The sequence below is a fragment of the Lycium barbarum genome, chromosome 4 (genome assembly GCF_019175385.1).
Source record: "Lycium barbarum isolate Lr01 chromosome 4, ASM1917538v2, whole genome shotgun sequence".
NCBI lineage: Eukaryota > Viridiplantae > Streptophyta > Magnoliopsida > Solanales > Solanaceae > Lycium > Lycium barbarum.
Genome location: NC_083340.1, coordinates 27521713 through 27665891, shown reverse-complemented (window position 1 = coordinate 27665891; position 144179 = coordinate 27521713). Strand labels below are relative to the sequence as shown.

Sequence of the window (144179 nt, the reverse complement as noted above, 5' to 3'; positions counted from 1 at the left end):
GTAACTTTTTCCATAAGTGCACCAAATCTTCTTGATCCAACATTTGACTCTTTGCATACCAATTCAAGTAGAATATTTTTGCGATAATTTAGGGATCTTCATCAAATTGTGTCTAAATAAAAAATACTATGTAAATGGACATAACCTTCTTCCGAAAGCAACTCCTACTTTACAAACTTGTATAATTTGTGATCATGGACTCTTAATTAACGTTGATTAATGGTGGTGATAACAGATGATACCTTAATCAGTTGGCCTTTAGAACGAGATCTAAATGGCCTTTTTGGAGGTTAATAAATTCTACCACTAAATTAAAATCACAGCAAAAATCTTCTTATTTCTAATTCGGCATCTGATACTTGACATAAAGCCTTGCACTCTTAAAGACAATAATTTACCATTTTGTTTTGCGCACATAATAATACATGCTTTACATATATGATTATATTTTTATATTGGATATAATGTGAAATAATAATATGAAAATCGGTAATTTTACTTAGCTCTTTACGTTTTTAGTTTTTAGTTTTATGATCTTTTTACAAGATATCTTTTTTTTTTTACACATAAGAAGTCTGGAAAAAAATACATAAGAGATCTGAAAACTCATTTTCTTCTATTCAAAATGTAAGAAGACGAGAAATCTGTTTCCTTATTTATTTTACCGCAATGAACTAGACAACTCTTTTTTAAAATTTTAAAACATTAGAAGATGGAGCTAGGGGCAATTTGGTCAGAGGAGGTTTAGAAATATTTGTTTTGCAGAAGGCTGAAAGCACTTTCGCCTCTTAACTTTTTATTTATGGGATTCCTTGCGGAGGATTTACTTCAAAGGGGTAGGCTGTAGAGTAGAGTCAAAGACGGTGTTCCCATTAACCGACAGGAAATCGCGATTCGACGCCGTTACAGATCCCATTAAACTATTTAGGCCATTTCTTGGAGATGCCACGTTAAAAGACTCGATGTAATCTAGACCTTTTTGCATTTGACATATCTGAGTAGGTGTTTGGACTAAGGGTGGTAACCGGTTTGGTCTTACCGGTTTTAACCGGTAACCGGACCGGTTAAACCGGAACCGGTTCTACCGGTTCCGGTTAACCGTTTAATGGTTTACCGGTCCGGTTCCAATATTTTGGAAACCGGAACCGGTTAAACCGGTAAAACCGGAACCGGTTAAACCGGTAAAAAATTAAAAAAAAAAAAAACTAAAGTATATAAGTAAGTATATATAGTATATAGTACATATATATAAGTATATATAGTATATATATTAAGTTATACACATATATAAGTATATATAGTATATATATTAAGTATATATAGTATATAGTACATATATATAAGTATATATAGTATATATAATATATATATTACGTTATACACATATATAAGTATATATAGTATATAAATATATATTAAGTATATATAGTATATATAGTAGATATGTATATATAGTATATATATTAAGTTATACATATATATAAGTATATATAGTATATAGTACATATATATTAAGTATATATAGTAGATATGTATATATATATATATAGTATATATATTAAGTTATACATACTTAATATATATATATATAAGTATATATAGTATATAGTACATATATATTAAGTATATATAGTAGATATGTATATATATATATAGTATATATATTAAGTTATACATATATATAAGTATATATTAAGTTATACATGTATATAAGTATATAGAGTATATAGTACATATATATTAAGTATATATAGTATATATAGTAGATATGTATATATAGTATATATATTAAGTTATACATATATATAAGTATATATAGTATATAGTACATATAGTACATATATATTAAATATATGTATAACTTAATATATATACTATATATACATATCTACTATATAGTATATATAGTAGATATGTATATATAGTATATATATTAAGTTATACATATATATAAGTATATGTAAGTTATACATATATATGTATACGAAAAGCACTATTCTGTATTGCTGACTTGCTGTTAGGCTGTTAGTCAGTAAATATTTAAACTTTAATTATAAAGTTGTATAACATATGAAAATATAGCTACAATATACAAATAAATACTATAATATATATATATATATATATATATATATATATATATATATATATATATATATAATACAAAAAACAAAAAAAAAAATAGATTTTAATCACTCCAAACCGGACCGGTTCCGGTTTGAGGTTTAAAACCGGTAAACCGGAATCGGTTAGGCGGTTCCGGTTTTGGAACCGGAACCGGCCGGTTTCCTAACCGGTTCCATAACCGGTTCCGGTTCCAACCGGTTAACACCTTTAGTTTGGACCTAAGAATTGTGAAATTTAGAAAAAAAGATATTTCATTCGTCCCAATTTAAATGTTTTACCTCTTTTTGATTTGACCCAAAAAGAATGTTCTTTCTATATTTAGTAAGTTTTTAATTTTAAAATTTTACATGAAAGTTTAAAATCACAAGATTGAAAATACCGTACATCTCTTTAATTAAAGACCACAGGATTCAAAAGTCTCTTTTTGTTTCTTAATCTTCATGTCTAATCAAACTAAGACACTTAAATTGAGATGGGGAGAGTAGTATTTATTTTCAAGTTGAAAATAATATTTGAAAATTAAAATTATGTTTGGACATGAATACAAATTGAAATTGTTTTTTTTTTCGTAATTTAGATTGAAAATTGTGAATCCAAATTGAAAATGGTACTTATAGATGCATGTAATGTGTGTGTATTTAAGTTTCAAATTTCTCTCTTATTCCTTATTTTCTATATGAATTTTTTTATTTTGATTGTCATTATTGAAATTTTATATAATTTATACTTTAAAGTATATATATATATATATAAGCTTGCCAAGGCAAGAGAAAGGAGGGTCCGTGATCTGGATCAAGTGAAGTGCATCAAGGATGATAATGGTGATGTGTTGGTAGAGGAGGCACACATTAGATGGAGATGGCAAACATACTTCCACAAGCTCTTGAATGAAGAAGGAGACGGGGCTATAGTATTGGGGGAGTTAGAGCATTCTGAGAGTCGTAGGGATTTTGGGTATTGTAGGAGCATAAGGGCTGCCATCTCCGGATAAGGAGGGGTAGAGCGGCCTGGCCAACCAAGATACCGATGGATTTTTGGAAGGGCACAAGCCAGGCAGGCATGGAGTGGTTGACTGGGTTGTTCAATGTCATTTAAGGACGGCTAAGATGTCAGAAGAATGGAGGTGGAGTACAATGGTTCTCTTGTACAAAAACAAGGGTGATATTCAAAGTTGTAAAAATTATAGGGGTTTCAAGTTACTAAGTCATACAATGAAAGTTTGGGAGAGAGTGGTTGAGCTAAGGATGAGGAAGGGGTATGACTATCTCTGAAAACAATTTATATTCATGCCGGGGCGATCAACGACAGAATCTATTCACCCTGTACAGAGACTGTTGGAGTTGTATAGGGATAGAAAGAGAGACAGACACATGGTGTTCATTGACTAGGAAAAAAAGTATGATAAAGTCCTTAGAGAGGTCTTTTGGAGATGTTTGGAGTTTAAAGGTGTACCGATGGTTTATATAAGGGTTATTAAGGACATGTATGATGGAGCCAAGACCCGAGTTAGAACAATTGGGGGGGGGGGGGGGGGGGGCACTCAGAGCACTTACTAGTCATGATGGGGTTGCACCAGGGATCAGCCCTTAGTCCGTTCCTCTTTGCCTTAATGATGGATGAATTGACATGACATCTTCAAGGGGAGGTGTCGTGGTGTATGCTATTCACAAATGACATAGTTCTGATTGACGATTCAGGTGATGGAGTTAATGATAGGCTGGAAGTTTGGTGACAGATCCTGGAGTCTAAAGGTTTCAGGTTAAGCAAGACTAAGACAGAGTATCTAGAGTGAAAGTTCATTGGAGTGACGCAAGAGGCGGAGTTAGAAGTGAAGCTCGATGCACAAGTCCTACCTAAGAAAGATAGTTTCAAGTATCTTGGGTCCATAATTCAAGGAGACAGAGAGATTGAGGATGATGTTGCTTATCGTATTGGAGCGGGGTAGGTGAAATGGAGGCTCGCATCCGGGGTACGGTGCAATAAGAATGTGTCACCAAGGCTTAAAGGTAAATTCTACAGAGTGGTGGTTAGAATGACTTTGTTGTATGGTGCAGAATGTTAGTCAGTCAAGAACACTCACGTCCAGAAGATGAGTGTAGTGGAGATGAGGATGCTCAGCTGGATATGTGGGTGTACTAAGATGGATATGATTAGGAATGAAGTTATACGGGGCAAGGTGTAAGTGGCTCTTGTGGCGAACAAGATGAGAGAAGCGAGATTGAAATGGTTCGGGCATGTGAATAAGAGGTGTGTGGATGCGCCAGTAAGGAGGTGTGAGAGGTTGGCTATAATAGAAATTAAGAGAGGTAGAGATAGACCGAAGAAGAACTGAGGGAGGTGATTAGGCAAGACATGACACAACTCGAACTTACTGAGGACATGACCCTAAATAGAAAAGTGTGGAGGTCGAGGATTAGGATAGTAGGTTAGTAGGTAGTCACGTATTCTCCTTATTAGTAGTAGTAGTAGTTAGTAATCGTGTAGAATCTTTTTCTCAAGGTGTACTACTATATGTCTGTTGTTTTTCTTTTATCTTTTACTTTGTTGTCATAGTTTTTCTTGATATCATGCTTCTCTTTCCTTTTTATCTTACTTTGTTCTCTCGAGCCGAGGGTCTACTGAAAACAACCTTCCAACCCTACAAAGGTAAGGGTAAGGGCTGTATACATCCAACTCTCCTAGACTTCACTTGTGAAAATACACTGGGTATACATATATATATATATATATATATATATATATATATATATATATATAATGCCGACACACGCACATACATAATAAGGAAAAAAAGAAAACGTTGATAACCTAGAATGTAAATAGGCGTTTAAAAAGGTTAATATATGAGGAGGAGAATTTTACTATTTAAAGTCAAGGAAGGTATCTAATTTTTCAAGTAAATTAGAAGTACAAAAATCACATGTTAAATGAACTAAAAAGAAAAGGAATAAAGTGCAAAAGGAAGAAAAAAGAGGGCACAAAATGTTAAGTGGAGTGATTTGAATTATGTGACGGTCCCTACTTTAGTGCCACCTAGCTTTTATACCCCCATGTTTTATTTATGACCCTAACCAAACCATAGTTAAAACCTATAACCATACTACCCAATGGGACTCATCATTTCTCTTCTCTTTCACTGTTTTGGACTTTCATTAACTTTTAGGTACACTTCCCCCTTTGCTTTTGTCCTTTTCTTTTGTGGGCCCAACAAATGGGGTGTTTTATCTCTGCTTATCGACACGTGTAAGATTTTGGTCCCAATTTCCACATAAATCTAACGGGTGTAAAGAGAAGATTCTCGCCTCTGACATTCAGTAATCAACGGCTGTGATATTCCCCGTACCTTAACTCCGAATGGGGAAACGGGTCTCCACTCCACGTGCGTTTGCTTGTTGCCTACTCCGTGTTATTCCGATTGTATCCCCATTCTTTCTTCTTAATTGCAAAAATGTCCTCTTCTTTGACCTCGTCAGAAGAAGGTACGTGATCATCCTAATTCAGTAATTTTAATTTAGACTTTATATACTATAACAATTTGTTATAGTAGCATTTTACTATAACAATTTGATTTTCTCTGAAATCAATTTTCATTTATATTTTACTTCTTTATAATAGCATTCTACCGATAATAGCAGTGACATTCAATATAGTGGTACACTCTTTGTAAAATTACCTCTCTATAACAGTCATGGGTGGATGTAGGTGAGGGTGTTCACCCAAACACCCTTGGCAAAAAATTACAGTGTATATATATGATAAATTTTTCGTGTTTATGTACATATATTAACTTTTGAACACCCTGAACAAATACAAAAGGTTAGCTCAAGCGGTCTAAGGTGTTCAAAATTGCGTCTAGCGTCCTAGGTTTGATCCCCAAGGACAACATAATTTTTTATATTTAGCTTTTTTTTTTCGAACTCCCTGAGTGAAAATTCCGGATCCGCCACTCATAACAGCCCTACCCAAATATTATGTGATAATATTTTGTAAGAATTATGCTATGTATAAGAATAAAATATTAAAATATTTATGGTAATCGTCAAGAAAAAGCTATTGAATTCCTTTTTGCTGAAACTTCGGACAAAAATCTTCATCAATTCAAGCGTTATATTACACTAAGATACTGGAATTTACGAAACAACCTATAATTATAAAATTCTTAAGTCAAACTTGAAATATTTAAATTTTCAATTAATTTTAAATGCATATGTTTCTTAGATTTTAATTCTTTATTGGTACGGTACACCTAGTTATGAATTTATTAGTCAGTTCAATTTTTAATTAAAGAAATATGAAAATTAATTGAGATTTTAAGAGTAACAAGGATTTTGTTTTCGTTTCTAACATAAAATGTACAGAAAAATAATTTTTTTGCGTAGTTTTGTTTATAACAGCTAAATAAGATTCAAACATCAAATGTCAGTATACATACATAACAGCACCTTACTATAGCAGCCATGAAATTTTCGGACAAACGCTGCTATTATAGAGAGGTTAAACTGTATATTTACTATATGTATATTTTGAATTAGTATAAGTAATAAATTTTGAACACATAAAATTTAAATTGTGATCTGCCTTTGAGTCGTACTTCAGTGGTTCGTAAAGACAGGAGCACACAAAGACGAATATGGCGGATGCAAAATATATATTAATGGATTCTACATTTAAAAGTTTATCATTGAACCTATTAAAAGCTTTTGAATTATAAATTTGAAATTCAATATGTTTTTTTTTTGGTAACTAATTTGAAATTTGAAATTTAAGTAAATATTAAGTTTGGCTAGATTGAAAATGTAGCAAACATGCTGCATTCGCCTCTGCAGTAGTACATTCAGTAACATTATTAATGCTTAAAACTTAAGAAGGTTTTGTGTGGTAGAAGAAAAGTGATGAAATTCATAAACTCACTCCCTCCAATTCAAAATAAGTGTTTATTTAGTCTTTTTAGTTTTGTTCAAAATAAGTGTCTACTTACAAAATTAAAAAAGAATTAATTATGTTCTTCCAAATTTACCCCTATTTAGATAAGGGAGTTTTTATGTAATCAAAAAACTATATTGATTAGGTAGTATTTAATTAAGAGTAGTTTAGTCAAAATAACTATTTTTTTTTTAGAAATAGTATTTTCTTAAGGGGCGTGTAAAAAGCCAAATGAACACTTATTTTGAACCGGAGGGAGTAACAAGGTTTTGCGTGGTAAAAGAAAAGTGAGAATAGAACTCTTGATGATATTACTACTTTTTTGTGTTAAAACTTTTACCTTTTTAATAATTTCTCTGTTATCTCTTGAGTCTTGACATTTCCCCTCTCCCATCCCTTCCTAGAAAAATAAATATTTGCACCTAGCCGTGTAAAATGATGTGCAGGAATGCAATCCTTTTATCTCATTTGAAAAGGGAAACTATATATATGTTTGTTTGTGAAAAAGAATATGCATTTATAAAGATCAAATCGTGGTCCACTAGTTGTTGAAGTTTAAATTATTTTCAGTGCTCCCTATGCCATTGCCAATATTTATGAGATCATATCATGTGTACAAATAATGTAGTACTATGTCAATTATTACAAATATAATGATTTAAGGAAGCCATCAATTTGCTACTCTTTCATTTTATTTCATGCAGACATGCACCATCCGTTTGTCTTAATTTCTTATCTTACTTTTGTATATTATTAAATGGCCACTACCGAATTTTCAAAAAAAAAAAAGAAAAAAGAAAAGGAAGATGTTTATGTACCTCTGTGTATTTATTTAATTATTTATTCATTTTTTAGATTTAATTGTCTCATTTCGCATACAAAATGTCTAAATCACTTGTTCTGGACTAAAGTAGAGCTTAGATATAAATTCTTACTATAATTTTATAACTCGGATAATATGTAATGTATATTTTAGTCTCATATAGAATATATTGACCTTCTTTGTGGAAACATAAATGATGCAAGAAATCAAACCGTGAGTTAAAAGCCTAGATTTAGTAGGACGATTTGTTGTACTACATATTATGATTCAAAGAATGAGAGGGCTATATTCATCATGATGTTGGTCCGAAATGATGAGATTTCTACATACTCCATTGGCCTCAATATAAGCATTTCATTAGTTACTACTAATACTTGGGTAAGAGTAAGAAATTTATATTTGAATGAAATAGATATTTAATTACCTTTTTGAATAACTTAATTATATTTAAAATAAAAATATAACCCTGAATATCATACAACATTGTGTTGCCTAAGTTGGAAAACAGTTGTAAAATTAAGCATAACACTAAATATTGAGTTTGAAGTTTTGTGACCAGTAGAGAACTTCAAAAACTAATCTAAAACCACTTTTTGAAACTTAGAAAATTTCATCTTCAAAAACTGCCTAAAAACTGGTCACTTTTTATAACCAAACAATATTTTCGAAATATTTTTGGAAAAAAGTGAAAAAAACTTATTGCCAAACGGATATCTTGCCAATGGTTAGCCATATGTCTATATTAACTTCTCATTTCTTCGTCACTTTGTATAAGTGAGTTGTGAATGTTATTTGTTACAAAATTGTAAGAACAGTATTAATGGTTTCATTCACATTTTTGAAGATCCCAATGCTATAATATTTAACTTAATCAAATTAGAATGGTCAAATTTATTCTTGTAGGAAAAAGAACAAAGAAAATGAAAACTATTATAAACTCTAAAAAAATCAAGGGCACGAGGGGTCATAGCATATCCAAGGCTTATTGGATTTTCGCATCAGAAAAGTATTCAGATGACTCAAATGTCCCTTTTATGCCCGACAGAAGTAGGCAGAAATAGTATTAATTTAATGAGGCGTAATAATTTCCCTTATGAAATAGTACTATAGTATAGATTTAACATGGAAAATTTAATACAAAATCTGTTTCAAATCCCATTATTATAATGAGTTATGGCTTATCACATCTAACGAAAAATTCGATGTCAGTAAAATAGAGAAAAAACAAATCCTTGTTTTTATTCATTGGCTGGTACGCCCAATTGTAGAAAACTACTACACGATAGAAAGAAACACACAAAAAATAATCAGATTATGAGACCGAATTAATTTTCAGTTTTTTATTTAATATACAGATTTAAGACAGTTAAAAAATTGCTTTTATTTTAAAGATGTATGTCTCACTAAAATCAAAGTTATTTCCCCTTTTTCTCTTTAGACCAGCAAGAGAGATGAAAATTTCTTAATATTTACTACTTATACTGTGCAATTTTATAATAAGAGTAGAGTATTAAAAAGGGATAAGGCATAAACACACCTAAACTATGACAAAATTATCAATTACACATCTAACTATGACCTCCTAAACCTATTTTTCTCATATTATTTACCCCATTCTCTAATTACCTAACCGGTGAAACAAAAAAGTTAAAACTGACATGTGCAAACACGCGCTTATTTTAAGTTTAAGTGTGTAATTGACAAATTTGACCATAGCTTAGGTGTGTTTTAGTCTCTTATCCCTATTATAAATTAAAACTTTATAGTTTAAAAATAGTTACAATGTGATTGAAAAAATATAGTCAAGAAAAAAGAGTTTAATTTCTAAATAGCAATAGCGCAAAATAAGTTTACTCAGATGACATAATTACGGGAAACAAAGTTACAGACACTTACAGTAACCGAAATACTAGCATTAGTATCATATAAGAAATAGTTTAATTATATTGAGTGAGGAAATTTGAAACTTCAGCTAGTGGTCCATGAGAGAAAATGAATTTGTGGCATATGTACATATCAAGCTTCGATTATATCCAAGTTTTATACTAAGGCTGAATTTCACTTATGCTTACGTTTTCTTCTTTTACCTCCCTCTCTCTCGCTCACTCACATAATTTCGTAAAAATAACGCTTATGGACATTTTTTCGGTCATCTTTTTTTAAAATAGCTATTATCATGAAGCTTAAAATTTCACAGGTGAAACTTGAGAATATTATCATGAAATTTCACCTACGAAATTTGAAATTTCATGACAATGACTGTTTTCAGTTACCTAAGTTGAAAACTATTTGTAAATTTTACTCCATAATTTCTCACCACCTATCTGCTTCATGAAAATTTGATTCGTGCATTGGTTTGTTTTTCTTGGATACTCACAGTCTCACACTATAAGTGGCCGTTTGTTAGGTAGCCAAAATTATCCCAGGATTATAATCCCGGGACTAATTTATTCCATATTTTGGGATTATTTTATCCCATCTAGGAGATGGGATAAAATAATCCCGGGATAAGTGGGATAAGAAGGGATATCCCAGCTTATACCATGGGATGCATTTTGTACCATGTTTGGTACAAGGTATAAATTTATCCTTCTACCAAACATGATACAAAAAATTAATGCTGGATATCTCATCTTATACCATGCACCAAACGACCCCTATGGATAAAGATTGAAGGGGCCAGAACTACTCAACTATATAGCTATTCATACAATTAAGTCTTCTTTGTATGTACAATTTCTTCTCGTGGCTCCATTAAATTTGCAAGCCCAAGCCCAAGCCCAAAGTAGTGGACCGTCCTGCAACCAGGCCAATCTCTTTTGGACTCTACTTGCGTGCTTGGTACATTTTTTCACAAGACAGCCATCCTAGGCATATCCATATTTGGTTAATGAAAGACGAGTCTTTAAATGGGAATGTTGAGATGGAGGTGTGGGCTTACTAGGAGTGGTATGGTCAGAAATGAAGATATTCGATACAAGGTGGGAGTGGCCTTAATCGCGGACAAGATATCGGAGGCAAGACTGAGATGGTTCGAACATGTATAGAGGAGAGGCACGAATGCTCCGGTGAGGAGGTATGGGAGTCTAGCGACGGAGGACTGGAGGAGAGGTAGAGGTAGGCCGAATAAGATTAGAGAGTGGTGATCAGGTAAGTCATGACAAGCCTTCAGCTTACCGAAGACATGACCCTAGATAGGAGAGTGTGGAGGTCGAAGATTAAGGTTGACGGCTAGTGGTAAGTAGATACACGTTTTGCTTTTCCTTACCAGTAGGATTCATATTATTTGTCATTTTTATTATTTTAGTATGATTCATATTATTTGTCATTTTTATTGTTTTAGTATTCTCGTATTTCTTATTCTTAGTTTTTTATTACTAGTTATTGTCTCTTCTGATTCAATTTTCTTACTATCCTGCTGTTGTTACTGTTTATATTTTCATAATTGCTGTGTTTCTGCTTTACTTGAGCCGAGGGTCTACGGACACATCCTCTCTACCTGTCAAGGTACGGATAAGGTTTGCGTATACTCTATGTTGGTGAATATACCACAAATTAAAATAAATTACAGTTGAAAAAACAAAATGAAAAATTAAGAACAAAATAAATAAATATTCTTCAGGCCGAGACGCGGATATCTCGCTCTGTTTAAGGAGATTCAAGCCCACTGAAGCATAATCTTCACCGGTCCAGCAGTATAACTCTGACTTGTCCCCTTCAGGATACAATAGCTCGTCAACGTCGTGTGACTCAACCAACTCCGGACTAGTTGAAGAGTCCAAAGCTCCACCATAAGAACGCTTCCTTCAACTAAAATAAAACTCTTTCTTTTAACTCACTTTTTCGTGCACTTTTTAATTTTTCTACCTACCACATAGTAATGATGAATAACTATTTAGAGTTGAAAAATTATTCTTGAATTGATTGGATGGAGTGGATTAGTGGGGTAATAAATTGGTGAAAAAATGGAGAACATGGAAGAATGAATGATAAAAGGTTACAGGGAAATAAAAGGTCATAATCTGCCACTAACTCATATGAGTTATGGGCACGAAAATGAGCAATAAAGAATAATAAGGAACATGATTATGAGCCAAATTAATATAATATATTTAATATTAAATGCTCATAACCCAACAATCCCCCAGTCATTTTAATATTGAAATAAGAGAGTTATCACCAACTTAGTTGAAGGTAGATTACTATGCATAATGAAGGTATACTTTGCATTGAACCCCCACTTAGTAAAACAACAATCTCTACTCCAGAGTCAGTAGTGTACTCTGCATTGAACTGTGACTGCTTAGGGAAAATAAAGTATCACTACTTACACATAATAATCAAGGTGTTGAAATGAGCTTTAATAGCCAGCACATTACGGCCTTGTGCTATCCCGGTTTTCATGAGAGATTTTGAGAACAAGCCCAATTCTCATAGGAAGCAGCCTACCTCCACACTCATATAGGTGAAATCTATCAAGGGTGCTTATGTAACTTTAACACCCCACTCATACGAGCTACAAAATTTCATTAAGAGTTTATGAACTCATCCTCCACAAATCATTACAGAATAAATGCACTCACATCATAGGGAGAGAATAAAAATATAATAGTCATTTCACAACAAGTCATTAGATGATTCGTTTTTCCCATTGAACATGGTTATAGGATCTCTAGTTCCCAGGTTGGGTTTCTTCATACATGACTTAGAAATTTCGGGGCTTTAATCTCATCCCCCTCGATGTGCTTCAGACCCTCTCTTGCAAAGGCCTTTGTTTATAAATCCGCAAGATTATCACAATCAATAATATTTATGGTATACCACTTTTCACAAATGATCTCGCATTATTAATATATGTTCTCCTCATGGGTCCGAATTTACCGTTGTGATAATGATATTGAACTCTACCAATAATATTAGTGCTATCACAATAAATCAAAGTTAAAGGATTGATTTCTCAAAGCCTCCATGGTAGAATTAGTAATAATAATTTTTTTATTTCTTACACATAGCACTATGTTTTTCTCATCTGCATAAAAAAAATCTTTGAGTACAGTAGGATTTTAAAAAAAAAAAAAAACAAGCCACAAATTTTCTTACCAAGTAAATATACCTGGTTTTCTTGTACCTGCTAAGTACTTTTACTGCATACACAATATCAAGCCAAGTGCAGTCAGTCACATATCTCATATTTAGGCTAGCATACTCCTTTTTGATTTATCACAATTTTTCACTTTGAATTGGAAATATATAAATGCTTAATCAAAAAGGAATTGCAACACATGTACAATCCACAAAATTGTACTTCACAAGTTTCTCAACATAATGTGACTGATACGAAATTTTTTATCGCATGTTTTTTTTTTTTTTTTTTTTTTTAATTTTCATTCCAAGAATGATATTAGCCTTACTCAAATTTCTCGCGTCAAAATGGCTGCTGCACATATTTTTGGTTTAATTTAACAACACCAATGTTATAGCCAAGATCAACAAATGATCAACAATTGAGGCAAAAATAACATGTGAATTTTTCAAGATTAATACATGCATTTGCCACCCTTTATAAAACATTCTCAAAGATGCATAAATCACTTTTCATGATAAATATTTTTCTCACTTCTTTAGGCCCCCACCATTTTGAGAATTTGAATAACAATTTGTACTCTTGAAAAGTAGTATCACTTTATTCATAAAAATATAAGGTAAAATATTTTTGACCTTTCCTCCGCTTGAATTGAGCAAGTAGACAAAAAAAATACTTTACCCTTTCATCTCTTAAAGAGATCTAGTGACGACAAAGCAGAATGATGTTGCGATCTCCTATCTTGATATCCGCAATTTTCAAACTGTAACAAAAATGAATCTCCTTAAAATTGATGGTGAATATACCACAAATTAAAATAAATTGCAGTTGAAAAAACAAAATGAAAAATTAAGAACAAAGTAAATAAATATTCTTCAGGTTGAGGCGCGGATATCTCGCTCTCTTTAACGATATTCAAGCCCACTGCGGCATAATTTTCACCGGTCCAGCAATATAACTCTGACTTGTCCCCATCAGGATACAACTAGGGCTAGGCATAAATATCGAAAATCGAAAAACCGGACCGAACCGAACCGAACTTCAAAAAATCGAAACCGAAATAGCCGAACCAAAGTTTGATAAAACCGAAACCGAAATAGCCGAACCAAAGTTTGATAAAACCGAACCGAAGTACCGAACGTCCACCAAAATTTAATACATTACCCAAAAAAATTAAAATAGTCCAGGCCCATTACGTTTAAGCAAAAAAAAAAAACCAATTGTAACAAGCCCTCTTTTGCTTTTGTATCCCTAATTTTCCACTTCAGTTGAGAAAATCAAATATCCTTAACAAAGGAAGGTGACTAGGATGTGTCTTTAGGATTAATATATGTCCTTTATGTGTTTTCTTAGTTATTCTTACTGTAGGTATATAACACATAGTAATCCTATATCATGGTTATGATTTTTTGTTCTTATGTATCCTGTTTGTTTGATTTTGATCCCAATTTATCAGTTTTATGTTTTATTGCTTTTGAGAATATGAATTAGTGTAAATGGAATCGCTTCTAATATCATATCAAAAAAACCGAATTGAAAAAACCGAACCGAACTTCAAAAAACCGAAACCGGAAGAACCGAACCGAACTAGTTTGGTTCGGTGTTCCGTGTCCACATTCAAAACACCGAAACCGAAATAGCCGAACTGAAATTTGATAAAACCGAACCGAAGAACTGAACGCCCACCCCTAGATACAACAGTCTGTCAACGTCGTGTGACTCAACCAACTCCGGACTAGTTAAAGAGTCTAAAACTCCACCATAAGAATACCTTCCTTCAACTAAAATAAAACTCTCTTTTAACTCACTTTTTCATGCACTCTATAATTTTTCTACCCATCATATAGTATGGATGAATAATTATTTATAGTTGAAAAATTCATCCTTGAATTGATTGGATGAAGGAGTGGATTAGTGGGGTAATAAATTGGTGAAGAAATGGAGAACATGGGAGAATGAATGATAAAAGGTTACAGGGAAATAAAAGGTCATAATCTGCTGCTAACTCATATGAGTTATGAGGCACGAAAATGAGCAATAAAGAATAATAAGGAACTTGATTATGAGGCAAATTAATATATTAATATTAAAATGCTCATAACCCAACACTCTATCCTCCTTAGACCTCACTTGTGAGTATATTGTTGTTGAGGTATATGTTCATAAATGAAGTACTCAACATTACTAAAAATATATGTTCTAATTACTTGTTCATTTATAAAATTAAGATAAAATTAATTAATCTTTCCCATCTTATCCTCTCTGTCCCATAGTACTTGGCCACATTACTAAAAATATATGTCAAAATTACTTGTTTATTTACAAAACCAAGATAAAATTAATTAAACATTTCCCATCTTACCCTTAATAATAAATGTTCTTCAAAATAGTCAATTTTCATTAGAATGTATTTATTGGAGAGAGATAGGGGTAAGATAGTAAAATACATCTTTTATTTATGATTTCTTAAGGGGCGTGCAAAAAGGAAGGTGACAAGTAATATGGGACAGAGGGACCTTCGAAAATGATTTGAAAATGAGTAATTAATGTGAAGGGTAAAATTAATAATAAGAACAAAAATTTATTTCTGTTGATATGTTAATGTGGACAAGTAAAAGTAAACGGATGGAGTGACTTTTATTCCCGTTTTTCTTCTTTGTCAATACTTTAAACGTGAAGAGAGGACGAACAATAGCAATGCAAATTTGTACCAAAAATTATATAAATTATACACTTTAACCAACTACTTTTTTATCCCACTTGGACATATGTCATAGTACTGAGTATTTATTCTCTTCAAATGTATACACGTATGCGCTTCAATTTTAATTCTCCTACACATAACTTGTCCACTTTTGACTTTTCACGTTCTTTAAGAATTAATAAATGAAGTATATATTTTATCATAATATCCATATTTATTGGTGTATAGTCTCAATAGCCTCAGAAAATGATTTGAAAATGAGTAATTAATGTGAAGGGTAAAATAAGAAGAAGAAAAATATTTTTTTCTTGATATGTTAACGTGGACAAGTAAAAGTGAAGGGAGGGAGTGACTTTTATTCCCGTTTTCCTTCTTTGTCAATACTTTACTTATTTTACTCACCTTTGCAGTCTCTGATTATTGTTTCTTTACAAATATATTACTTTATATTTTCATTTCGGAATTAAAATTTGGTGATTTACGATAGAACACATATCTTTTTAATTTTAATTTCTTTGTAACAATTTTTTTAATCTATAATTGTTAATATAAAAAATTGGGAAAATACATAAAAAACCCCCCAACGTATACTCGGATTAATTATGACGCACCTAATCTTTGCGGGTGACCTATTACCCCCCTGACCTTATTTTTTCTGTATTTTTGTACCATTTTTTGACTGACGTGGCAAAAAAAAAATTGAAGCCCAGTTGCATACTCTCCGTCACATTGGTGCCATGCTGCTGCCACGTCACTGCCACTTTTCCTTCTTTTTTTTTTTCATTTGGTTTTTCTTTTATTAATTATATTTACACTAATTAACCTCTAATTAACTATTAAACCATTAATTTTGTCTTCTTCATCACTAAACCCTTCTTCTTCTTCTTCTTCTTCTTCTTCTTCTTCTTCTTCTTCTTCTTCTTCATTTCAAGAAATCCATCAACCTATTTTCTTCCTCCATTAGAACACACACATTCAATCCATTTTCTTCCTCCATTAACACACACACATTCAACCCATTTTCTTCCTCCATTAACACACACATTCAATTTAATCATCAATCATAAAGAACTTATTTTCAAGAAACATTCAACCCATTTTCTTCCTCCATTAACACACACACATTCAACCCATTTTCTTCCTCCATTAACACACACATTCATTTGAAGGCAAATCAAACACCAAAATATCTCCTCCACCGAAATGACATTATGTTTTAATGGGTCAGACCCATTTTCATATTGCTGTTGTTGCTGCTGCTGCGGTGTGGCGGCGGCAGCGGCGGCGGCGGTGGTTGAGGAGAAAGAAGAAGAAAGAGAAAAAGGAGAAAGAAGAAGAAAGAGAAAAATAAATTGCATTTAACAATTGAAATGTGGAAGAAAGGGAGGGTAGGGGTGGGTGAGAGGATAAAATATAAATAAATTTTTAAAAATTAATTGTTATTAAAATATAAAAAATATTTTTACTGCTTTCACTCGCCATAATATTTTTTTTTGCCACGTCAGTCGAAAATGGTACAAAAATACAGAAAAAATAAGTCCGGAGGGGTAATAGGTCGCCCGCAAAGGTTGGGTGCGTCATAATTAATCCGAGTATACGTTGGGGGGAGAGGGGGGGGGGGGGGGGGGTTATGTATTTTCCCTAAAAAATTATAATATATTTTTTAATTAATTTAATAAAAATATTTTACTAATTTTTCTTTTAAAAATTCCAATATATACAACAATGGTTCTTATGTTTGGATCTGAACAGTTAGTTAATTGAAATGGATATCAACCTGTTGGTATACATATAAGATATTAAAGAATTTAAAAGAAAAAAATCTAGAATCAAAGTATTAATTTTCCCTCATATTCTCACTAATTTGTTTTCACATCGATGAACAACTTTCATTGTCATGACAATGAAAAAAAAATCCAACTCTTTCCATCTCAAAGACTTAATTCCATCATATGTTTTTAATTTTTAAACTCCATTTTTTAATTATAACTAAAGTGATGGTACATAAAATACATTTTGTATATGTTGCTATATATAATAACAATTAGAATATTTTTAAAAGTTATTTTTAAAATACAAACCTTAAAGATTAGTTAAAATACATTAGCATGTATTGCTAGTATACAACTAAGTCTTCTTTGTATATACAATATCTTCTCGTGGTTCCATTAAATTTGCAAGCCCAAGCCCAAGCCCAAGTCCAAGTAGAGGACTGTCGTGCAACCAGGCCAATCTCTTTTGGACTATAGTTGCATGTTTGGTACATTTTTTCGCAGGACAAAGACGAGTCTTTAAGTAGGTTTATATGATCATATTGTAAATATAATAATTTGTTTCGAATGTATATTTGGGTAAAAAATAATGGAAATGACTCAAATTCAAATGCTCAATTTGATCTAGCGTTGGATGTATATTGTTTTCGTATTAAGTTTAGAGGAGTTCGGAGAGTAGCAATATTTATTAGGCTAATCAATTTAGAAATACTTTTGCTAATAATAGACTAATAATTGTGCTTGATAGAGGTTTCAAAAGTATTTTATGAAAAAAAAAATCTTTTCGACAAAGCAACTTCAACTACCTCAATTTTTTTATTTTTAAAAGCTTGGCCAAACAAACTATTAGTGTCATGCTCACTCTCTTTTATCTCAATCTCCCAACTCTTTCAAACTGCACAGGCGTCGTTGAAAGGTTAAAAGAGGTACTTAGGAGCTAAAGTCTTCAAGATCATATTGGGTCATTGGCACTTTCGTCCCTATTTTGTTGGTCTTTAATTTTTGTCCCTCAGGCAAATAACTTTTTTTTGTGAGATATAAGTTTATATTTTCGCATCATAATAACGCATAAGTTATGCCCACGCGCTTAAAGAACTCATGCCCCGCTAAACGTAAGTTCAATAGCTAAGGTCAACATCGAAATACCAACCCATTTGAAGGGCAAAAATTAAAGACCAGCCTGTTTGAAGGACAAAAGACCTTTAATTTTTACCCTTTAAAATCAAACTTATGCCTAGTAGGACATAAAATCTTTCTTTAATGAATTGTGGGATATTATAAATACGAAAATATAAACTTATGCCCCGCGAAAAAGTTGTTTGTCTTGAGGGCCAAATATTAAAGACCAGCACAAAATAGGGGAAAGCGTGCAAATGACCAGGGGCTAAAGTCTTCAAGATCAAAATCAAAATGTTCAAATTCGAAAAAGCCCAAACAAAACGACTATATAAGAAAAAGCGCGCTCAAATTCATTGACACACAAGAGAAAATGGAAGGTTCTGGAAGCGCTGATCAACTTCAACTTGCTCCCACTTCTGAAATCGAATCTCCGCTCTCTTCCGTCGTTTACGGTAATCCACTTTACTCCATTAATTAGATATATCCACCCATGAGTAATTATCTCTTAATCACACTTGGACGAGCAATCCAATGTGTGAACATCTGCAATTGACTGAAAGCTCTACTTGCAATTTGTATATTTTTTCTTTTTAAGCATCAGATTGCTTACTACTTCCTATAGTAAATCCTTTTTCACTTTTGCTTAAGCCTTTATTTTGCTATTTTCTTCTGTCGTAGCGTTGTACTGATATTTCATGCACATTTCTCTGTTAATTACATATCGACGGAGTAACGAGCAGTTGAATGTGTTTTATCTTGAACATCTGTAACCGATTGAAATTTTAGCTTGAAGTTTTGTGTATTTTTGTTTTTTCAGAATTTTAGTTATTCTAAGGAAGAGCGAAGGTAGAATTTACTGGAATTTAAGCTAGTTGCTAATTATTGTTTACATTTCTCCTTTAATTAGGTATCTACGTAGTGATTTTTTCTTAATCACACTTGGACGAGCAATCATATGCGTTTTATCTTGAACATCTGTAATGGGAAAATAACACTCTATGTCTATTTGGAGAAAATATTTACCTGAAATAGACCGTATTTGATATATTAGCCGAAATGGCCCTTTTATACACTTTTATACAAGGTTTATACATTTTCTACAGTAAGTGTATATGTTGTATATCGTGTTTTTAAGCACTGTTGCAAAAAAAAAAAAGTTGGTTATGCGGATGTAAATTAAAAATATGGCTATGTGGATGTAAAATTTTATGCTGGATTGTACTTTTGCACTTTTGCACCGAACAATGGAGATGAATTTGCACTTTAATATTTTGGAGACTTAATGCACCTTCTTTCTTCATAGAACTGAAAAAGAAATAAAGTGCAACTTCTTTCCTCTGAAATTGAAAATGGAAACTGGAAGCTGGTTGGGGAAAATTCAGAAAGAATCTAGTGCATGAGTTGCATAGCTAAATACTGCTGAAGTTTATATTCAAGTATGTAGTTTTATGGTCTTAGTCCAAGTGTCTGACCTATAACAAGCAGGAATGCAGTCTCAAATCCTACTTGAGACATAAGCGCACCGGACGTTCTCCTTATCTAATAACTAACTGAGGAAACCCCTAATTTCAAATCTATAATTTACCATTCATAAACTTGTTAGTGAATGCTCTGAACTGACATGTTAATGGAAATAATGGAACATCAAGCAAAAGAAATAAAAGTCACCGAATCCCAATAGTTATTGTTGGTGGTTCATTATTTGCATGGATTCATTGAGAGGGAACCTAATTTTTCAGTTACCTGCAGGTTCTAAATGCAATACTATTTGAGAATTGATTTTCCATGGGCCTGGTCGTGTTGAAATGGGACCTTGATTTTCTGTTACTAGAAGCTTTCTTATGTGTTGATCAATTTTGCTATCAAATGTTTTAAGGAAATGTGAATATACCTTGTGGAGTTGTTACATCATGAGTAATTTATTTGTTCCACAAAATGGATATGCAGAGCTCTCACAACAAGTGCAACGGGCAATGGAGAACATGCTGAAGATGATAAAGTGAGCTGACTGAAGGAAGTTTATGTATTATCTACATAGCGACATGAAGAAATGAGCAAATACTTGCATTAGATTTGAAAACTTACACCTGTATTGTCAATATTTGTCTATTATGTCCTCCATTTTTATACGTTCGTGACTAAATCTCAATATTTACTATTTTACAAATATCAAATGCATCATTATTTCAAGGGCAATCAGGATTTTTTGTAGTTCTCATCTGAAGCTATTGGTTTTCATAATCCACTCTTCCATAATAGTCTTTCTTGCAATTTTATCTTAACTGCTTATTCTTTCTTGTCTTATTAGTTAGAGTTATAGACTGTGACCATTCATTTCATTGCATCTATAGACGATTCTCTCTCTGTCTGCTTGTCTGTGTCCTACCCTTTCACATTTTTTAATCACTTTCTACAGCGAAATTGATCAGAGCTCTAATGAAGTAACAGAAGACGTGGAGAAGTGCAAGGACTCTGCTCTTGAGAGGAGGAAAACTCTAGAGGAACAGAAGGAAGACGTTCAAAGAGCTGCTTATGCTATTTTGAACATGCTGAATAACTAGGAGAGTGGCTAAAAATTGTAAGTCCATCAGTGATCGCTTAATCTCTGTTTTCAATAGCGTGATCGTGATTTCAGTTCACCTGTAACTAGTGATATTTATCTCATTAAGATATTCTATCAGTTTGATTTCTCATGCATTTGTTTTGTCATGTCATTTTGATGATCATGACAGACATGTTGTTGTCTTGGATGTCCTTTTAGTAATTACGCTTCTTTTCTCAAGTAATAAACAACTGACGTAGAATGTAAATACTATGATAAATATCAATTTGAACAGCTGGTAAAGTGTAAATAGAGATGCATCATTCTGTTCCTTATGGCTAACAGCACTTTGATATGCTTTTGACTTGTCAGTGCAATGTGTAATTCTTAATTTGTAGATCACTCATTCCCATATGTTGTGAACAGTCAGCTCATGTATATTGTTCGTGTGTTCTTAGAGGCCTACTAGCTTTAGCTCACATTTGAGCATCTTTAAAATATTCATTAGTTTTTATTCTATGTGCAGGTGTAGAGGACATCTCAGACATTTTGACCCCATCATTCCTCATAACGATGTAAAAGTTGTAGAATATCCACATTTCACTTAGCTTTGAAGCATTTCGGAAAATAAATTTGAGTCCTACACATTAAATAAGCGTTACTTGAATCTGAACAGTGATAATCGATGTATGTCTCTATGAATCATGTGCCTTGCTGCTTGCTGACAATCTTAAAAGTTGGGCTTTATAGCCTCTTAAGGCAAGCTTTAACTCGGGTTCTTTCTCCTGGTCATCACTGGCTTCAAACTTGATGTGCTCTGTGAAACCACATGATTGCTTTCGAGTTGCAAATTCTGTTATCGTGATACACCACATGAACATCATTTCAAGTCATACAATTAAGACACCACGCAAAAGTCATATATGCTGTTTCTACAATGCTGGCAAGTGTTTCTCAGATGATTACACTATATAACACATTGCTTCTCCCAAAGTACTTCTAAAGCACGTTTTGAAAAGTTTCTTTAAAACGAGCAAATTCTGAAATCGTGATCCAAGTAACCACTGCCTAGGTGAAGATCACTATTTTCAGGTGCAATGTGTCAAATGAAAGATTGGGAAAGTAACTTGCATACTAAGTTTCAAACATCCAATATTCTCCACAAATTATTTTTCCATCTGAATGTTCTATCTATAATTTAGTTGTTCATGTGACAGTAAAATTTTGTGTCTAAGAAAATTTAAGACAAGAAAAATCGTAGTAACAAATTTTAATATTTGACTTCAAGGAAAGGGTTACAATTTCTAGAATATCTCAAATATTCTTAGCTTGATCTTGGCGTGTGTTTGGTATAAAGGGAAATGTTTTTCATGAAAAGTAATTGATTTCTTACCTATTTTTTAATGTTTACTAACTTAAGCAATTTTTTTTTAATATCCAAGAGCATTTATATATAATCTAGCAATAGTGGAGATTTAGGAGTGACGGGGGTGGGATGGTCAAGGGTTGGGGGTGTAATGAACTTGAAATGCTATTTATGGAACTTCTTTTCCTTACTTCAATTAGGAAAGTTAAGAAATTATTTAAAAAAAAAAATTCAAGACATTTTGATCAATGAAAAAAATTTAACATTACTCAATGAAATTATAAGTGTTTAATATGTAGGAGAACAAGATTCTGCACTTATGTCAAAATATTCAATATTTTATGTATAACAAAAAGTTAATTTTACCTATCCGCAAGGTATAATTTTATTGAATCCCATTGCCCTTGATAACTTCGCCCATGTTGTTGACCAATATTTGTCGACTTGCTCGTGATTTGCGCATTTTCACAAAGGGTTTTGTCTCGACTTTACTTTTCATTTGTTGCATGGCTTAAGTCACATGTGATGTGCTATCCCTTGTTTTTGTTTTATTATACATGAGACAACAGACTACAAACTACGAACAAATATTGGCTCTTTCTGAACCTTTACAGGTTCGTTACAGTTGTATTTATTTTTTTATCAAATCTAACCACTGAATACGTCTGAAAACATCTGATCGAATCAGATCTTGTACGAAGTCTGAAAACCATTCAGACAATTGCTCTTTTATTTTCTTTAATGTTAAGTCTAATTATTATAAACTTCTTTTCTTCTCCGATAATCACCCTACAGAACCACTACATCTACTACTAATAACCTGCATCTTCATTTCACGTCTACCTCTTCATCAAACTGGTGGAAGCAATGGTTTATATTAACTTCCATTAGTTACTATTTCCTCTTCCTAATCATCACACTACCATTGGCCAGAAAAATATATAAGCGAAATCCATTGACAAGAAAATCAAGCCGACGAGTCAATGTCTCAATGCTAGATTGATTATAATTACTGATCATCCGATGGAAACAATCATGAACAAGATCTGGAAAACCTTTGAACTTCTCCGGAAAACGCATTGATAATCGTTTCACCAGATTGATACCACCTTGACTGTGGTGGTTTCCTGTTAAGTTACGACGGCAAAAATTGTGGGTTCCCTGATAGTGCAATAGGCAGGGGGTGAATTTTGAGGATTTGGAAAAATAGTTGGATCTGTTTTCTTTTCCTTTGAAATTTGAGTTTTGGAGCTCAAGATTGATTTCAATGGAGGTCTGAAAGTTCAGTTATGCTGGTGGATGTACAAGACTACGGCAATGAGATCTATATGTCGTGTCCGACACTAGTTAAGAGTTGATATTTTCCCTCTTTTGATTATGTTTATTAATTTAAACATAAAATAAAATTATATTCATTCCGATGTTAAAAAACAAACGGTCTCAATTATTTAATATTCAGACGTGTGGATAACATCTTAATAATTCAGACCTGTATTCAGATTCAACGACTTAATCTTAATGAAAACAAATGCCCCTTACTAGTCTATGAAGAAGAAAAAGTTAAATCTCTCCTTCTCGTATAATTGTACTGAAAATTACTGAACTTATTTTTCATTGAAAACGTTGGGAAAATTCAAATATATACATACAAATATGATGAGTTCAAAACAATCATTTAAGTCCTCTCCGGTTGACAAAATGGTCCCAGTGCCAACTTTGATGTATTAGTTTATTAATCTTCTTCAAATCTTCTAATCAAAATTCAACTTTCAACCAAAAGTTGAAAAGCAACAAGGACTTAAAATTAAAAGGACACAGTAATTAAAAAGGAATAGCACCAAAATGTTTATGAGCTCAAAATAGGACTACTGCTAATTAAGACCACAATAGGTGGGGTACTATTTCCACTCAACTCCACATTCGTTGTCTTAACACAAAATCTTTTTTCTTTAACTAGATCAAAAGGGTTTCAGATTTGAAAGACAAAATCAGTTCCAACTTGTACAAGGAAAAAAAGTATTTTGGTTAGGCAATAACGGCAGAATATCGTATGAAAACTTTAAAATTGAAAGAAACTGCCACTAAAATATGAAGAGTATTGCGAGAATTGATTTCATAGAAATAACCAAAGCACTAACAATACAGACATGATACCATGATGTAAAAATTCAAATACATACACACAACCATTGCACTTGTAGTAAAGAAGTTGTATAAGAAAATTTTAGGAATCTTTTAGCCTACACCTATCGTAGTATGCTAGTTTGATGAAAATTCTTAGCCAAAAACTTTAATTTCAGAGACTTTTATATCCTAGGAACTACTAATAACACGTTTTCTTCCATCAATAAAACTATCAATATGTTTGCATAACTTTATATATATATATATATATATATATATATATATATATATATATATATATATATATATATATTAATTAATTACCTAATATGTGGACTACACTAAATCTCTCTAATAAAAAAGAGACGTTATGTCTAACAAAAGTTACTTTCCTTAAGTATTGCATAAATCCGCTAAATAATTCATTTAATCAAAATATTATGCGATTTTGTCTATACAATTTTGTCTAAGTATTACCAATAACTTATTACTCCATCCGTCCCAATTTGTGTGATACTCTTTCCTTTTTAGTCCGTCCAAAAAAGAATAACACATTTCTATACTTTAAACTTCTAATTTTACCCATAATGAAATGTTTTCTAGCCACAAAAATATCTATTGCTTATTTTGGATCACAAGTTTCAAAAGTTTTCCTTTCATTCTTAAACTCATGCCACGTTAAATACCTTCATATAAATTGGGTCAGAGAGAGTATCAAAAAACAAAATAGACATGTTGACATGGACATAATATTATCTTTATAATATTAGGCAAAATTGAGTGATTTTTAAAAATAATTTAATGATTTTTGATGATACTTAAATGGGATATGACATAGAAACATATCTAAATTATGATGAAATTGTCAATTACACACTTAAACTATGTGACATGGGGAGGGGGTACCCTCTTACTTCTTTTTTAATATTATCTTTCCCTGCAATAATTACCTGATAAAAAAATAAATAAAAAATATAACATGTGCAAATATGCGCTTATGAAGACGAAGAAGGGGTTTTAATATCTTTTTTCATTTGAGAGAACGAGGGTCCGACCATTTGAGTATGAAAGAATCAAATAAAAAAATATATCAAAACCCCCTTTTATTGAAGTATGCTTTGGGAAGAGTATTTCTAAGATGACAAAAGATATCATAAATTTGTAAACGCTTGGTCAAACAAAAATGCATATAAACTTAAAAACATAAATTGGGGATTACCAATTTATTCTCTTTTGCTAATTTTGATTTATAAACATTAGACACTTTTATTTTATCAAATGCAAAATAAACAAACAATGCTTGTTAGCTAATACTTTCTCCGTTCACTTTTACTTGTCCACTATATTAAAAATAAAATTTCACTTTTACTTGTTCACTTTAGCATATCAAGAGAAAAGACAAAAAAAAATTCTTCTTTTACCCTTAACATTAATTACTCATTTCCAAAGCATTTCCCAATTTTATTGAGATTATAAACCAATTAATATGAGTATCATGATAAAATATATACTCCCTCCACCGCAATTTATGTGATATATTTTGTCTAGGCACGGATTGTAAGAAAGAAAGGAACCTTTTTGATACTTGTGGTCTAAAACAAGTCATAAATACTTGTATGGTTGTAAATCATTTCATTAAGGGTAAAAGAAGAATTTTTAAGTTAAGTTATTTATAAATTTAGAAACGATATTTTTTTTGGGACAGACTAAAAAGAAAAGTGTATCACATAAATTGAGATAGAGTAAACACTTTATTTGTTAATTATTAAGGGCTTGCAAAGTTAGTAATTTAACGAGTTTAGTCGAACACTCTCGTAGTCAAATTAATTATGGGTTTATTTCTATGCAATTTTTACATTTGACTTTCTCATCCCTATTTAAATTGGCCCGAGTCCCCACAGACTCTGTATTTATGACTGGATTTAAATTCATTTTCCTCTTATCCCAGTTTAGATTAGACAACTAACCCTATTTCTTCATTGTTTTGTTGGTCAAACCAAATTTAATTTTCCTTTTTCGTATCTCTTTAACTGAAGAAAACTGAGCTCCAAATTCTTAATTTCATTATTGATTCACCTCACCCCGAGCATTTTACACATAGATAGCAGTATATACTCTATGCTTTGCCGAGTTTAAGGAATATATACAACTCAACGAGATGTGCGTAGATTGATTCAAATATCATACTTATTAAAAAAAAAAAAAAAAACTGTATGCAACCTACATTATTTTAAACTTAAGCTGACAAGATTACTTCAATTATAACTTTCAGTTTTATACTTAATGATAAATTTTCATATTTATAGAAATGTCACGAGAGGTTTAAGACCTCAAATTTTAAAAGTATTTCTTTTATTCTTAAACTCAGTAGTGAATACAGTATAGCAACACCAAATTCATATGAACCTAGTATATTCGTTGTGAATCATACATTTATATGCAAAAATGCGCTAAAATTGGAACAAATAGTAGGCTACCTATAACTTTAAAGATACAATAAATGTAATGCTAAGACCATTAAAAATTGAACACATAAAATTTAAATTCTAATTTTACCTCTACTTAAGCGCTAAACTCAATCAAACATCGTCGTATAAAATAAAACATATAGAGTGTATATATTATGGGCTAAAGTTAAACTGAACTGAATAGCAAAGTATATCCTCAATCATAGATAAAAGACACAAAGCAAGTTTAACTACACTTTAAAAAAAACATCATCCTAATTTTCGAATTCTTAAAAAATAATTTCAGTAATTTGGGGTTAAATTTTTAGTCAAAGTAAATTAAGGTGGTAACTGGTAACTAAAGATTAAAAACAAAAAGCCCCTACATCCTTTTTCTCTCTCACACGTAGCTAGTTCTTCTTCTTCCTTCTTCTCTGTTCCATTTTGTCTCATTTCTAATACTCTGCTAATTTTCTTTACTAATGGGAGCTCTAATAACCTTGTTATCCACCATTAACATACTTCTCCTTCTCTTTCTCTTTCTCAACTCATCAACATCATCACTACCAATTCCCACCAAAAAAACCTACATTGTTCACATGAAACATCACCTTAAACCACCACATTTTTCTACTCACCAAGAATGGTACAAAACCCATCTTTCTAATCAAAACTCTCTTCTCTACACTTACAACATGGTCTATAACGGTTTTGCTGCAACTCTTTACCCTCATGAAGTTGAAATACTTCGTCAATCTAAAACAGTCATTAATATCTATGAAGACACTTTCTACATACCACAAACAACACGTACACCTGAATTTCTTGGCCTTGACAAAACCAACTTTTTTGCTGGACGTACTTTACCAGAACTAAACAATGCTGCTCAAGATGTTATTATTGGAGTTCTTGATAGTGGTGTTTGGCCTGAAAGTAACAGTTTTAATGATGTTGGAATGTCCAGTGTGCCTTCTAGGTGGCGTGGGAAATGTGAAAGGGGTCTTGATTTTGACCCGGATTTGCATTGTAATAGGAAACTTATAGGTGCTGTGTATTTTGCTGAAGGTTGTAAGGCTTCTGGTAGCTGTTCTAAGGAGGTAGAATCGCCACGGGATCATAACGGTCATGGCACACATACCGCGAGCACGGCTGCAGGTAGTGGCCGATTCAGGATTTTAATTTGACGGGTTTAATAAGTTACTTATGTTGTATTTGTTGAAAATTTAGTACTTCCGTCTCAATTTACGTGATACACTTTCCTTTTTAGTCTGTTCCATAAAGAATGATATATTTTTATATTTAAAAATAATTTAACTCAAAAGCTTACCCTTTTACCCTTAATGTAATGATTTACCACACAAATATATATGACTTGTTATGGACCACAAGTTTCAAAAGTATTCATTTCTTTCTTAAACTTTGTGCTTAGTCGAACTATATCACATAAATTTGAACAAAGGGAGTAATTTTTCACTCATACATCACTTAACTAATGGTAATTATCTTAAAAAGTTACTTTTCATGTTCTGTGACAGAAAAGTCACTCAATTACTATCATTTAACTTACCTTCAATTAAGGTGATATTTCCGTTGGATGTTGCTGAGGTGAAGTTCTTTTATTAAATTAAAAATCTATCCAGTTTAAACATTAAGTTGACCCGCTCCATTGGTCTAGCGCGCTAAAATTTAAACGGGTTGAACATAAAAGGAGAGAGAGGGGAAGGAATCCATGGTTCAGTTTAGCAGGTTGGAACAATGGAGCGGGTCAATTTAATGGTTAAAATGGATAGCTTTTTATTTTATAAAAGTTTGGCTTATAAAAATACACGCCAACAATATTTACCGGAAATATCATTGAGTAATTTTGTAGGTGAAATGAATTGAGCGACTTTCCTATTACAAATAAAAACGAAAAGAAACTTTCTGCTTTAATTATCATAAGTTGAGTGACTATCTGAGAAATCAACTCTTAAATTTCGTGAAAAAAATGTTGGATTCAGCTGAACTCATATTTTGCATTGCAGGGTCCATTGTGGCAAATGCTAGTCTTTTTGGCTATGCCAAAGGAACTGCTCGAGGGATGGCACCGCAAGCCCGTTTAGCGAGCTACAAAGTGTGCTGGAATGAAACTTGTGCGGGATCTGATATTCTTGCTGCCTTCGACCGTGCTATTATGGATGGTGTTGATGTGCTGTCAGTGTCATTGTCTAATAATGCGACGACTTATTACAGCGACCCCATTGCTCTTGGTGCTTTCGCTGCTATTGAGAAAGGAATTCTCGTGTCGTGTTCAGCTGGGAATGCTGGTCCTTGGGAATCAACGGTTGTGAACACTGCTCCTTGGGTCATTACTGTTGGTGCTGCAACTCTTGACAGAGATTTTCCAGCTACCGTCACTCTTGGTAATGGCCAAAAACTTCAAGGCGTGTCGTTGTATAGTGGAAAAATAGAAATGGAAAATAAGTTGCTGACCTTAGTTTACCCACAAGGGGGGAACTCATCTAGCAATTTGTGCTTGCGCGGTTCGCTTGATCCAAGCACGGTCAGTGGAAAAGTAGTGTTGTGTGACAGAGGGGCTAATGATAGAGTTGAGAAGGGACTAGTAGTGAAGGAAGCCGATGGAGTAGGGATGATATTAGCCAATACACCCGAGACGGGTGAGGAGTTACTCGCGGATAGCCACTTATTGCCTGCTGTGGCTGTTGGGAGAAAAGTAGGGGATGTAATAAGAGAATATGTGAAAACAGAAAGCAATCCAACGGTTGTTCTCAGCTTTGGTGGAACAGTGGTGAAAGTAAAACCATCTCCTGTTGTGGTTACATTTAGCTCAAGAGGTCCAAATCCAATTGCTCCCCAGATATTAAAGCCGGATGTTATTGGCCCTGGAGTGAACATATTAGCAGCTTGGCCTGAAACTGTAGGGCCCACTTCACTTGACGTCGATACACGAAAGACTTCATTCAATATCGTTTCTGGCACTTCCATGTCTTGTCCTCATGTTACCGGAGTTGCTGCATTAGTAAAAGCTGTACATCCAGAATGGAGTCCAAGCGCTATCAAGTCAGCAATCATGACAACTGCCTACACTCGAGATAACACCAACTCCTCGTTTCGTGATTCAGCACAAGACGGTACATTTTCCAATCCGTTCGCTCATGGATCAGGCCATGTAAATCCTCAGAAAGCACTCTCCCCGGGACTCATATACGATATTAGGATTCAGGATCATATCAAGTTCTTGTGCTCTTTGGACTACTCCATGGATGAAATACAATCCATTGTAAAAAGACTCAACTTCACTTGTGCAAACAAGTTTGCAGATGCTGGTCAGATTAACTACCCCTCGTTTTCGGTCTTGTTTAGGATAAATTTAAAGCGGGTTGTTCGTTACACCCGAGAAGTGACCAATGTTGGAGCTGCAGGGTCAGTGTATGAAGTAGCCATTGATGCTCCTTCGTCGGTTACGGTGACCGTGAAGCCAGAAAAGCTTGTATTCAAGAAAGTAGGAGAGAAGCTCCATTATACAGTGACATTTGTGTCCAAGAAAGATGTTAAACCAGGAAATGCATTTGGTTGGATTTCTTGGAAAAATGCTGAAAATGAAGTGAGGAGTCCAGTTGCATATTCCTGGATGACATAGATTGGAAACATTCCTTTAATTTTCCCGGTGTAAGATTTGCCAGTAGGGTGTTCTTCCTCCTAACTGTACAACTAATACAAGGGATGGATGCCATAAATAACTGTATCTCTGTTTAGTGGAAATGAAATGTCTACTAACTTTATCAGAGCTAGGTGGAAAAAAGGGGTTCACACGGCGTTTTAAAGATTACACTGTGCCAATTGAGCAATTTTTTTTTCCAATCATATATAAACTGTTGAATTGCCTTAATATAAGGAATTTTTTAATGAAGTGGCAAAATGGACTCAAAAATTGCTTGAGGTCACAAGTTCAAATTTCAGTTGTGACATTCTAGTTAGTTTTTTTGAATCCTCTTGTATAAATTCTTGGCTCCGCCATTGAATTTTGTGGAATCCAAAAAGATCTTATTGGCTAAAAGAATGACTCATATACATTTTTTGAAGATTTAAGTATTATTCTTTTGTTGGAGAAGTTCTTTTTTTGTTATATAAGTCCTAACAAACAAATGAATCATCAAGAAAACCTACCTTAATCAATTACTCCTATTATTTTTTAAGCAACTTTATTAAAATATCCTGATTATTGAACTTGATGAAAGCTGATTTCTCTTTCACCCTTTCTCCAGTTATGTTCTTTGAACGAAATTGTCACGCCCCGAACCATGGCCTGGACGTAACACGGCACTCGGTGCCTGACTGCATGTGACCGAGCGAACCACATGGCTTGCTGAATCATCATGATACATAACATAAGCGGAATATAACGTGAATGCATGATGAGCCTTTATAAAACGTAGTAAGTCATAATACTTAATAAAATACTTGTTTAAACATGAGTGAGCCAAAATGGCTATATGACTCCAAATGTCTGACATGACATAACTAACTTGTCTAGTCTATGAAACCTCTATCATGAGTCTGACTGGAAAACATACTTACTAGGACAAGGCCCCCCAGCATACCTTTAGATGAAAAACTAGATAACGAAAGACAATGTCTAAACCCCGAATGAGATGAGGCTCACCACTAAGATTGTTAGAACCCGTATTTTTGTACAGTGGAATAATCTGGATTTATTTATGATAAGCTAAGGACAATTTTTTTTTTCGGGATACAAAGTCGGGGTTCTCGATCTTCGATTTTATTTTGGGATATAAGTTGTGCATGAATTTATTGGTATGGAATAATTAGGAAAATTGGGACCACAATTCAAAAAAATTGGAAGTTGAAATCATCCACAAATTCCATGTGGGCCGTGTGAGTGGATTGTGGTGCCCACACAATTTTGTGTCATCTATTTAGTGATCCAACTCATTAATGTGGGCCAATTTTCTTTGTACAACTCAAGGGGGAATTAAAAGATGACTTGCTAGTCATCTTTAGTTCACTTTCCACACTTAGAGAAAAGAAGCAAAAGCTGAAAACCCCATTGGAGGCTCTCGGCCAGCCTTGGAGAAAATCAACCCCCATTTTTAGCTCTCTTAAAATTATTTCCTTGGTACAAACCCATTATTTTGAGGACCTTAAGTAGAGTGGAAGCATCGTTGGAGCGATCAACCTATTAATTTTTCATCTTTTGGAAAACCCTAGCCTATTGGAAGTTGAAGAGAAAAAGGTAAGATTTGATCTTGTTTTTGTGTTATGAAGGTTATATTCATGTTGTAGTATGTTAATATGGTTGAAAATCATGAAATAAAGTATGGTGAAGTTGAGGCCATATGTATGAGGGTTGGGCGTGTGATGGGTGTGTGTGTGGTGTGATATTGAAACTATGAATTAATGCCTAATTAGTATACTATGACCATTGTAAGGTGAAGAACTTTTGAGAATCATCCATGTGGGTATGTTAGTGTGCTAGCCGAAAATGGGTCACCTTATGTGCCAAGAATTGAATTATTATCGCTTATTGTTTAGCCGTCGTCGCCATGAATTCTATGTTGGAAATGAAAGTTTATTGACTCAAATCGATGTTGTAAATATTGCGGACTGATTTGGAGGTTGTTGTACATTTAATGTAAATTATGTATTGATGAAAATAGCGTTGTTAGAATGTAAAAAAAAAAATTGTAGACACAAACCATGATTTGGAAATGAAGAAAAGTTAGAGGGGCTGTCTCGGTTAGGGGCTGTTTCGGGTAGCTTGGGAAAATTTATGGATTGTTGGAAAAGTTGTATAAATTGCTTAGAATGTCTTGAAATGTTTTTGGTATGGGTTCGGGTTAGTATGTGAGCATATAAGCGTCGATTTTGGGCTTGAAGGTAAGTCGTCGAATTGAAGTTATGAAAGTTGATAAATGATGGCAAGAGAGCTATTATTGTTGAATTACCTTTCGGATTAATTATTAATGTTGTTAGGTTGGTTGTTGTGGTTGTTGTTGATTGATATGGCCGAGTTAAATTCTCGGGGTAGCCTATTTACAGGGGAAATGCTGCCCAAATTTCTGTAGAATTAAGGGCGAAATTGGAATTTAATGCCCAAAAGTCTTTAGCTAATGATTGGCATTTTATGGCTTATTTTTAGATCGTGGGCAGCCCGAATCATAGTTTGGACTTAGCTCGAGTTGGATCATATTGGAGAGCGTTCGAGGTATGTAAGGCAACGTCCTTTCTTTTTGCCATGTCTTAGTTTTTATAGGCTAAATTAGAGCCTTAAGGAAACTTCCAAATCCGAAATCCGAGCATGTTATGATCCATATATGTTCTTTGGCACTCTTATGTATGATTTGATGAAATATGAACCTTTATGTATTTGAAAAATCGCTTTTCGAACTTTGCGCAAAAAGGTTTCACTTTAAGGAACTTCGAAATATCTGAATGCCATATCTTTCACATAAATGCTCGGATTGCTCCAATATATTTTTATAAAAATTTTGCATTACATATAACGAGTATGTTTTTCATAAGCGGGCCCGACTTGGGTAAATACCCACCCGTGGGTCCCGCGACTTCCTTTTTTTGAAATTCGGGAGATTTTGAAAGAATTTGTTAAGACTACTATCCGATTTTCAAATATGATCGTTTTGCTTATGTTTGAATTTATGATATTGATTTTATGCATATGACTACTCACGACTCTATTCGTGCATTTCGTTACTCCCTTCGCCGAGTCCCGGGCCGGTTATGTTATCGTGCGCATTTTGATATACTCCGGAGTTATGCTGTGTTTATGGTTCACCGAGCTACTCGCAAAAGAGGGTCGGGTTCCATCTATATTTGGTGTTATGCTGTATATGGCGTTATGTTGTGATGTGATATGTGACGGGGATACGGAGATTTGAAATCTTTCTGGTGTTATGCTGTGTTATGGCGCTATCGACAGGCGGGCGACCATACTCTTCTGTACCCTATGCATGATTTACATATTTTAAACTAAATAATTTGATAAGATTGAATTTGCACTTATGTTTGATACTCCCATTTCGTTATGTCTCAGATTTGCTTTCTGTACATTCTGCTTTGCATACTCAGTACATATTTCGTACTGACCCCCTTTCTTCGGGGGCTGCGTTTCATGCCCGCAGGTACAGACGCACAGTTCGGTGATCCTCCAGTGTAGGATACCCCTTTTGTTGTTGGAGTGCTCCCCTCCCTTCAGAGCACATCTTTTGGTATACACTTTTGTTCGCTATGTTGTATATATTCGTTCATGGGTACGGCGGGGCCCTGTTCCGCCATATGATTCGTTTGGTCTGTTTAGAGGTCTGTAGACTTATTTGTGGGTGTGTGTGCCTACTTCTGTACAGTTGTGTCCATATGATCTTCTTCGTTATGGCAGCCTTGTCGGCATGCATTTTGTATATGTTTTTGGGTCGTTGTGCCATTTGATAGCCTTGTCGGCTCGCACATGTATATGTTGTGTTTGGGCGATCCCATTCGCCGCTGCGGCCGGTCCGCATATGTTTACACGTTGCTTTGTTAGCCCTGTGTGGCCTTTGTTGGTATTTGCTGTGTACAGGGTTATTTTGGATAGTCCGAAAAACAAAGGAAACTCTGCCGAAATTTTTCTGAAAATTGTCTAAATTTGAAATATAGCCTTGATGGCTTCTGTTATATACTTGAATGCGTTTGATAAAATTTTGAGATAGCATTTGATAGATGTGTTTGTGTGCCCAGATTGGGCACTAGTCACGGCCTACGGGGTTGGGTCGTGACAAAGATGGTACGTGCAAATCCTAATGAGCAGAAGCGTCGTCCTGTAAATCCGTACCTGCATCGTGAAATGCAGGCCCCCGGGCAATAAAAGGGAACGTCAGCACATTGAATGTACTGGTATGTAAAGCAACCGAAAGAAACAACATGGGATATGGAATAACATGATAAGAACTGAAACTGAAAACCTAGACATGAACATGAGCATGAGTACATATGTATATATATATATATAACATAAGTAAAAACATGATAAGTAGGGAGAGCATTTCATAAACCGACACATGATATCACTACGTGGATACGTGGAGTCTGGTACCTCGCCGGACCAGCAGAGCCCCTATACCTTGCCAGGGTATAAGGTGGTAACGTGCCTGATGGATCCATTCAGTGTAAAATTAAGGTACCGTCCTAACTGGGCGGAGCGATCCTTGTCCTGTGGTGGCTACATAGTTTTAGGCTATCTGAGCCTTCTCGGTAATTCATGCAACTCCCAAAAACATGAACATAATATAGTTGGCTAAGAAGCCCATGACTTTCGTGAATTAACTTGTACTTGTCTTGTAATCATGATTTCACGAAATAACTTGTAAACATGGTTTCATGAAATAGCTTGTAAACACGTTCTTGATTTATGAGTAATACAATAGTCCATAATCATATATTTGTAATTGACTTGAAAACATGCTTGTAACTTGCAAAATAAAATCATACAGTTCCATATGAACATAATGAGAACACATGAGGAAAAATTCATGATTCATGGATTAAGTTAGGATTCCTAATAGCCGTAATGGAAGATTAGGAATACAATAACGAATATAGATACAAAATTCATGTACATAAATACATAAGTACGGGCTATCAATATGTTGGGTTTAATGCCCTAGGATTTGAACTTCATGGATTTTAAGAAACGGATCAAGGGGAAGAACGTAGAGATTCCCACATGTGGATGGAAGTTCTACATACCTTAACTTCTTGCTTTTGAGCGTATCACAATGTCCTTCAATCCCTTCAACTTTAATCTATAGCAATACAGGTCATAGGGACTCTATATTAGCGACAATATCCATGCTTTGTTCATCTAAGCATTTTATCAAACACTTGGTGGGCATGAAGCTCCACAACCTTCATTAATGGTGTTTTCTTCACCCAATCCCCATTATATTACTTCTAGCTGATTCTACAATCTCAATTAGATGTAATTGACATAATTCTTCATCACCCATATGAATACAACAATCCCAAGTCAACAATCCAAAAACCCTAGCATATTTCATATAATTCTCTTTATCAAACCCATTTACTATTCTCCCAATAATTCATCAATTTACAACTATAAATGATTAGGGAGTAGAAACATTACCTTTTTGAAGTCCAATCCTCTTGAATTCGGGTTCTAGGGTTTTCCACATCCAACAATAATGTTCCAATCACACCCTATGGATTTGAAGGGTTCACTTAAGTTAGAAAGGGATTTGGGACTTGGATTCAACCTAGAATTATGATAAAAACTTATCTTGGAAGTTCTTGAAGTTTGAGACTTGTTTTCTTTGAATTTGGGGTGAGTTTTCGTGAATGGGGTGTGAAGAAATGAAGTGAAAAACGTTAAATAAAGTTTTATAATTGCTGTCGGTGCCTTTTTACGCCCAATTTTACGTCCCGTAAAAACTTTTACGGACCGTATATGTTACCGTAAAACAATTCCAGTGATTTGGACATTCTGTGCTCATTTTACGGTTGGTTTTACGTCCCGTATAATGTTTTACGGACCGTATAACTTACCGTAAAACAATTCCAGTGATTTTGAATTTCTGTGCTAATTTTACGGTTGGTTTTACGTCCCGTATAATGGTTTTACGGTCCGTATAATCCACCGTAAAATCAGCAGAACACTGTTTTAGTAAAATGGGCATAACTTCTTGCACATATGTCCGTTTAACCCCCATAATATACCGTTGGAAAGATATTTCAAAGGGATACAACTTTCATCAAGGAAGTTTTCCCAAATTCCAAATTAATAATGGGGTTATGGTCGTTGGAAGTAAGACCTTTTATAAACTCACTTGCAAACATGCCCCGTAGAGTGGTTTTCAACTTTGCTTTGCCCAAAGACTCTTCTCATGTCTTGATTGGGTTTCAAACACCATTTATACACTACTCAAATTGGGTTCATTATACCCCCATCTTATAAAAAGGGCTACAACTTTCATCAAGGAAGTTTTCCCAAATTCCAAATTAATAATGGGGTTATGGTCGTTGGAAGTAAGACCTTCTATAAACTCACTTGCAAACATGCCCCGTAGAGTGGTTTTCAACTTTGCTTTGCCCAAAGACTCTTCTCATGTCTTGATTGGGTTTCAAACACCATTTATACACTACTCAAATTGGGTTCATTATACCCCCATCTTATAAGACAAATCTTAACCCGAATGCATGAGGTGTTATAGAAATAGCGCAACTTTCAAGGGTAGAAAGAACACAAGATTTCTTAACATCTTTATTTCTCATATTCCTGAGAGGTTACTTTCAATTGTTTTTAGAAATAACATTCTAATTGAACCAATCTTATTTTAGCTTAATAATGGCTAAATTTAAAAAAAGACTTAATATACCAAATAAGATAAAGGCACTCCTAGAAATGACAATCACATGATTACATCTTGCATTCTCCTACTTGCCACATGTAATACTATTCACGGATTAATAAAAATAACAATTATTATATGCACACGCGGAGTTGATATTTCATTTACCTCGCTCACACAATTATTTTGTCAGTTAAAAAGGGGATAATTACGTAATTTCTTTGTGTTTTGCACTCTTAATGCATGTTTCAATTTTTTTATTGCACATCCTTTTTTTTTCTTTTTTTTTTTGGAATTACACCTACTTATTCATTTCTTGTCAAAGTTATTATTTGTGGGACAAAACATGAAGTACGGTAAAATTAGCCTTATTTCCTAGAAAGTTCGATTCATGTTGCCTCCAAATAGTCCTAAAATGAGTCCATTGCTAAGGAAAGAACTTCAAGAACTTGTTGATGTCAGGGAAAGTGGCGCCACTTACTTCATAGGCCAATCACATTTATCAGTCCGCAAGGGCTCGAATTATCTGAAGCCATTTGCTGTCATGGTGTATGTATTTGTGGACAAGAACTGCCGAGAGTATCCCGTTGCATTGAACATCCCTCATGCTGCTCTTTTGGAGGTTGGCATGGTGTATACAATATGATTTGCAACTGACAAAGTACAGTTGTATAACAGAAACGTTTGAAGCTTTAAACACTTCTATTCTGAATCATTGAGGGCGAAAAAGAAAATATAAGCTGATGATTGAATCCATATGAAAACTACGCGAAAATATCATTTGGTAGGCAACTGAGCACAAATAAGGGGTAAACAAAAGTTCCAGGTACAGGAATGCTAAGAGGCTAGTTGCTGATCTTCCGACTTTTGATGTTCTTTTAAATCTCCTCTATCATAAGATCATAGGAAGTATTTAAACTTTCAAAACCTCTAGATAAAGGTTTGCAAACTCAGACATACTCTCTGTCTAAGTAAGATAATTCCCTAATCTGCTTATTTCACTTATCAGTACACGTCTTTGAGGATCCGTCAAACTATATACAAGTGATCATTTTCGCGCATAGCACCCAAATCCTCCAGTTGGGAGCCATCTGCCGTGAGAATTGTACTTCCTCTTTTGCCAAACCTTTTTTCTGCATTCACCAAATCTAATTAGATACCTGTGTTTCCTCTCTCTATATTCTTATTCCTTGAGAATGCATCGGAGAGGAGTTATTAATCTGATTTCGTATAATCATATTAGAGAATGAAACGAAACAAATCTGTTGAAAGTATTTGCTAAAGATCAATGCTTCACCAGATGAACTCCAGTAGACTATGCCAATCTATTTTGGATTCAAATGTTCTTCTAATATTTGCTTACCTGCTATTGCTAGGAGACCTTCAACTGAGTCAGGTAGATGTATTAGTTTTCCTGCAATTCCTCCTTCATTTGGTTTGTCATGTGGATGATATCCATGTATTATAATCCTAGTGGGGAGTGTGCCTGACATTCTTGGAATTCCTGCAAAATTAGAACCCAAAATCCTTAGAATTTACTGAAAAATGGTTCATGGTTTCCTAACCAAAATGATCAGTATGTGTGCTTCGTGATCGTGAAGATGAAGGAAGTTGCCCATAGTCGATGCAGACAGGGCTTCACACTCCTCCTTAAGTCATGCAAAACTAAAAGGCAAATAGAAGCAACCCATGAGTCAAAGACCAAATTTTAGTTGTCTTAGATAGATTCAATTACCCACGTTCTTAAATTGGAAATGCCTGTTTTATCAACTGCAAATAGAAATCTGAATCAAGCAGTATTTCAGATCAAAACTTTTAAAAATCATGTTGGCTTTTATCCGGAGTTCTTCCACATTAATAAAATTATTTACTTTATCAAAAAGAAAAAAAAAAAAAGCATGTTGGTAACCAAAAAACATTTCAAGGTTTTTCAATTTCAAACAAAATAATGCCTACAGAAAAGTAAACGATTAGCTAAAAGATTTTCAAAGTAGCTAGGGGTATATGTCCATCAAGTTCCACCATTTTACGTTCCTTTGAATTTAACCTAGTAGGCGAAGTTTCTTAGTCACATTTACGGCACATATGATACAATCTTTCATAAACTTTGATGTCAACAGATCGATCTTTGTTGTCAGCTCATGTATCTTACCCACAGAGTGATATATTAATAATCGAACAGTTCTAAGTGAAGTATAAGCTTACTATTTCCTTCTTGTCTTTGTCCTTCATGATTTTGTCCCTTACTCACTGTACCCACCTGCGAGAGAATGAAGAAATTAACATAGAAATTGCTCGGGTGGTGAAATTTAAATAATGTTATTAACTCAGTACATAAGGATGGTACAAGTGGATAAGAGTTTGTAAGCCTCTCATTTGTCTGACTGTGCTTCTTGCTTTGCTTCTGTAGTGCTTGCTGTTATATAAAATGTTGCAACTTCTGTGTGTTAGATTCAGAGGTCATTACTGCTGTATCGGCGATTTGACATTGTCAAAACTAGTAGTATAAGTTTCCCTGTTTTTCTTGGTCTTAAAGATACCGAAAGGGGGTGACATTTGTTTGTTAACGTGGACGGATACAAAGTGTTTGGAAATTTACCATTCATGTTCTTTATCGAGATAGATCTATTATTTCATAGTTTAGTATGACAAAAAGTCATTTTCCATGAAAAGCGTTTTCCCAGAAAGTTGGTTTATGGTGTTTAGTAGATGAGTGAAAAGTATTTTCTAACATATATTTAGATTTATATTGATATTAGCAAGAGTGTTTTAATGAATTTTGAATAATAAAGATTAATAATAATGTCTAAATGTTTGCAATATGAAGTTAAAAGTTAAGATAGTTGTAAGGAAAATGACTTGTCGGTAAGTGAGGTAGGTATGTCTTAGTACCCTTTTAGATGGAAAATGTTTTCCTTGAGTGAAGAACATTAGATTTTCTCGTTAGCCGTTAGCTTTTACCATTACACTTGAGGTCTTTAGTCCTTGTATTGAGAGCAGAATTGCTGAATCTTCTAATAATTCTAAGAAGAAGACGATGTAATTAAAAAATCAAGCCAGGTTCAAGCACTTACAACTCAATTTAATGCCATAGGTTTTGCTAGTTGATGGCAAAGGATTACCTCACTATACAGGTCGCTGAGCAGCTCCGATATGAGCGGTATCTGTTGTAGCTTTTCCTTTTCAATTCCTTTCAGATGCTGATTATATCATGTCACGAGACCATGATGTGAGTATAAATAGAAAAATAACTTATATAAGAGCTAATCTGGCGAGCTGTCATCTAACTGGGAAATGTCATTATTAACTCAGTGTTACTGATGCTCAGATCTTTGAATTAACAGTGCATGGAATATGGATAACTAGCTTGTCACTGGGAATTATCATGATGTACTAGCAGCTAAAAGCTACCATAATACCTGAAGAAAATTGGAGAGGATTATCTTTCCATCTGCTTTAAGGGGCTGCACGAGTTGCTTGAAATGATGATGGCTGATTCGAACAACCTGAGAAAGCCTCTTACTTCTCACGGTGAAAGGCTGCGGCGTATTAAAGATCACACCTATTTCCCCGAACAATTCTGGGGATACTAACTTTGACAGGAACTGTTCAGCAGAATAGTTGAGATCAGTATGCACTTTGGACTTCTGGCTCTCTGGGCACTTGGTTATTCTTTTTCCTTATTTTTCATTATTTAACTATGGTCAATTTTTACTTTGTCTAGCAGTTACTAGGACGCCAAAGAAAAATTAGGAACACCATCGAACAGTGTTAGAATGAGATAACTAACCTTTTCGATTCCATTCTCGTATGTAACTACTTCCTGCAGTTTTCAACCACTGGGCAGTTAAAAACGTAGGAATAGTAAGAGCAATAAGTTGTTGACAGGAATTGCACATACCACAGCCCCGGAGACAATAATGTAGAAATCAGTTGGTATCTCATTTTGAATAATGATGTCAACTTTTGGTGGGAAGTATTCTGCTTTTATCTCTGAAACCTGTAAGATCAAAAGCCAAAGGACATCCCATTTAAAAAGTAAGCCAAAGGACATAAGCTTAGTTCTGTAAAGTTAAGTTAAACAAGATGGCAATTGACAACAGGGATTTTACTTATTTCCAGATAACCAAAAGTTTACTTAATTGACTTCAATTTTGCATAATATCTTATCCTTGAATTACGTATTTAGGAACACCATTGACTTAGATTATGCTGATTGTGGAGTTTGAATAAATTTACTCTTCTTTTGATATATGTTCTGTTTCATCTTCCTTTAACAACATACAAATAGAGGGAAACATCTTGATGTTTAGTAGGCAGGTAAGAAAATACTTCACCAGCTGGACTAAAAAGTCTTCGGAAACCCCTTTGAAAAGGTAGGTATTTTCAAGGGTTGTATGGAAGAGATGCTGTGCAATGCTAGATCTTATTGCCTTGGGCAAGACCTCTAGTACTTCCTCATGCTGTAGTTCTGCAGTCTTGAATCTGAGTGTTAAATGTGCCAGCATTTGCTCTTTTATGCCTTCTGGAAGTCTATTCTTGCTTGCATATCGCAATATATCATTGATGGCGTCCCTCTGCATTTTTAAAACTATCAGATTGTATTGTTCTAAACATGCAAATATAGATTTACTCAGTTTTCTTCAAGGAGTCAATACCATCGCGAAGGTTCGAGCGACACTGTGGACAATAAGATTGGTCATGTTGCCAATTAAGTAAGCAGTGAGGCCAATGTTGAAAAGCATGTACAAGATGGCGAAAACCTTCTCTCCTGTATTATGTGCGCGGAGATCGCCATAGCCGACTGTGGTGAGCGTAACAACAGACCAGTACATGGAATATGTGTATCCTAGAGCAATGCTTCTTTCTTGGAAATTAGTAACATTTGATCCAATCCAGGTATTATCTGCAGTGTGATAATTTGTTGCTAGCCAGTAATAAAAACACCCAGCGGAATGCACCGCGAATAAGGTCACCTATTGACAGATTATAGCCATAAGCCATAACATGAATGCTTGGTTGGAGAAAAAAACTTCTATATCTACGCGATAAAGCTAGCATAATGACAGTTCAAAAAACACAAGTTCTTACACAAATTAGTTTACATATTCTTGTCCAGAAGTAGCTGAATCGAGTGTCCTTCTCTAGCCTGGAAGGATGGAAGAGCTTAACAATATAATGAGATGGAAGTGATGGTATAATTATGCAACTTTGAATTCAAATATTGTAGTTTTAGAGATGATCATATTTGAGTATTATTTTCAATATTACCTTGAGAAGAACTTACTAACACGCCGTAGTCGCCAAAGTCTGAGCAAGTTGAGGAAGCCAAAAATGTCATCTTCTTGCTTTTTCCCATCAAAGATTTGGAATATTGTTTGAAATGGTATGGTTGAAGCAACATCCATTGGGAATCCTAGATGAGTCGCAAACCTTTCCAAAGAAAAATAAGTACTCTTAGCTGTAACCTTCATTGACATGCAAGAAATAAAAGAACCCCAATTGTAATTTCAATTTTGTTTTCTTGCATGTAGCATCTCAACAAAGTAGTGTCCTACATTTGCAAACCTCTTCGTAGGCGTTTGCATGGGATTTGAAAGCATGATTTCATATTTTGATTTCAAATTAGCGTTTTTTTTTTTATTTTTTTTTTATGAAATTTGCACAAAATTTCAACTTTAACTTCATATCTTGATTTCAAATCTCAAATTCTCCAAAAAGTCGGATTGGGATTCCAAATAGTGATTTTATTTTTTTTTAAATATAAAACTTGACCCATAAGTTTATATTTTGTAAAAAAAGATCCATAAGTTGGTAGATATATTTTTTAAATGTAAATCTTGACTCAAAGCAACAATGTTAGTTCGTCTTCTCGGTCATCAAATCAGAAAATGCATGCTTGAAGTGAAGAGATTGTTCGTACTTTGTGAGAGGATTATATCAAAGAGTTGTTACACTACAACTCATGTTTAATTTTCCTTTTTGTTGAACTAAAGTTAGATCAATAAAACAACAACAACAACAATATACCCATTGTAATCCCACAAGTGGGTCTGGGGAGGATAGACTGTACGCAGACCTTAACCCTACCTTGGGAGGTAGGAAGACTGTTTCCGAAAAACCTTCGGCTCAAGAGAAAGCATGACAAGAAAAGGTTAGACAAGGATTGAAGAAAGTAGAGAAGCCATCACAAAATAGCTAAGAAGAAAAGTAACAGTCAATGCAGCAAACTAATACGATAATCGAAGTACAAGAGATAACAGATAGTAACCTGAAATGGAATTAAGGACAATAAACTACAAAGGTAATTAGAACAGTTCGATCAATAGATGTTGTATTTTTTAGGAAGGCCTTCTGGTAGTGTGTTAACTTAATTTGTTATGAAATATAGTTTGCTCATCTGGTAAGATTGTATAAAAATTTGAGAAGTTTTGACTGTAGGGTTTTCATAATGAGAAATTTACTTGTCATAGCTACCTCTAAGACTTATTTATGAATAATAATTACCTTATTTTTTATTTAATTTTTGTAGCTTTATTTTTCCAAAATTACATTTTATAACTAGTTCAGTAACTTTCAAAATACATATAACTCTCTCTATTCTCCCTCACTACACATTTAAGCTACTCCAAATCCTAAAAAAAATTCTCTCTCCTCTCCTCTCCTCTCCTTCCCCTCACTACCGCCTCTCTCTCTCCTTTTCTCTATCTCCGGCCTCTCCTCTCTTTCATCTCACTTAGCCCTCCCTCCCTCCTCCATCTCCACCCACAACGCCGCCGTCAGCACCACCACCGTATCTGTATAACTACTCCAAAAGTTTTGACTTTAGACAATTAATGTGTTTGAGCCGTTGCGTGAATAGGAGACTCAAAATGTCAGAAGGAAATCAAGAACGGGCTGATGCAATAGCAGAAACTTTTGGTGGAAAAATGAATAAACCTAAAGAAAAGTAGGGTGTTAATTTTTTGTTAAATACTCATCACATACATATTTGTATTGGCTCTAGTCAAAAGGTATCGGCTTTTCATTGGTAGGGCTCTTTACTTTATACAAATCTTCAATCTTGTTGTTTTGCGCAACCCTTCCCCCCCCCCCCCCCCCCCCCTTATTTATAGATGATTTCACTTTTTTTTTTTAGTTGATTTAACAACATTGGAGCAACCCCTTTAAACTATTTGATTGTTTACAACTCTAATTAACATTTTAATAACTACACAGGCACCCAAAAGCTATGGTGGCGGCTGAAACCAGAGAGAGAATCCATTTGAGTTCACCATTTTCAGATTTGAAACGGTGGCGGCTGCGGGGGTCCGATTGTTGTGATGGTTGTTTTTTTTTATGTATATAGTGTATTTTTTTTGTATTCGCTTGTATTTCGAAGGAGAAAATGTGTATTCGTCATTTTTAGAGTATTTTTTTTGTATTTGACCGAAGATTTGACTGGAATCCGTGGTTTTTTCTCCTTCTTCTATCTCCTTATATCTCAGAATTTGAGTGTATTTCGTCCTTTTTTGAGTGAATATAAGTTTAATATATTTGGCTGATTGATATTTTGAGAAAATTAGATGTATTTGACTGTATGTGTTGTTTGAATGATTTATATACAATTGAACAATGTATCCAAATACATTGAAATACAGTTAAACAACGAAAACAAAAGGATTATCAGTATATAAATACAATGAAATACACAACTCGTTCGTGTATTTAAAGGATTTACTCCACTCTATTTTGATGAAGCATGTATTTCGTTGTATTTAAAAGTGTATTTAAAATTACTAATTTCAAATCATATCCAAACGGGGCCTATAGAACTAAATACGACATTTAACTCGTTTGATTTGAGCAATATTATTTCGAGTTTTAACTTATATATACTAACAGGGTATTTTTTTAGATATTATTCTCCCCGATCCTTGTAAGTTTTCATGTTTACCTTTTGCATTCTCTTTAAGAAATTTAGTGAAAAAGGGTAATTTAACTAAATTACAATTATTTATTCTTTGATCTCAATTTAATACTGCTCTTCATTTCACTACATTACTCTCTCTCTACATTGTTTAGAGTAAGGATAAATGTGGAAAAAAGTAATTACTTTTATCTTGATATTCCATAATGACAAGTGTTTTGGATTAATTATTTTTAGTAAACAATGACAAGCAAAAAGATCGAAGGGAGTATAAGTGTGATTTAACATGTTGTAGTATGTCACTTGTCTAATTTTTCAGGTCAATAATCTCGCTTTTTATGGGCTGTCTGCTGCAATTATATATCTTACACCCCCCTGACTTGATAGTGCAAAATTCTTCTACAACTACTAGTGTATAAAAAATAAACTCTATTCTTTCCTGTACAAATAAACAAGGCATACATAAAGTACCTGAAAGCAATTTTCTTGTGATCATCAACTAGTAAATAAGTGGATTTGTCCAAGTAAGCGACAAAGAAAGTGAGAAGAATGTCAAGGGCGAAGAAGGCATCCACCAATAAATCAACAGGCAAGAGTCCCCCACTTGCTACCTTCTTGAATGCCAGCTCGAAAGGGGATGACCATGCTGAGTACACCACCAATACCACCAGAAATGTTTGCCATATTCTGTAATTTTCACCATCAAGTAAAAATATTAGGGGAAAAAAAAATGAGATACATGATCTTGCTGTATTTTCCTTTTTTTTTCTTTCCTCCATGATGCTGGATTATGATTAACCTATTATTACGTGCTAGAGACCAGAAACTGCTGGTAATTGGAAAATAGCGCTGATAATAATTTGGAGTTTCACTTGTGGAATTTGAAACTCCTTGACAATGACTATTAGCCGGTAGGCGCTATTTTGGCATATTCACCACTCTCTTTATTTGTTCTGGGGATCCATTAGCTATGAATACAAGTATATAACATACGTAACATTTCCTAAACCTATGTATATTCACATGCAGATAACTTTACTTCTAATGAAAACAAACATATGCGTACACAACTATATCTGGGAAAAAATGGAAGTAATAATTACCTATATCTACGATCATAAGGAGCAATAACAAATCTTTTAAGCTTGAGAGATCCTTCACCCGTGACTTTACCAAAAGCTGGCAACAGGCTACTTGAAACTGATGTTAGTTTCTTATTTCTCCACTTGGCTGCCGCCCTCGTTATCTCCGGCAACGACATCTTGGTCAAAAAAGATTGACAGATAGGGGTGGAGTCTTCTTGGTACTTAGTTTGTTGTTTAGGGGGTCAATTCTTAGTTTGTTGTTTAGGGGGTCAATTCATTACTCATTATAATATATGGTACGTAGAATATAGGTGTGGTGGTATTTGTTGGGATATATACTATTAACCATGTGTTTGGATATAGTATTTATTATAGAACAATTATTTATTCATTGTTTAATAAAGAATTAAATAGATCATGTACCAGTATGTATGTCCTTTACTTATATAGTAGATGATTTAGTGTATAGAGTTTAGCTTATACACGGAAGATTAAATCGTCGGTTCTTATAAGTATAAAATTTATGTTCACAATCTAAGATGGAAATTGGACAAAGCCATCGGTATGATTGTAGCCCAAAATTAATATAATGTATCTTCATTATGGGAACGGTATAGTTTCGTCTTCTTGTGCTAGTACATTTTGTATGTATTGAACGGACCAAGTAGAGATAAGTGTTTTTGTACTGAATATATAAAACAAATTCTCTAGTTCATTAAATGTACTTATACTCTTAATCTTGATATAATTATTATGATCAATGTGATTTGTTCATTATTTTGATTTACTAAAAGGTACGACTCAATTGCGGGTCTATGTATTCCTGGTGAATTGGATAATGGCGAATTACATTTGTGAAATAATAATTAGTTGATAGAATCCATGTCTTGACTTTGAGATTGATGATACCCCTTTATGGATGCTTATAAGTCTCATGTGAAAACCCTGCAGGTGGATTTTGTATCCGTCACATGATGTAAGTTAAGCAGAAATATAAAGGATTCAATTAGTCAATGAATTAAATTGTCAGTAATTTAATTTAATTGCTTGGTATCTGTAATTTTAACATGGGGAGTTAAATAAGTTTTAATGTATGATTTTGAAATTGAACTGAGGAGTGCAATTACGATTTTTTAGTGGAATAATTCGTAATTTATTATGGTATGATTAATTCAGATTTATTGAATTAATTCCATAATAGAAAGCCTCGATAATTAAATTCTGTGGTCCCTGCTGTGCCCGAATAATAAAGAATTATATGGAATATTATTTCTAGGTGGAAAATAAAGACCCAATAGGTTTTGGAAAAGGGGAAAACCCTAAACCTGTAGTTATAAAATAAGGGTCTTATTCCATAAGAAGGTGAAGAGTTTTACAAGTTTCTACTCTTTTTCCATAGAAATTCGCCCACACGAATTTCGCAAATTCTGGTATTATTCGGGTTACACAGCAGAAGACTGTGGAACTGAAGGATGACGATCAACTGGATGGTGTGTGCTCGTGGTTGAAGATTCAATTCTTGGTCGCGGTCACGCTTCAAGAGATAAGTATCAATTTTATGTTTGATTAATATCTTGGTTATGTGTTGTCTATATTACATGCAAGTTCAATCCTGGCTATTTGCTTCCGCTGCGTATGCCTGTATTCCAACAGTATTATCATATTATATTATACGTCCTACTCTAATGAATTATTTTAGGTTTCAATTCAGTTTTATTAGCGATAATTTATATGCATAAATCTTGTTAATCTTATATTTGGAACATATAGTTGATGTTCTTGGAAGAGTTGAATAAGTCTAACAAAATACAAATGAAGATTGGAAATCTCATTTGGTTGTTAGAGTGTTTACTAAAGTGATGGCTTTAATTCTTTACTTACAAATTACAATATTATATAGTATCAATTCTGCTTACGTATTTATGTGTGTACAATTTTTTAAATGAGTTGCGCATGTAAATAGGACTCATTTTCTTCTTTGATATGGACGTTCGTGGATTAATAACTCATACTATTAACCCTCGTCTTCTCCAAATTATTTTTTTTGGGGGGTGGGGGGAGAGAGGACGAAATTGGGAAAGAGGAAAAGTCGTTATTATGACTACTTTTTAGATAATTGAATTTAGTAGTCTGCAACAGAAATTTAATACAAGAAAAAACTCAAAATTCTAATGTGTAAAATAATGTGTATCTTCTTTCAAAAGAGGAAGTTGGATTAAGAATAGGCCATTTACAACAAAGGAGAAGATGGAAAAATACTTTTAACGAGATTGGAAATATATTTTTTTTTGGGTTAAAAAGGATTGGAAATTTACACAAAGTGAAACTGCAACTATTGGAAATTTTAAAAAAAATCATAATGTACCTGTCTTTGGTATATAAGTGTATAACACTGTATAAAAGTATTTTTGGGCTAAAACTTTGTAATATAAGTTTTGGGTTTTTTTTTGTAATGTAAGTGAGCAAATTGTATATTTCTGAAATTTTTCCATTAATTAAAGGACAACTACGTGTATATATATATATTTTAAGGAGAAATATTTACAAAACGTGATGAAAGTTTTATATTTACATAACATAACATTACAAACCCTTTACAAAAATGCTTTGTTTTTAAAAAAAAATATTATTTTTATTTTTTCAATTTTTTTTTTAAATATTTGTTTTCGCTCAAAATTTTATTTATGAAAGTTGTATGAAATGTATATATCTCGCTCAAGGCTTCAAAAGTTCGCTCAAAATTTAGTGTATGAAAACGGTATGAAAAATGCATGAAATGTGTATATCTCATTCAAGGCTTAAAAAATCAGCTCAAAATTGTGTGTATAAAAACAGTATGAAATTTGTATCTCGCTCAAGTCTTAAAATTTCGCTCACATTTTTGTGTATAAAGTTCATGTTAGATTTCTGTAAAATTAATACAACTACAACAACATTGTATACAACTTTGATACAACATTCAAGACTTCAAATAATCGCTCAAATTTTTGTGTATGAAATGTGTATATCTTGCTCAAGGCTTAAAAAGTTCGCTCAAATTTTATGTATGAAGAACATATGAAATGTGTATATCTCGATCAAGGCTTAAACATTACACTCAAAATTTTATGCGTGAGAATGGTGTCACACCCCAATCCTGATAGGGCATGATGGGCACCCGACCCCTTACTCAGGGCCGAGCGAACCCCGTTGGTTCTTGTTATGTTCATAATCTCACTGGACTCTTAAATCACGAAATGAAATGCATAATGAGAGCTTTTCAAAAACATTCTTTTCGTCTTTCTCAAATCAAGTAAAATCTGTAGTCATATGAAATTTGTAACATAATGCATAATGATACATCAGCTTGCAGAGCCGCTTACAAGACTGACATGCTATATACGTGACCCTGTCTGCAAAGTCTCTAACATCAATCAAAATACCATAACATAGATACTCTGACTCGGCAACACTCCGGAAGGAAATGGAGCTCGCCAATCCAGCTGGAACAGCTTCTAGCAACATCCTCTACTCATCTATATACACCTGCGTGGCATGAAATGCAGCGTCCGCAAGAAGGAACGTCAGTACGAGCAATGTACTGAGTGTGCAAGGCGGAAAGTGAAACAAAATAGCCATACACTAAAGATGATAAGAATAAGAATCAACCTGGCATTTCTGAACTACCGATGGAAATCTAGCATATGTATACATACCTCTTCATCTTCTTACGATCTTTACTAAGTCTGTATACCCTACAATAGTCCTGGTTACCTTATTATCAAACGTTATCTGAATATGTGTTGCGGCGTGCAACCCGATCTATATATGATACATGTCTCTCTCTATACTCTCGCATGCTTAACTATATCTATGTACAGTACTGTGCCTTTATCTCACTAATCCTATGCTAACTGCCCAACTGATCAGTGGTAACTGCCCGACCGGCTGCAGTCCGGTGGTAATCGCCCGTCCGATTATCACCCGACGGTAGAGCGTAACTGCCCGACTGATCAGCGGTAACTGCCCGACCGGCCGTAGCACGGTGGTAACTGCCCGACTGGCTGCAGTCTAGTGGTAAATATATACATCTGCCCAACCGGCCGTAGCACGGTGGTAAACACATATCTGCCCAACCGGGCATAGCCCGGTGGTAACATCTGCCCGACTGGTCGTAGACCAATGGTAATTATAATCAACATCATAACTAAACATATACTAGTAATCTCTATGCCCTTCCCGTGGTCATCACTTAACTCCTAGGGTCTACATAATTACATAAGACTTATAAGCACAACTCAGGCCATTAGTACTTCTTCCCGCTTGACTAGGCTATAACCAAATACTAAGATACAACATGAACCTCTCTTCAAACATTTAATACCTCATTAGAGATCCTCTGCTAGCATGCTACTCATGTCCTATAAGGCATTCCTTAAGAACCTGTTCCTAAACTCATTAGATTATTATTATGGAACCGTCATCGTGAACACATCTCACCTTGAAGGAACAAATTCATAAGATGAGATCAACATGAATGAATAACATCAATAGCCATGAAACAAGCTCAAGGATATCACAAGAACATCGGGAACTTTAAGCTTTAGTACTTTTAGAAACGAGTTTATTGAAGATGTCACATATAGGTTCACAACAAAGGAATCATGCCTTAAGAAAGAAAGGTTTAGCCTTAACATACCTTTTTGGTCGCCTTAACTTTGACTACTCAATGCTCGTCTTAGTCCTTCAAATAAATCACTCTGGAATCTGCCGAAATTTCGGCAGCATCTCCCCTATTTATATGCCTAGCCCGAAAATAGTAATTCAACAACCAACAACAACAACATCAATACCAACATTAATCATAATATCCTCAATACCAAAATACTCCATAAACATCCCATGTGGGGTTTATCCCAAATTTCCACTAACAAAACTATTATACGGCTATATGACAGTTTTATCTCCGTAAATAAACCAAAATAAACATTAATAATAGGATATTCATACCTTATTTTTGTTAACACGGTGATATCTTTAATATCCACCTTGAATCCACCGCAAAACCATGCTAGAATCACCTCTATGCGTGTATCCGAGCTTCGATTAATACTCCGTCGCTTGAAAATTGCTTACTTTTGGTTTTCCTCTCTCTCTCTCTCCAAAATCTGGAAATTTCCAGCAAAATCTGAGGAAAAAAAAGGGGTTATTACCCTTTTATAAGGGTCAAATTCGGGTCGGTACTGTAGCAGTACTGTAGCGCGCGTTTCTGCTCTATCAGCTGAACTTGTAACGTCTATAATTCTCTACTCCGATGTCCTATCGACGAGCGGTTTATTGCGCTGGAAACTAGACACAACGAAATTCATTTTAGGATTTTAAAACACCTTAAAGCATTTCATATGCTAAGAGATATTCATCTCCCAAGTTGGACCAAAATTGCTCCTCAAAATTTCTCCAAAGTCCGACAAACTTAATTTCCTTAATTCAATTGCCCTTCAATCCTTTCATAGCTTACTATATGAACTTCAATCAGTATAACCATAAGTTAAATACATATAAGCTCACATATTTCCTGAAAGGTAGCTCGAATCTCAACATACGAAACTATGAGGTATAACAAATGGTATGAAATGTGTATATCTCGCTCAACACTTAGAATTTCATTCACATTTTTCGTATATAAAGTTCATATTAGGTTTCTGAAAAATTAATACAACTACAACGTAACAACTTTCATAAAATATTCAAGGCTTAAAGTTTTCGCTCACAATTTTGTGTATGAAGTTATATTAAAAATTTCGCTCACATATACACATTTCATACATTTTTCATACAGCTTTCATACACAAAAATTTGAGGTAATTTTTTAAGCTTTTTAAAAATATATAATTTTTTTTTTAAAAAAAATATATATAAATTATTATTAAAAAAAATTAAAATATTGTTTTTAATTTTTTTTTTAAAATATATATTTTCTGGAAAAAAAAGTGAAAAATATATGAATCCGTCATGTTTCGTAATATATCGTTATGTTTTGTAAATAAGGAAAACTATCATCATGTTTCGTAAATATTTCTCCTTAACATGCATATATACGTAGTTTTCCCATTAAGGGACCTAAAATTAATGTGGATTAACCAATCTTCACATGCATCTTACTTTCATCAATATTCATGAAGATTGAAGAGAGTCTCGGTGCATATTATCAAAATTACTGGAAATTATTTTGATCCTCAGATTCCATTTCCAGTCCTCCACTGCCAAAAAAATCATCTTCCAAGTATAATTGTGTGTATAAATGTGTATAAGTGTCTATTTTCGTGTATAATATTGTATAAGTATATTTTTTAGTGTATATACCTACACATTATACAATATTGTATAATTGTGTATAAGTGCGATAAATGTGTATAAGTGCGTATTTTCGTGTATAATATTATATAATTATATTTTTAGTGTATATACCTACACATTATACACCTTCAAACACCTATATACATAAATAATATTGTCACGACCCGATTCGCGAGTCGTGGTGGCACCTACACTATCCCTCCGAATAGGCAAACCACATTACTGATAGCAAGTTAAATAAGCGAAAAATTAAATAAGAATAAGTTATCAAGTCTTAAATACTTATCATAACTAGAAATTTCACGACAACAAAAATCTGGTCAAGGGTACAAGAGCACTAACATAGTACGGAATAGAAGTCTGAAAATACCCGAAGGCTACATATTGTCCGTCGAACACAAAAACAGAAAGAAATAGAGGAGGTCCTTCAGGGGCCACGGATGACAAGTATCTCACCCTGAATGACTGAAAGATATCACCCTCGCGTATCAGCCACGGGGTGTAGAACTGGAGCCTGGATCGTACTTTGCACTCAACAAAAGTGCAGCAAGAGTAGTATCAGTACAACACTTGTACCGGTAAGCATCATAGGTCGACAATAATTAGATAACGCATGAAGAAGTTGAAACCAACAAGTAGCATATAGAGCAAACAAGTATGGTCATGTATCATATACGAGTAAAGTATAAAGGAATCATGAAATCAACCAAGACAGATATAGCTCACCAAATGATGAGTCACATATTTGAGTGGATGAATGCAATGCAATGCAATAGTCACCACTCTCACTTCACTCTCGTACACACATGCTAAGGGCAGAGCCTCAAAGCCATGACCCATGGGGGACTCGCGAAGTCCATGTACCACTCGTGCTCTCCGGCAGAAACCTCGGAGGCTTTCATTCACTCTCAATCTCCGGCAAAGACATCGGAGTCTCTCTGTTACTCTCAATTTCCGGCAAAAACCTCGGAGTCTCTCAATCACTTAACTCACCATCATCACAAGAATAATATGAAAGGCATGTCATGCATGATATCAATATCACTAATATACGATCAACAAATACAAGTCATATTAGTGTTGACATTCCTTTTCATATGATGAGTGAGCTAGTATGTAACAAAGATACAAACAGGTGATAATCACAGAAAATAACACATATGGCGAAAAACCCACATAACCGCTGACAGAGCCAACCTAATTGGAATCCACCTCCACTTCATGCCCGAAGGCCTATATGCTATCCCCATCACTTTCTACAACTACATACGATTCTCTAATCAGAGTCTAACTAAAGTAGACCGTAACCTACCTCAATGCCGAGCGGGTGCCACGAACAATCAAACTAATGCCTTCCCTTTGCGTAGAGCCTCTGAATGATCAAAATCTATCAAATATACGATCTACGTTAGAATACGAATCTAAGGACACCCATATTGCTATATTTATACTCAAAACCCAAAAACGCACCCCAAAAAGTGGCCTTGGGCCCACAAGGGCAAGATTGGAATTTTATTTGAAAAATAATTTCGTCCATTATCTAAGGATCATATATTATTAAAATTGGTCAACTTCATCCATAGATAGACTATCCAATCATTAATTCTCCTTTCTTAGGACTAGGACTCGAAACCTTTAATTACTCCAATATCTTTAACTTCGGACAAAAATCTAACTTTTCACAATTCAAATGCCCTGGATTTGGAAATACACATATAATCCAATTAATATTAAAAATACATAGACCCCATATATAAGAATTGAAATTGAAACACGAAAAACATAAAAAGAAGTTTTAGATTAGCAAATTACAATTTATGCAGTGTCCTTGTAAAAGAAAGAAAAAACGTATGAATCAATTCCTATGCAAATTTTCACACCTTTCTGCCAACTAGAAAAATATAGGAATTAGCCATACACCCATTTATCATAACTGCTCAATGACTATCTCAAATAGAAGTTCAATTATTTAATCATCATTTGCCATAATGATCCACTAGTCTTGTCACCTTTCTCAAAATAGCCAAATGCCACTGTTCGTGCAACGGACCATAGGACTTGATTTCATTCTACCACAATAATATAATATAAATTAATGTGTAGGTATATAACCAACTACCCCATTTACTGAAACTTGAGAAATCAAAATATCTAAATACAGAGCTTTTAATTAAGCTCTTACCTGAAGCCTTCAATTGTTTGTTGTTGACGCCGTCCAGTCACTTTTGCTCTAATTTGTTTTTAATGTTATATTTTGACATGTCAAACCCTACTTATATATATGGGAATGGGAAAATAGGCAAGCACTGAAACAAATGTATACTGCAAGAACACATCCTAATTTGGAATAGAAATCTCACAATTCCTTTCGCCTGTTTCCTTCTCTTTTTCTATCTTTTGCCTTCTTTCCGTGTAAACCAAAAAAAACTTCCATTTTATGCCACTCATTCCTGGCAACATCATGAAAGTGGCTTGCCCACTTCATTTATTTCTAATAAAAAAAAAACTTCCACTAACTATTTGTCTTTCACTCATTCGTGGCAACATCATGAAAGTGGCTTGCCCACTTCATTTATTTCTAATAAAAAAAAACTTTCACTAACTATTTGTCTTTCACTCATTCCTGGCAACATCAACCTTCCACTTAATTCCTTAAATTGATTGAACCACTAACTTTGTATCCTAGTATTATACGGCTAACCACCAACAGAAGTGGAAAATAAATTACTAATTAAGTGCATTTCCACCCAATACTAATACCATAATTAATGTTAAGGGACATGTTTCCTAGAAATTAATGAATCCAAAAATTACCCATCAATTATATAACCGTGCCCATTTCCCTACAAGTTAAGAATACCATTTAAGGCTACGGAAAGGGCATTTTAACGAAAAAGAGTCTAAAGTGTCGTTACAAATATACCTGTCTTTTGTATATAAGTGTATAAGACTGTATAAAAGTATTTTTGAGCTAAAACTTTGCAATGTAAATTTTGAGCTACTTTTTTGCAAAGTGACCAAATTGTATATTTTTGAAATTTCGTCCTACTTTGTTGCGCACTTACACTTGAACTCTTTATAAGCAGTCTCTATTTTGAAGTAACTCTTCATCAATTTCATTTTATATGATGATATTTGACTAGGTTAAAGAATTAAGAAAGACTTTTAGGACATACCAAATAATACCCTTACAACTTGTCTTTTTAGACAAGCAATGACATTTCTATATACTACTAGACGGCCTATGCCCGTGCTGCGCACGGGCCCAACACACTTTAGATTATAGTGCATCTATGTGTATGTAGTTGTCTTTAAATAGTGATTATATATATATATATATATATATATATATATTATGTTTAAAACATAATTAATATAACATTGTAGTTTGTGCTCCGTATCTAAAATTTTATTATATTAATGTTTGTTACGAATACAAAATCGGCAAATTTATTAATATTTTTTAAAAGAGAAGACTTGTTTAAAAGGAAACTATTTTCCTCTCTTTGAGATAACACAATAGCAATATTTAAGCATACTTTCAATTTTAATTCGATTAATTTAAAGGTGTAAAATACTTATTATTTTTTATCAAATTTTGATTTGGATAATTCTAATTCAAATTATTAAATTAATTTTACATGTTTAAAACGAAACAAAGTAGAAATTGATTTTCTATTTTACGAAGAAATACTATTTTTTAATTTTTGGTAAATATTCTCGGTTTAACTCATTTTACTTGTCATGTTGTCTTTTGCATTAAATTCTATCTTATTTTAAAATATAAATATTTTAAGTATATTTATTTTAGTGAACAAAACAACTTGATTTTGTCAATATGGGATACTATATCAAAACACGATTAATATAACATTGTAGTTTGTGCTCCGTATTTAAAACTTTATTATATTAGTGTTTGATACGAATACGTATGGTGTTTAATATGGGGCCCACATTTTTTTAACATTGTTTGTTTTTTAAATATGGGATTCACTTTTTTTTTTCAATATTGTTTTATTTTGTTAATATGGGATCCACTTTTTTTTTCCCGTGAGTTTGGATGTGGTGGGTTCCACTTTTTTTTTTTTTAATAATGGATGGTTTTTAATATGGGGCCCACATTTTTTTTTAATATTATTTATTATTTAATTTTTTTTTTACAATTTTTTTTATAGGCCTGTTTAATATGAGGCCCAATTTTTTTTTTTTTTTTTTTTTTATATATAGTATGTTCAAAACACGATTGATATAACATTGTAATTTATGCTCCGTATCTAAAATTTTATTATATTAGTGTTTGCTAAGAATACAAAGTCTGCACTTTTTTTTTTTTATATATATATTGCTTGATTTTGTCAATATGGGATACTATATTCAAAACACGATTAATATAATATTATAATTTGTGCTCCGTATTTAAAACTTTATTATATTAGTGTTTGCTACGAATACGCATGGTGTTTAATATGCGGCCCACATTTTTTTTTAACATTGTTTATTTTTTAAATATGGGATTCACTTTTTTTTTTCAATATTGTTTGATTTTGTTAATATGAGATCCGCTTTTTTTTCCCGTGAGTTTGGATGTGATGGGTTCCACTTTTTTTTTTTTTTAATACTGGATGGTGTTTACTATGAGGCCACAATTTTTGTTTAATATTAGTTGTTGTTTAATATAATATAAGACCCACAATTTTTTTTTATGGGCCTGTTTAATATGGGGCCCAATTTTTTTTTTATTGGGGGGGGGGGGGGGGTTCACACGACGAAAAAGGAGCATCAACCGATGCTTCTTAATAGTAGTAATAAAGTACACGTGATTAAGGGTAAATGAAAAGTTTAAGGTAAAAAGGAATATGGAAATATAAAATGCTGGAGTATTATTTTTCAAAACTACTAGAAATAAATAACTATTATATAAAATAAAGCAGAATATTGTAGCAGCAATATTCACTTGCGGGGCACACGTCAACAGAATAAAAACATTCAAAGAAACAATGAAACAGATTAAACAAAAGAGAGTTCATATATCCAGAATTTTTGGTACAGCGAATTGGGGAAGCACCCAAAAAAGATACCCCTTTTCAGCTCTCTTCAAATCTTAAAGGATCTACATATTATGGTTCCAAAGATTAATTGAAAAAGCAAAAATGGCCCCTTCCCACAAACAAATAAAAGAAAAGGAGTTTGAGGACAGGGAGTTGGACCCCAACTAATAGAAATGGAAGTCCACTCTGTATGTCTCTTATATACAAAGATGAAAAAACCGAACATAAGTAAATCAACCACAAATCCAGCAGCTTCAAATATGTTATTCATCCTTCACATCAGAACATATCTAGGAATTTTGGTTCATGCTTTGATCAAAGGGACTGACCCGGCAATGTGCGATTTCAGACAGAACGCTAACTGACTGCATGCACACTGGGTAAGCTGGATGAGAAATCTGAAACCAGAACGATGATGAATGCTAGATCCCAAATGTGAAACCCGGGTACACACTTCTAAAGTGATTGTGCCACTGGGTAAGCTATGTTGCCAATATGAAACAAAACAACCGGCAAACCTTGGACGATGAATTTACATTGTGCTGCAGAAAACGAAATTTCTGCATACTAAGCAACAACCACCTCAAACCAACTTCACACCCTAGAACTGAGACTACATGTACTGAGAGAGCCATTGTTTGCACATATCAAGAACTGGAAGTGCATTAGCATGTAACGCCTGCGTTGGGAGTCAAAAGGCAGAAAGAGAAATCAGTAAAGAAGTGGTAAAGTTTAGTCAAGAATCTCGACCCCACAAGACAACATAACTTAAAATATATATATATATATATATATATATATATATATATATATATATATATATATATATATATATATATATATATTGAGGCCTAGATTTTAGTGAAATGAAAAATAACCTAGATGTTGGAACACAACCAAGAAACAAAAAAAGTAATATTCTTTTCTAGTTTCCTGAATTCCCTACGCCATAAGGTCTGTTTTGTCATCATCTAGGATTTGCTTTTGTTTTCACTCAAAGGTAAACTAAAGTTTGCAAATATTCAGGCCAATTGTCTAAGCACTTGTTTTAAATAGTGCTGAGACAGTTAAAAGTGAAATCAGAGACAATGTTCTTCCACATAGTCGAGGAATTTGAAGCGAGTCTAAATGCATCCTTCACTGATCAAAACCAAAGGAGAAAGTAACAAACACTAAGCACTATAGATCTATTAGTCTAGTAAGAGCATCTACAACATAATCTCAAAGATCTTTTTAACTAAAGAAGGTCTTGAAAGAGATGGTGTCAAACTCTCAAAACGAGTTCGTGGAAGGTAACAGATCCTAGACAAAGCTTTGGTGGTGAATAAGGTAGTGGATTCCACAAGGAAAAAAGGAGGAAAATCCACCGGATCTTGATAAGGTTTATGAACACGTGAATTGAGCGTCCAAGAAGGGTTGAGAAAATTGATTAAGTTCTACGTTACAAAAATTGAGGAGATCCCAATTCACGTGTTCAATGCAGCTTCTCTGACAAGGTAATCTGCTACCTCGGATGCTATTTATTTTGGTTATCAAAGCGAGAAAAAATGATGAACAAAGTTGTTGCAAGAAGTTAACTTAATGGGATTCTCACCCAGTCAAATCTTCTTTTTTTCAGACAATACCCTCGTGTTTTATGATGCTTAGACATCCAATTAACATATCTAAAACCAGTGTTTTAAAAGGCGTTTTCAGGGCGAGCCCTGGGGCGGGGCGTACCAAAAATGCCCCGAGGCGATGGGTCGGGGCGAAAGTCTCCAAAGGCGTACGCCCAGCAATTCGGGGCGTACGCTCGGGCGTTTAGGGCGAGTTTTTTTTGTTGGGGCGTAAGCCCAGAAAACTTCTTCAAACTAAAACGAAATTTGTTAAATAAGTCCTTAATATAATGCCCAAATTCTCAAAAGTCAACATGTAATTACTCAAATGTTTTAAAAAGGAACTGAAACATTAAATTTAAAAGTCAAAGACCTTTTTTTATTGCTAGAATGCCTAATATATATTCTTTTCCAATTATTTATCTTGTCTTCTACTATCTCAAAAAAGTAACGAGCAGTCACTTGTACTTGTAAGTAGCATGTAATAGATTGTTCTAATTAGTTTTTTTTGTGGGGGTGGAGCATATATATATCACTTATTTTTCTTCAATTTTTTACGCTATTTCACCTATTTAAAAGTATTTATTATAATTATATCATTTTATAAAATACTAAAAATTAAAACCCCATGGGGCTTACGCCCCATGCCTCGGGACTTATGCCTCACTGAGGCAGACGTAAAACGCCCCGCCTTACGCCCTCGCCTTTTAAAACACTCTCTAAAACAAGTATCGCGGTGATCTGAGGATCAACTTAAGAAAGTGCGAGATCATCCCAATCTTGGAGGTGGACAAACGGAACAATTTACAAAAATGTTTACAGTAGAATTGTGCTATCTGCTACGAATTATACACTGCTAGCCTAGCACACACAAAGATCCAGTGATCGGAAAATTTGAGAACGATTATTATCAAAAGGAGCAGGAAGGTACTTATCAATAGCACTCTATCAACAATCCCTATACATTACATGTCTCTCATGTACGTACTAACTAGTGTCACCAAAAATAGGCCGGACTCTGAAGGAAAGTGGGACACAAACGATAGAGATAAAGTTACATCTGTTGAGTTGGGGGGTGGTCACATATCCAATAGGTATGGACCTCGAATTAAAAGATCTGAGATGTTCAATATACTCTTAAGAAAGATGCTATAGAGCTTCAGTAACGAAATACAAGCTTTGTGGAGGACAGTGATTACAAACAAGAAGGTGGTAGAGGATGAGATATATTACGAACGAATAATAGAAAGAGTTCAGTGGCATAGAGTTGGGAATGAATACAAGACTAGTTTTTGAAAGTACAAGTAATGTGCCTTTGCGACTATCTACAACATTTCGACCGAGAAGAACATGGCAATTCATCAAGTTTACGGGTCACAAGATGAGAACAGATCATTCAGATTAAAGGTTCAGAAGAAATCTACAAGATTCGGAGATAGATGTAATTCAACACTTGACAGACTTACTTTATAAGCATAATATCGGGACACTAGGAAATAGAACAAAAGTGGAAGTAAATTATTCTTGATAAAATCCAACTACCACAAATAACATAAGAAGAGTGTATAAGATTCTTCTGCCCGTAAGTTTTGGATTCTCATAAGCCAAGACTGACAAGGTTTTTTCATGGCTAGTAGTTAAGAGGCCTAAAAGCTGGAATTTAAGGAAAAGAAGACATCTTGCATTATGTGCAAAATGTCGGACTAGAATGTGGATCACTTACTATTGCAATGCCTCTTTCAGCTATGAATTTCTTCTATAAGGTCGTTAATGTGACGGCAGGATTTCTAGTTTATCAAGTAATTGAGGCTCACAGATGTGGCTCAACAATGATGAAATGGTCAATCATTTTGTTCAGTCAGTTACCTGGCTACAGTTCTTCCATGATTTTACTCTAGTTTTTCATGAACAGTAACTTGAGGAGAGAGACGATTGACTTCCAAAGGAATGACTCAATATCTTACCTCTAATACTATGAAGACATTGAAAAGAAGAAGAGAATTGTGTGAATATTCAGCTTTACCATTCCCTCAAACTAACCAAATAGTAGTTACAAGGAAACCTTAAATGGTAAACATACATATTACAACCTATAATCTTGTTAATTACATAACTTCAGTGATTTTTTCTTCTCATACTTACAAAGCGCTAATTCATTCTTTTTATAGAAGATTCTTAACACCCCTCTTAACCCAGTAGAAAAGTCAACTTGAGTTTATTTTGAAAATGTAGGAAGGTAAATTGTTGCTGAATTGGTTGGAACAAAAGTTTTGGCAGTCGAATCTTGCAATAAAATTTTCTGGACAGTGGCCAGAAAGATGTGTTATAAGAACAATCACCAGAACGAAACATGGTCCACCTGAAAAGAAGCACACAGTGCCAGTGAAATTGTCACCAAAAAGAGGCACTATATGCTTTTGAGTCTGTCACAAGAAAGAGAGACAATGCTATAGAAACAGTAATTCGAAGCAGGGGAATGTCATATGACCACCCCCGGTAGAGATAGCAACTTAAGTCGTTACAAAGATAGTTATGCCATAATATCATGCGAGGATAAAATATAACAAGAGAGATTATCAATAACTTGATTCTAATGGAAAACTAAATAGTAAATGCACATATTTATAAGTGTGAGATACTATCCATATCTTCTACATAGCAGGGACTAAATCAATACACACTCAGCTCATTCTAATATTCTAGCACTCGTACTTTACTTCTAATCGTGGTCAACAGAATATTTGGAGCACCTTACTGAAAGTACCATATTCAAATTCGAGTAAACCTCGTAACAAATATATTTAGGCACACACTTCACAAAGGTAGAATCAAGTTGTATTTATTCTATTCATCCAGTTTCTCATAAACGTAAACACGTCAAAACCAGATAAATCTCGATCTGCACCTATCACAATACAGATTCAAAAGTTCAGAAATTTGTCTTTCCATAGAATCCCACACACTGGATACTGGCTGCAGAAACATCTTCGTAAAGGTAGATACTAACTTGATAAGTACGTGGGAAAACAACTTGTAGGGCCAGAATGTGTAGTGAACAGTTCAAACGTTAAAGATTTGACAACAATCCGATTATTTACCAAAGCTGAAGGTATAAACAGGCTAAGTATCAATCTAATAAGCCAAAATAACCAGCTGAGAAACATGTTTTTGGCAGCTCTCAAGTTGACATTCACATTCGATTATAAAGGTTCTGAATATTATTCACCCAAAACATTTACTAAGTTATCTTTGGCATTGGTTAAGAGTCATTGCATTAGTTTGGAATACCTTAAACCAATATGTCGAGTTCTCCGCCAAATGGGCCCCTCAGAATATGAAAGGGAAAGCAGTTACAACATAATCTCATATGGGCATTCCTTGAAATATAAATAGGTTGGTGGAACAAGGCAGTATTTAACTTCTTAAGTTCAGGAATGCAACAAACCTGATGTGCAACATATTGAACATCCGCCACACTTCCACTTCTAGATGCAATTTGGAATGCACTTTTGAGACGCCCGCAGACAACACATGCAAGTACTTTCCTACGGAAGGCAAGCTAAAAAATGAGGAGGCGCTCAAAATTTACCAGCTAGTTTTAAAAGAGAGAAATTAAAAGAAGTGTATTGTTGAATTGGGCAAACCGTTTCATCTAAAAGCTTAACCTATTAGCAGCTTGATGTGTTAGAGAACATACACTTTTATTTATTTACTAGGTATGGACATGAAAATATTTGGTTGTTGAGTGACGGTAAGAATCCAACAACTCTGTTTTCAAAAGTTTAAATTGTTAGAGACACTTTTATCTAGTTATTTATTTAATTATCTTCTAGTTTATGTCTGCAACTAATATTATGATATCATAGATATGTAACTTCCACCATTTTAGGCCCTTGTATCTCACTTAAGACACAAAATTGAACAAATCAATCCATTCAAAACAATCGTTTCCAAGGTGAGAAATATGCTTTGACGAACTTGGATTATTTAATCATTTAAGTGCCTGTTTGGCCATGGATAGTTTTCACTTTTCCGGGAAAACTGTTTAGACATAGAATTGTTACAATTTTCCGGAATTCGGGAAACTCCAGAAAGCTATTTTCACAATTCACTCCAAATCACTCACAAAAATTCAAAAACATCTCCAACTTGTATTAATGTCCAAACACAACTCCAGTTTCCAAATACCATTTTCAACTTGAAAACAAATACCTTTTTTTTTTTTTTTCCAAATTTCACAATTCTTATGTCCAAACGCCAACTAAGTGTTATATTCCAAGCAATTTATAGGGGTTGAAATGTGAGATCACCTCATCGAAAATCTTAAAATGTTAGAAAGGTGATACTTGTTTGTTTTATATCTACAACATGTTGAAATTTTTTACTCAAAATGGACCAAGCTAATCATGGTTAAAGCATGCAAAGCCTTTGGAGTTAATGCCATGGGTTTTGAGCATGAAATTCTCGACATCATCTTGAGAATGGAATAGAAAAGGCTACAACAACAACAAGCCACAAATAAATCAGCAACGAAAGTCAGAAAGGAGGAGAGGGGAAGAGAGAGAGGGGTGGGTGGGGGGGGGGGACGAAGTAAAAAATCTGACTGCAGTGTGAACTAAGATGGTAGGGATATAAAAGACAAGGGTAGGAAATACAAGGCTTTTCCTGGATGATAGTATTAATATTAAGTTGGAATATTAGGGGGTTAAATGATTCTGATAAGAGAGACACACTTAAGTCTCTCATCCGTAAATGGAGTGCATGGTCCGACAAGTTTCGGGGAATGGATTGATTGGGTGGACGGAGTTCAAACATGCAATAATAAGAGGGTATTATTATAATCAGGGATTAAAAACAGCGGATCTGTGTTGATATTCAACATGGGACATATTCCATATCTTGTAAGCTGGAAAGTTTGCAGAATGAATTCAGATGGTACTTTACGGGGTTTACAGGTCACACACTAATTCAGAAACAGAATCATTTTGGCATAAACTAGCTGCAATCAGAGGCACATAGAGTGAACACTGGGTAATTGGGAGGAACTTCAATGTTTGTAGATTCGAAAGTTACAAATGAACTGACCTGTGGCTACTAGTCAACATGTCAATCAGACGGTCAGGTCGCTCTTTGTGTTTGTTTGCATACACATTAATGGCTGCCCCCAAAACCTAAAAATTCAATGTAGTCCATTAAATACGGCATTAGTTCATCAGAAACTAGTGTAAATAGAAACCTATAACAGTTCAAAATTTAGTGTAAATGGAAATACTACTATCTCTATAAATCAGATTCCATTGTTGGGAAAAATAATAGATTTCACTAACGTTTAGCTTCTTCAAATGTTACACATTTCTACCACTGACAAGATGAATTTTAGAATAATGGCGTCAGCCTCTTCTATCAGGATGGTCCACTCTAACATAAGATTAATTAGCAATACCTGAACGAATGATAGAACAATCAGAGGGTTTCATCAATTCTGACCTTTGACACTTCTTTATCCAACTTAGATCATTAAAAAATCATGAAGCATAAGATCATTGGAATAGGTTACTATTGCTGGTTCTAGTTAAAGCTGTTTCTAAATATGACAGTTGAACCACAAGAACTAGAGTATACTTAATACCTCTCCCCTAAACAAACAAAAATATATAGATTAGTGTAGTATTAATGTCCCCCACCCCCCACCCCCCAAACCCCACTTTAATACCTGACACACCCAAATATGAGCAACAACAACAACATACCCAGTATAATCCCACAAGGTGGGGTCTGGGACAAACCCAAATATGAGCATTCCTTAGAAATGAGTTGTTAAAAAGAAAAGGCAAAAGACAGGTCAATCATCTGTCGCGGAATAGACAAGAACACACACTGGAGACAATTGCGTTCATAAGAATACCTGATCCCAATCATCATCATCGATGGTGCCTTTAATGTTCCTAAAGAACTCCGTGAGTTGGCTTCCCCTCTTTCTCTCAGCAAGTGATGCAGCAACACCAGCATATATGTCAACAGCTAAAACAGTTGTGCATAAACCGATGGGGTAAGTTCTAATATTGGAGCATATCCTGGAAAAGATTTGAAGAAAATTGAAAGTATGAGAAATACCTGGAAGATTGAACTCATGAATCACCTGAAAAGCCAAGTCGAAATTCCTCTCCGCAAGAGTCTCTGCAATTTCACACCTCCTCCTGCATTTCAACAAATACAAATTTTTCAAGCCCTAGCAAAGGATAAACTGCTCTACAAAATTGACCGTATTACAAATTTTCAAGCCCTAGCAATGTCGAGTTTTTCTCAGATGAGGAGTAGCCTCTGATCCATTTTTTTCTTTTGGTGCACCCATAAGTTTCCTTGTTGTATAGAAGATTGGGTGGAGTTTGTAGAGAATCTTGTATTTGTGTAGATTCTTTACCCTTTGGTGTACAAAACGGTCAGGTTTTTGGTCATGCTTATGAATGAAAATACTGTTACTTGATCAAAATAAAATAAAATGTTGGCAATGCCGAAAGTCACGGGAACTAATATTGTTAGACGTTAATATTAGTGGGATTACACTGGGTATGTTGTTGTTGTTGTTAATATATACAAGTCAATAATATAATAAATTCTTCTCAATTCTATTAAAATTAACATCTTGGTATTTATGTAATGTTGTAATGTCATAACTTCCTTTATTTCATGTAGTCTAAAGTTTCATTACCTCATGTAGCTGAAACTCCTATATGAAGAGTCCTGCTCTATGTTATTCAGCACGCCTACACTCTATACAAAAAGAACTCTCTTATTTTCTCTTGTTGCAAGGTAGCAGAGCCTCAGTGATCTTGAGAAGAAACCTAAATAGTCCCGCACGGCCAAAGCTTTTCCCTTCTTGTCATAATTTTACAATTCTTGTATCTTTATGGTAACTGCTCCTACAGCACCGCCAATCACAGCTTGGGTATTGAATTCTTGTATCTTTTTTTTTTTTTTTGGTATCAGAGTCCGGGTATTGAATCCTTACATGAACAGTGAAATTTTGGTCAATGTCCCAGACAGATTTTCTTCTCTTAGTTTTCTTTCAGAGATTGGGTATTGAATTCCTCCAGTCAACATGAGTTATAGGCTACTTCACGGAATTAGACTTGGGTAATGAGTCTCTCCTCTATATACTGAACTTTTGCTTAATGTGAACAGTGAAGCTTTGGTCAACGTCCCAGACAGATTTTCTTCTCTTAGTTTTCTTTCAGAGATTGGGTATTGAATTCCTCCACTCAACATGAGTTATAGGCTACTTCACGGAATTAGACTTGGGTAATGAGTCTCTCCTCTATATACTGAACTTTCGGTTAATGTTTTTCTTGTAACTTTCTTCGGTTACTTTTCAGTAGTCAATTCAAGTAACTATGATTATGTCTTGAAGATTTACATCACTGCATCTCTTTTCAGGTAACCGACAGTAGATGTCTTTCCGTGCACGTCACAGGACTTCCTTTCACAGCGCAACTACCAATAGCTTTCTTGGACACTTCTAGTTCTGTGATTGTCCACTAGTCCTTCAACACAATAAGGCCACTGTTTTACTATCTAAGTGACATTACTGCAGCGATGCTATATCAATGAAACTATGGAGATTACTCTTTCTCTAATAATAGTAGCTTCTTTTGCCATGCTCGACTTGATTTTCAGTATTGATTTGTAAAGTCAAGTTGCTTCATCATCATGAGTTTGATGTGGTGCGTGAGAAGTCGAGAGAATCAATTTTATTATACCCCAGAATTTATCTAGGAAGTAGTACAGAATGTTCTTCCAAACCGCGTCATAATAAAAATATCGATATTTAGGCAATTTTCTTCATTTGAATACTTTCTTTATTTCATATGGTCTATAATTTTAAATTTCTTGTAGCCAAAATTCAACAAGGAGTTCTCTTTGTATATTGTGCACAACCCGATCCAAAATAACAATTACTGGTGCAACTGCAAAAACATGGCCGCGACTATGATAGAGACTTCATAAACAGAAGAAAAAATGAAAAAAGAAAACATCGAATAACTATTTTTCTTCTTTTTTTTTTCTTTTTTATGGGGGTGGGGTGTGAAATGGAACACAGGTCAGTATAATCAATTACCCCCACCCCCCACCTAACCCTGTTTATTTTGTGTGCAGAAAGAATGAATCTTAGATGCTTCCCACTATTTTGGTATACAAATGAAAATAATAGAAAAAGCATAGGAGCAAGCAAATAGTCATGCAATAGTTAAAGGAGCCTCCGCTAGCTCTAAACAGCTAAAACCAAATACAACTGTCGCATATATACACAAGATATTTGCATTGCAAGGTGGCAACAGTTAAGGTGAATCATACTGAATCTGTTCTGAGACCAATGGACGCTGTTGTCTACAGTGAAGGACATGATACTTGGTTGGGCTTTCAGAGAAGGAAACAAAGGTGCAGAATATAGGATGCAACTCCTTTGGCTCTTATGTGGGTACTTTGGAAAAAAAGGAACAGGAGAGCCTTTGAGAGAGTTGATAGAGATAAGGGCCTAGTTTTTGTTGCTTAGTCAATGTTGTATCTGCAACCTCATGCACTGATTACAGATGACTGGATGTTATCTGTTAGATTTTGGTGTAGGTTATCTACCTTGTGTATACCACTTGTACAGCAGGACTTAGATCCAACAGCATCTACAAAATATTACTTTACTAAAAAACACGTATATGTTAACTTCATTGAATATAGAAAACCAAAATATAAGATATAAACCAATACGGTTTAATATAGCTAGAAGCATTTTGGGTCACCCCATCAAGGTGGGGAAAACCTTCTGGATTCTCTCTGTTTCTTTGTGCGCAGCTAGGTAGAGATGGTAAAATAATTCTTGATTTTTGTAGCCAAAAGTGCCTAGTTGGAATAGTTCAGACAGGCTGAAAAATCATGAGCCAAAAGGAGAAGAAAAACCAAAAACTAGATAACACACCTGAAAGTTGCAGGATCATTTGGATTCCCAAAAAGTGAATGTTTCCACTGTGGTCCTTCTGCATCATTAAAGCATTTGACAACATCTATCTGCAAATCAGCAAGTATGAACAATCATGAACTCAAAGATAGGCGTGAAGCAACTTAAGCATTGAAACCCTTATGAATGCTAACAATCAAGTCACATATTGAATGATGTTAGAAGCATTATCATTAGATCTGTTGGAAGTCATTTACATAACCTGCTTCCTCAATCCTCTCTAATCAGTAAATCGTACTAAGAGATGCATATTGTGACAGAAAATTTTTTCCTAAAAGATATGGTTAATGCAAGAGAGTTAGAAGATATCTAGAGGTAAGAAATGAAATGGAGGACTTGAAAATCTTGCTTTCGTGAGAAGAATTTTCCATGATTCTGGATCCTTACAGAGGTTTCATGGGAAATTAAGATGGCTATCTTTTAGAGCATCAACTCTTGGATAACAAAAATTAAGGTCCTGAAAGCAGCTATCAAATTGAAAGAAGCAATAAAATGCAACAAGTATATGCACCTAAAACACACTGCATTTGGCTGACAGGTGAAGATATTTTCAATGTCAGTTTACAAGCATCCTATACTTACCTCAATAGCAACTCTAGCAGAAAATTTGACAAGTCCTTCTTCAGTTAGTTTCCCAGAGGCACTTTTTCCACGGATGCCCTTGGTAATAAGCTTAGTAGACTCTGCTGCCTTATGTCGCGCTGACAAGCCTTCCTCAAAATGCATCTGCATAAAAAATGGAACATAAGAAGACAACATAGGAGTAGGTGTACAAGTTAGCAACTAAAACCACATAGAAGGTGATATAGTTTACGACTCACAAGGAAGAAATTGACATAAAAGATGAATGTAATCCCTGCAGAGGGAAAGAGGAGAGGATCTAAAGGTGCAGATAAAGAGTATGGAAGCAGCATATTTACTAGCAATGCAATAGACAAATAGAAAAAGAGAAAACAACTTGTGATAATTCACAAGAAGAAGAAATATGTTTCTGAAGCAATTGAGATGCCAGTGAACTGCTACGTCGTGTATACCCTGCGCCATTTATGTCAAGCATCAATTATCTCAAACTACTTACCCATGCATATATTCAACTAGTGGTTTGCTTGATGTATAAATACCATAATCTGTGCTCTTTTAATATCCATGTATTTTTTATTTTTTTTAAAATCAGGTAAACATATTTTCATTCATAAACATGACCAAAAAACTGGCTGTATACAAGGGGTATACCAAAAGGTAAAGAGCCTGTTTGGATGGGCTTATGCCTATAAGTTGTTTGCAGCTTATAAGCTAAAAAAAAATAAGTTGGGGTAGTCTAACTTATTTTTTTTTGGCTTATAAGCTGCTTTAGATAAGCTAAGTCAAATGGGCCCAATTATTTTTTTGAGCTTATTTTAAGCACAAAATGACTTTAAGCTGGCCAGCCAAACACTCAAAAAAGCTAAAAACAGCTTATAAGCAACTTATAAGCCAATCCAAACGGGCTCAAAGAATCTAAAAAAAGAAATGATTTTGTATTTGTATACTATAGATATAGGTGGAATCATTCTCAAAAAAAAAAAAGAAAAAAAAAACAAGATGTAGGTGGATAAGATTTCCGAAAGAAGTCTTAGTAAGACCGCATTGCTGATAGTAATTTATATAACATGATAATTAGAACATTCTAATTAATGTGATATACATAACAATATAATAGATAACTATATTCTCAAGAAGTAATATAATAAACAACTATATATACACACATTACAAGCTCACAAAAAAATTATATATGTATATTTATTTGACCAAGCAATCAAGGTTTTATACGCGCAATCAGATTTTATGAGCCTAATGAGGTCTTTTTGTGGTAAAAAAAAAGCGTCAAACATAAGGAAATACGTTACGCGGAAGAATTTCAAACTAATTCCACCACCAAACCATATTGACTGTGCTACTGCTATATCAACTATTCTTTAACTGTTAGACAATCCTAGTCGATACCAACATCACTGGGTATCACATAACTGTATGTGAAATGTTTACCTCACACAGCTATTTAGAGGGCACAAATAAATCTATTAAGGACACTTTCTTACTATTTTCTTGATATGCTTGTCATATAGAGAGATCTATTCTAAGGTCCTAAATTAGACCAATGAAATTATGTCTGCTATATTTAAAACTAATAAATAAGTGCTTCAGTTGATCCCATTCGTTAATAGTTTTCATTTTTTCTTTGTTGATTAATGATCTATCAAAATAAAATACAATTTATAGCAGTATCACATATACATTTCACTCCCGAAGTTGCAACGACAATAAAGAAATAGAGATTCCGTCAGTTCGTGAATGATCCAATTCAAGGAGTAACCAGTCATCATTCATGAGGCATCTGATAAACATCCAGTGGCTAGTGCCAAATTTACATCTTTTCCAGTTGCAATATGCCTGCATTCCTTGCATTAGAAGCTCTCCCTCGGTTTATAAAACTGCGCCTTTAGACAGTTTTGAGCTTCCCTAAGCATCTAAACTTGGTTTGACAAAAGCAGGAAACTCTTAGGACAGAGAGCAAAGCTGTCGAGCTTAGGATTCGTAAAACTAATAATTCATCGGTGACCATAAACACCATCTGTAGTGCAGATGTGCAGTAGAACAAGTTCTTAAAATGGACTAACCTTGGCATTCTCCAAGTGTCTAATAGCTTCTTCTTGAGAAGAAGAGTTCATAAACAATTGTATACAACAAAGCCCAGCGGCCACATGATCCTTCTTTATCACCTGATCATCAAGCAATTGTCAAATACAGAAGAAAAGACATGGCATTAGTACAGACACAAAATGGAAGCAAATCGACTAAGGCAACCTATCATAGAATATGTTCAAAGACTTGAACAAACTCAGTTGAAATCCAGCAGAGATTAACACATAAGAAAAAGGCAGGCATAAAAATGTCTGAAATTTGATCAATCTCCTCTTTCCATGGCCATTGAAAAAGCATTCTCTTTCTTTAGAACAGTACTCTTAAGAACATAAATTGCACATGGTTTAGCAAATTCAGCAAAGTTATTCAGGAATTTGGCATGGTTCACGGTGAAGCTGATTATTCCGTGGTTTATCGTCCCTGAACTCCAGATGCATGTACTTGATGGTCCGTGTTGATGCTATAGTCATCACAGGTAACGATGAAGAGGGAATAACCAAATTGAGGCATCACCTTTTTCAGCACTTTCAGACCTAGAACCTTGATCAACTTTTCCGCCCCCAAAAATGGTGATCAATAAACGAAAGTAGCTTTGTTTCCATGGACCATAATGCATGAGGCCAATTTGACTCAAGACAATATCAGGAAAGAGCAAGCCATTGGTTAACAGGTGCTTTTATGAGTGAAGCAACTGAAAGAATCAACAGATCACCTATCTTTGTGTTGCAAAGTAGAGAACTGTAGCTGTTTTTGTCCCTTTACAGAGTAAAATGGGTTACACGACATGGCACCACCCTAGAAGAAGTAAGGAAGCTTTGGGAAGAAACTGATTGCCAACCAAGGAAAGTAGTGAGGTTCCACTGATTGTCAACCAAACTCACACCACAGATGAGTCAATCAAACATCCAATGCATCATCATAGTGTCAAAGAGGATGTGAAAAAGGAAAGGAGCAACATGGTTAAAATTGGCAAATGACTCTAGAACTTTTGCAATATATTCAGGTATTTAATTTAATGGAGAGGGGAGCAGGAGAGAAAACTGAACTAGTCATGGAAATATGACGAGAAAAAAAAATGACGTCCAGCGTCTTGGTATTGGCAGCTAGCTAGACCAGCAAGTAGATACTTCAATGTTCCATAGATACAAAATCCATGTTGAAAGTGTGAAGCCCTTCACCTTAATTGCTTGAGTTCGTCTTCTAGAGTTCGATTGGCACAATTTGTTTCACTTAGTTGTATTTAAGGTCTACAGGTTGGAGAACATCAAAGCCATAAGACTTCTGGAGTGAAGCTTGTGGGGAAACAAAAAGTGGTCTTCTTGGATTTTATCAGAAAAGCTGGATCAAGAAACCAGCTATACAGTAATGAAGTTGCTGAAGAATTAAAAAGATAACTGTATTCTCTCTAACAGCTTAACCTAGGTATATGGTCACGGTCACACAATTTAACAGGCGTTATACATTAAAACTGAAGAAAATATGAAAATCAGCTTGTGTGAAAAAGAAAGTTTGAGCTTCTTGAGGTTCGCTAAGGAACCTAAACTGATAAACTAGCTATACTGGAACCTAAACATGAAACCTGAAGAAGTTAGGAAAACTTTTTGATTAAGAGCTGAAGCATTTCTTAAAAACTGAGCTACACCCTAATAAGTCAGAACAGAGAGGCAGTCCACTCTTAATCAATCTTTTTTTTGATTAAGAGCTGAAACATTCCTTAAAAACTGAGCTACACCCTAATAAGTCAGAACAGAGAGGCAGTCCACTCTTAATCAATCTTTCACCAAGTGTATCTGATGAAATGGATGTATTTCACCAGCCCTATTATTTTTTCCATCTCATCAACTTTGTCTATAATGCCAAAGGTACACGTAAAGAAATTTAACATCAGACTGGACGGCTTCACATTTAAAAGAAAGAGTTCAAAGACAGAGATCGTGAATCATACCTGAAACTTGTATAAATAATTGAAATGCTTGTGAGTTTCGCAATAATTACAGATGCGAGAAAGTGCTGCAGTTGTATGTTGGTTCACTGATTGATCGTCTGATGTTATATTTGAAGTTCTTCCTGACAGTACTTCCTCCAAAACAGGCATGGCTCCATAAGCAATGCACAGATCACACAATAGATCAAGGGTCCCGTAATCAGTAGCCAAAGGATCTTGTCGTTGAGGGGAAGAAGATGAAGTGACAACGCCCAATGAAGATGGTTGAGGAGGTGGAGGAACAGAATTGGGAGGGAAAAATAATAAGCAAGCATCCTTGTAATGGCCATGTCGAAACATGAAATCAAGCATATGTTGACGAGCATACTGCAATTCAAAGTGTAATACATCAGTGGTAACACAGATATCAAGCATGCCTCACTGCTCTACATGAAACATGAGAAGAATTGCAATATCAATAAGCTGAACAACAATATCAAAAGATGAACAGGAAAAATTGAACGAGGTGGTTTCGGAGGAAGAGCTATGCATAAAGCATTTAACATTTAGGGTGTGCTCTCATCCTAGAGGATGGAAATAACTCATTTGATCTCCAAAGATAATACTTCCCCCGTCCAATTTATAATAGATGCTCCCTATTCTAGCAATGTCGATGTGAGAACGGAGAGAGTTTGAGAGAAAACTCAGTTTGACTATTCCCTCAAGCTATTGGGATTTAAATGGCTTTTCTTTATCATTAAATTTATATGGTATACCCCATAGTCTGCTTATATCTCTTGGTGATTCAAACTCTCAACCTTATGGTCGGAGGTGGAGGGTCCTTTCCATTACATATCTTACAAAGGAAAGGAAATAAATACCTAATTACAATAGGAGTAAATTAAGCTACCTATTCCATTTACATATATTCTAAGATTGAATCTCACCGCCACCCATTATCAAAAAGATTTTCCACGTGCTTGCCCAGGAAAAATAGAATCAGGCTCGCACGTAAGGGGATGTGTTGAGAATATAATTAAGTAAATAAAAGTGTGCTCTCTCTAACAACTTAAGCTTTTAGATGAGATGGTCACACACTTCAACATGGTATCAGAGCCAGACCTATCCCAATTCATGGTTTACTGATGTTGGGCCTCCATATTAAATTGTCCACGCTCCAGATGTCCAACCCTGGGCGTGAAGCGATGTGTTGAGTCCCACATAGTGGCATAAGGAAAGTTTGGACTCTTTATATGGTCTTGGGTACCACTTCAGATAGCTTTTGAGGTTGAGTTAGGCTCAAAATCCATTCTATAATTGATGAGAAATTGTATTAAGAATGTTACCTAACACAGTCTCTTTCACTATGTCAAGTATGATGGTTTAGTTGTATATATACACTAACTAAAAACATAAGTAAGTTTATAAGTCACCAAACAAAATGAATTCGATAGAATATGTCAGTGTTTTAAAGCCGAAAAGCGCAAAAAGGTGTCACTACTTCTAGGGCTTAGACAAGAATCAAAGGGAACACTTTTTCTGAGCAAAACACACAATGTACAAAAGATGGAAAATTATCAAATAACTATGATTTTTTTTATTGTTACCAAATAACTATGAATTTACTACTTATAACATAAATGCACTTAACATAACTGCTTTAAAATACCCAATATGTAAGAAAGTATTAAACATCACTAAAATGTAATTTCAACAAGTCCACAGGAAGATAACATCAACTGCATAACTGATCTTTAATTTTCAATTTATCAGCCATAATAACGACTTAATTTGCAGCATTCAATTTCATATTCAATTGCTTTAGTAACTATTCAATTGCAATAACTGGTTTCCATTTTCCATTCAATTAACTTATAACTCAAAAATAGGAAACAAATGAAAAATCATTAAGTGAAAAGAAGAAGAAGAATCATGTAGCAGAGAAAGTAAAGAGAGAAAGAGGGGCTCAAAGTAGTAGCAGTAGTAGTAGTAGTAGTAGTAGTGATACAAGAAGAGGACTCAAACATCCGAACAAGAAGAAAGAGTCATCTTAGAACAAAAACAAGGAAAAAGAAGAAAATCATGAGAAGCAAAGAGACTACACATTCTGTAAGTGAACACTTGCAAGGCGGACTACATATTTCTGTGTAGTATACCTGTTGATATTAATATAGGTGTTACCATTATCAAAAAAAAAAAAAAGCAAAGAGATATAAGTAGTGGAAGGTGTAGCAAACCAGAAAAGAAGAAAGTGATGATGAAAATATTAAAGCATACCTAGAGTGAATCATAATACATGCATAGCAGAAAACCTAAATATTAAAGCATACCTAGAGTGAATCATAATACATGCATAGCAGAAAACCTAAATATTAAAGCATACCTAGAGTGAATCATAGTACATGCATAGCAGAAAAATTTATTCTTTCCCTTCCTTTTTTCTTTACATTTTTCCTTTTTCCTTTTTTGGGGGTTAAATCTTTTAGCGTCATATGCCAAAAATGCGGCCACTCCTATGTCGAATCCAGTTTGTGCTTCGCTGTCAAGGGGCACATCACATTGCTTCACTGATACGAAGTGATAACACGCCTCTGCTCTCTTTTTTTTTTTTTTTTCTAGTAAGGTAACATAAACCTCACTCTATCTCTTAATAGTCGTTTTTAACACTGGATATGCTTTTGAACAAGCAAGCGTTTGACAAAATTAGCAATTAAATTAGTATTCCGCTGTCTGCATTGACCTACTATCTATTCAGATTGTCCCAAAAACTTAACCTCTTTCCTGAACACTAATTTTCACCCTCCAATAACTCAATGTAGTATAGACTATACTAGCTTTATATCATTTCGAAATTAATGTGACATCTTTTCAGAACTAACTTCTTTAGTTTTCTTCATTTCTAACAATTATTTCTACTGCTCCTTTTCCAAACTCAATATAATACTTCTTTGGTGCCATTCACTCTCGAACACCAGGAAAGTCAACCCATGGCAACTGAAAAGATTCCAAACTTCTGAATTAAATGATAAAGAAGCCTTGTCTGAAAATATAAGATATATGAAAAAAAACTAGCCTTCATAATTAACAAACTAAGAAACCATGCATCTTTTGAGTAATTAACTATATATAGTCCACATGCATGCAAGATATTAAAGGGAAAACTATAGTCCAGACAGATATAAAGCTCATTCAATTGTTCGAACGGGAATAACAACAGATCAAATTGCTACAAGTAATACTCTGATATAACAAATAGATACAGAGGCTTCAAGCATGCTTATCGAGATATAAATTGAGTAAAGGATCTAGAAAAAAACAAATAGAGTAATCCCAAAGTGTACTTGTCCTACGTAACATTTGAAACTTACTTCTTGAAGATAACTGATGCATTCAATATATCTAACACTGTCCAAGTTGCTCCTAGGTTCATCTTCAAAGTGTGTACTGTTGAAAGAATTGTCATTTGAAGCTTCTTGAGAATCCCTGAATCTCTCTGACCGTGGAAATGTGGATGGCATGTACAAGACATTGAGATAGGAATCAGCAGAAAGAGAATCATCTAAAATGGCTGGTGCACTTCGAGCCAAATGCTCATACCTTGCATTGTTGTCAGGAAAACCAAGATGAGAATTTAACCTTAATTGCGAAGGTAAACATCCCACTAGAGAAATGAGCCAAATGATGCATTTTCGTGTATCTCACTCCGAGAAAAGAGTGACCAAAGACAAGAAGTAATTTTTTTTCTCAATGAAGTAAGAATTTCATTGCTAGCATCAAGAAGATGCAAAAACATAGTACAAGGATATTGCAATGGAGCTCGCACAAAATGAAGTTAGCTCCTTAAACAGAGGTGGCTATTCTAAAACCAGGGAGCAAATAAACTGCAAAAAAGCTATCAGGGGTATCTACAGGAATTACATCGAACCAACTAAATAGATTCAAGAGAGATCTAGCCTTGATAGAATGATTCGGAGTTGATAAACCATCAAAGCATCTACTGTTCCTTTCTGTCCATAAATGAATCTTCTTTTTGACTAAGTTACGCTATTAAGAAACAGTGTTGCTCTAATTGATGGGGACTCTCATAAGATGATTATAGTATTATTATAATGTTTAAATAGTGGTAAGTCCCTTATTTTTATTTTATTTATTTGTTTATTGCTTTTTAGACAAATATTGGCCTTAGTCTATATATATACCAAGTGATAGATTATTGACAAATGGTGTTAGCCGAGCCGAAACGATATCTGTTGGCAATTGACAATGGGCTGGTTTATTATATAATTATCCACGGTCTGTTAGACTTGTTCAAATTGGGGCTTGGGGTTTCAATAACGTGTCAGGCTTCCCACTGAACAGTTTGCCTTTATTTTATTAGGTTCATTATAGATTATGCTGGTCCATAATTTCTCATAGTCTCTTATTTAGTAGAGATTATGTTGGTTTATAATTTTTAGCATTGCATCGTTTAACATTGTGACAGAATCTAAAGATAATGCAGAAATGAAAGACGAGAACATAAATGTATACTAAAGCATATTTTCATTTCATTTCATTGCATCCCCCAACAAACATTCAAAACATAAGAAACTTTCATTTATGAAAGCCCAAAAACTTTCATCAAATACTTTCATAAATGAAAGCTTTACAAAATGTACAATGAAATGAAAAAAAAAAAAAAACTAGTCTAGGGGGTTGGAGGAGTGAGGAGATCATCAGGCTCGATTTCGAGCCTCTCCAGGATGACACGCAAAAAAAGTGCAATCCGCCGGAGATATTATTCAAGCATAAAATGGCTAAGAATCAACATTGATACGGCACTACCAGCTGGAACGTAGCAGATTAAAATTGGGTAAAATGTAACAGCCAAGAAGGAAGTGCTTTAAAATTGCAGAGTGGAACAGCCAAACCATTCAGAAGTTTGATGTTCTAGGTGGAATTCTATGATTGCCAAGTTAAATAGAAACAGGAACTACCACCATACCTCTTCCTCAGCAGAAAAAGAAAAAAGACAAAAGAAGGAAAACTAAAGGTAAAACGGTTGGCTCCATGGTGTCAAGCAACCGATTTTCCTTCTAAATACATAGCCCAATTAATAGAAGACATACTAACCAACACTTAGAATATCATTGATAAAGTAATATAAATTATTGATGCTTGGGCATAAAACACCTGTATACAAGTAGCATACCAAAAAGTAAAACCTACAAAAGAATATGGTTTTCAACTAATGTCACCCAATCTTTTATACTAAGAGAACTTCATGGGTCATCAAAAGGAAATAAGGATAAGAGGCTACTCCTCAACGGTACAAAAATCATCTCTGCCCTTTCAAAAGCTCTCCTATTTCTTTCTCTCCACACGATCCACATAAGTGCTAGCCGAGCCACGATCCACGCCCTTCGTCTTCTCCTATTTATTTCTATTCAAATCATTGAATAGAATATTTCACCCAAACCAAATTCGATGTTAGGTTTAACTATTATCTCTCATAGAATGTGGTTTTCAAAGAGTATGATCATCCAACCAAAATCCTTAAGACAATTGGTAGGATAGCTCAAGACAATACAAATCCATTTAGAATCATACACAATCCGCATAGCACATGTTGTTTGATACCCTCCCGCACGTGTAACCTGATTCAATGGTTTACATGTGGACTGAAGTCTGAAGACTTCTTTTCTCTCTTTATTGGGTGAGAAGACTACAGTGGCTCATACTGGGCTGAAATGTGGGCCTGGAGCAGAGAGAACATACTTGACAGGCTAAGGAATGAGCTTCGAGCAGAATGAAAAGACTTGACAAACTGAGTGGTTCTGGAACAGAGTTAATTGCTCGATGGGCTGAACATAGAGAAAGACACAAAGCAGCTCAACTGATTCTGTTGAGAGAGGAGCCCAGAGAGAAAAGATTGTGAAATTGGCCTACCAAAGTTTGGATCAAATACAATGTGAAAGAATCTAAGACTCCAACCCCAAACATTATAGCAATGGATGGAGTAGCCCGGTGCATTATAAAATATAAATCCCTTTAGAAACCCCACAATAAATCTAGGATGTTATTTAACAGTGTCATCTTATAAATATAGCACTAGCCCCAAATTGTTGTTAATTGGCTTTAAAGCAACTTGAGAAAACAAAGATATTTAACAGCATGTATAAAAGAAAGAACAGGACCAGCATTTGCAGATATGATATCTCATCTCTTTCTAATGCTAAATCACCAAAAAGACAGTACAAAAATTATTGCTATCTTACATGGAACGAACAGATGAAACATCCACTGGTGGACCTCCTTCAATGGTCCCAATAATCTCCATTATAACAGTTGCAGCATCACCCTTGTATAATTGAAGTGCTTGCCTAGACATTGTCAAAAAGTTAAAAAAGCACAGAGATAAGAAATCAAAAATAGGTTTTTATTGGTGGTTGACAAAGAATAGGAAATGATATGTTTTTACATACTTAAATTTAACACGAGCTTGAGTATAGCGCTCCATCCTAATCAGAGCATGCCCCCATGCATTCCACACAGGGAAAACATCAATCTGAGAGTAAGTTCGCCAATTAAAATTTACTTTATGGTGCAAAGAGGACAATCATGCACATAGATGGTCTTTCTATACTACCTTACACTTCTTGGAAGTGTAAACAGCCATGCTGTATCTTTCATCTAGAATTAATCTATTCCGAAGACGCTCAGATGACTCTTTATCCGCGATATCATCAAGTGAAGCAGCTACTCCGGAACCCAAAAGACTTTGCAGCAATTCAGCACGTCCTAGCCACATCTCAGCTTGTCCCAGTACTTCAGACAGCTCATCTGTCGACTGACTACCCACACTAGAGCTGCCAGCATCAGAAGATGCATCATCTGCATCCTTACTTCTTTGCAAATCACTAGACAAGTCAGTGCTTCCAGAAAGCTTTCTAAGGAGGAATTTAGCAAAAAGCAGGCCCTACAAGATCAAAGCTCAACATATTACTGCACAATTTCATGAATAATTTAATTTAGTCTTTACTGAGTGCAAAGTAGAAACCTCAACAAAAGTTTCTGTGGCATGATACGCTCGGCCAATAATTTCCATTGTTGCATTCTCAGGTAACTGTAGGGAGCTTAATACACTTTTCATCTGGCCAACGCACAAGTCCAAAGCACCTTTGGCAGATGCACTCTCATCCGAACACATTGAAAGCAGTGCCTAAATTCCGAAGTATAAAAAATAAGAATGTTAATAGAAAAAAGAAGCAGTTGAATTAGCGTATTTTGAAGTGCAGAACACAATAAGACCAAAAGCAATTCGTGAAAGCATAGATATAGAAAAAACTCGGTCTCCTTATCAACAAATAAAAAAAAAAAAAAAAAAACTCAGTCTCCTATTTAGACAACCTCGAAATCCAGCCCCAGAAAAGGTATCAGTTAAAACCCACACGAAATAAACATGAAGATTCAAGAAGTGAATTCTGCTTTGATGACACAGGAAATTCGTGCCACATTTTTATAATAAAGAGGAGTGATGTCATAAGAGTATCCAAGTCCTGTATGTTAAACTATCCTCAATCCCAAATTCACATTATCCATTTAAGATCAGCAAGAATTATGCAGTCACACCTCATTCTTTCTGCTCAACTATCTCCATATAACAACATTACTTAGACAATGAGAAACCACCTGATCAAATAGTCATGTGTAACCAGACACATCAGATTAGAAAGGCTCACTAATGCATATTCTTAATTACATGATCCCCCCCAAAAAAGAAAAACTTTCTAGTGCAGAGAAGAGCAGGTTTGCTACTGCAGAAATTAAAACTACCCAGTTTTAGGTGGGAGAACAACACATGAGTTCCTTTCCTCCTACAAAGAATCAGAATCACTAGGTCTTCAGTTAACAGAGACAAAAGAACCATGTCAAAATTGGAGTCAGGTATGGTCCAGCAGAATATATTGATTAGCGAAAATAGCCATACCTTGAAGAGAGTAATATCGGGGGTACTTTCATAGCGATGAGAAGAACGGACAGCTTCGTCCTTCTTCGGGTCACCTGTGAGCATCCACATCTCAGCAATAGCAACAGCAGGCAGCCGTTCTTGCCCATCTGCAGAAAATAATGTAACACGGTCTTCCTGAATGGCAGCAGTTGGCTCCCAAGCCACCCTCTCTGATTGCATTACTCCAGAGCTCTTTCTCTTCCTTTGTGTATCCTTGGCTGTACCTTTATCTCCAGTTTGGACCCATGAAAATGCTCTGCGGGCCTCTTTTTGAAAATTACTAAGACTACTAGTGAATGATGACCTTGTGGGTGTTCCCACTTTTGTCTTCTGTCTTGCTCTTGGAGTTGAAATTGAAATCCTTGGGTCCCTGGAAGGGGAACTAATGCTGACATTAATAGCTTTGGCAGCATATATAAGAATCATATTGTTGTCTCTCAAGGAGGGGAATTCCTTAAGTATCTGCAAGAAAAAAACCAAGACCACATCAAAGATAATGACAAAAGGGAAAAAAATAAAACATTCTCTAAACTTACAACATATTACCAGAGATGCAGATTGAAGTTGTTTTCTCATCAGCAAAACTTCAAGAATCAAATGAGGGTGCTCGTGTAGGGGAGAGCATTTTTGCTGCAACGGTAATGGCAAAGCAGCCAGAACACGTAATCCTAATGCCCAGGAGTTGAGCCTGGAAACTTCCAACTCTGATAAATTATTATCTCTTCGTTTCAGGAAAAAGTGAACCTTCAGAGAAGCAACAAAATAAGATACACTTAAATGAATTGGTTTATTTGCAAGGAGAATTTTAAAATGCTGATAGCAATCAATTTCAGAGAAACTCGAATAAAGAATGTTTTGGGAAGAAATGTCATTACGAGAAGCTGTTTAGATCGAAGGTTGGGCAAAAGCTGCATTGCACTCATTGCAACAGGTAAAGCATCTGCAGTGTCGCGTAAAGAAGAAAGAAAACGTGAAGCTTCTGCAGGGCCTCCACCGTTTAAAGGATCTGCTGTTAAAAGCTTCACAAGTTGACGCCCCTGCAGCTCTCTGCGCAGTTCAATAGATAGCCCTTCACTTTCAGCCACTTCTAAAGCAGCAGAAACAGCTCCCTTCTCAGCTAATCTAAGGGCAAGACCCTCAGGATCTTCTTTACACTCAGACTCCACCTAAAAATTCAAAGGAAATGCTCCACATGAGATGCAAGGATGAAATCAAACACTGGGAGAGAAAAAGAGCTCTAGAAATACATACATCATTGTGATCTTACAGTTGCCCTAAATTCAACCATAAAAAAGAAGGAATGAGCTAATAACCTCTAGCCAGCTGTGGAAGCGGTTATCTGCACTTAATATATGGCTGTACCTCAGGAGAGCTTGTCTCATCTGAACAACCTAGTTGTACCATAAATGCATCAAGAGAACAGATATAAAGTTAGCATACCAAGGAAAGTCCAAGTATATATAGATAAATCACACATAAAACCAATGCCTAGCAGTAGCAATAAGTGTAAGTTTTAAAAACTACGGCACTCACATACCACATCTTTAATAGGATCATTTTCGAGCAAGTGGCAGCTGCACATAGTGAGAACATCCAAAGCAGCATCCAGTTCCCATCTACGCAAATATCTGGAGTACCCAAAACAAAAATAGAGCTGAGCTTTCTAAATATCAAACTTCCAGAGCAACACCCAATCTGTGCAATAGTCTAAATTAAAAGTTAGTTAATTAATTAATTAATAGAACTTTTCAGTCAGCTTATCATGTTTTTTATAGTATTTTGACATGGCTTTTTTATACTGCTTTGAATTGCTTGTTCTTCTGCTGAGGGTCTACCGGAATCAGCCTCTCTACCTCGCAATAAGGTTTGCATACACTCTACCTTCCCCAGAACCCACTTTATGGGATTTCACTGGTATGTTGTTGTTTTAATTAATTAATAGAACTTTTCAGTCAGCTTTATCATGCTTTTTATAGTATTTTGACATGGATTTTTTGTACTGCTTTGAATTGCTTGTTCTTGTGCCGAGGGTCTACCGGAATCAGCCTCTCTACCTCCCACGGTAGGGGTAAGGTCTGCATACACTCTACCCTCCCCAGAACCCACTTTATGGGATTTCACTGGGTATGTCGTTGTTTTTTATTAATTAATAGAACGAACGATCTCTTGAAAAAGCAAGACTGGATAAATATCAAAGATGGTTCACACTGAATCACTTTTGTTAACAAAATAAAATGTAAAGCAGCAGACACGTCTGCTCTTGACATAGGTTTAAGGAGGCATGGGCACTACGGCCCCTTATTCCCTTTTAAAAGAATATTAGAGGTCTGAGCCGAACCCCACACAAATACAAGGCGAATTTATCCCCCCCCCCCCCCCCCCCAAAACCCAAACGGAATAAAAAAAAAACTATGCTACAGTAATTTTACAGAGCAAGGGTATTTCACTTTAGAGTAGCAAAGAAAAGAGAGAAATATCTGTAAAACTTGGGACTTAGAAGGTCCAACTACTCTCCAGATTTAAGAGTTGGGTAATTTTCTGACAAGTTCTGTTAATCCTTGATTTCAGGTTATGTTATTTTGTTTATCTCTTTTTTCTAACGGTGGTGTCCGGGCCAGCTTGCACGCACCTCGACTGTTCCACTGGGTATCTGCTACCTTGCACCAACACAAATACGGGGTAACTCTGCCCACCAAGGCTTAGACAAATAAGAGGAAGGTTTGTCTTTTTCATTTTTGAGAAAGGTAACAGTATTATAAATCTTAAGCACACATGTTGTGTTGGAAGCCATATTTACAAGTTCAAAAAAAAAAAAAAAGTATGTATCCTTGTTCTTTGTTTATTAATCAAACATTTCTTAGAATTATTGACTTAAAACTCATTCCATCCAATATGTCAAGGAAGTACTCTTCATAGTGGGCACGAAATTTATCTAACATGCACCATATTCACGGAATAAAGTAGGTCATTAGGTTGGGTTGTGTAAGAATATCCACCGAGCTTGTAGGTTGGGAATGTTGTAACTTAGATATATAGAGTCAAAAAAGGGAAATCAGTTTTCTTTTCTCCACTTCACTCTCAATCCCTCACTTTTTCATCTTTTCTCTGACTCTCTTTGTTGGTGTGTGTCAAAAGTTCAGCAAGTGATAGCCTGGTAGGTACCCAGGGGCAGCAGGTAGATTTGTAAGGGAGAGGAGGTGATGCATGTAACCCCATCCAGATGACTTCCATTATACACATAATAAAGAACTCAACAGTGAAAAGGAGACACTTAATGGACATACTTGAGCGCAAGTCTAGCTGCCAATTGTTTATCTTTCAAACGGAGACAGTACTGCCAGCTGTGGCTCCAATTATTGTTTCCTGAATAACCTTGAGACAGTCCAGATATATTTTCTTCCCCCCGTTCAATTAGCAACTGAAGCAACTGATCTGAGGCCCCATTTTGCAAGAAACGATCAGAAATTGCAAGAGCATCCATCACTTTTCCTTCATCAATCAACCTGTTGACATAATTAATGTGAAAGGTGAGCCTGTGCTATTCCAACTAGCCACTGTTAAGATGCACAAAAAACTTGAACTAGATATTTTTTTCGATAAACAAAGAGAAAACAGTAACCGTGAATTGCAACTGCAGTGAAAAAAAGCCATTAAGGGAAGGAATGGGAAGACAAAGTCAGCAGAATGGGACGAAAAGATTTCAATCCTTGATGTGGTTGAGTGGTTGCTAGCTAGTTTGTTTAGTTGCTTACTGGAACTTGAGGCAGTTTCAAATTCTCAGCCTATATAAATTTACTTCATTGGTAATAAAAGAAAAATCATTACCCAAAAAAAAAAAAAACATGATATAGAAAATTGCAAAAAAGATTAAATCAATTTAAAACAAAGAGGTTTTGAGAACTAGAACACCTTGTACACGTTGCCTAAAAAGTATGCCTTCATGAAGGTGAGAAAATGCAATGAATATACAGTTGTTAGGAAGACGTAAGTGGCTAATGTTCGTTTCAACTGAAGTACTTTAAGGTGCATAAAATATAACACCATTCAGACAGAAAACCCTCCTCCTCCTTTTTTCAGATAAGTAATTTAAGTCTTATTTATTTACAGTGAGTGCCATCACCAAGGTGCTAGGTCAGCACAACGGTGAGTGTGGAATTCTTCCCCTTCGATGAATTCAACAGGGGGTTGCTGGTCTTCCAAATTGTGTTCCATAGCCAATGGGCTACTGTCCCAGTATACTATATCACGACCATTCATAACATGCTCTCACTGAGAAGTTCCCGTCCATTTCAATCACACCCACAAGGGAATCATGTTGGTCCTCCTTGAGCAAAAACCTTCGAGTTTACCAATCAGCTCACTACATTTTCCATTTCCTGATCTAGTAAGTTTCTTATAAATTGCATGTTCCAGCATCCATCAGCAAGGCAGTTAGCGGAAGTGCAATCTTTGTTACTGACCAGATTATGGGTCAGGAAATGACTCCTTCAACATAAAAATTTCTGGCTACTTATCTTGCCAAATTCTAATGCTCTACCATTCCCCATCTTTAGTGTCATCACTTCGGTAAACACTCCCATAGTTATTTGGTACAGGCTCAATGGCGAGGCCCGGCACAGTCAAGCAGGCAATCTCCAGCTGGAAATTCAGAAGAAGAGAAATTGTAGAGCTTGGGATATTGCCCCACTAGCACTCATGTGGGTTACATGAAAGGAAGAAATAGGAGAGGTTCAAGGAGATAGCTAATGTACATTTTGAGGAATAGCATCTCTTTTTAGGTTCTTTTTGGTGCACTCGTGAGGCTTCAATTTGTATAGAACATCGTGTGTCTTTTGTGGAGAATCATAATATGACGTAGATTCTACTTTTTGGTATACTGGTTGTATACGGGAGATTTTTCCATTATTAAACAAATTATTTACCTTATCAAAAAAAAGAATATACTCCCATAGATTCCTTATCTGTTTTCCGTAGCTACACCACAAGAAGAGTTGAAAGCTTTAGTACACCATTGTCCTTTATGAGAAATAATAGAAATTGACAGAGAACATTGCTTCATTGTTCTCTCAAGTTCTTAGGGTTTAAATAGCTAAGTTTACCTGTCCTTAGAAAGGAAAGACAATCAAAAACAATTACAGTATAATCACAGTGAGCAAATCAAGCTATATTTATATTTAAAAGATTCTAAAACTTCCCCTCAAGCTGGTGGAAACAAATCATAGGTACCTAGTGTTGGAGTCCCACATCGACCAACGGATGGGAACATGGACTTCTTTATATGGTTTGGGCAATCCTCCTCCCTTTGAGCTAGCTTTTGGGGTTGAGTTAGGGCCAAGATCCATTTCCTTACATGGTATCAGAGTCAAGCTCATCCCGATTCTTTGTTCACCGATGTTGGGCCCCCATATTATGTTGTTCACGCTCCAGTTTACTAGGTATGGGCGTGCACGGAAGTGTTAGAAGTCCCACATCAGTAGTGAAATGGGTAATGGTCTCCTTATATGGACTTAGGCAATCCTCCTTCATCAGCTAGCTTTTGGGGTTGAGTTGAGCCCAATGTCCTTTTCTTTATATGGTATCGAGTAGGCTCTCCCAATTCACTGTTTCTGATGTTAGGCCCCATATTAAAAGTTGCCCACATATGGGGCTCGCCCAATTCATTGTTTCTGATGTTGGGCCTCCATATCAAAAGTTGTCCATGCACCAGATGTCCAGCCTTGGGCGTGAGGTGGGGTGTTAAGAGTCCCACATCGGTGGGTTAAAGGGTACATGGTCTCCTTATATGGACTTGGGCAATCCTCCCCTCATGAGCCAGCTTTTGGGGTTGAGTTAGGCCTAAGATCAATTTCTTTACATGGTATCAGAGCTAGGCCCGCCCAATTCATTATTCCGATGTTGGGCCCCCATATTAAAAATTGTCCACACATCAGATATCTAGCCCTGGGCGTGAGGTAGGGTGTTAAGAGTCCCACATCGATGGATTAAAGGATACATGGTCTCCTTATATGGACTTGGGCAACCCTCCCCTCGTGAGCTAGCTTTGGGGTTGAGTTAGGCCCAAGTACCATTTCTTTACACCTAGCTTGCTACATATATAACTTGTTCCAAGACCAGCAAGGGGCTTGGTGAATATATTTGCAAGCTGGTCATTTGACCATATGAACTTTGTGACCATGTCTTATGAGAGTATCCTTTCTCTGATGAAATTACAATCAATTTCTATGTAGTTGGTCTTCTCATGAAATACTTATTTGATGCGATATGAGGAGCAACCTGATTATCACACACAAGTTCCATTTGACCAATCTCTACAAATTGCAATTCTATAAGTAGTCGCTTAATCTATATGAGTTCACATACAGCCATTGCCATAGCCCAATATTCAGCTTCTGCACTCGTAATAAGAGATCTTGAGAGAGGACGGTGCTTGATTATTCCCTCAAGCTATTGGGGTTAAAAAATAGATAAGTTTATATGTCCTTAGAAAGTAAAGAGAATCATTACATAATTACAATACAATCAAAAGTGAGCAAATCAAGCTATGTACTATATTTACAAGATGTTACCCTCCTTCCGTCCCGCAATAGGCTTTGATTACATCCTGCCACATGTCCTATTTTAAGTAGAGAAGCTCCATAACTATTTGAGCAAATGTTATTTTTGTCAAACCTTAGGTTCTCCACTGCTAATCCTTGATTACTTGCTTTAGTCGTTATAGATCATCCGACCAAATATATATTCTTTCTCACACAGTTTCCTAACACAAATTAAGTTGCATCTCAATCAGTGTGGAGGGAGAGAAATGATAGATGCTTTGAAAACAGATTCAATTCCATCCAGAAAGTTAAATGGAATTGTATTCTATCTTTATTTTCTAGGAGTAAACAACAATGTATGGAGGATGCAGATCAAATTGTAGAATTTTTAGGAGCTCTGTAACTTTTTGGAGGTAGCCAGCATATCCTTAATGCTGAAAGAAATTTAAGGAGCTCTGTAACTTGGAGGTAGCCAGCATATCCTTAATGCTGAAGAATACAACTTTACCAGTTTCAACAAAAAGTTACGTCTCAATCAGTCCAATTGTTTCTCGACTAACGCATAATTGGGACAAGTGTCATTAAATACGTGCAGATTCCATCGAATTGATAAATACAATATTTTTCGGTGTCGAACTTCTTCCATACGAAAGATAATGCTCTCCAATGAGCTACTTTCCTTTCAGACCTTCAACAATACCCTTCCATACTTTTGAATCCTAAAATACTTGCCACCTCATTCACTAACTTTCCAGCGTTCATACAAAATATATTGTTGTTGACCAGCTAATGGGAAGACCTTCTTCAAGAGCTTTGTTTATTATCTTTAAATAATACACGGGAATTGTTTCATAATCACACAATATGAGTGTCCACATAGATGTGGAATACTTTACTGGGCTCTCGGTCAACTTGACCGATTCCAAAACCTTTAATCACGTTCACTGTCATTTTATTGTCAAGCTGAAAGCTTCCATCACCAATAGAAAGAGGAAAGGAGAGAGAATTTCCTTGTCAAATTTCCCTTTCTGCGGGAAAAGAAACCTGTTGGATGCCCAACTAATGAGTATTATAATCTGGCAGTAAACAACACATTCAATCCATTTATAACCAAAACCCATTAGTTTCAGCATCTTGAGAAGAAAAAACCAATTCGCATTGTCATATGCTTTTCCATATCCATCTTACACAGGATACCTTCTTCCACCTTTCTCACAATGGAGAGAAAAAAATTCATTAGCAGTTAGTGTTGAATCCATGATTTGCTTCCCCCCAAATAAATGCATTTTGATTCCCAATTATCAACCACATCACTTTCTTTAACTCAGTTAGCAGCACGTTTGTGAGGGTGGTGGTAATGAATTGTTTGGAATACAGTGGTTGATGTCAAGCACTGTGAAGGAGGCATAGCATACATGGGCTTATAAGAGAAGGAAGACAAGAACAAGCGCATACGTATTGCCCTATTAACTCTTATATGAGTAATATGGAAAGAGAGGAATAGGAGATTGTTTGAACGATGTTGGAATGACTTGTCTACTCCTCAAATGGACAGGTTCCTTACTTTTTCTATACTTCTTGTACAGGAGATTTCCCCCACATTTTTTATTGAGTAATAAGACTTGATTATCAATAGGCAAAAAGACACGCACACCTGCAGTTCACCAAAAGGTAGAAACCTTACAAAAGACAATTTTCTATGAACGACATCCAATCTTCTATGTGTGCCAAAAGGAAATAAGGATAAGAGGTTATTCCAAAAAAAGGTCATTTGGTTCAAAACGGGGATATCTTAGGATTATAATCCAGAATTATACTTGGGATTATAGTTCCACCTCTTATATGGAATAGATAATACCAAGATTTTGGTATAAAATTTATACACACTTTTGTCTAATACTAACAATCAAACCCAAAGGTAGGGGTAAGGCTGCGTCCACACCACCCTCCCCAGACCCCACTTGTGGGATTACACTAGGTATGTTGTTGTTGTTGTTGTTGTAGTAACAAGCAAACACAGGATAAATGTAATCCCAAATTTTATATCGGGATTAGTATCCTAGTCCCGGCACCAAACGACTCCCAAGTTACAAAATCCTTCTTTATTTCAAAAGTTCTTCTATTCCTCTCTCTCCATACATTCCACATAAGTGGTAGTAGAGCAACTTCCCTTGCGTCTTTTCTTCCGTCTTCTAAAGGTCCAGTTAAACAATACTTCTCTGACAGTGCATGGCATCATCCGTTCAAGACCAGACCAACATAGTATTTCCCACCACAAGCAAGACGTAATCTGACAATGTAAAAGGAGGTGATTCACATCTTCACCTGAACTTTTATACATGAAGCACCAACTGACATATGTTATTCTTCTCTCCCTCAACTTCTCAGTTATCAAGATTATTCCCCTCGAAGCTCAATTGAAAAGACACATTTTTCTCGGTATTCCAGGAATCCACACCGAGCTATGAAAAAGTGGACTCCTCCCTGCCCAAAAAATTTTTCATAATAGGACTTAACAGAAAAAACTAACTCTACTCCCTTCAGCCACCCACCCTAAAAGATACATTCCCATAAAACTCATCCCACGCCTTCAAGATATTCTTCCAAAGCCCACATCCATAAGGAAGTGTGACTTTTTTAGTCCTACATCCCCATTCCAAGACCCCATATGTCTCTGCCATCACCGTCCTCCAAAGAGCCTTCTCCTTTGCCCCGAGTCTCCACAACCACTTTCGCAATAGCGCCTTGTTAAACATAATTAAATCTTTAACCCCAAATCCAACCAACACTTTGGTATTGTGACGGTCTCCCAATTTACCAAGTGAATTTTTCCCTCCCCACTTGAAGCATCCCATAGAAAATCCCACTGAATTTTTTCCCAAATAAAAAAAAAAGAGCCTACAGGAGCCACCTGCTCCTTAGCCCAGAAGATACTACACTATCTGCTGCAAATGATCATTGTTTCTCTCACCTGCACCCAAACCCTATAGTTCAGCCACTGTTATGCTATGGGGGCTGAGACCAAGATTCAGCTGCACCAACAAGATAAGTATAATAATGTGTTCATGATTCTTGTCGAGTGCAAGCGAAATCCAGAGAAACAGGTTATATCAGTGAAAAAAAACCTGTGCTTGACACAAGCAAGACAGACTCTATGTGAACAGAAATGGTCAAAACTCAAAGAAAGGAGATGGAGTACCGTTCCACAGCTTTCTCATATGGGCCTTCATTCTCGCAATCAAAAGAAAGAAAAATTGTAGTACGATCAGGATTTTCGGATTTTAAGGAATCATGCCAAGGATCAGAAGATCCTCTCGTTTCATTCTTGGTCTCCTGGGGATTTGTTGATATATTACTGCTACCAGCAAGTTCATCAACTTCGGATTCAGCATCACTATCATGATCACGAAATCGCTTCATAGCAAGTTTACATTCAGGTACATCTTTACCATCACTCGTCGTGGGATCAGCCATTATTGCAAATTCTGAGATTCGATGAAGATTGGTCTGCATCTGTATCCAGCGATTCAAGGTAGGGAACCTGCTCAGAAAAGTCATGAAAAGAAATGGACACAAAAATAAGAGAACCCACATATATCACATATATAAGTGATCAATTACGAACTCCATTTAGTTTGAACTAACCTCTCAGATTGGTCAAGAGCAAACTCAAAGAACAACCTATCAGCATCAGGAGTTTGTAGAAAGCAACTTTTCAGAGATCTTGATACAGTAGTGTCCCTGCCACGATAAAGTATAGAACTTCCAAAGACACATGCTAATACAGCTCTAACTGGGGATAACTTAATGAGATGCTTCACTATATCCAATTGAAGAGGATAAAGAGGTAATTCAGCATCCCCAGAGGAAGGAGTGAAAGACCCCGGCTTGGCCTCTCTACATGACGGGGATATTACTCTATTTTCAGAGTAATTATCAGTGTATGTAGGAATTACCGGGATGCAAGCCCAACCATGACCATATCTTGGAGGATAAACTGGAGGAACACAAGCAGAAATCACTTCATGGACAAAATCAGCATTCATAATCTCTGCTGCCTTTTCAGCTGCATCAGTACTGCCTTGCTCAAACACAAGACGAGTTAAAAGCTGCGAGCAAAGTGATGAACTGAAAAGTGAGCAAGTTAAGACCAAATAGAAATAAGAACAATTTCACCTTAGCAAATATTTTGTGAGAGACAGAAAGTTCTGATGAAATATTTAAGAGCAAGCATGTTGCTTCCTTTGTTTTCAACTTTTTCCTCTCTATATGTCTCCATCTTCATTGCAAGGGGAGGGGTCTTGCTTAGCTAAATTCCACAAACATTACCTCTAAAGCATGTGAGAACCTAATAAAATTCAGATCCAAGGTTTTTATAACAAAAATTGTTCCTTATTAGACTTCCAAGTAGCTTTTGCCAGCTCACATAGTATAACCTCGCAAAATAGTAAGAAAATTCCGAAAAAGAAAGCTTACGTCTTTAGGCCATTCATACACAAGGGAGAAGTAGTTGAAGTCATGAGTGGTATCAGCCCCATCGACAATGTCACCAATGGCAGCAAGGTAGAGAACAAATTGAGAGAGAAATGTGGTCATTCTGGAGCTGAATGGCCCAAATAATCTTTTTCCAGTTTCCTTGACATCATAGCTACCAGAAGGTATGTTGTTGTCACCAGCTGCTGAAGTTGTCGTCGGCTGCTTCAAGGTTTTCAACCCAAGCCCAAGAACTCCATTTTTGTTGTACAGTAACAATCCTTTCCTGTCAGAACGTGAGCCATCCTCAACCTGTTCCCTCTCTGTTTCTTCATCGGCTAAAGCTCTTGCCAAATTGTGGAGCTTACCTAAAATTTTCCAAAGTACCAAAAATTCATATGCGTGACTTGAGAGAAAAAGTACACAGAGAGACAGAAATCCATAAGGATCTACCTAAACATTAAAAAATAAGATATTATTGTACATGCACTTAAATCAAAAATATAAACAACAAAGAGGGAGAGACAGACACGCAATGCATACTCAGAGGAGGAAGAAAATGACGGAAGAGAAACACTAAAATAGCATTACCACTTATTCTGTTTTACAGCATGTTTGGATGGTTGTTACTTATTGTACTGTATTGCATTGTGAGTTAAAATACAATGTTTGTTTTGATTGTACTTTAATTTTATTGTATCGTATCGTTAAATCCATCGTTATGTAACGACGAAAAGCCTGATTTTATGTAACGACCAATTTGGTGTTATTACGTCGTTACCTTGATTATTTTTTCTCATTTTATCTTTACTTATTATCTTATAATCATATTTTATCATTTATCATACCTTTTTATGATAGCTCTACACTGTACCCCTACTTTTCTTGTAGGTTTATCCTTCAAATTGTTGATGTCTAACATTATGTAACGACGGGAAACGATACAGTCTATCCAACTATTGTATTCATCAAAACAACACAGTGCAATATAATACAACACAATACGATATAATACGATACATTATGAAACAATACATAACCATCCAAACAAAGTGTTATTCCCCAACCTGCAAAACTTGCAACTACAAACAATAGATGTAAAAAGAGAGGATAAAGAAGCAAAAACTAACCGCTAAGAAACTGTCTCTTCCCCATATGAGCATCTTCAATCATTTGATGCAGCATAGCTAGTGCACGCTCTTTATGTCCTTGCCGGTGAAAATCCTTTGAGGATAAAAGGATCATTTCTCCAGTTAAAATGTCTTGAAGAGTTGAAGGCTTATCCTGAAATTGTTGACAGTTGTTCCAATTTTTAACTCAGTAATCTATATATCTATTTAAAGATGGGAATATAAAAGATGACATGTCACAATCCAATGACCAGTATTTATATTTATCTATTTTCTCCTTTTTTTTTTTTGCAATTTCTTCTTCAATTCTACTAAAAACGACCCGGGAAAAAAAGACAAAATAAACCGGCTATCTGTTTTACTACAGACTCCAAGAGTCTCTTCTTAAATTCCCCTGTAACCTACAAAAACCCTCCATTCCTACTGCTTCTTCCCCTCTTTTTTCTCTTTTCCCTTCTACATTTGAGAGTTCCGCTTAATTGTCTTTTCCAGTTCCCATTGTTCCATTATGTTTGCAACACTTGATTCTTTAGATTTTGGGTATAACGTGGGGTTTCTCTGTAAGATATATCTTTTGGGGCTTTCTTTATTTCCAAGTTCATTGTTTTCCTGTGGGGGTAGGTCTTGTTGGTAATTATATTGTTTAATATTTTAGCTTTCTGATTGCAACTTTGCTATTCAATTTTTTTCTAATTAATTTTTTTTGAATAAGGTAACATTTGTATTCCATCCAAAAGTAGCAGCATTTTTATGCTGATGTGAAACTTTACAGGTCAAGCCACCAAAAACAGTGGCCAGGAGGTAAAAATGCTAGTTACAATTTACACATTGCCTAGAAAATCTACCAAATCACCTACTTCCCCCACTATATCTTGTTTACACCAAAAATATAGGAGACTAAGACAATTCATTATAACTATCTGGATGGAGTTAGCTTTATCTTCAAATTGTCTTGAGTTTCTTTCCTTCCAAATTGACCACCAAATACAAGCTGGAATGGACTGCCACCAATCTTCCTTTGCCTTCCTTCTTCCAATTATTTTCCAGTTGCATAGGAGTTCTAGAGTTGATCTTGGTAACACCCACTTCACCCCAAGGATACAAAAGAACATGTGCCACAGATGTGCAGTTATCTGACAATGTAGGAATAAATGCTCATTTGTTTCTCATCTTTCCCACAAAGTAGGCATCTTGAGCATATCTGAAGACCTCTTCTTTGTAGAGCCACTTGTGTTAGACAAGCCCGCTTCAAAACTAACCAAACAAAAGTAGAAACCTTATATGGAATTTTAACTTTCCAAATAATTTTTTTTTCTCTAATTAATTTGTTTAATCAAATCACTTTTTTTAGGAAGGTAACAGTTGTATTACTTTTTTTTTTTTTTTTTTTTGAGGTAAGGTAACAGTTATAGTATTACTATGAAACAAAAACTTAAGCACCCCAAAAAAGGTGCCAAGTTTAGATCTTTACAAACAGCAAAAGGGTATAAAAACCCTGTCCAAAAACCTATATTCTTATACATTGCCTATCAAGTCAACTAATTCACCTACTTCCCCCCACAGATTCTGTTTACACCAAAAAAAGAACAGACTAAGACAGTTCATCCTAATTTTCTGGATAGAACTACTACTGCCTTCAAAAAATCTAGCATTCCTTTCCTTCCACACACTCCACCAGATGGAGGCAGGGATGATCTTCCACCACTCCTCCTCACCACCTCTCTTCCCCATACTCCACCAGCTGCTTAAAAGTCCCAAAGTAGTGCTAGGAATAACCCAATTTATCCCCAAGATACAAAAGAACATGTGCCACAGATTTAAACTTGTCTATTTGTGTGTGTGTGTATGTGCATATATATATATATATATATATAAATGTTAAACTAAGGTTAACAGTTTGAACTTGTCATACAGTGTAAAAAAAAGGTGTTCATTGCTTTCAACCTCCTGGTCACATAGAACACATCTTGAACAAATCTGGAAACCTCTTCTTTGTAGATTAACTTGAGTTAGGCATGCTTTCCTAATCACCAGCCAAACAAAACATGACACCTTCACTGGAATATTTACTTTCCAGACTTGTGTCCATGGCCAATTTACCTTAATTGGGCCTCTTTGATTCAATTTCCAGTAAATAGATTTTACTGAGAAAGTCCGTTTACTATTCAATCTCCATCTGATTCTATCAGGACAGCTTATTGGCTAATTCTTGTGTTGAACTCCTCTTTCGAGGTTTAACAATCACTCTCTACGATCAAGTGTCAGTTCTAGTCTCACCCATTTGTGCTTTCTGATTTCAACTGCTTTTTTTGGATTTGTCAAATTATTTTGGTGAACCACTTCACTTATTTGTCAATATAGATTTGTAGTGCTCGCTAAATAAATAAACCGCTTCGGGGTTTTGCAATTTCATGTTACATGCATATGATGTAGATTAAGTATTGGTTTTTGTTTATTTCATAATCCCAATTACTCTGTTGGTACTTTTTCCACTCGCATATAAACACTTCTTTGATTAGGCGACTCTTGGCGCATCGAGCATATCTCAACCTCCAAAAGTTTGGTTATCCCTAATCGCGATACTTTTTTTGTTTTTGAGTAAAAGACATGGGAAAATGAAATTCTGATGTTCAAGTTTTCACAATCTGTGAGTTGGTTTAATTTCCATTAGAATTGTTTTTATATTCATTATTTGACGCAAGGGTCTTTCGGAAACAGCCTCCTCACCTTGAGGTCTGCGTACACTCTACCCTCCCCAGACCCCACATTGTGGGAATTTACTGGGTATGTTGTTGTTGTTGTTGTTGTCGTTATTTGACGCAAAGTTTATAGAGTTTTCATTCAGAAGTTTTTCCGTCTCGCGAGCTTGGATTATGACCTTTGCTTTATGTTAGAATCTCATAACTCTACTCTTTATATTTGCATTCTTTGAATATATAATTGAAAATGAAATCCTTATTGTAGATATTGTTAGCTTCTTTTGGAATTTTTCTGTAACTATTTACTCTTTAACGTTTTTCCCCTTAACTTTCTCCCTTCTCTCTTTAGTACTTTTGTTGGTTCATTATTTTAATATTTTCCTTCCAGATTTTGAATTTATTTTTAGGATGTGGACAGTGGGATCAATTTCTCATCCCTGCTACTTATCCCTTTCAAAATTTGAAGAAAGATATCAATGGAATTGAATGTGAAAACTCAAGAAAGGCTTTAGCAATTTGCGCCTAGATGTTTTGAGTATTATCTAGAATATGCAAAATCCTTTGGCTCTTTGTTGTATCTTCGTTGTTTTGCGGCTTTTGCCTCTGATTTTGCTTTTCCTTCTTTCCTTCTCTATATTAGTACTAAAAGTCATTGATCTTGCTTGTAAATCGTCTGGCTCATTCTATAAATGTGAACCATCTATCCCGATCATCACCAATAGCTGATATTTCAAAGGATTTGACACCTGAAATAACAAAAATTTCTTTCTCCCATGCTAATATAAAAGTGAAGTGTGGCGGGAAGCCCTTGCCAGAAAAGGAGTCGAGAGAAAAAAAGTAAAGGCACATTTCCGAAGTTAGAGGAAAAGACTCAGTTTGGACTTCCAATAATTCTTCAGTGGATCTCGGCCAGTCTCTTAAAGAATGGGTCAAGGGGAAAAATAATAATAAAATAGCCGCCCATTACTTTTGATTAGACCCGCCTGACCTTAAAATTAAAATAGCCTTAAAACTTTTAGCCCTTCAATAAACCTAGTTAAAAAAATAAAAAAAATAAAAAAAACTTTGACTAGAGCCGTTAGCTTTCCATTACCGCTGATTTAGCCTTAATAATAGAATGCATTCTATCCCAATCTCTCTAACATGCTTCTTTCTTTCTCTGCCATTGAAGGTTGCTGATGTCTTCAAAACCTTAGTTCGTGTGTTCTTCTATTCTCCCAAGCCTCTACCTCTCGTTTAAAACAAGTGTTTTTAGCATTTTTATTCACTCTGCCATTGAAATTAAAAAAAAAAACAATTTTTGCGTTCTTCGAAAATCACTTTGTCACCGGTGAATTGTGTAGTCAAATATAAAAAAGTTTCACAAAATCCCTAAAATGATGTAATTTAAATCAATACCTATAATTTCTACTAACTGTTTGACTGGCAAAAACTGGAAAAATGATGTGGAAATTGATTAAAATCAGTTATAAGATAAAATAGGTTTATTTTGAGTTAATAACTAATAATATGGGCTGCTAATTCAGTTAATTAGTCGCTAATCTATGGATCTAAGTTTCGAAAAATATTTATCTTTATCATATCAAAAAAAATATTTATCTACGTCAAAATGAGAGAAGAACCAAACTGAAAGGCACCTCTCAAAAATATTGTTGTGATTAAACTAGATGACAAACTTAGAACACAAAATTAGAGAATCTGCAATGAGCGTTTCTGTTGGGAACTCATTATGGTTACAACTAGGGAATTCAGTGAGATAAAAAGGAAGGTCAAATCTTCCACAATCAAAGGAGAGAGATATAGCATAATTTGGGAGGATTTATGTTGGTGTAGAAAAGAATGGCCACAAGAACACAGTTATAACCGTGAGCTAATGGCTAATGCAACTCAGGCACACCACTAAATCTTTTACTTTTAGGATGAAAAAGGAAAAACATTTGGCGGTGCAAGTCGCATTAGCTGACCACTAAAAGTTATCGTTGCAAGTATTTTTTTCTCTTCCACATGTACGTTGTATAGATGGAATTCAGGTCTTGAAATTAACAGGAATAAGATAGGATTGGCAGACCTTAGTATTGATGAGAGAGTCACACTGTCTCTGGGTTCTTTCAGGTTTGCTCTATTTTAAGATTGTCTCTCACTTATTTAGGCTCTGTAGACAGTCCTAGATCTACTGCTTTTGGGTTTCTGTCCATTCTCAAATTCCTGTAAGCTCATCTCCAGTCTCTATTAAGTGATAGCGAAGTTCCGTCCACCAGCAATTCTTTATTTTATATCCGATAAGAATACTGAAATAACACCATTTACTAAATATTTCATTATCATTCGCTAGAGGTGTTTTAGCATCTTATGGATAAATTCTCAGCTATGACTGAGGTGATGCTAACAAAATCCATACAAAACAAACTACGCGGTATTTTTTAAATGCCTGCTAGCAGTTCTTATGCACTAATCTCAACATCGGGCTACAATCTTCTAAACGATATATCTTACCAGCGTGTTGCTTAGATACAGTGGCTTTCCTATACTTTTTAGTTCAGGAATTTGGCAAGAAGCTCTGGTAAGAACTGGATTGAGAGTTGGAAGAATTTTTTATTTTTGATCTTTTGCCTTTCCTACTCTACATTAGAAGGAACCTCTCCAACATTTTCTTCTATCAAATTTTGGGCTTTATTTATTTATTATAAGAAACAAAAGCCAAGCTTCTTGCTTTATCTAAACAAGAACCTGCTTTTGGTGGTCATAACCCAAAGCAGGAAGGATTATCCAGAGGAAAATTGAAGTAGCATATTAAATATAACTTCCTCAAACGTTAACATTTTCTTGTTATTATACGCCTAAAGAAAGGAAAGAGAGGCAAGAAAAAGATATAAACAAAAACAGATATATTTACTTTTAACATCCAACACTAACAACTACTGTTAATTTGCGGTACTTGAACGTTGTTGCCAAAGCATTTTTCCCATCAATTAGAGAATTTGTTCGCACGGAATTATGGTATGAAATCATAGAGACAAACATGTAATAAGCAGATCTATAGAAAAGTAAGGAAATTGAGTAGAAAAATATTAAGCGTTACTGCATACTTATTTTAACGTGCTGAGAAAACACGTGGCTGAATAAGGGACATTCAGCATTTAATAGAATGGAAACTTAGCCGTATAGCACACACCATACTTGAACCAAGATTGTAATTACCAGGACAAGTAAATCAAGGAATCGAAAATCCATCACCTAATGCGACTCCACTCACCTGTTCCAGTTGTTCCTGTAAACGCTTAAGGACACGCTTGATTACAGATATAACTGCTACTTCACAAATCTGATCCCAGTAGGTTGACCCAATTTTAGGGGAATTACCAGGGTAAATCTCTGACAACATAACTTGAGCCTGCATGCACCAAAGTTGAATTATAACCATAACAGAATAAACTCTCAATTTCAACTAGGAAGAGGAATGTGGAAGGCATGGGAAAATAAATGTTTATTCATATCAATAGAGGTAGATATCTGTTAAGAGTCCCACATAGGAAACGGGAAGGGTAATTGGTCTCCTTATATGGACTTGAACAATCCTCACCCTATGAGCTAGATTTGGGGTTGAGTTAGGCCCAAGATCCATTCTTTACAATATCAAAGACTAGCTGGAGATTGAGTCAACATCCAGGTCTCCAGCTGGGGCAGAATCCTTTATGCACGAGTTTTAACAGGTCCACACAGAACTAGTTTATTGCATTCTTAGTTTAAAAGGATCACCCGAGTAACCTTAGCCAGAAGGAATCTTAATGACTGGGAAATTGCATTTTTAGTCTATAGCTGCACCACACTTCTGAGGGCTACCATCTCGGATATCAGGAGTGTTATGACTGGTCTATCTCTTTTAGAAGGAAACGTAATGATTCAGAAATTGATGGTTACTTACAGATGCTTCAACTCCTCAACCCCCCCCCCCCCCCCTCCCCCCCTCTTCTTTTTTTTTTTTTACCCCAAACCCGACCACTACAACTGGGATTGACATCCCAGGGGAGTCTCCTCCATAAAAAGATGTTATTCTAACCACATTAGTCACCACCCCACCCCCTCAACCTCTCTTCCTTTTATCTGACCTTGGAAGACTATTTGGAAGGGCAAAGCCCCTTACAAGGTCAAATGTTTTGTTCGGATTGTGGCTAATGGAAAATGCCTCAACCTTGATAACTTATGAGGGAGAGGCCTCAACATGGAAATGGAAAATGTGTTAAGAGCCAGAAGCCCTGCTTGACTTTCTGATTTAATTACATTCCCTGTAATAACTCATACATTTTGGATGTACGCTACTTCCAGCTTTTCGGTGGAACACATCAATAAAATTTACCTTATCAAAAAGGATTGCCCGAGTAAGGTCTAATATTTCCAGTCCAACACGATAAGAAAAAAGCATTGAAGTTGACGAAACTTTATCAAGGAGAAATTGGCTGTGGTGAATTACTTCACAGACCCTTCATGAAATTAGAGCTTCCTCACATCCTAGCTACGAGAGTAGCAAGTTACTTGTTTCATAGTACTCCAAAGAGCTTGCCACATACGACATTTACCAACTTGAGGAGTAATGAGGATTTTTTAAACAAAATTCCATTAAGGGCATTATTGTAGAATCCACGTTTGTTGGATATGAACAAACTCCTGGTGATAAAAATAAGGCCTGATATTCAGGCTTCCCTGAGAGTCCTGTAATAACCAATTTTATAAACTTTTGGTATGTCTTATCAGTATTGTGGTAATCAAATTTACAAACTTTACGCATCACTAGGTACACAGTCACTTTTCCTAGATTAGTTTGTTGATGGAAATGGGGGTTGGTTCTCATAGAAGTTTCTCTATGGAAAAGCTCAAGCTTTAGCATTATTCTGAAAGTATTTTTCCTCGCCTTGTGAAGGGAATAGTCATTCGAAAGCCAAAGTTCCAACACAGGCAGGTCTTTCGGATCCAGAAGCTTCAATTTCAAGGAGTAGACCTGCAGTACCTTATGATACATCAACTGCTTCTACATATGCAGAAGGCTAGCAAGAGAACTCAATTTCCTTTCGCTGAACCTTAACACTTGATTCAAGAACTTGTAGAAGCAAAATCTTGTTTTTCTTTTAACATTCACCAATCAAAAATAAACAGAACAGCAATAGTTCAAGCTATTTAAAGTCAACCACGCCAACTACAGACAACATGAGTCATTGGTGAATCGGGTTATATTTACTAGGAAAGACACTCCATGATCGTCCTGAGATTTGCAAGGAGGTCAACCCCAATCAAGAAAGAAGAAACAGCAGAGACATAGAAATGATGACCGAACTAGAGTAAAAGCAATCGTAGAACTGCAATTAATTGTACTATGCAATTCCAAGCGCAGTTGTGGCACATACCTGACTTAACAGCTTCCAGGATATGTTTGAAGATTTTGCAGAAGTTGCAGCTATATCAACGCACAGGAGAATCTTAAAAGAAAAGGCAAACATGTCAGCCTACAACTTCATCCATGAAAAACAAGTAGGCATTTGACATGCATAGAAACATGAAAACGGAGGAAAAGAGACCGAGAAGATGAACAGGGTGTCTTACAGCTGGTAGAGGACCTAGCTGAGCACGTAAAGAAGAGAAATCCAGTTCTTGGACCGGAGAAGTTCCATCAGCAGCACGGCAAACAGCATCTTCAACCTGACAAATAGATTTAAAAAATGTCTACAAGCTGAAAGCTGCCTCCACTACACATAAAATAAGTCCACTTAGTTGACAACCATCCTCATTCAACAAACACACTAACACCATGCAGCAAAAGTAAATAGGATTGTCTGAGAGGAGGCTTGCATCAAAACAAATATTTTTGCACTTGACGATAAAATAGGACATCTTGATATTGTAGAGAATCCTTATTTAATTGGTATATATCCATATCAGTCCGTAATTTACCAAAGTGTTGTTGCAGTTAACATTGCAGCTGCTTCTGGAACCATATGAAGCAATAGTAATAAAAGTGTGCTCTCTGTAACAGCTTAAGCTTTTAGATGAGATGGTCACCCAACTTAACTTTGGTATCAGAGCAAGCAAAAGTCCAGAGTTTGAGTCACACCGCCACCCACTATCAAAAGAATTTCCATATGCATAGCCCATTAAAAAAACCTAGGCCACAGGTGAGGTGGTGTGATATAACTAGATAAACAAAATTGTGTTCTCTCTAACAACTTAAATTTTTCGATGAGATGATCACACATTTCAACACCCATCACCCGTTATGCAAGTTGAGAAGCAAAGTCAATCCTTTTAACTCTAAACTTCAGGGACTTACAAGATGTCCACCACATGAAGAGCATGTCATAGCAAGAATCGTAAGCTCACAAAATTGAAGTCCCAAGTCTCTATTTATGATTTTTTAAAACAAAACGTAAAGAAATGGATCTTGGGCCTAACTCAACCCCAAAAGCTAGCTCACAAGAAGAGGATTGCCCAAGTTCATGTAAGGATACCATGTACGCTTTAACCCACCAATGTGGGACTCTTAACACCCCACCTCAAACCCAAGACTGGACATCTGTTGCATGGACAATTTTAATATGGGGGCCCAAAATCGGAAATAATAAATTGGGCGGGTATGGCTCTGATACCATGTAAAGAATCGATCTTGGGCCTAACTCAATCCCAAAAGCTAGCTTATGAGGGGAGAATTGCCTAAGTCCATATAAGGAGACCATGTACCCTTTATTAACTCACCGATGCGGGACTCTTAACACCCCACCTCACGCCCAGGATTAGATATCTGGTGCGTGAGCAATTTTAATATAAGGGGCAACAACAACAACAACATACCCAGTGTAATCCCACGAGGTGGGGTCTGGGGAGGGTAGAGTGTACGCAGACCTTACCCCTACCATGGAGGTAGAGAGGCCAACATCGGAAATAATTAGGGAAGGATTGCCCAAGATCCATTTCTTTACATGGTATCAGAGCCAGGCCCGCCCAATTCATTATTTCCGATGTTGGGCCCCCATCTTATATTGTCCACGCTCCAGATGTCCATTCCTAGGCGTACGGGGGTGTTGATTCCCCCACATCGGTTGTGGATAGGTTACTTAGTCTCCTTATATGGACTTGGGCAGTCCTCCCCTCATGAGCTAGCTTTTGGGGTTGAGTTAGGCCCAAAATCCATTTTTTTTACATGAAATCAGAGCAAAACCCATCTCATCCAATGTTGAGCCCCCAAATAAAATTACCGACGCTCCAGATGTCCAGCCCTGGGCGTTATGTGGGTTATCAAAGAATGAAAAAGTCTCACATCGGTGGTTAATGTCCTAATGAAATGTGTGGTCTCCTTATATGGAGTTGAGTTAGGCCCAAGATCCATTCTTTCCATGTAAAGAATGGATCATGGACCTAACTCAATCCCAAAAGCTAGCTCATGCAAGGAGGATTGCCCAAGTCAATAAAAGGAGACCAAGTAACCCATCCACAACCGATGTGGGAGAATCTAACACCACCACCCCCATGCCTAGGACTGGACATTTGGACAATATAAGATGAGGGCCCCCCATCGGAAATAATGAATTGGGCGGGCCTGGATCTGATACCATATAAAGAAATGGATCTTAAGTCTAACTCAACCCCAAAAGCTAGCTCACAAGGAGAGGATTGTCCAAGTCCATATAAGGAGACCATGTACCCTTTTAACGCACCGATGTGGGAGTTTTAACACAAAAGAACACTGGTGATAAATCATGTTGCAATTCTAAAAAGAACTCTAAGCCCACAATGCTGACGTTCAAACTGTTAACATTAGTTGGCTTTATTCATTCAAATTAGACAGCAAAAATTCATGCAAATGGTTGAAATTGAGTAAAAGATCACCTCCTTGATTCATATCAGATCCGACATGGGAAAACTAAAAAAATTAAAGAAATATCGGTTCCTGGAATCCAACATGGGAATCTATTAAGAGCCCGTTTGGATTGGCTTATGAGTTGCTTATAAGCTGTTTTCAGCTTTTTTGAGTGTTTGGCTGGCCAGCTTAAAGTCATTTTGTGCTTAAAATAAGCTCAAAAAAATAATTGGGCCAATTTGACTTAGCTTATCTAAAACAGCTTATAAGCCAAAAAAATTAAGTTAGACTACCCCAACTTATTTTTTTTAGCTTATAAGCTGTTTGCAGCTTATAGACATAAGCTCATCCAAACAGGCTCTAATACTCCACTTGTATACTGTCACTAAAGAATACCTAGTCTAGAAAGAACTGGACAGCAACTAGAATAGATCAATTTTTTGAAAAATTCGTCAGTTAAATACCTGAAGTCTTGAAAGATATAGGCCAAATAGGAGCGTAGTACATATTGAGGATTCATAAGGCCAACCAACTAGTTTAGAATTGAAGCGAATTTTTTGTTGTTGTAATAGTTGTCAAATAATGATGATGATGACAGTGATAATAATAATTGAATTGTGCAATCACCTCATCTAATAGCTTAAGCCATTAGAGTGGGTACACTTCTATTTAACTACATTTTCAATGCCTCCTCCTGCCGGCCTAATTCTTTTCATAGGCCAAGTACATGGAAGTTCTTTTTTGTGAAAGGTGGCGGCAATAATAAAACTGTGTGATTAGCTCATCTAAAAGCTTAAGCTATTAGGGACTCATACATACTCAAAACAAAATAACATAAATATTCTCTTTGATCAAGAAAAAACATAAATATTCTTCTACTCCTAATAAAATTGTTCTCTCTCTCTTCACAGGCTCGTTATTCTCTCTCTATGTAATATAGTATGTTGGCACTATCGTTAAACTATATTTCCAAGGAAACAAAGACACTGGAAACCCCATAGCACAAAATGATAAAATTGTTCTCTCTCTCTTCACAGGCTCGTTATTCTCTCTCTATGTAATATAGTATGTTGGCACTATCGTTAAACTATATTTCCAAGGAAACGAAGACACTGGAAACCCCCTAGACCCAGGGGCGTATGTAGGCTTAAACGTGGGGGTTCAATTGAACCCCTACTCTCAACGCGGAGCATAAATTTATGTGTAAAAATTATTAAAATTGTAATAAATAGTAGATATGAACCCATAACTTTTAAAATACAATGGGTTCAACTAAGAATCTTAAAAGGCTGAACCCCTAAAGTTTAAATCCTGGATCCGCCTATGCCTAGACCTAAGCAATCCATAATTTTTATCATTTTGTGCAAACAAAAGAACTTAAAGAAAGCACAATATTGCAAGAATCAAATTCTTGTACTGTAAACTGCTATAATGGTGCTGGAGAATAACCTGCTTCACAGATACAGAAACCTTTGTATCTCATAACCACAAGTTGGTCAGTTTAGCATCAGTTTTAAGAAGGTGGTCTTAAAAGGAAGTCCAGCATCAACTTGCATAAATTTTCTTCATCTTTTTTTATAATTGTTTTCTCCGGACCAGCTTGTGCGCACCTCGACCAATTCCACAAGGTACCTGCTACCTCCCACCAGTACAGGTACCGGGTAAATCTATCCAGCGAGGCTCAGATAGATAGAAAGAGTCACCTGTGTTTTTTGCCTCGGCTGGAAAGTGAACCTGAGAGCTCATGGTTCTCAATCACTTCATTGACCACTAGGTCAACACCCTGGGGTGTTCAACTTGCTTAATTTTTTTTTTTTCAAAAAATTGGTTCAACTTGCTTAGTTAATACAAACATTTTGGGGACACTAGGAAATATATGTAAAAGACATAGAAGTTCTGCACAGGATATCAATTGATACACATACAATCAGCAGATAAGAAACATACAGATGCTCTTCCAAAGGCACTATCTACCCACTCAGCCAGCTCTAGTGTTGCTTTGTCTTCTGGAGGCAAAGAGAAACGGTTGACAGCCTCTTCCCCAATATCATATTTTGCCCTTTGCATACAGCTGCATTAACAAAGTTAAAAAAAGATATTGCTTAAACGAAATGTTGAAGCAATATCTATTGGTGATAAGAGTGCAGGTTAAGGGGTAGCTTGATAACCTAATTTAGCACTTACAACTATAGTCCTGATTTACACGTACTAGCAGAATGCAACGGAATCAAAGTTGTGATGGCATCAGACATCTACCATGCAACTCTTTGCTCAGGGGCGGAACTAGTTCTACTTACGGGTTCGGCAGAACCCAGTAGCATTGATTCAGACCCTGTATTTTTTTAAAAACCCACTTTATACGTATAACCCGGTAAACTGTCTTTTCTAAATCTAAAACCCATAAAATCAAAATTCTGAGTCCGCCTCTTGTCTTTCCTAGGACTGGTAAATGCTATAACGAATTTTAAAATGCAGACTATTCCAAAACCTGAATTTGGGAAACCCACTTAACTTGGGTTCTAAATGTAATGATAATGCAAAATGACATGTCAAAGAATCTAAATATCCAACTCAAAACATTAAATAAGGTTTCACTCTATAACACTAACCTCCCTTTGTGGTTTACAATATTACGCTTAATTCCTTTATTTTGACATCTTTATCAATCTGCTTAATTTGCCCTTTTCAATATACCCTTTTCTTTATTGATTTTGTAAACATTCTTTTTAAAGAATTCCTTTAGTTAAAGCACAATACATAGACTTAATTATCTTTTGTGAATGGTAGAAGTGGAGGGATTCTTATCATGTGGGATAAAAGGGTTTGGACAGGGGAATTAATCAATTTTGGTTTTTCCTCTATTTCCTGTAAACTCTGTTCCAAATTGGACAATTGTAGCTGGGTGTTAACTGGGGTTTATGCTCCTAATTGCAGAAAAGAAAGAAAGGAGCTTTGGATGGAACTAGCAGGAACTAGAGGGGCATGTGAAGGAGCCTGGGTAGTCTGTGGGGATTTTAACACCACCAGGTTCCCTACTGAAAGAAGGAATTGCACTGTTTTATCTAGAGCTATGAAGGATTTCTCTAGAATCATTGAAGACCTTGAACTTGTGGATCCTCCTCTGCTAGGTGGAAAATACACTTGGTTCAGGGGTGATAATTATGAATGTTCCTCAAGAATTGATAGATTTTTGCATTCTGTGGAATAGGATGAAAAGTTCAGCATGATTAAACAATCTGTTTTACCAAGGATTATCTCTGATCATTCCCCTATATCATTGAAATGTGGAGAATGGGATTTCTCAAAATCATATTTTAAATTTGAGAATTGGTGGATGGAGGTTGCAGGTTTCAAGGAAAGGGTGGAGGAATGGTGGACATCTTGTGAAGAATCAGGTAGACCAGATTATATTCTGGCCTGTAAACTGAGGTTCCTGAAATCAAAACTGAAGGAGTGGAGTGCTTTAAATGGGGGGAATTTGAAGGTCAAGAAAGCAGATATCCTATACAAAATCAACTCTATAGATTCCATACAGGAGCAAAGAACCTTAACAGAAGATGAACTACTTTTGAAAGCAAGTTTACAAATGGAGTATCATGAAGTGGCAAAAAATGAGGAAATCTCATGGAGACAAAGATCTCGAATTCTATGGCTGAAGCAAGGGGATAAGAACACTAAGTTCTTTCAGAGGATGGCTAATTGCCATAAGAGGTACAACCACATTGACAGTTTAGAAGTGGAGGGAGATACCATCACTGATCCACAAATAATTAAGGGGGAAATTGTGGATTTCTATCGGAGACTTTACACTGAGACAGAATACTGGAGACCTAGCTTCAATCTACGAGGAGAGTTCAGAGTTACTGAAGAGGAAAATGTTTGGCTACAGAGAGACTTTGAAGAACAAGAGGTGCTCGACTGTCTGAAATCATGTGCAGCTGACAAGGCTCCAGGTCCAGATGGCTTTTCTATGGGATTTTTCCATTGCTGCTGGGAGATTGTGAAAGAGGATCTGATGAACACTGTTAGGAATTTCCATAGAAGTGAATTCTTCGAAAAGAGCTTTAATGCAACTTATATTGCATTAATCCCCAAGAAGAATGGTGCCAAGAGACTAAAAGACTTCAGACCCATTAGCCTGATTGGGAGTGTGTATAAAATCATCTCTAAGTTGCTCACAGAGAGGCTTAAGAGAGTGATCAACAAGTTGGTAAATGGACACCAAATGGCTTTCATAAGAGGTAGACAAATTATGGATGCAGCTTTGTTAGCAAATGAATGTGTTGATTCTAGACTTAAAGGACAGAAAGCAGGCATATTATGCAAACTTGATATTGAGAAGGCATATGACCATGTTAATTGGAACTATCTACTTAAAGTTCTAAAAGACATGGGTTTTGGGGTGAAGTGGATTAAATGGATTTCTTTCTGCATAAAGACAGTAAAATTTTCAGTTTTGGTGAATGGTTCACCAGAAGGCTTTTTTGCCTCAGAAAGAGGTTTGAGGCAGGGTGACCCTCTTTCACCTCTCCTCTTTCTCATTGCCATGGAGGGTGTAAATCAGATGTTTCAAGTAGCAAAGGAAAGGAGTTTTGTGAAGGGGTTCAGAGCTGCAGTTGGGGGGAACAATGGCACTGAGATCACACATTTACTATATGCAGATGATTCACTGGTTTTTTGTGATGCAGATATCAACCAGGTGGAATATTTGAGGTCTATTTTGGTGATTTTTGAAGCAGTATCAGGGCTACATGTTAACTGGAATAAGAGTATGTTGTTTCCAGTCAATAAAATGGAAAATATTCAACTGCTAGCAGAAATTCTAGGGTGTGAGGTGGGAGCCTTACCCACCATTTACCTAGGACTCTCCTTGGGTGCAAAAAGTAAAGCTCTGAAAATTTGGAATGGTGTTTTGGAAAGGTGTGAAAAGAGGCTTGCTAGTTGGAAGGGGCAGTATTTATCATTGGGCGGCAGAGTCATTTTAGTCAACAGTGTACTGGATGCCCTCTCCACATATGTCATGTCTCTGTTTCCTATCCCATCTAATGTTCTGAAAAGAATAGACTCATTGAGGAGAAAATTCATTTGGCAAGGCAACAAAGAAAGGAAAGCAATCCATTTGGTTAAATGGGACTGCCTCATCACCAGTAAGAAGGATGGAGGACTTGGCATTAGGGATCTCAAAATCCATAATCAAAGCTTACTTATGAAGTGGTTGTGGAGATATAACATGGAGGTCAATGCATTATGGAGGAGGTTTGTGCATGATAAATATGGCCAAGAAGAAGAGTGGTGCTCTAAGTCAGTTAATAGTCCCTTTGGAGTGGGTGTTTGGAAAGCTATTAGATCATTGTGGCCATCTCTGGCCGAAAATATCAGTATAAAAGTGGGCAATGGAAGGAAAATTCTCTTGTGGCATGACAACTGGCTTGGGCATGGATCCTTAAAAGATTTGTTTCCTGAGTTCTATAATATTGTTACTCTACCGGAGGTAAAACTTGAATCAGCTAAAGGAGTACATGGATGGAATATTACTTTCAGAAGATTACTACATGACTGGGAATTGGAAAGAGCTGTGGAATTATTCAAGACCTTGGAACAATTTCAAGGTTTTAAAGAATCTGAGGATTCTTTGTACTGGAAACATGGCAATAATGGTGTTTTTACTGTCAAATCAGCATACAATTATCAGCTCAGGCAATATACACAATCTGATCAGTGGCCATGGAAATCCATTTGGAAGACTAAGGCACCATATAAGGTTTCATGTTTCTCTTGGCTGGTAGCAAGAGAAGCATGTCTCACCCAGGAAAACTTAAGGAGAAGGGGTTTTCATCTATGTACTAGATGTGTTCTGTGTGATGCAGCCAGAGAAAGTAACTCACATTTATTTATACATTGTCCTTTCACTATACAATTGTGGCAATTTTTCCTGAACATGGTAGGACTAAGTTGGACTATGCCGGCGAACAGCTGTGAGTTATTGAAGTGCTGGAACTATAATGGGGGAGCAGTAAGACAAAAGAGTTGGTGAAAACTTGTCCCAGCAGTTATTTGGTGGATAATTTGGAAGGAGAGGAACAATAGAGTTTTTGAAGACAAATGTAATTCTGTGCAGAAAATTAAGATGAATTGTGTCATTTTGTTTCACTTTTGGTATAAAGAAAACTATGTAGAAGAGGCTGAATCACTAGTTGATATGATAGGTTCCTTGTGAAGCAGTAGTCTGCAGCATGGTGGGGTGTTTTTTTTAATTTTGTATGGCTGCACTGTCATGGTGCAGGTTTAATATATATATATATAAATATACATGTTACCAGTCTCAAAAAAAAAAAAATTATCTTTTGTGAATACACTTTTATATTGGAAGAATATCGTTTTATTCTTTGCAACAGTTGTATATCTATTTCATAGATGAAGCTATCAAGTATCAATCTGGCATTTCTTTTCCTTGAAGTTACAGTCCAAGAGAATTATATCTTTTTGAGGAAGGTAATAGTTGTATTCCTATTAAACAAAAACTTAAACACCCCAAAAAAAAGTGCTAAGCTTAGATCTTTACAAAAAACAGCAAAAGGGTACAAAAAACCCCTGTCCAAAACCCTATGTTCTTATACATTGCCAATTAAGTCAAATAAATCACCTACTTCCCCCCATAGATTATTTTATTTTTTTGAGTCGAAGGTAACCATTTGTATTAACCATAACTTAACACCTAAAAAATGTTAAGAACTTTACAGAATCATACTTACAGCAAAAGTCAGTGCCCCTATTCAAAAGCTAAAACTTATACATTGCCAATTAAATCTGCCAATTCTCCTATATCCCCCCACAAATTCTGTTTACACCAAAAAAAAAAAAAAAAAAAAAACTAAGACAATCCATCCTGATTTTCTGAATGGAACTGCTAGTATCCTCAAAATGTCTTGAATTCCTTTCTTTCCAGACTACCCACCATATACAAGCAAGGATGACCTGCCACCAATCTTCATCACTATTTCTTTTCCCCACACTTTTCCAACTGCTTAGAAGTCCCAATGTAGAACCAGGCTTTACCCATTCAACACCCAAAATACAACAGAACATGTGCCACAGATTTGTAGCTGTCTTGCAATGCAAAAAAAGATGCTCATTGTTTTCACCTTCCTGCCCACATAATAGACATCTTGAAAAAATCTGGAAACCTCTTCTTTGTAGCCACTCATGTGTTAAATAGGCTTTCCTAATCACCAGCCAGACATAACAAGAAACCTTCATAGGAATTTTTACTCTCCAAATCTCCTTACATGGCCAGTTGACATTAATTTGACTCCTTTGGTTCAGATGCCAATAGACAGATTTAACTGAGAAGAGGCCCTTGCTATTCAATTTCCATCTAAGACTGTCTGATCTCTCAAGTATACCACTAAAGGTTTCCAGCAGCTGTATCATTGTAGCAACACTCTCAATTTCCCAATCATTAAGTGCTCTCCTAAAATTCAGATTCCACCCTTGCTGGATCCACATTTCATTAATTGTACCATTACCTTGAAGACATATTGAGTACAGAACAGGGTAAGTGACCTTTAAACTATTCTGGCCAATCCAATTATCTTCCCAAAAAGCAGTCTTTCTTCCATCACCAACAGAGATCACCACCTTGTCCCAGAACTCTGGCCATTGATTCCTAATAGTTTTCCAGACACTACTACCATAAGGACTGTCAACCCCCTGGGTAATCCACTGATTCATCATCCCATACTTTTGAGCTATGAGCATTTTCCAGAGAGCCTTGTCCTCTATGTTAAATCACCAAAGCCACTTCTGTAAAAGACTTTTATTGTGAAGCCTCGAATTCTTTATGCCCAAACCACCTTGTTTCTTGTTAAGCGTCACTACTTCCCAGTTTACCAGATTAGAAATTTTTTTATCCTTGTTTCCTTTCCAGAGAAAGTCTCTTCTCAGCCTGTCAATCTTCTTTTCTACCCCTCTAGGCATTGGGAAGACAGCTATCATATATGTGGGTAAAGCATCCAGCTATGAGAACCAATCTTCCACCTAAAGATAAGTATTGAGTTTTCCACCTAGCTAATTTTTTATCACACCTTTCAATCACATCATTCCATATGTCATTTGAGATGCTCTTTGGCCCCAAAGGCATCCCCAGATACTTTGTAGGAAGGGCACCTACCTGACACCCTAGATTAGCTGCCAAAAACTGCATATTATGTACATCATTAACTGGGTATAAAAAACTCTTGCCCCAGTTGACATGTAAGCCAGACAAAGCTTCAAAGATAGTTAAAATTTCTCTGAGATGTCTAATCTGGTACACCTCAGCTTCGCAGAAAACAAGAGAATCGTCAGCATACAAAAGATGAGAAATTTCCATGCCTCCAACACCATTGATTTGGGAGCCAAAACCTCTGATCCACCCATTTGCCTAAGCTGTTTTGATCACATGATTAAGACCCTCCATAGCTAACAGAAAAAGGAAAGGTGACATTGGATCACCCTGCCTGAGGCCTCTTTGTGACTGGATGAAACCCTCAGGACTACCATTGATCAATATGGAGAATTTAACATTGATTATGCAAAATTTAATCCAGTTGATCCATTTAACACCGAACCCCATATCTTTAAGAACTTTTAGCAAGTACTCCCAATTAACATGATCATAAGCCTTTTTGAGATCCAGCTTACAAAGAATCCCGGGTTTTTTTGCTTTGGTTCTGGAATCAACTAGTTCATTCGCCAACAAAACTGCATCCAGAATCTGTCTCCCTTTAAGGAAAGCCATTTGATGAACATCCACCAATTTCCCCTTGACTGTCTTTAATCTTTCAGTGATTAACTTGGAGATAATCTTGTAAATTCCCCCTATGAGACTGATAGGTCTAAAATCCTTCAGTTCTTCTGCACCATTCCTTTTAGGAATTAAAGCTATGAAAGTTGCATTAAACGACTTCTCAAAGAGCTCATTCTGATGAAGGTTCTGAATGGTTGACATTATGTCCTCTTTAAGTATTTCCCAACATGTAAATTCCCCCTATGAGACTGATAGGTCTAAAATCCTTCAGTTCTTCTGCACCATTCTTTTTAGGAATTAAAGCTATGAAAGTTGCATTAAACGACTTCTCAAAGAGCTCATTCTAATGAAAGTTCTGAATGGTTGACATTATGTCCTCTTTAAGTATTTCCCAACATTCTTTAAAAAAAACCATTGTGAAACCGTCAGGGGCAGGTGCCTTGTCCACTGCGCAAAGACTGATAACTTTAACCACTTCAGCTTCTGAGAAAGGTTTTTGCAGCCATTCTTTTTCCTCTTCATTAATTTTTTGGCAATTTGGAAAATTGAAACAAGGCTTCCATTCTTCTTATTCTGTGTATAATTTTTTGTAGTAGTCCACCATAGCACTTTTAATCTCTGTAGCTTGAACCACATATTCACCCTCAATTTTTAGCCTGTCAATGGTATTATCTCGCTTATGAGCTGTAGCCATTCTTTGAAAAAATCTAGTATTTTTATCCCCTTGTTGAAGCCACAACACCCTTGATTTCTGTCTCCAACTTGCTTCTTCATTTTTAGCAAGTACCTCCAACTCTATCATAACTGTTGCCCTGATCAACACTTCATCTTCAGTTAAGTCTCTGTCTTCTTGGATCTGGTCCAGCTCAGCCAATTCGTTCAAAAGGCTATTTTTCTTATTAGCCAGTACCTTAAAATTATATTTACTCTATTCTTTGAGCTTATTTTTCAGCAATCTTAATTTACTACAAAGCTTAAAGTCAGGAAAGCCTTGCACCTCAAACTCAGACCACCATTTCTGTACCAGTTCTTCGAAACCCTCCACCCCTAACCACCAATTTTCAAATTTGAAATAAGACTTCTTTTGATCCCAATGGCCGCACTCCAAAGAGATTGGAGTATGATCCGAGTCAGCTCTAGGAAGAGTTTTTTGTCTAATGTCTCTAAAATCCTCTTCCCAATCCCCAGAGAATAGGACTCTATCTAATCTTGCAGCACTATTGTGATATATTCCCCTAAACCATGTGAAGCTACCCCCATTCAATTGAGGGTCATGAAGCTCCATGTCTTCAATCCAGTTAGAAAAATCTCTCATAATATTTATTATTCTTGTGCTGTTCCTTCTTTCCCCCATGTATCTGTTAGTGTTGAAATCACCACATGTGACCCAAGGCCCATCCCACAGTCCTTTCGTAGCAGCAATCTCTTCCCAACACTTAGCTTTATCCAGTCTAGTCTGAGGAGCATACACACCAGTAAGGCACCAGCTAAAAGATTCCTGAACAGCTTCAAAGCTGTAGGAAACCGAAAAAGTTCCTTTGGCAATTAAGTCCCCTTTCCAAACTCTACTGTCCCATAAAATCATGATGCCTCCACAGCTACCCTGTGCCTCCAGAAAACCACATTTCATACATCTGCAACTCCACAATTGTTTGGCAATCAGTTCTATTTCTGTCTCTAATTTTGTCTCTTGAAAACAGTAAATGTCTGCTTTCCAGTTCAACATCAAGCTCTTTACAAGATTTCTTTTGGTCAATTCGTTTAGGCCCCTCACATTCCAAGAAACTAACTCAACTTTCATTGATAAGTTAGACTTAGAACCCTCCCCCTGCGTCTGGCTCCTTCCACATGCTCATTCAAATCTGACTGCAGATTTTTAGGTTCATTCTTCCCAATCCCCTTGCTTCTTGTAATCTTCACTTTACCATTCCCCTCCCAATTCTCCAGAGACAACTTTCTTGCATCCAGCTTAGTGAAAAGAGATAAAGCTTCCTCTTTACATCCCTCAAAGGCTGCCCCATATATTTTGCTTAACTTCAGTATATTAGAATTCGCCCAATTTGATGCTCCCACTTCAACCTCCTGCAATTCTTGCTCCTGCATGTCTACTGGGTCTACATCGTGCACCTGCATGAGCTGCAAGTTGGAATCCTCTGGTACGGAGTAATTTTCTTTATCTTTATCCATCTCCCCATCCACAATTGTCATATCATCTATGTCCTTCTCTGTTTCTGCATCACCCCTCATTGCCTCAGCAGTCCCTCGAGAAAGATAAGGAGAAGAAGAATTAAGGGCTAATTTTTCCTTATTCGCTGCTTCCCAGGTCTCAAAACTTTCCAGAAATTTAGTCACAGTCTCCTTCAAATTAAGAAGAAACCTATCACTTTGTATCTCGGTTACAACCAAAGGAGTCCTTAAAACTTTAGGTGAAACGTTACGTGTAAGGTCATGTGACCCACTTGAAGTTTCCAGCCCCTTCTTTGCACGTGACTCACTTGAAATTCTCAGCCCCATCTTTGCTTGGCCCAAATGAATTGAGTCCACAATTTCTTCAGGTTGGGTTTCAGAATTTGGGCCCAAACAATTCAAACAAAAGGCCTCACTAGCACATGGCCTTGAGGGACCACTTGAAGAACCCACGTGTTCCACCTCGATCCTCTTTTTCTGTGACGTACCAACCCCTGTACCTTTTGACAGGTACCTCGATACCTGCTGGTTCTTTGGTTGTTCACCGCCTTCTTCTCCGATGAATATTCTAGCCGGAGGTTTACACCAAAAAAAGAACATACTAAGACAGTTCATCTTAACTTTCAAGTCAAAGAAACTCAATATGACCAAAATTTCTAAAATGATATCTCTAGTCTTCCAGACCCCTTCCATAACTCAATATGACCAAAATTTCTAAAATCCTAAGCACATTTGAAGATTATAACATAATCAATTCATGTGATGTTAAATGTGGATAACATCCTTCTCTTGAAAGTAATGGATTGATTTGTGTTGAGAATGATGTTTGAGGCCACGAGTATCAAATGATTGAATGAAATGAGAAGAGGCTAAAAATGGCATAAAGGAAATGAAATAGACAAAGGCCCTGGTAAGCGGGAGGTTGACTTACCCTTCATGAAAAGGACATGAAGTCTAACATGGTTGCCCTGATAGGCGAGAGGTTGGTTTACCCAACATGTAAAGAGCATGACATATAATATGATTACCATAGTAAGCGGGAGGTTGGCTTACCCATCACGAAAAGAGAATGACATATGAAAAGTATATAAGCCTTGTCAACCGGGAGGTTGGGTCTTCCGCCATTGATAACGAATGGTATAGCTATATAAGCACAAAGTCAAGAATAATGAATAGGAATATGGTTTGCAAACTCAATGAAAGAACTTGACTTGTAAATCCTATCAATGTGATCTCTATGTGAATGTTTTTAGCATGATTGATGCCTTAATATGGGTTTACAAATGTTTATGACTTTTCATAAATATTTAATTGTATAGGCATGATTATTTTTGAAGGTTTGTCCCACCTTTAATTGTACTCAGGCCTATTTTTCGTGTTGTTATCACTTTCAAAGACAGCTATTCCACGTGACGAACTGACGTGCAAGGATTGACATCTTCCAGCATCACACTTGGTGAGCCTCACCTTATGATCCAGTTGGTGGCTAGTTCTATTTGCTCTTATTATGTATTCCTGAACTTTCTTTTCAGTTAGTTACCTTATTGGCTCCATAGACGTACAGTGGGTTGTATTATGTATAGTTGGAAACACGGAACACTTCCTAGTCAAGATGGGGCTGCACCAGGGATCAGCTCTCAGCCTGTTTTTGTTTGCCTTGATGATGGATGAATTGACCCGACATATTCAAGAGGACGTATCATGGTATATGTTATTCGCAGACGACATAGTACAGCACGACGAGACAAGTGGCGGAGTTAACGATAGACTGGAGATATGGAGACAGACCCTATAGTCTAAAGGCTTCATGCAGTGCAAGTTTTGTGTCCAAGTTTTGTGTCGCATCATAGGAGGAAGATAGAAAGAGAGCGTTGACACATAAGTCATCCCCAAGAGAGGATGCTTCAAGTATCTTGGGTCTATAATCCAAGGAAATGGAGAAATCGACGGGGATATCGCACATCATATTAGAGTGGGGTGGATGAAATTGAAGTTCGCATCCGGTGTCTTATGTGATAAGAACATGTCACCGATACTTAAAGGTAAGTTCAATATAGTGGTTGTTAGACCGACTATGTTGTACGGGGTGGAGTGTTGGCTAGTCAAGAATTCATACGTTCAGAAGATGAAGGTAGCAGAAAGGACGATGCTTAGATGGAGGTGCGGGCATACTAGAAGTGACAAGATTAGGAACGAAGACACACGGGGCAAGGTGGGAGTAGCTGTCGTGTGGACAAGTGTGGGAAGCGGGCGAAATGGTCCGGGCATGTGAAGAGGAGTACAGATGCCCTAATAGGAGGTGTGAAAGGTTGGCGATAATAGGTTTGAGGAGAGGTCGAGGTCGAGGTGGACTAAGGAAAAATTAGAGAGGCATGTGAAGAGGAGTACAGATGCCCTAATAGGAGGTGCGAGAGGTTGGCGATAATAGGTTTGAGGAGAGGTAGAGGTAGACTAAGGAAAAATTAGAGAGGTGATTAGACAAGACATGGCACAGCTCACCGAGGACATGACCCTAGATAGGAAAGCATAGAGGTCAAGGATTAGGGTAGACGGTTAGTAGGTAATAGAGCATTTTCTCTTCATAGTGGTAGAACAAGATCCTAATCTGAAGCATCTGTCTGTTCCCTTAACAGTATTATTACTATTATGCTAGTATTATCTTCTTCTTTTTTAAACTGGTACTATTACTAGTATTACCTTATGCTTTGATTTTATTACTACTGTTTCTTTTACTTTGGTTAGCCCTAATAATCGTACTGCCAGAACTTCCATTCTTCAATATTTTCATCTTAGCTTTTTTACAAATCTCTTTCAAACATTTTCTGAAAAACGATTTTCTTGAGCCGATGGTCTATCGGAAATAGCCTCTCTACCCCACAAAGGTAGGGATAAGATCTGCGTACACCCCACCCTCCCCAGACCCCACTTGTGGGAATATACTAGGTATGTTGTTGTTGTTAAGGGTTATTTTTGTTATCAAAAATAGGAAATTGTATTTCCATTTTATGTTGAGACCAGTGGATCATTTGACATGATTTATCTTTTCAATGATATAATTATTTGACATCTTTAGATTATTGAGTTTACATGGTTACATGAGATAGATGGTTCTCTCGATGACAGATTTAACGCACCGGGTGCCGATCACGTGCCGGTCCTGATTTGGGGCATGACAAAAAGCTAAGGCCATATGGTCATTGTATCTAGGGGTGGCATGGTATGGTAGATACCGATTACCGTACCGAAACCAAAAAAATTTATACCGCGATTTCGGTATTATGGTATTTGGTGCGCATTTTTAAAAAAATTGGTATTCTTTATTTATAAAAAAAATACCAAAATACCGAATACTATATCGAAGTATATAGGTACATATACAATTCATATATTATATATTAGTAATATATTATAATACTAAGGGCTCGTTTGGTACGAGGGATAAGGGATAAATAATCCTAGGATTAAATTTGAAATGAGTTTATCCCACATTTGGTTGGGATAAAATCGCAGCATAACTAATCTCAAGATTAGTTATCCGAGATTGTAGCGTTATTTTATCCTTGTGGGAGGGTGGGATAACTAATCCCACCATAAGTAATCCCGGGATAACTTGTATCCCAATCAAACGACCCCTAACAAATATATAAACTAGTATTAGTACAAAACTAATTGTTTAGACGTTAAAGGAATGAAAGTAAACCATTTTGTGAAATTGAAACCAGGATCCAAAGGTCCGGCATAGAAATTGAAACGTTTAACTATTATATAAAAGGAAAAACATTTAAGATTAAATACAATTCAGGCTCACAAAGAACTCTAAATGCAACAAGAGATAGAATTAGTAACCTACAAACAAGAGATACAGATCTAATATTCATATTCAAAAAGAGCTATTTTCCACCATAAATAAAAAAATAAAAATAAAAAATTGATCAAGTAAAGGTATTTCATTCATAAACATGCCCAAACTAGCTGTATACAAGGGATATACCAAAAGTTTTCCACCATAAATATTTCTAGGTATTAGTAAACTTTCAGATAATCCCACTCTTTCTGAGATATTTTATTAGGCATCCCGAATATTCAAATAAATGAAGAGAAGGAATACAGTGAGGGAAACGGGAACAACCCAGTTGTCCAGAAAAATGGACATTTCAAAAATATGCATCAAAACGAAAATGTAGAAACACTAATACTTACAGGTTTAGCAGTTTTGAAGGGGCTGCACGTAGTATAGTAAGAGCCTCCCTCCATCTCCACTGTCTTTCGGAGAATGGCATAAGGCACTGCAAAATTGACAAACGCCATTCCCAATCCTCAATAAATCTTTTGGCATTCATAATTCTCCATTCTATGGCTTCTTTAATACCAGCACACACGTTGACTTCCCAATTATTTTCCTTCTCTGAGTTTGCAGATGGTAGATACTGCCGTAAAATATTCAATAGTTGCCCTATAAATATTACAACGGTCTTATTTCGTCCATCTTGAGTTGTATCCTCAAATTGTTGCTCGTTAGATATATTTGATGACTCAGATGAGCGGCTTGATGAAGCACAAGTTGTCAAATTGAGAGAGAGACCATCCATATGCAGAAGAGAGATGATAATGTTCACCATCAATATCTGTGATTGCATGGAGAAACATCCCTTTGTTGTAAGTAATACAAGGAGTAATTAAAAGAAATGGAAGGGGCAAGACAAAAATAGCAAACTTCAGAAATCATTCCTCCAAATTTAGAGATCAAAAATCAAACCACAGCCACACAAAAATGAATTTCTGTTGTTGCAATAATATCACAAATCATTCAATGAAAGTTGTTTTCACTCCCACCTTCACTCAATTGGGAGAAAGATATTACTAATTCTAGCTTCGTTACCTTCTCCAAAATACTTCTTCTAAACTTAGCAATCTCCAGAATAACAAATTAAGACATAATTTTGTTAGAATCTTGTAACCATTCTAGAATCAAGCAACTACTGAATGAATCGAAATTTGGAGAGATTGTCCTAATGGAACCTGTGTGTAACAGTCAGGCTGCACCTCATATTGCATCAAATTACCGAACAAATAGAAAATGATTGTCATTTCCTCAAAGAAAAGATAATCTCATGAGACATTGTCGCAAAGTTCATGAGGTCAATCGACCAGCTTGCAGATATTCGCTAAGTTCCTTGTCGGTCCCGGAACATGTTCTATGTAGCAAACTTGGTACATATGATTTGTATGAACCAACTTAATGAGTGTTAGAATGTTGTAAATATTCTAGAATCTTGAAATTATAGGATAGAATCAAACTACTTCCTGTAATTATGTATCACTGATCTCTTCTCTTCTTAAAACATGTTAACTTAGTTACTTAGACCCCAATATAGCTTAAGGGAATAATCGAGCAGTGGTCTCTCTTCTTTCTAGTCTTTCTCCCAATCCACATATGAACAGGAAATTAATGGGTGTCAGCAACTACGCCGCAACATAATAAGCTCCGTCCACTTAGATCCCGTTTGGATTGGCTTATAAGTTGCTGAAAACAGCTTATAAGCTGTTTTTAGCTTTTTTGAGTGTTTGGCTGGCCAGCTTATAAGCCATTTTGTGCTTAAAATAAGCCCAAAAAAAAAAAATTGGGCCCGTTTGGCTTATAAGCTGCTTTTTTTAAGCCCATCCAAACAGGCTCTTAGCAAATTGCTTTTCTACCTGTGTATGACCTCATCCTCGCCTTAATTTCAACATAAAAGCAATGCAAAAATAAGTCAAATGCTTACTGAGTCTGCGTTCCTGTGATATTCCTTTAATATTCTCCAATATTCTTAACTTCGCACAACCTCATGTGACTGATGTTAATGATCAGCCCAAACGCGGACAAACTTGGTGCATCTTAGCTGGAGAAAGGCCAGCGTCAGAAATCGAAGCGTGTCATGGTCAAAAAGGAAGAAATAGAAAGAGGGGGGCACTTCTGACTACATATTCTTCTGCGTCTTGCTCGGTAGTCCAGTAATGTGGAATAAAAAAGATAATGTCACATTTTCCCCGCCCTCTCAACTAGAGAAAATCCAAATTTCATTATAGTCAACGACATTGGTGAGCAAGACTACAGTCCTCCAATTTTTTGAGTAAAGTTAAGAGGTCTTCAACCTACTCATGATAAATCCTCAGGAGCGAGAGTGGCACAGTTCTCCGTGGAACCATTTTCACCTCTTTTCCCTATATAACCAACATTGACATTCTGCCAAACAAACGGATAAAGAAAGGACATCACATGGTTTGTGATTCAGATTAACTCAAGTTACTCGCCTAGAGGGGCTGTCCCCTGATTGAGGGATGTTAGCCCACTATCCAATTAACATCTGCAGACATCACCTATTTGGCGTACATGACTACCTAATAGATACCGTAAGGAGTTAATAACGTCCTAGGTGAACCATTTGAACATTCGAAGGCAGAACTATGCAACAAATCAGAGACGAGCATTATATTTCACATTTTGCTTTACTTTTTTACTGAGATTGAAGTTTAAAAGTTCTCTACCAGCTTATTGCCATGGTCTTTGAAGACAAGGTCATGTTTTCATCAAACTATTAATTCACTTGCATTAAAAACTGAATATGGTCTTGAAATAAAAAGACAGAAGACAAGGACAGAGCAAGAACAACAACATACAGACGACTATAAAAAAAAAAATAGCTAGTAGACACCTTTCGGAAAATATTGTTGATGGCATCAAGATGGTTCTTCAGATCTTTCAGGTAGCACAAATTGATTTGGTCATTTCCTACTCCGTCCCCTATATTCTTTTCCATCTCTCCGAGTGCAAGGACAGCAGATTCCAAAGCATAACGCATGTGCATGAGCTCAATGTCTTCCATCCTACCAAACATAAAAATGAAATAAAAGGAAATTGTATGCAATAAGTTAAACTACTTTATCCATACAGATATAAGCCTTTAAAGAGTTTAATCCCATACTAAGAACAAACAAGCATTTTCAATAATCATGTTGTAACATTAAGGACTCTAATACAAGCTCCATCTGCCAGAAGTAATGCATCGACATACAAGCACAGCAGCTATATAATAATTTTAAAGGGCAGCCCGGTGCCCGAAGCATCCCACATTCACGCAGGGTCTGGGAAAGTACGCGCTCCAAGGGGTGTGTACTGTAGTCTATCCTGACACGAGCATTGGTATATAATAACTTTACCAAATAAATAAATGAATAAGAAGCAGTTATCTTACAAGTCGTGCTTGCCTGCCCAATATTCAGCCGAATCCAAATCCAAAGTATCTATATGGCTACTAGTTGCATGAGGCCCGGGCTCATGATACAAAAATAATAAATTTACTTAAAAAAATATAACTTAGGTCACATTTTTCTATTTTATAATTAATTTAAATAAAAATTCTAATCATGTCTTATTGGTAAGTTTTCATAATTATTAAAAAAAAAAGTGTTACGTAATTAAATAATTTTTAAAGAACAAATTATTTATGAGGAAGGAAGTTTGGAAGGAGAATTAGCAAATACAAAGGGACACAAGATTCAACATGCACGCAATACTTTGGAGTTTTAAAACAAATAAGGGGTGTGTTCGATATGGAGGAAAATATTTTTCAGAAAATGATTTTCAATTTTCTCATGTTTGGTAGGTTAAAATTTTTGGAAAACATTTTCTCTAGGAGAATAAGTTCCTTCAAAATGAGGAAAATGACTCCTTAGTGGAAGTAAGAAAATCAAGTTCCACGAGTGTCATTCCACATTCATTGTGTCCTTTTCACCCAATACACCTCATCTGCACCTCCACTCTCGCAACCCTCATCCCCACCACCCCACACCCACACTCCCATCCCCACCTCCCATTGTACTTGTCAAGATTATGTACAAAAAAAATTAGAATAATAGTGTTTGCTTAAGTATCGAACAAAGAAAATAAGTAAGGAGCACACTTATTTTCTTGAAAAGTATTTTCCTTCATATCGAACACATCCAAAGAGAAGAATATGAGGTCCTAATAGTAATACCTAATAAATGCTCTATTGGAAAAAGTTACAAAAAATTTACCAAAATGTATAATAACATATAATGTACTCCCTCGTTTTATTTTACTTTGCCTCTGTTGACTTGCCTTAAGAAGCTATTTATTAGGGGTTTATTTTACTAAATTTTCCTTAAGAAGCTATTTATTAGGGGTTTATTTTACTAAATTATTCTTATTAATTATGCTTTGAAAATATAAGTTTGATTACTATTACTTTATCTAGCTACTTAATGATAATGACAATACTAAAAGAAAACAATAAGTCTATCCTAATTTGCTAAAAGGGACCAGTAAAAAGGAAAAATTTATATTTTAGGATAAGGAGCGAGTAAAAAGAAACGAAGGGAGTAAAAGGTACTCCCTCGATTTCTTCTTACTTGTCTCTTATTTAGTTGGCACTTTCCTTAAGAAATTATTTATTAGGAGTAAAACATACTAAATTATCCTTATTAATTATGCTTTGAAAATATATGTTTGACTATTAATACTTTGTGTAGTTACTTAATGATAAAAGCAATATACAAAAGAAAATTAAAAATTCTAGACAAAAAAGATTATTTTTAATATAAGAAAAGGAATAATCTAAAAAGGGGCATATAGGGTCTATATAGTCCAAAACAAAGGCCCAAGTGAGAATTAAATGAGGGCAAAAGAAAATTATGTAAAAGCAACAGCCACGTGGAGAGGCCTCATTGCATCAAAGCATACTATGAGGACGACAAAATGTGGGATTCTCATTTATATAAAGTACTAATATGCATGATGTAAATTGTTAAGAAACTGGACTTTGGGCTTAACTCAGCCCCAAAAGCTAGCTCATGAGGTGAGGATTGTCCAAGACCATATAAGGCGACAAAATCTCCATCCCACAACCGATGTGGGACAAACTCAACACCCTCGCATGTCAAGACCTGCCAATTAGAGCGTGGACAACATAATAGGGGCCCAACATCGGGTGAACGAGGAATTGGGATGGATCTGGCTCTGATACCATGTTGAATTGTGTGACCGTCTCATCTAAAATCTTAAGTTGTTAGAGAAAACATACTTTCATTTATTTAATTATGTCTTTCGACATAAACATCAAAATTGACCCCAAATACAAGAATTTGCAAAAGAGTAAGTCACCACACCTCCTCCAGGCTGCTAGATTGGAAGTAATTGGCTGCATGCTGATCAGTTCAATAGCATCTTGAAACTTAATGCTTGGAACCACATCAAACAATACCTAGAAGATGGCGAAAGATTACAATCCAAAATATTATGAAGCAAGAAACTGAACAATTAAATCAGCCATATTACTACGTAGCAGGTAAGTGTAAGAAAGATACCGTTTTAAGATATATGTTCATAACACAAGCGGGGGGAAAGAGAGACAGGGGAGAGAGGAGGGAGGGCGGAGAGAAAGGAGAAGTAATCTGTGCAATCATTTACCAAAAATATACTTTGATGATCTTAAACTTATAGTAATTTTCTGGCTCTCAGATTGGTTCCTAATTTTCTGGTGAATTTAGGCAGTATGATAATCCTTCTAGGGAGGCATGTGAACATGTACCAGTTAGCACTCTTCCACCTCATATCTGGACAAACTATGCCCACTCAAATTTTAATGAACCTTTAGAATTTATGGATAATGTTATCTCAAGAAGAGAGGCAACGCTTAACTTGATCATCTTCTTTCCTAATAGTATCATACAATCCATAAACACAACCTGCAGATGCAACCTCAGCCTCAATGGCAGGCAAGTAGTTAAGGCACTGAGCAAATGCAAATGCATTTAAATGAAATGCTCAATCCAAATTTTAAGTAAGAGATATTTTTTTAAAGAAAAAAAGCAAAACTATATAGAATTGAACAACTGAACAAGTAGGACAAAATTTAACTGAGCAGTGGGACATCAATCAAGCTGCTTCCCTTCAACTATTGTTAAGACTTCCCTTCTATAAAAGATGCATTGGTCTTGGTCACTACCCAGTGTAATCCCACAATAGTGGGGTCTGGGGAGGGTAAGATGTACACAGCCTTACCCCTACCTGGGTAGGGAGGCTGTTTCCGATTGACCCTCGGCAACCCTCCTCCTTTATCCGGGCTTGGGACCGGCAATGTGAGCGAGCTCACACAGGCGGAGTTCTATAAAAGATGCATCTTTTCCAAAAAATAAAACAAACACATCAGCAGATCAAACAGTAAAGTTCTATCATGGAAGGACAGCATAGAGTTTACCCGCAAAGGACTCTGTACAGATAATCTTTCCAGCACAAAATTTTCAACAAAGGGATCCCATTGCACATCTTCATTTCCTTGCTGCATAAACTCTTTACCAGATAACAGTAGCGAGGACTTCAAACTCCATGACTTGCCAGAATTCACACATGCTACAAAAGAAGCAAGATCAAGCTGATAACACAGGAGATCACAGAGATGTTCAATGCAGGACACCTGCCCAAATAAAGGGTAGTTTTAGTGAAAACCTACAAATTTATCCACTCATGAAAGCACATAACACAGCTTGCAGAGAAGCAACATTGGAAAGGAAAGGGAAAAAGGAGACAACAGCAGTCTGCTACATCTCTATCATAACAGAAGCATGGGAACTACCTCATCTGATCTGTTCCCATAATGTGGGGAGTCTTCCAGACGAAGAACTTGTGATTTACTTGTCCACAGAAGCTGCATCAATTTCCTTCTTAAACCCGTTTTACCAGACAAAAGATCCCAACCAAGGACGGCTAGAAGAGGTTGGAGCCGGGGAGACAGCAAAAGAATCTAAAATAGAAAAGGATAAGAAAGTTTTTGTTAGCAAAAAGTAAAAAGGATAGTAGTAAGTGATGTAATTCACTGTCGACTAAAAATGAAGTAAGAAGTGAGTTGATATCAAAATGCGCCATTATATTTTTTCTTTTTTTCTTTATTTTTTGTATAAGTATCAGAATGTGCCATTGTTATGCTCAAACCAAAAGAAAATCTAGCTTATATATGGGCTTCCTAATATAAAAAGTGCAGAAGGTTAACTGTGACCAGTACATCGCTAACTTCAATCTAGCTTATATATGGGCTTCCTGAATAAAAATTGCAAAAGGTTAACTGTGACCAGTACATCGCTAGCTTCTTGCAGTTCCTCCTTTCTCACAGCAGACAGGGCAGCGTCCATGATACATTCCAGGACATGCACGCCACGAACACGAGCGTACTGGTACATTTCTCTCATGCAAGAAGCAATAAGAGTCTCCAGCAATGAATTTGTGTTGTTTAAAGTTGTCTCAGAATTCAGTTCTCGGATAAATTTTTGGAGACGCTGAATAGGTAGAGGAATCTGATCACTTTCAGAAGCTTTGACACTCTCAATCTCTTCCAAGAGCATTTCATCGTGAATAACCTGTAAATACTCAAGAAGTCAGCATTCATTTCCACTTATTAAGGGCGTATTATTATGTATTTCAAAAATAAGTATGTGGGTTGTGCCCCTAGAGCTTTGGTCTAGTGGTAAGAGCGCAGGAAATGATGTGTCAACTAGGTGCATATCCCTGTTCAACCTTTCCGCAGATAAGAACCTAGTATTTAAGTGGAGAAGGGCAAAATATCAAACCCATTATTCACCAAGTTCCGAACCGTGCGCCATTGGCACTGGGGAAATCAGGGTTATCGAAAAGAAATATGTGGGTTGTCTGTCCAAAGCTAGCTTTGACTTAGATCTTCACTCAGAGATAGATGAAATCATATAAGAAAATACTAGTTCGGTAATTGGTTCTTGTAGACAGCAGTTCCCAACATAGCAGTATTTTTAGAAGTGAAAAACACAATATAATGAAAAGAGTCGCAAGGTTTTAAGCGAAAAGCGCAAAAAAGCGCTAATTTTAAGGAAAATATAAAAGATACTATAGATGTAGGAATTTAGTATTACAACATCGAATATAATTAAAGCTACTAATAATTAAGATATTAATCTAAGCATAACCAAAATGCAACTCCAACAAGGACCCAAAAGCCTAACTTAAATCGAAAAATTAATTCTCAATATCAAATTAATCAACCACCTAAAAGAAGTAATTTTACAGCATTTTATTTTCTGCTTAATTACTTTAGATTCTCTACTAATATAGTAGAAGGGAGAAGCAAAAAAAGAAGCTAGAATCAAATGTAGTACAAGAGGATTCACACACTAGAAGAAGTAAAAGAAGAGGAAAGAAGTGAATTAAAAAGGCAAACAGAGAACGGAAGTAGCAAAAAAGTAGGCAGTACAAATTCGAGAAGAAGAAGACAACGAACGCAACAAGAACATCAAAACCATACATGAGAAGAACATGTTAGAACTGAGAAGTTTCCTAGTATTCAAACGGAAAAACAACATTGTGCTTCTTTTTTTTTTTTAATCTTCTGAATGAAATTCAGAGAATCAACCGCTTTTAATTGATCATTTTGCACCTCACGGTCCAAAACACATTCTTCACCTATGAGGTGCGTTGCTTCAACCACGAGGCAGTAACCCTTTGTTTTCCATCACTGCATTGATTTATGCGACAAAATATGGCTTTTGATAACACTGCAACATAGTGATTTAGGCAAGAAAACATTAAACAGAGAACACAAAGCAGAACCGCACAACGAAGAACTTTCTGACCAGGGTTTCCAGAAGCTATACGTGAGTAAGAATGGAAGGTGAGACCCTCTCCTATACAATGACCATCAGAAGCGGAAGCTATACAATTACAATCGGAAGCGAACAGAATTCTACGTAAGGGACAAAGGACGGAACAGGCACCAAGCATGGCCAATCAGTAGCCTTGGACTGTGAAGAGAATAGTGCTGATAAGCTTGGTTGGCCTACCTATTCACCTTTGGTGTTTCAATCTATTCAGATGAGTGGGGAATCTGTGCAGGGATTTCTAAATTTGGATATAAACATGGCCCCCAAGAATCTCTACACTAAGAGCCTTAGGGGGGAAACTCCATATTCTATAATCATCGAGAAAATGGGTATCTGCAGAAGTTGGCATTACTGAAGTGGGAAACTAAAATCACAAGAAGCCATACTGATCTCAATGGAGAACTAAAGTGACTCAACTTAAACAGTGAAAGATATTTGTGTTATGTGATAACAAGGCAGATCAACACCATCATCTGAAAATTATACTTCAGCAATCTATGGCCTTTAGTTTGTGGAGATCTATCAGAAATCTATGGCCTTTAGTTTTGGCTAGAGCAAGATTTAAAGTGCGGAATGGATTGAAGGTGTCCTTTTGGGATGACAGTTGGTGTGGCCAAGAACCTTTAAAGCAAATGTACCCAGATCTTTACACCTTATGCCAACTTCAACAAGCCACAATTGCTGAAATACGCACAGGACAAGGATGGAATCTACACCTAAGAAGGAATCTGAATGATTCGGAGATGCCAAGGATAGCACCATTTTACAACACAGTGGCACATTTCAACAATTTAACAGGTGAGAGGGATACTTTGGAATGGAAAGCTGATAGTAAAGGGAATTTTACTGTTAAATCTGCATACAGAGACTTGAGTTCAACAACAAATCAGCAGGCAGGATGGCCTTGGAGGATGATATGGAAAACCAAAATACCTTACAAGGTAAACTGTTTTTCCTGGCTTTTGGCAAAAGAAGCAGTGCTGACTCATGAGAACCTAAACAAAAGAGGATTTCACCTATGCTCTAGATGTTACTTATGTGGGGAACAAGCAGAGACGGTCAACCATCTTTTTTTGCATTGCAAAGTGACAGACCAGTTGTGGCAGTTCTTTCTCAAAATGAAAAAAATCAACTGGGTGAAATCAGGAAGTATAAAAGAAGTAATGAAGTGTTGGAACAGAGATGGTAATGCAGCAAAGGAGGAGGAGAGATGGAAGATTGTCCCAGCAAGCATATGGTGGACATTTTGGAAGGAGAGAAATCAGAGATGTTTTGAAGATAAGCAGAGCAGCATGCAGAAAATGACGATGAATTGTTTAGCTATTTACTATTTTTGGTGTAAACAGGAAATGTTAAATCAAACAGTAGATATTTTAACAGCTATTGACTGGTTGTAATTTAGTGGAAATAGGAAGGCAACGTAAGCTGTAATACTTTTGAAGGGGGACTACACATTTGGATGTAGTTATACCTGTGGATATATAGATTAATTGTTACCACTCTCAAAAAAAAAAAATTATACTTGAGAGTTTAGACCAGTTTGGATTTCAGGATAAATATGAAGAAGTATGACATAATTCCGACAAGCAAGGTGGATAATATTGAACCATTAGTAGAATTCCTCGATTGTAAGCTTAGTTCCCTTCAGATAAACTATCCGGACTACTTTTGGGTGTGAACCATTAGTAGAATTCCTCGATTGTAAGCTTAGTTCCCTTCAGATAACCTATCCGGACTACTTTTGGGTGTGACTCCTAGAACTGTGTTGTATAGAATTCAATGGTCTGGTCGAATGAATAGACAAGATTTTGTTTTTGATTAAGTAATGAATAGACAGGAAGTTAGTAAGGTGGCACAAGAGAAACTTATTATAAGGGGAGAACGAGACACAAATTAGAAGAACTATGTCCATATTTCAACCCATTATATTTAATATGCATAGTGGTCAAGTTGCCACAAAGCTAGAAAATTGATAACGGAACTTTATGTGGAACCCCAGTGGGAAGGTTAAAACAGTCCAATCTCACTAATTAGGAAAAGAAACCATTTTTTACAAGCCAAATAAATTTATTGATTTTAAAAAAAACAAGCAGTATACCAAAAAGTAAAGGCCTACACAAACAAATGGTTCTCTACAAGTGACACACGACCTTCAATACAAAGAGGAACTTCATGGGTGCACCAAAAGCTAACTAAGAATAATACGTTATTCCTTAAATATACAAAGTCATCTTCAGTTCTTTGAAAAGCTCTCCTACTTTTGTCCTTACACAGGATCCACCTGATTCTTAGGGAGCAATCCACCTGATGAGTAGGAGGCAAAGTCATCTTCAGTTCTTTGAAAAGCTCTCCTTCTCCTAAGGCTCAAATATGTGGCACATCAAATACTAAATGCGACATCGACCTATGCATCCCGAACCAATTCAAGACAACCCACCACATCACCTGATAATGTACATAAGAGGTTATCCACATTTCGCATGAACATCTGCACATAAATCACTAGCTCAACAGATGTAATCATCCTTTTCCTCAAGTATCCGTTAGTCAAACCGGCCTCACTGTTGTCAACCAAGCAAAGAAGAACACCTTTCTAGGATCCCAGGAATCCAAACCAACACATGCAGGAATCCAAACCAACACATGCAGGAACCCCATGACCACCTCCCTCACCAAAAGCTTCTGGTAATTAGGAAAAATTTACATCTGCAATAAAAGTTGGAGTCCTACGGATTAGAGCCTTTAGGGTGTTCAGCAGCACTCCACGGGGGAATTGAATTAGGAGATCTGGTAAGAAGGATCAGGCTTTGTGGGAAAAGATCATTGTAGACAAGTATGGAGTTCAAACAGAAGGTGAGGGCCAGTCAGATTACTTTGTCGTTTTAACAGCTCTCTTAGGTATTTCTTTACCAACATATGTGATGTCCTTACTACCTAACCAATCAAGGTAATTAAAACTCTAGACAGCTTGAGAAGGAACTTTTTGTGGCATGGTAACAAAGAGTCCAAAGGTTTCAATTTGGTGAAGTGGGAGACAGTCCAGCAGAGCAGGGCACAAGGAGCTTGCTCAAGAAATGGTTATGGAGGTGTAATGAGGAGGGACAAGCCCTTTGGAAGGATGTGATCCAACAGAAATTTGGGCAGAAAGGACAATGGTGCACTGATGAAGTCACAAACACTTTTGGAGTTGGAGTTTGGAGAACTATCAAATCCTTATGGGCACCCCTGAAGAGGAACATAAGTTACCATGTGGGCAATGGAAGAAAGATACTCTTCTGAAAAGACAATTGCAATGGGCAAGGAACTTTGCAGGAGACCTTTCCTAGCCTATTCTCTGTCTACACCAATCCAGATATCACAATAGATGAGATTTGGACAGCACAGAGATGGAATCTAATTTTCAGGAGATTGCTGAATGATTGGGAAGTGGAAAGGGTGGTTGAACTACCTGAAAGGGTGAGAAATTTTACTGGGACAACTACTGCTCCTGATAGCATCAGATGGGAGCACAATGAAGATAGGCGTTTTTCAGTAAATAGAGTATACAAGAGGGACTTGCCTGAGATGGCAGGAAGTATTAAAGGCCCCTGGAAAGCTATATGGAAAAGCATGGCACCAACAAAGGTGGAACGCTTTTCATGGTTGGTGGTGAAGAAAGCATGTCTTACTCATGAAGCACTTTAGAGGAGGAAAATCCAGATAGCATCTAGATGCCCTCATTGTTTGGAGCCACAGAAACTAACAGCCACTTATTCCTTTACCGTAAGGTAACATCTCAAATCTGGGCACTATTTATCTGTCTAGCTAGAGCGGATTAGACAATGACAGAGCATACTGCAGACTTACTGAGCTGCTGGATCAGAAGAGGTGGGATTAAAGAGTCAAAAAAAGTGGTGGAAAACGGTACCAGCCTGCATTTGGTGGAACAAATGGAAGGAGAGAAATGAAAGGATCTTTGAAGGCAGAAATATCAAGTGGAACTGTATTACCTCTCTATGTAATGTATAGATGATGAAGTACAATGTATAGTTGATGAAGTTCAGCTAGTGGACTTCTTAGGAGTTCTGTATCAAATTTCTCCTTGTAAACACTTTTTGGAAGTGGCCAAAGCACCCTTACTGCTGAGCAATACATGTTACCAGTTCCAAAAAAAAAAAATAGCTCTCTTAGGTAGTATAATAGAACTGCAGGAAGTTTTACAGGAATGTTAGATGTACTGCAGGGAATGGTGCTAGAATCTATTCCCGAAAAACAGAGACTTAAAGCAAGTGATCGTGCTATAATCAATTTTTGAAAACAGAGCCTTCTATAAAGCTTCGTTTTCAACTTTCTGGCCAACAGACAGCACAGTAACTCAACTGATTATGAGTTGCACATTTCGTAATTGATTATATGTTGTCCTTTTTTTGTAACTCTTTGTTTGTTATTAGAAATAATCATATTTACTCATGAATATTATCATACCCTCTTCCCGAATCTAAGACGACTAAGAGAGATTAATTATCCTGCTATAACATCGGAAGGCATCTAGATTACTCCCTTCAGCCCAATGAACAAAAGAGTAAAAGATTTAAAAATTATTGTAGTTAATCTAGTGAAATTGTTAAAACTAATGGCTTCAAGTGGAAACTAAAATGGGGACAAGGTCAACATTTTTAGGAAAAGAGTAATTAAAGTGATGCTTCACTTTTCGTATAGAATTACATCTTAAAGAGGATTTGAACATACCGAGCATTTAGTAGACCTAATTAGAGGATGAAGGGGGAATAAATAACAACGCAAAGATTCTTGTTTTATGACAGTGGTGTTTGGGCCCGCTTTCGTGCTCATCGACTAACCCACCGATTATATACTATCTCCCACAAGCAAAGGTACTGGAAACTATGTTCACCAAAGTTTGGATAGAAAAGACAAAACACCTATTGTTTTTTGGCTATGCAAAAATCTGAACCCTAGTTTCCCATGGTCAATTCCTGCTTCATTGACCACTATGCAACATCATCGGATGCAACCAAGCAAATATTTTAAAAGGAAGCGCTTTACTAAGCAACCAGCATCAAAGTAATCAGATAATCTCAGATACTGTGGGCTGCAAAAAATTTATTTGTGAAAATGCCATGAAAAGACAACATTCAGCATCGAGCGTACTTTTGGCAAGAATTATCATCACCACCTGTATCATCTTAACAAGAGGTGTACAACGAGATGAAAGTGCTTCCCCATAAACTGACAAGAATTTGTCTCGCATCTCACGCCAGGCATCTCCATAATCATCCTTCCCAGGTAACACCCTCCTGAGTAGATCTTTTGAGACCACGCTAGATAAAAACAGAAACAAGAATATAATAATGAAAAGAGGTAAGAATGGAAAAGGAAATAAATTGAACACCAAGAAGTAACAAGCACGTCAAAAAATAATCATTCAGTCATATTGAAAGGTGGTAAATACTTTTTCCAATGTCTTCCATCCACGAGAGGGCGGAAACATAATATATTGGTTTATTTTGTTTCTTCTAGTACATGAAAAGAAAGTTGACCATCCATAAAAAAAAAAAAAAAAAAATATAACATGTTGATCTGCATTAGTTGAGGACAGAACTAATAATATTCGAGGAAAAACATATGGTAATGTTCATTGACCAAATCTGTACTGCCTAATCGGTCCTTAAATTCAGTGGCATGGCAGAAAACACTAAGAAAACAGTACTAATAAAAATAGAGCTCTTCATATCAGAAATGTGTTTTATTCAAAAGCAGCCTTTATAAAAGCATTCATAGCAATGAAGTAAATCTTGATCAAACTAATATGTTGATATACTACTGTCTTTTAATAAGGTAAATAGCTTCATCAAGCATATCTAAGTCCACCTCTCTGTGTTTCATTGCGATTGTAAGTATGACTCCCTTCTTCTCATATTAATTGACCTGTTCTCTACTTTAGACCAATCCAAAAATATCTTGTTTTCTTGATATCGTATTCTCCTCAATAATGTAGATTACTATAAAGAGTACTACTTCGTATTTATTTCAAACTTAATGTGATTATCTTTTTTTTCACAACTATATTATACGGCCCAGCCTGTACACATCTAGATTATTTCACCAACTACATGTTACCTCTCACCAGCACAGGTATCATATAGCGCTGCCCACCAAGGCTTAGGTAGATGAGAAGAAATCACCTAGCGTTTGTTGCCTCTGTTAGGATTCTGAACCCTGATCTTCCATGGTTTTCATCCCCTTTTTTGACATTTCCCTATTAACTACTCCCTCCTTCCCAATTTATGTGGCACCTTTCGGATATCGAAATTCAAACGAGTTTTTTTTTTTAACATGAACTTTTCATGTTTTCTAAATATTTTGAATTGTCAATTATTGTGACTTATAGTAATTTTTTACATAGTTTTCAAATATGTAAATTTCATCTCAAAAAATTCAAAGATTCTTTGTCCGAAGACACGGTCAAAATTAACAGGTTTGACTCTTGAAATCTTAATTGTGCCACATAAATTGGGACAGAGGAAGTATTATTTTAAGCTCTTTTTTGTTAAGAAATGTTGTAAGAGTTACAAGCTAGTATAATTTTAACTGCTTATCCATCAAACTCAAAATAATAATCCATTCAACCATTTTACTCCTTGATCATAGTGAAAGTGAACCTAGGTCAATCAAAATGGATCCTGGATAGTAATAACTTCCGACAAATTTATTTTAATTTGCTTCACTTTCAGTTTCATGCAAGATAACTTTTAGCACTCAACTAGATATTTCATACTTCAACAATCATAGAACAATGAACTTACAAACCTCAAGAACTAGTCACTTAACAATTTACTTACTAGGTAATAATGATATTGAACAAACTCAAAGAATTAAAGAACAAATATTTGTCAAACAACTATGTAAAACCATGATTATGCATACCGATACTCCTCCTCATTGATACCATAATTCAAATGTAGAAAACGAATATGCGAAACAGCTCCATCCACATCATTATTCATTAGGCATTCCCTCATAGCATCCAAATGTGCGATTTGAATGCATTTTTGCAGCGATTTAAGCACCTTATCATCAACCTCCTTATTCTTTACGACCGTCCTGACTGTAATCGCCATATCTGAATCCTCATTTACAATCCAACCAACTTGCTTCTCTATATTCAGACTCAAAACATCGAAAATATCTGCATTTTCCAAAAACACTCCCCTCAAACACATCATTTCCTCTTCCTCCACTACAATATCTCCCTCACTCTCCATTTCAATCAAATCGGGCCTCAATCGCCTCAACCCCATATCCGAAATTTTCACCAAAACCCTCAAACTTTCACCTAAAACCTTCAAATCCTCATTTTCAACAGCTTCTTCATCCAATTTCAAACTCGAAATCCTATCCGAAACCCTTGAAATCACATTTTGCAAGTACAAACAGAATTCAGCTCTTAATTTAAGGGCATCAGCATCAAAAGACCAAAGTTGAGAGGTGGGTTCGTTAAATTGTAAAAGTTCAAGGGTACAAAGGAAAGTAAGGAGTTGAGGAGAAGGGCATGACGTGGACCAGGTAATAGAATCGAATTTTCCGCCATGTGCAACAACTGTTTGAAGAATTGCTCGAGAAAGTTCGGGATTTCGAGCACGAAGACTACGTAAAGTGGCTCGAAATGGCTCGAATTGAGCTAAGAAAAGATGGTTAGCGCTGACTTTACACAACAGCTCTGTGTCTTTGTTGTCTTCCATTGTTACAAATTATATTATTTCAATTCATGTGATATGTGAATTGAGATGAGAGAAGACTAGGGTTTTTGAGATGGGATTTTTCATGAAGACTTTAGATCGGTTACAACGGTTGAAGAAACAGGGGAAAAGGTTGGCAAGGAAAATACAAGGGGTTTATATAGAGTTCGACGGCGATATTACAACATTGAGACAGTAGATATTTGCTTGGAGAGAACGGCGTCGTTTAGGTGTGTTCTTACCAATTTGCTTTTGCTGTCCATTGTCCCGCGGATATTCTCCCTCCGTTCACTTTTACTTGTTCACTTTTAACTTTACACAAACATTAAAATATAATAAATAAAGTGTATAATTTATCAATATATCCATATTAATTGGTGCATATTTTTATTGAATTTGAAATAAGTAATTAATACAATAGGTAAAACAGAAAAAAATATGAATATGCTAAAAGTGACAAATAAATGTAAAAATCTAATTTTAGAATACTGGACAAATAAAAGTGAATAGAGGGAGTAATATATATGCACATATTAGTTATCCCGGGACTATTTTTATCGCGGTTTTATCCCAGCTAAATATGAAATAGACTCATCTTAAATTTAATCTTCTGATTGATTATCCATCCTCCCTCGTACCATATGAGCCCCGGTGACGTTTGCTATGCGGGATGGAATAAGCAAGGATATTCCCTGAGTTGGGATATCTCATTAGATTATTTTCTCTAACCCTCTTTATGAAAAAATATGCAGTAGTATTTGACAATTTTTTTGGAAAAATGGCTTCGTCAATTTTTTGACAAGTAGCTGGACAAATGTCAACTTGATAAAAAAATTGGCAATCAAATTGCGTGGATAATTTTTGACAAGTAACATGACACTTGTCAAAAGAAACTTCAAACATTTAAACCTATAAATAGGCTCACTTTTATTCCTGCAAAGATCAACCAAAAAATAAAGCATCCTCCTCCTTTCTTATAACTAGATCGTTGTACTAATGAGATCCAAATAAAGGAGACATCATTAAATCAAGTATTAACATAATATGCTTCATATTGTATACATTCAGTTATGGAACAAAGTTATACAGCTATATTTTGAGCTTACTAGAAAGGTAAAAACAGTAAAACGTACGTGATCCAACTTATGTATGAGGCATATTACGGTTGTGTGAAATCTGATTTTTAGCAGCTGCAATTGAAAAGTCAATATTTCAGTTGGGTATCCGTAAAGGAAAGGTAGGTTTGAGACCAATCAACTTTAGCAAATCCTGGTAGAATTTGAAGTATTGAAGTACAATACATGATGGGTCGAAGGAAATGGGGATAGCTTCTCCAGATAGCAGTGTCCCACAAAAGTAAGTTGTTCCAGGCTCTTTGATATGTTCTATAGAATGAAACTCTTTCATGACCTGAAAAGAAAAGTTGAAGAGGTTCAGTCTAAAAAGGAGAAAACTTAGTTGCAAAAAATCCCATAATATTTGAGGATCCTTTAATTCAATTCATATCCTCAGAAAACTGTAATGTTGTTCTAGATTTGAAACTTATGCTTATAAGCCCTCATCAATACCTAGAAATTTGCAGTAAAACCATAATGATAGTATTTTGAAACTGCCAATGTTCACTGAAAGCAGTTCCAAATGATAGAAGGCAAAAAATGATTCTTTGGCTAAAGCTTTTGCAAAATGAGGACAAGCCACTTATCCCTAAAAGGAGTTGCAAAATAAAAATAGAAGACAAAGCCATTTAGTTTTAGTCTAATAATACACAACGAAATGAGTTGCAGATTGTAAAGCAATACTAACCTGTGCATTTCAAGTTAAATCATGAGCAACAAACTTAAAGAAAAGCCCATACTGTTAAAAAGTGATGTTGCTAGTGTTTTATTTAGACATGGCTGCGGATAGTAAACCTGGAAAGAATCTAAAGGATGGAAGTTAAAAATAGAATCATTAAAAAAGTTACGGACAGTTAGCATGTAAAAATTGTTGAAGGACAGAAGCTGAAAAAACATTAGAGACATGATCTGAAGATACCAAAATACAATCAATAATTGAGGAGACCAAAATATACTCCATAAATTTCATACCTTTTCAACATCATTAACCTATGTATCCTTTTGTGTCTTATGTATTTCACGTATAAGCTAGTAATGGACCGCTTATGAACTAAACTTCATAAGGAGAGTCCTGCAACTGCCAGATCTGCTTCATTTACGAACTCATAAATTTGCTTATATTAAACCTATCCCATCCTATCCATGTATTCGCTGAAATAGATTTAACTATATACATATGCCTTTTAGGCAATTAATGTATATCATTTCATTTCTACACCACCATTTCTTCCATTCTCTCATCATATCATTAAAAATAACATTTAGCAAAAGAAATCACAATATGGAACAACAAAAGGTAGGCAACATATTCTCGAGACAAAAGAATTAGGATGTCTATAATTACACATAAATCAGAATTTTCATTCGTAAATAGAGGATCTTTAGTTATTATGACCTACTGTATCTTTCGTTCATAGTGATATAAAGCAAGAAAGTTAACCTCGAGTAATGCCTTCTGAGACATTTTACATGATTGCACATTGCACCACAAAAACTGGACATTCTACTGAATTGTTGGCAAAGAGTGCTATAATTCTCCTCGTGTCCTTGCATTTAAAAGTGTGAATTATAGCCCTTTCGTTCTTCTTCAACACTCTTGTTCCACCTCTTAAGCCTAATACTTATGATTCCCACCTACTCCGACTGAGCTCTTACACACTTTCTTCGGCAAAATCGAGAAGGTTTCTTGTAATTACCGAGGAGAGTTACCAAAGGAAGTACCTCTTCGATCATAATCGCGGTCGCCCTACCACTACATGATGGTAGTTTAGACTGTTACGACAACTCAAAAAAGAAGAGAACATTGGCATTAATTACCCAGAAGCTCATCGCCTTATTATCTATTTGCCCGAAAATCATTAAATAATTTTTTAACTAAAAAATCATCAACTTTCAGTATATATTCTAGAATATCAACTTAGCCAAAAACCAGTAGAGGTTGGCCAGAACTCATCCAAACACATCTTAAAATAATTTTTTTCCCATTAGAAATCAATTTAAACAAAAGAAAATATGTTCCCTGACCCAACCATCCTATACCCCACCTATCTCCAGCATCATAAATCTCAAGAATACACCGCCCGCCTATTTTTTTCTTGTAAAGTAAACACACAATGGAGGTAGCTGATCAGTTTACCAGCTATCATACAACACGAAAAGTTTATTAGTTTCAACTCCTTACCACTCAGCCTTCTCGTTCCATACAAACTACTTCAGCAAAATACTCAAATGTTTCCTCCAAGTCTATTTCAACCAAGCCTATATGAATGACATAACAGTAGAATATTAGTTTGTAACCAGGTCCGAAAAGAGAGGGAAAAAAGAAAAGACACAATATAAGTAGCTGAAGATGCAATAAATAGACTATGCCCTGATCTGTCTCAACACCATTACATGGGAGATATCATGACTTATTACTATCTTTCAATGAATGATTTATTTTCAGGGGTTCGATGAGCATCTATTGCTTCAACTAGTACACTTTTCTCTATTATGTCATTTAATATATCTTACCTTCTCATTTTCAAATGATATCCTTATTCTTCACAAATATTCATTTTTTGTTTCCAAATTTTCTTATAATTTAATCCATAACAATTTTCGCATTGAACCCACAAATGCTTGTATTTTTGAGTTACCTCAAGATCATTATGACTTTCTCGTATAGTTAGATCACTGCCATTCGTGCGAGTTCACGACAACCTAAAACAAAACCTGTGGACTTCATTACTTCAAATAAGAGGAGTCGGGCATATATCATCAAACATCTTGGGTGCATAACCCACTTCAATGATTACTACAAATAATCACATCATTAAAAAAAATAAAAAATAAAAGGGGAGAGAAAGTGACAGAACAGAGAATTAAATACCCTTAATATTACCATGTAGACCAAAATACAAAAAATAACATATATTGGTATCAAAATTTTATAGCAACAAACACAAAACTAATAAAATAAAAGAAGTAAATTGAGAAGTTTGGAAACTTGCAGAGGCACTCCACAGCCAATACAGCTCTTGGAAATCATATACTTTAAATGATACCAAATACTATTTGCTTATTGAGCAAAAGATGAAGGCATTTTACTATCAACAAACAGTTAACCCAACTTAACACAGAATAATGACATTAAATCAACTATTTACCATACTACTCTGCATTGTGAATGACAGGCAAAGTATGGAACAATCATGTCATATGCTGAAGCAACAATCTTACTCGACCTTATGCAATTTATAAGGAAAAACTCAAAATCGAGAACATCTAGATCACAATTATTATTTGATTATTTATCCCTTAAATTACATCGTCACATGTTCAATAAGACTCTAAGATGACCTCTCCCAACGTTTTGTATTTGAGAGTGCATAGCGCCTGCAGCCAAATTTTAGTTAGTCTAATGCTAATTACAAAGGGACCATATGCTTCAAATTTAAAAGAAATCCTACAGGTTGCTGCTTGATACCGAAGAATGCACATGAAAAATGATAGTAATGTCTATGCAAATGAAATGAATAATTTAGACTATACAGGTCCAACACAGTATGCTTGAATTTGAAGGTCTCTATCAACCGACACACTTTTTTTTTCACATCCACTGCAATAACTACATTCCAGTTGCAAAAAAAAAAAAAAAGTTAAAATAACACATCAATTTAGAGATGAACAATAGAGCAGAAGGGATGGTCTAATTACTAACCGACTAATAGATATCTATTCAAGAGCCTTGAACTTTGAGGATTTCCATTACTATAAAAATCTTGATTTCACTTTGAGCTGCTCCGAGTGCTCGATCCTTATGTAAATAAATTCACGTCAAGAATTGAAATTCAATTAAATTTTGCTCTTTATATCCATTTGCAGCGTGTTATACAGATGTTATTAAAACATATTTTGACAATTAGCCTATCTCAAGATGATAACTTAACATCATTCTTTCAATAGTATCATGACTCACAATTATAATCATACTGACTGTAGTGCATACTTATCACCATTCTCTTTAAATTGTAAATATCGTTTGGTTTAACAAACTACTCTCACTTTAAAATAGTAAAAGCATTTTGAAGGGAAGAACAAACGTATTACAATAAATGATCTAATAAACTTGTACCCGAGTCTAGTTCGTAAACGATGCCCGGTAGAAGTGTAGAAGTGTACTCCTGGGTTCAAATGATCTAATGAATTTGCAGCCAATTCTAGCTCGCAAACGATGCCCCGTAAAAGTTTACTCCTTGGTCTGATTAAACTAATAAATTTGTACCCGATTCTAGCTCGCAAGCGATGCCAAGTAAAAATGTACTCCTTGGTCTAAATGATCTAATAAATTTATACCTAATTCTACCTCGCACACGATGCCCACTGAAAGTGTACTCCTTGGTACCCCTTTTAACAAATTTCTCACTTATGTAGATTATATAATAGACGCAATCATTTGAAAAAAGAACTTCACAAAAAAAGTTAGATCTAAGTTCTTGGACAAAAGGGGCATATTGAAAAACATAGTAAAACCATACGGAACAGAAAGAAAATGGAAGCAACTGCACCATATGCAATATAAGAGACATAAGGGGGAAACTAAATAAGAGTGACAGTGAGGAACAGGAAAAGTCATCAATACGTTGTGTAGGCTCACAAGAATCCAAACTTGCCACTTGAACAAGATAACACGTCATTACAACAAAATTTGAGCAATGTAGCAACATATCTCCCAAGAGTTGCACCAGTAAAAAAGATGTTTAAGAAAGAAGAAAATTCATCCTCTTTAAAGCTAGAACTTATATTCATGTTCAATTGATAAGAGTCACTGTCAAAATCAAATGAATAATGAGGGCACCGATCGTTGTATCTACTTTCGGTTCTGACAAGGTTATAGTATATAGTTTTTCTTGTAGACACAAAGTTCGACAAAATGTAACAGTAGCTTAGTAAAAATACACAACACAAGCAAATGGAACACATTCTAACATGCTTTTATAACACATCAATGTACCTTTGGAGCTCCTGCATGATAGAAGACTAAGTTACAGAGCACCTGGGGAGAAACAAAAGCGACAAAAAACTATTTAGCTGTTTCAGGCATATATTCAAACACCTTGGGTTCATCAGTCTGCACAATTCTACAATAGCACAACCCAATTCACACAAAGTACAATAAGCACACATGCAACAATTAACAATACTGGATACTCGACCGAATGACGTCTTCTTATAAAAATTCTAGCTCTGGCACAAAATCCACCAAAGTTGAGCCAATGATCCACAATTGAAGAATCTCCAAAGAATATATTTCACACATCACTCAAACTACACTTATACTTAAGAAACATAAATTCATACACGGTCATAAGTATGTTTAACGGTAGATATTCATCACTTGAAGAAATTTAAGACTTTAAAAAGAACCTCATAAATTGTCCAGCCCGAAAAATGTCTAAACCATCACAACATCATAAGACATATCTGATTCCTTTGAATGCTCCACACACTGCATAACACCAAAAATCAAGAAAGCTTAATTCAGAAGTCATGGAAGGTCAAAAAGAAAAAAGGAAAAAAAAAACACCATGAAAACTCACAGAAGTAACGATGCAGAGGAAAAGGAACAGAGACATGGGTTCAGGATGTACAGAGGAAATGAAGCCAGCTGTCCCACAAAACCAAGTGATGAAACATGTGTCACCAAATATAAAATTAAGACCGCTTACTGAAATGCTCACATAGTTGATCACATTAACGAAAATGCCCTTCGTCGTACAAGAGCCTTCACTTATTAATAGTAGAAACTACACGAGTTCCTTCTCTCTCTCATTTTTTGCTAATACGCATATTATTTTTCAAGTAATTCTCCAGCTCACCAATAGGTATTATACGCCCTGAACCCCCATCATGGCTCTAGCCCAGGCGAGGAGCTTTCGGCATTCCAAATCAAATTTGTGTATATCATATCATTTATAATCGCTAGCGGCGGCCCCAATTTCAAAATTGATGTGGCATCAGTTATCTCGCTACATTCTATTACCGGTTGACACCATTTTGGAAAACTTTGATTCCGGCTACAACTTGTTAAATTCCGTTAGGTTCTCTGTCAAATACTAACTGATTTGAATCCATATTCTTTGGGGTTTTAACTTTGGTTGTTCTTTCCATCAAGCTAAGAAAGACCCTATCAAAAACTATTATTAGTTTAGTAAAGTCAAGCTTGGCTCCCTAAAGACTAAAGAAATGGATAAAAAAAATGGGGGACTTATGCAACGGGCTATGCCACCCAAACCAACTGAGGGAAGTCGCATTCGTCCCATCGCAAGCACCTACAATGTCATGATCACATTGGTTTACCCTAGTTTCTTTGGTAGTTTAGCGTACGGTCTAAAAGTGTGGGGTTACCTTACTAAAGTTCTTTTGCCTGAACCTAAAAAGAGAAAAATAGGTTCTAAAATTGCTGACTGTATGCTTATTGGATATGCTGAATGTCACGCCCCAAAAACCACCCTAGGCGTAACAGGCATCCGATGTATGAACAACATCGGAAGCACCTTATAAAACCAATAAATGTCTAATCTCTTTCAATAATCTTTTAATAAATACGAAAACCAGTCATTAATAAATTTGATAAAAGAACGATCATACTTTGAGATAATCCAGTGGAAGTCAAATCAGAAACTTAGTAAATAAACGTGGCAAAATGCCCAACGAGTCACACACGACTCCAACTCACTACCCACGATCTGACAACTGTCTATGGAGCTTCTAAGATAATAAAGAGTGTCTAAAAACATCGGGACGCTGCCCGAAACTAAAATACGAAAAGTAAAGATAGAATGGTGCCCCTCGAACAATCGTGTGGGCACACCGAATACTCTCAAAAGCAGCAAGTTCTCTTAAGTCGTACCTGCTCCTCAATGATACCTAACATACCATCAAAAACTACAATGGTATGCCTGAGTATTGCGTACCTAGTAAATGTCTAAGGGGCCATAGTTAACAAAACAAGATATGATGAATAAAATCAATAAACTGATATCAATGAAAATAACAATTCAAACCCAGGAATAAAGTAAGTCAGCAACATTAAAGAGTCATCAGAGAATCCAACAACGAAGGACACATTAACTTAACTCCTTACCATTTACATGCCAAGTATTTCACTTATGAATTCAATATCACCACAAGCCACTCACAGGCAACAAAATATCAATCACTCAATACTCCGGCTAAGAAGACACGGAGGCTAATCATCCTCTGGACTAGCACAGCAACAGATGCACGGGGCGACATACCTCGGAGGTCAATCGTCATCTTGACTGACACAGCAATAGATCCTCCGAGATAGGAAGCAACGGAGGTCAATCGTCCTCTGGACTGACACAACAATATTGTATCGATACGTTAGGATCCATAATGGCTAATCGTCCTCTAGACTAGCACAGCTTGCCCATATAGGCCCAAACACAAATAAAATACATATCATGGCATATTAACCGAATCAGCAATCATGGCTTAGAGCCGAATTTCACTTCTTAAGTCATCATCTCAAGATAGAGGCATTTCAAGTCATAAACGATTTAAAAATCTTATTCATATTCAATTTCAAGTTCAAGAAACTCATTCAAAAACAAAACAAGTTTAAGGTCCAACCTTTAGAAAAATGAGTTCAATCATCCAACAATGAGAAAAATGAGTTTCACAAAGTAGTAAAGTTCGTATAAGGTTCGATGCCGACTTGACCCTACACACACATGACCTTGTCTAAATGAAATCATCTTTAATTCCAAAAGAACTTCCACCAAACAAGAGTTATAATAATGTTCATATTCTAGAGGAAGATTTCAAGCCACAAACAATCATCCACACATTTCAAACAAGATAACATACTTCAAAAAGAATGGTTTGAAAAGTAAACATACTTCAAGAAAGATTTTTAGAAATCTAGACATACTTCAAATTCCGCTCAAACGTATTTCCCAAGATTCAATAATCACACTACAATGGTTTTAGATGATAAA

At 35.7% G+C, this 144179-nt stretch overlaps 4 protein-coding genes and 4 long non-coding RNA genes across 14 annotated transcripts; 4 read left to right on the top strand and 4 right to left on the bottom strand.

The window, feature by feature from the left end:
• Positions 1-18861: 18861 nt before the first annotated feature.
• On the top strand, positions 18862-22073 carry LOC132638320 (uncharacterized). The gene is made up of 4 exons (XM_060355251.1): positions 18862-19003; positions 20499-20550; positions 20968-21129; positions 21620-22073. The coding sequence occupies exons 1-3, from the start codon at positions 18922-18924 to the stop codon at positions 21110-21112; spliced, it is 279 nt and encodes a 92-aa protein (XP_060211234.1). The 5' UTR covers positions 18862-18921; the 3' UTR covers positions 21113-21129; positions 21620-22073.
• A 5383-nt stretch (positions 22074-27456) lies between these two features.
• On the top strand, positions 27457-30817 carry LOC132638319 (subtilisin-like protease SBT1.8). Its single transcript, XM_060355249.1, has 2 exons — positions 27457-28185; positions 29055-30817. Exons 1-2 carry the CDS (start codon positions 27513-27515, stop codon positions 30668-30670), a joined length of 2289 nt encoding a protein of 762 aa, XP_060211232.1. The 5' UTR covers positions 27457-27512; the 3' UTR covers positions 30671-30817.
• A 1038-nt stretch (positions 30818-31855) lies between these two features.
• Positions 31856-34466, top strand: LOC132638318 (uncharacterized). Its single transcript, XR_009581673.1, has 3 exons — positions 31856-32284; positions 33191-33256; positions 34191-34466. It is a non-coding gene; the product is annotated as an uncharacterized LOC132638318 (long non-coding RNA).
• Positions 34467-38104: 3638 nt separating this feature from the next.
• LOC132635686 (potassium channel KAT3) lies at positions 38105-46692 on the bottom strand. 3 transcript variants are annotated; one of them, XM_060352181.1, is made up of 13 exons: positions 46422-46692; positions 45790-46005; positions 42681-42842; positions 42501-42558; positions 42068-42385; positions 41747-41986; positions 41311-41409; positions 41200-41232; positions 40829-40915; positions 40532-40609; positions 39615-39669; positions 38773-38913; positions 38105-38542 (listed from the first exon to the last, which is right to left on the bottom strand). In XM_060352181.1, the coding sequence occupies exons 1-13, from the start codon at positions 46577-46579 to the stop codon at positions 38439-38441; spliced, it is 1749 nt and encodes a 582-aa protein (XP_060208164.1). In that variant the 5' UTR covers positions 46580-46692; the 3' UTR covers positions 38105-38438. The 3 variants fall into 3 exon arrangements, with proteins under 3 accessions (XP_060208164.1, XP_060208163.1, XP_060208165.1); XM_060352180.1 differs by having other exon boundaries at positions 38106-38542; positions 40829-41014; XM_060352182.1 differs by lacking the exon at positions 40829-40915 and having other exon boundaries at positions 38106-38542.
• On the top strand, positions 42858-44821 carry LOC132635687 (uncharacterized). The gene is made up of 2 exons (XR_009580670.1): positions 42858-44439; positions 44628-44821. It is a non-coding gene; the product is annotated as an uncharacterized LOC132635687 (long non-coding RNA).
• A 2764-nt stretch (positions 46693-49456) lies between the features above and the next one.
• Positions 49457-55254, bottom strand: LOC132635684 (uncharacterized). 2 transcript variants are annotated; one of them, XR_009580669.1, is made up of 6 exons: positions 54922-55254; positions 54052-54126; positions 53196-53263; positions 51393-51570; positions 51082-51187; positions 49457-49928 (listed from the first exon to the last, which is right to left on the bottom strand). It is a non-coding gene; the product is annotated as an uncharacterized LOC132635684 (long non-coding RNA). The 2 variants fall into 2 exon arrangements; XR_009580668.1 differs by lacking the exon at positions 53196-53263 and having other exon boundaries at positions 49461-49928; positions 54922-55249.
• Positions 55255-57746: 2492 nt separating this feature from the next.
• On the bottom strand, positions 57747-135227 carry LOC132635683 (uncharacterized). Of its 4 annotated transcripts, XM_060352176.1 has the most exons (36): positions 134244-135223; positions 132493-132637; positions 125772-126050; positions 125273-125440; positions 124898-125113; positions 123807-123901; positions 121334-121505; positions 118842-119266; positions 105614-105737; positions 101419-101514; positions 101223-101294; positions 99080-99217; positions 93128-93281; positions 92001-92365; positions 91170-91633; positions 90724-91065; positions 84273-84491; positions 82526-82616; positions 82302-82379; positions 81864-82154; positions 81535-81732; positions 80968-81450; positions 80038-80199; positions 79627-79956; positions 79463-79545; positions 79256-79360; positions 76367-76595; positions 73020-73385; positions 71050-71151; positions 68972-69115; positions 68351-68439; positions 65497-65579; positions 65288-65403; positions 64468-64553; positions 62828-62927; positions 57747-58466 (listed from the first exon to the last, which is right to left on the bottom strand). In XM_060352176.1, exons 1-36 carry the CDS (start codon positions 135056-135058, stop codon positions 58401-58403), a joined length of 7491 nt encoding a protein of 2496 aa, XP_060208159.1. In that variant the 5' UTR covers positions 135059-135223; the 3' UTR covers positions 57747-58400. The 4 variants fall into 4 exon arrangements, with proteins under 4 accessions (XP_060208159.1, XP_060208160.1, XP_060208161.1 ...); XM_060352177.1 differs by lacking the exon at positions 62828-62927 and having other exon boundaries at positions 134244-135224; XM_060352178.1 differs by lacking the exon at positions 134244-135223 and having other exon boundaries at positions 132468-132605.
• A 1088-nt stretch (positions 135228-136315) lies between these two features.
• On the bottom strand, positions 136316-142031 carry LOC132635682 (uncharacterized). Its single transcript, XR_009580667.1, has 4 exons — positions 141167-142031; positions 138810-139969; positions 137612-138429; positions 136316-136465 (listed from the first exon to the last, which is right to left on the bottom strand). It is a non-coding gene; the product is annotated as an uncharacterized LOC132635682 (long non-coding RNA).
• Positions 142032-144179: the final 2148 nt, after the last annotated feature.

Coding starts and splice junctions, on each gene's coding strand:
- LOC132635686 (XM_060352180.1), bottom strand. CDS start 46,579: ATGTCGTTGCCGGAGATAACGAGGGCGGCAGCCAAGTGGAGAAATAAG. Junction 42,559..42,680: donor GTTAGTAAGTTCTTCTCAAG/GTAATATTGAAA, acceptor CCATCCTTCCAG/GCTAGAGAAGGACACTCGAT. Junction 38,543..38,772: donor AGGTCTCCTAGCAATAGCAG/GTAAGCAAATAT, acceptor TGGTGAATGCAG/AAAAAAGGTTTGGCAAAAGA.
- LOC132638320 (XM_060355251.1), top strand. CDS start 18,922: ATGGAAGGTTCTGGAAGCGCTGATCAACTTCAACTTGCTCCCACTTCT. Junction 19,004..20,498: donor GCTCTCTTCCGTCGTTTACG/GTAATCCACTTT, acceptor ATGGATATGCAG/AGCTCTCACAACAAGTGCAA. Junction 20,551..20,967: donor AACATGCTGAAGATGATAAA/GTGAGCTGACTG, acceptor CACTTTCTACAG/CGAAATTGATCAGAGCTCTA.
- LOC132635683 (XM_060352176.1), bottom strand. CDS start 135,058: ATGGAAGACAACAAAGACACAGAGCTGTTGTGTAAAGTCAGCGCTAAC. Junction 125,441..125,771: donor AACTGCAAGAAGCTAGCGAT/GTACTGGTCACA, acceptor TTTCTATTTTAG/ATTCTTTTGCTGTCTCCCCG. Junction 82,155..82,301: donor GCTTCCACAGCTGGCTAGAG/GTTATTAGCTCA, acceptor TTGAATTTTTAG/GTGGAGTCTGAGTGTAAAGA.
- LOC132638319 (XM_060355249.1), top strand. CDS start 27,513: ATGGGAGCTCTAATAACCTTGTTATCCACCATTAACATACTTCTCCTT. Junction 28,186..29,054: donor TACCGCGAGCACGGCTGCAG/GTAGTGGCCGAT, acceptor TTTGCATTGCAG/GGTCCATTGTGGCAAATGCT.